The sequence below is a fragment of the Pseudophryne corroboree genome, chromosome 1, assembly GCF_028390025.1.
Source record: "Pseudophryne corroboree isolate aPseCor3 chromosome 1, aPseCor3.hap2, whole genome shotgun sequence".
NCBI lineage: Eukaryota > Metazoa > Chordata > Amphibia > Anura > Myobatrachidae > Pseudophryne > Pseudophryne corroboree.
This window is the reverse complement of record NC_086444.1, coordinates 683,591,671-683,735,849: the sequence shown is the minus strand read 5'-3', so window position 1 is coordinate 683,735,849 and position 144,179 is coordinate 683,591,671. Positions and strand designations below refer to the sequence as shown.

The window sequence follows — 144,179 nt, the reverse complement described above, 5'->3', positions numbered from 1 at the left end:
AGTTTGCAGAAAGTAATTACCTCGGAACAAGATAGCCAAGGCAAAGCTAGGAGAGTTGTTACAATATCAAACAATATCAATTCACGCAGCAATGCGAATGATGGATTTGATGGTAACAATACACATGGTGGAGTGGGCATAATCCCACTCAAGACTTTCCCAGCATCTCCTCCATCTACGGCCGCATTACACTGGATATGTCCAATCTCAATTGATGTTGGAAGTTAAGCAGTATTGTACCTGGTTAAATTCTCTGAGAGCAAGACCATCTGTGAATACCAGGTGGTGTAGGTGGGCCAGATGGACAGTACACAAACAAGTACGTGGTACTGGCAAAAAAAGGTAAGAAAGCGAGTAGCCTGGGGGCTACAGACATTCCATCTAGATCAGAGGATACCTTTTTATTTTTGGATATCAGGTGGTGAAATCCTGACAATAAATGCAAGTCTTCACGGCTATGGGGGCCATTGTCCGGAAAATTATGATTTCCGGGGATTATGGACCGCAGAAGAAAGGTGCCTGCTAATAAATCGGTTAGCACTGCGGGCCATATACTGAGTCCTGATTCAGGCACGGGACATTCCTAAAGGAACATCGGTCCAGATCCGCAAGGACAAGGAAATGGCAGTAGTGTACCTCAATTTTCAGAGAGGAACACGCAGATAAATAGCAAGAAAGGAGGTAAATCACATATTAAAGTGTGCAGAACTTCATCTTCTAGCCTTGTCCACAGGGTTTGTTCCGGGAGTCCTAAACTGAAGAGCTGATTTCTCAGTCGACACGCCATTCAGGTAAATGAATGGGCTTTGCACCCTAAAAGTCGTTTTAGATTTGGGTAGACAAATGGGCGTGGCCAGAGATAAATCTCATGGTGTCCCATCTGAACAACAAAAGCCATAATCGGGTCAGGAACAAAGGAAGTGATCTTTGTGGATATCTTTTTAACGGGAATTTTATTTCTCTTATGTGTTTCTCAAATCATCCTGCTACTCGGGATAGTGAGGAAAATACAACAAAGATGCCGGGATCCTAACAAGCCCCGGCTTGGCCCAAAAGGCGTTAGTACATGGATCAGCAGAAAATGTTGAATACCTTTTCTGTTTCCTCTATGCCCAGACTAAGACAGGGTCCCTGATTATCGCAGATATCTGGATCAACTGTTTTGATGGCGTGGCTTTTGAAATCTATATACTGAGGTCTAGAGAATTCTCACAAATGCTCAGAGCAAGGAAAAACTTCCTTGACTCGTATTTATCACCAAATATGGCAAGCCTATATTCATTGGTGCAATGGAGAGGTATAGACCCGAAATCTTGCAGAGTTTCCAGGGTTTTAGCATTCCTTTAAACAGGAATAGATAAAGGTTTAGCGGTGGCTTCCTTGGAAATACAAGTGTCAGCTTTGACTGTATGTTTCCAAAAGAAAAATGCCAAATTGCAGGATGTGCGCCCTTTTTCCCAGGGAATTGATAAAGTCAGTTGTTACCTAAAACATTAAGCTATATTCTATTATGGACTAAGTACGCTATTGGCGCACTGTGTACCGTAAGGGTACGCACCTAGCGTAGCGGACGCTATGCCGTGGGCGCGACGCACGAGCGACACGCATGCTCACAGAATGTTACACAGTAACCCGTAGTAACAACACACCTTAAGGGTACGCTTTACCCTTTAAACCTTGGCAATGAAATATAACGATGTAATGTTTGTTAACCTTGGTAATATGAGACGCTGATTGAGCGATTGAGTCGCTCAGTAAACCCTTTACAGTAAGTAGTGAAAACACAAGACCTGGTTAGGATACAAAAACCACTTGGGCTCTAACACCCAGTGGATGATTCTATTTGAGTAAAAAGGGGAAAAACAGTACAGCTTATACACTACAAAACTAACATAAAATCTAAACAGAATAACGAGAAAAATATGAACAATAGCGAACGATCGCAAATACAAGAAAACAGAATGTGTACACAATGAGAACAAATGGCAAACACAGAGGACAACAAAATGGCTACAGAGAACTTACACACGTGGGAATGATTCGCAGGCGCGTCCTGAATCCAGCCCTCAGCCTTCAATATGAAAACTTTGCAGAGAGAGTGAGTGACTGGACAGGCAATGGTGGTCTTTATATACACAACATACAGTAACAATACAATGGTCCCTATAATCTCATGGTTCATTGGACACAGGAATGTGTCTCTGCATTATAACAAAAGGTCATAGGTGGGTTCGAACAGGTGGGCTGTGCCTTTCTCCAACTGCTCAGGTGGGAGGTATCCTTAGGATTCCCGCCGCATGGGTAATGAACAGCAAATACAGTAAATATCTATAAACTACTATTTGTACATAACTATGCGCAGGAGCGAGCAATCTCTTCCTAACCAACACCGAAATGTTACTAATAAAATACTCTGCAGCTGGATACTAGACACCACCATTCTACCTTTATCTCACCCTCCCTATTATGCAAAGAGGAATTTCTCTGTCCAAGAACCGTTTACACTAAACATACTTTCTGACATTGTTAAGGGGAATATTCACTATAAAACACACTATGTGGGTAAAATATGTTATGATCGAGTCGCCCGCTAGACGCTCACAAACTCTACTGTAAATGCGCATACACCGCGCGTGATCGCCGGAGCGATCTTACTCAAATTGCGGATATGTGCACGCACGGCAGGGCATGCGCACGTGCAGCGGGCATGTGCATGAGGGGTTAGTACAAGGCATATGTATCAGGATATTTTTCGACTTTGACAGTCCACCCTTTGGCAGTCAACAATAACTGCCACTATCTAAACAATTAAGCAGAAAAAAATATTACCATGAAATATCTTATTATGATTGGGAGCAGGGAGGAGAGGAGAAGGTGGGAAATGTATGACCTAGTGAGATAGTAAAAAGCGTGTATGTATGAAATCCATGTCTGAGGGGTCATGTATCATCGTGCCGTACATGTTCTAAAAAATAAGCTTCGAGGTATTGCGAAGTATACATTGAACCCTTCTTATCCCGTATTAAGGGTCTGTAAGTGGGCTAACAAACTCTACCGAGCTCTTTTCGGCTTTTAGTTCCAACAAATGGGGTGCACATTAGATGATGATACATGAAGGGGGAAAGTATGTCAGTGCTAATATATGTGTCTATATCACCTGTCGACTATGTGTGCCACTACCTGAAGATAGAAGAGATGAAGATAAGAAACATGCGTTATAAATGCATTCGTATGAATATATATGTGTGGTCGTCCTTGGGCGTCTGTTGGAGTCTTGTTGATGTCTTGTCCGGATAACTGTATCTTTGCTGAGTGGCAAGCAAAGCTCTTCAAGTGTCCATAAAAATTACAGTCTGTAACAGTTCATCAAATGGCTGTGACAAAGTTCATCAATGGTCTGTATAATGGGTCATCAAAATCTTCTTCCGAGTCGGTGTCTTCTTACCTTGGAGGAAAACAAAGGAGAAACGGGTGAAAGAAACGGACCGTGGAATCACGTTTTATCACAACATCATCTTGATTGCTGGGTCATAAATTAAATTAGTTGTTGTTACAATGCCCTCGCTCCTCAAACTCATCAATTTGGTACTACGCTTGCAATTCATTAAAATTTGAACACATTTGAATATCAGTCCAATCATTATGACAACTCCTAGGATACATAAGAGGAATTTCCCTACAGCAACGATAACATTTTGAGCCCATTCTCCTAAACCTGAGAACCAATTGCGTGGGTTCAACCATGATACCCAGCCGGTCAGTTCATTACCCACAGAAGCAAGGGTAAGGTTGTGTCTCCTTCGGAACTCCCACTTCAATTGCAAGATATCGTCCATCTTTTGATCTATGGCCTCGGTTGGGTCCTCAGTGCTGTTTGTGATATACGTACAACACTTCACTCCATACTGAGTTGCTAGGGTGACACAATACCCTCCTGTCACTGCTGTGATGTAATTTAGAACCATCCTGTGCTGGATCAGTTCCGTTTTGTAAGCTTGCAATTCTCTCCCAGTATATCTAAAGGTGTCATCATACATCTCGGTGATATTGTCTATCAGGTTCGTTAGCGCAGTAATATACCTAAAATTTATAACTCCTCTGGCGGTACGGGTGATATCTAGCGCGAGCAGGAGTTGAATCCCGGTGGATTCGTGGATCAAATCAGAGGCTGCATGCTCTGTCCTATCTATAAGGTGTCTCTTTACAATGTGTTCGTAATGGGTGTAAGTGTAAGGAGCTTGAGCATTGCGGTGAACGTCTTTCATTCTATCATGGGTAATGGTCATTACTTCCGGTAACACTCTTCCAATGTAACACAATCCCTCTGAGTTTGGGGCAAGCCACTTATACGCCTTCCTCCCACATATGAAATATGCATCATCGGGGAGGACATATGGGACAGAATATGACATCACCATATTACAAACCTTCCAGGTGAAAAATCCTATCCCTAATTTTCTCATCTGTCTAGTACACGTATCAGGTTGTATGATATGCGCACAGTATCCTGGTGATACTTCTCCAACTCGCATGGGCCTACTTCCTAGAGTGTACCTATATTGGAAATATCTTCCACTGTTGGCTATTTGGCGTATAAGCTCTGAGTCAATGGGCATTCTATCGGCTCTGTGTGAGAATGTCATGGTTCGGTTGTTCCATGTCACTTCCCAATTTCCCGGCTTTCGGGGATTGGAAATGTTAAAACATATTAGGGACCTATCCACATGATATTGGTGGAGCTTCAAACTAGGAGGCCTAGAAATATTAAATTTCTTGTCCACCGGTCTCCCACCCCTTAATTCAAGTACCTCATCTATCGTTAAAGAGTATGGCACTAGTCCTGACTTTCTATGACCTTGAGGTACTTGTGAGCACACCCAGCATTCCGTTTGGTTTAAAACCTTACCCACTAATGAGTGATAGTCACTCAATGGATGACGGTCCATATTTATATTAATGCTGGACTGACATCTCTGGATGCACCCGTCCTGAACTATGTTGTCACAATTTCTACATATACAATTCTCTTCAGCTAACAATCCTTCACAATGTCTGTTAGTGTCATGGCTACCAGATCGTTTTCTGATACTCGCCTTTGCTCGGTGATTGTGTTGCTCTTGGAATTCTACGAATCCATCCTGATCATCAGAACCCATTCCAGATGCTTTCTCGGCCTCACTGGTACTCTCACCGAAACAGACTGCTCTGGTCAACAACAGGGTCAACAGGAAAACACGGACTGCAGTCTCTTGGGGCGAGTCCATCTTAGGAGGAGAAAGATAGAGTTGTAATGGGGGAAAGAAAACAACTAGAAGGGAAAGAAAACTTGGCGCGACAACCGCCTCCGATCTTGTGGTTCTCTGTGCTCAGGTGCCGTGACAACAGTCCTGCCTCTCAGCCTTCCCGGAACAGACACTCCAGTGATATGGTTTCCTCCACACTCTGCTCTTTGTCACGGGCTCTCTCTGGGTCAGCGACCTTCTTACAGTGGGACGAGTGGACCCAAGTCTCTCTTTCGGCAACCTTCAATGCTGTCGTGCTGGTCAGTAAGACTTGGTACGGTCCTTCCCAACGGTCAATCAGGCAACCTGAGCGTAGAAAATTCAGAATCATTACATAATCCCCAGGTTCAATGTCATGACAATTACTGTCTGGCAGATCAGGAATCACCAGCTTTAGATTGCTATTCTGATTCCTCAACTGCTTGCTCATCTTAACCAAATACTTTACAGTGACTTCATTGTTACATTTCAAATCATCCTGGGGATCAATCATTACATGTGGTTGTCGACCAAAAAGAATTTCAAAGGGGGACAGATTAAGAGGGGACCTGGGAGTGGTTTTGATGCTGTACAATGCAAGTGGCAAAGCTTCTGGCCACAACAATCCAGTTTCAGCCATTACTTTGCTCAACTTGTTCTTAATAGTGCTCTTTACTCTTTCCACTTTCGCACTCGCCTGTGGGCGGTACGGAGTATGCAGCTTACTATTAATTCACATTAATTTGCACATTACTTGAAAGACTTCACCTGTAAAATGGGTACCCCTATCACTTTCAATTATCCTAGGGATACCATACCTGCACACAAATTCCTGCACGATTTTCTTTGCAGTAAACGTAGCGGTATTTGTGGCAGCGGGGAACGCTTCAACCCAATTTGAAAACACATCAATACAAACCAATACATACTTTAAATTTCTACAGGGTGGCAATTGTATGAAATCAATTTGTATTACCTGAAAAGGGCCGTCCGTTGGCGGAATATGGGATGGTTCTGTTGGTATCGCCTTTCCAATGTTTTTCCTCTTCGATTGAAGAGAAATTGCACAGATCCAAATATCCTTGATGTACAGATACGAGAGATGGGAGACCGTTTTAGAGAGAAGGGATATCCCAATTCCACTCTGGTAAAGGCAGAGGAACAAGTGAGGAGTACAGAGAGGAGTCTACTACTTAAAGAGAAAGCACACACAGAGACTAGTGAGAATCCGTACGAATGGGCATTCATCACCCAGTACGGAGCTCACCATAAGCGTATCGAAAGGATCTTTAAACAGAACTGGAGAATATTGCAGGATGATCCGATCATTGGACATATTATCCCTAAGAAACCCACTTTTATATATAAAAAAGCAAAGTCTTTAAAAGACAGGCTAGTGAAAAGTAGTCTCCCTGAGAATTCGCTAGCTAGAACATGCAATCAGGGATTCCACAGATGTGGGACCTGTTTGATGTGTAAGACTACAACCAAAAAAGACATCTCTCGGAAAATCACAGAATTTACAGTGAAGGGAAAAAAATATAAAATCAGGGATTTCATAACCTGTCATTCAAAAAATGTTGTATATTTACTTGAATGCAGGTGTGGACAGATATATGTGGGTAAAACATCCAGACCCTTAAAAACACGAATGGCGGAACACGTGTACAATATCCGCAAGGGTCTGGATAGTCATCCCTTTTCAGACCATTTCAGTAAAGTACATAATAAATGTGAGGGGCACATTGTGAGGTACTTGGGAATCCAACAGATCAAAACAAATTGGAAAAATAGAGATCTTGACAAACGCCTCGCACAGACCGAGATGCGTTGGATCTTTAACCTCAATTCCCTGAAACCAAATGGACACAATGTTGACTTCGAACTGAAGTGGTTTTTAGATTGACTTTTTTACATTTAATCATAATGAAATATTTTAAGCATGTATCTTTTTTTATATCAATGTCTTAGAAATTTTACATCTGGTTATTTTAAAGCACTTATACTAAAATCCTCATATTGTTTTTTATAACCATCATGTTTTTTTTTCTTTATCTTTTATGTATCAACAATGATGAATTATAAATGATGATAACCATTGGGGTGAACTCCGTATAAAGAAAACAGGGACCTCACTTGGGTAATAGGGATGGACTGGTGGGAATAGAAAGTACCACAAAGTTTGGTCAGAGGGGGTTCCTGAATATATAAGGAGATACAGACCCGGCAAAATATTGAAAATTTCCTTGAAAGGACGATTTGCTGCTATTGGCTATTTTCCCTGGATAAAGATGGCGGAATGGACATAGATAAAAAGGATGTCATCTATCCTCCCTAAATCTAAAATGATGGCTCCAGGAAAAATGCTAGTCTCCCTGTTTAAAAGTGGTGGACATTAGCTTAACGGGACTTATATGTAGAATAAATAAGAGAACTACTGGTATGTACAATGAACATCAAGAAAAAGAATAGCCTATTGTACAGCATCAGCGATCGCACAACTTCCGGCAAATGCTGGAATGCACGGGACGTCACTTCCGGGAGCGGCTGGAACGCAAACCGCGACACTTCCGGAATTGAATGTCCGGTAATCGCGGAACTCGTAGGGGTACAAATATACCTCCAGGAAGAGGTAACCTCCATCCAGAAACTTGAGAAAGGTCACAGTCACGTGACAGAAACGCGTTGTTCGTGGACGGAGGTAACGAGTGGAGAGGACCAGTAAAGGAAGCTAAAGGACTCATAAACTGAATAAATCCACTGCGGTGGTGCCTAGGCTATTTTCAGCCTTGGACCCATATTGCTTTTCTAAAGCTAGCCCACCGCAACCCTAATACATGGTGAGAGCCTTTTTTTCCATTGCACAGTCACTTTAACTGGTCCAGCTTCACCGATGCACCTTATGTATGTAGATGTCAGTCATTTTATGTGTTTAAATAAAACCCTTTTTTTATTATAACCCTATATTCGGTATAATTCATCTGTTGGCTCATACATCCCTCTAAATAAAAGGGATACATCTTTTAAACTGAGCGCCAGTGCAAGCTACACGATTTCAACTCTATTTCAATGTTTTTCCTCAAGCAGGTGAGGCATGTCATTGCCCTCTTACCCGCATGGGAAGAAAATCCTGGTGCACACCAGTAGGCTCTTACCAACTTGCACATACCTTCTTTACCTAGATGAGTCAGCCCATGTGCCGCCTCCGATAAACTCGGAAGGTATGCTCTGGGTGCCACTGGCTTACCCTGCCCATCTGTCCAGAGTCCTGGGGACTCCTGGCCATATCCTTTTGACCTCCAGACTGCCTTTTCCTGTGGAGAACACAAATCTTGCATTTCACTCAATTTCTGTGTGCTGACAGTGTTGAATACCATCAGTGGTGTGATGTCTGTCTGTATGGGGGTACTGGCTGCTAATTTAGCAGCTTCGTCTGCCCGGCTGTTACCAAGTGACACTGGGTCTTGGCTGTATGTGTGGGCTTTACACTTGATAACAGCCACTCTGTCAGGTTCCTGTATTGCTGCTAAGAGTCTTTTGATGTGGGTTGCATGCGCCACGGGTGTGCCAGCTGCCGTCATGAAATTTCTGAGGCGCCATAGGGCCCCGAAATCATGCACTACTCCAAAGGCATACCTAGAATCCGTGTAGATATTGGCTGACTTACCTTTAGCCAATTCACACGCTCTGGTTAGGGCAACCAGCTCGGCAACTTGTGCTGAGTGAGGTGGGCCCAGGGGTTCCGCTTCTATGGTACCTTTGTCATCTACGACTGCGTATCCAGTACACAAGTCTCCCGAGTCCGTCTGTCTGTGGCAACTACCGTCAGTGTAGAAAGTAAAATATACACCGTCCAGTGGGTTGTCACTGATGTCGGGCCTTGCAGTGAAATTTTGGGTCAAATATTCCATACAATCATGTGTGTCAGTGTCTGTACTAAATCCTCCTTCACCATTACTCTCATCCCCCACCCTTTGTGCCTGTCCAGGCACACCTGGGAGATACGTTGCAGGATTTAGTGCGCTGCATCTCCTTATGGTGATGTTTACAGGGGCCATTAGTGCTAATTCCCACCTTGTAAACCGTGCGGATGAGACGTGTCTGGTTTGGGCAGAATTCAGTAAGGCTGACACTGCATGAGGTGTATTGATGGTCAGGTTGTGTCCTAGCACTACATCTTCGCTTTTACTCACTAGCAATGCTATCGCTGCCACACTTCGCAAGCATGTGGGGAGGGATCGTGCTACCGTGTCTAGCTGAGCGCTGTAGTAGGCTACCGGCCTGCTGGCATCACCATGCTTCTGGGTTAAGACACCTGCTGCACACCCAGCACTTTCTGTACCGTACAGTTCAAAGGGTTTCCCATAATCTGGCATACCTAAAGCTGGTGCCTGCGTTAGGCACTGTTTGAGTCTCTCAAATGCCAGTTCGGACTCATCTGTGTGCGAAATCCGATCTGGTTTGTTTGATGAGACCATCTCTTGTAAAGGTAAGGCTAGTATGGAAAACCCTGGGATCCAGTTACGGCAGTACCCACACATTCCTAGGAAAGTGCGAATCTGTTGCTGGGTTTGTGGCAGAGTCATGTCGCGAATCGCCTGTACTCTATCAGCAGTGAGGTGTCTCAGTCCTTGCGTCAAGCAATGTCCCAAATATTTTACCTTGGTCTGGCATAATTGCAACTTATCCTTTGAAACCTTGTGTCCCGTATCAGAAAGATGAAACAGAAGCTGTTTCATGTCTCTCAAGGACGATTCGAGTGAATCAGAACACAGCAGTAAGTCGTCTACATACTGTATTAATACTGATCCGCTCTCAGGTTGAAAAGATTGTAGACAATCATGCAAAGCCTGTGAGAAAATACTTGGGCTGTCAATGAAACCTTGTGGTAAACGAGTCCAGGTGTACTGTACTCCTCTGTATGTGAATGCAAACAAATATTGACTGTCAGGGTGCAGAGGTACCAAGAAGAAAGCGGAGCAGAGGTCAATAACAGTGAAAAATTTCGCAGTGGGAGGGATTTGCATAAGGATAACAGCTGGATTTGGCACTACGGGGAATTGGCTCTCAACTATTTTGTTGATCCCCCTTAGATCCTGCACTAGCCTGTAACCCCTCCCCCCGCTCTTTTTCACAGGGAAGATGGGACTATTGGCAGTGCTGGACGTCCTAACCAGAATGCCCTGTTGTAGCAAGTGCTCTATTACTGGGTAAACTCCTAACTCCACCTCTGGCTTCAGAGGATACTGTGGGATTTTTGGAGCTATCCTACCATCTTTTACTTGAACTACTACAGGAGCTACATTTGCCATTAATCCAGTGTCTTGTCCATCCTTGGTCCAAAGTGACTCTGGTATCTGGGAAATCATTTTCTCTACCTTGGATGGACACCTATCTGTAACAGCAGTGTGTGACATTAACCTTTGTGGGGAGTCTAGCATATCCTGCACTTCCTGAGCTTGATTCTCGGGTATATCTAAGAACACACCTCCAGGAGTACACTATATGACACACCCCATCTTGCACAGTAAATCTCTCCCAAGTAGATTAGTCGGAGCCGATGCAGCTAGCAGAAAGGAGTGCTTGGTATGCAAAGGCCCTATCGTAATCTCTGCTGGTTTGCTTAAAGGGTAGTGTTGTACTACTCCTGTTACTTCCATGACTGGAATTGTTTTACCAGTGGTCTTCATACCCACTGTTGAATTTAACACTGACTTGGCCACCCCCGTGTCTACAAGGAAAGGTAGAGATCTACCAGCTACATCAATTGTGACCTCGGGTTCACTTCCAAGGCTCGCAATTAATTTCACTGGCTGCAGACTACAGGTGTGGCCCCACCCCTATTGTATGTGGTGACCTCCCCGCAGTGCGTTGGCAGCTACAACAAGTGAAGGGGGTGACTGGGAATTTTCAGAGACTTGCCAGTCTCTTTTTGGTGGGTACCTTTTTGTTTCCCCTGCATGTGGCTCATAACTCCGTCTCTGCGGTCCCTGATCCCAATTTTGTGTGTCATGTCGTTGTCTAGGGGGTTGGTATACCTTATATGGGTCGTTAAACATACAATTTCGTGCAATATGTCCTTCTCTGCTACAGTTATAACATTTTATCACATTTGACTTACCCACAGGGGTCTGGGGCTTAGGCTGAGGTGGCTTCATTGTAAGGGCTTGTATACTTACTGCCATCAGCTTATCGCCCTGTGACTCCCTGTGTCTCATGATGTTCCGATCATGTTCAATAGCGGTCTCTCTCAAAGCAGCCACCGACATACCTCTCCAGTTGGGTTGAGTGGTCTGTACCCTTGTCCTTAACACTTCCTTTAAACCATCCATTAATACAGAAACTGCTACTTCCCTATGGTGCACATTTGTCTTAATGTCTTCTGTTCCAGTGTACCTAGCCATTTCCTGCAGTGCCCGATGGAAATACTCAGAAGCAGTTTCCCCTTCTTTTTGTCTTATGGAGAAGATTTTGTTCCACTTGACAACAGTTGGGAAATATACTCCTAGCTGCAGGTTGATACGTTTTACATTGTCCTGATTGTACTCATCAGTGAGAGGTACTTCTTCATCTAACCTACAATCAGTGATAAAGTTCGCAGAGTCGATATTGGGGGGCAAACATGCCATCAGCAATGTCCGCCAATCTTTGTTATTGGGTTCTGCAGAGTTACCTAATTCTCTAATGAACCTTTGGCTTGCAACTAGATCTTTCCTAGGGTCAGGGAATTCAGACATAATTGTTCTTAATTCTGTCCGGGAAAAGGGACAATGCATTGCAATGTTCCTGACGGGAGTGACTCCTGTGGCGTCAGTTTTTCCATTTGGGACTGCAATTACCCTGACAGGATTAAGTTCAATCACATCACTCTGGGTTGATTCTACAATATGTGGTGTAATTGTTTCTGCATAGTGTACAGTGCTGTACTTACCTGCGGACACAACCTCACCTGTCCCTCCACTAGGGGCCTTTGCTACTCCTCTTACTGGTTGGGCCGTGCCCACTGTAGTCTCTCTTATGGTGGCTGCTAGAGAGAGTGCCGATATTGTGGTAGGCTCATCTTCCTGGTCGCAGTCCTGAGGGAAGTTTAAGACAGGATACAACTTGCACGGGTTAACATTAGCATCAATACACTTATCTACTTTACTCTTATCATTTATACATTTATTAAGTGCACTTTTATCATATACCAGTATGCCATTCTCTGTAGCCACTTTCTCTCCTGTTATGTATGGTGGTGGTGGTGGTGGTGCAGTATCTATCAGTTTCCTGATAGGATTGGAATTAGCTGCTTGAGCTAATCCTCTTTGTATCTCGCCTTCCTGTTGCCATAACTGTAGATAATCATAATGTCTAATCCGTTGCTTGCCGGACTTTATTAGACATATTCTTCTCCTTAAATTTTGCAAAACCTCAGGATTAAAACTGCCTACCCTGGGGAACTTTTCCCCATCGTTCACAGTCATACGTTCCCATTCATTGCATAAAACCTCTGCGTGTGATCCATATTTTTCACACATTATGTACCTCGACGACCCGACTGGCCGCGGAATAATATCAACCTGAACCTTGGTTGATCGTCCCTTACTTGAGCAACTGGCCCCCATTCTTTGCAGGTATTGCCTTCTCAGCGAATTCCTACAAAAACCACGTTCCCAGAGGTAAGGCGAAGGTGAAAGTCCAACGAGTGCCTTCACCCACTCTCGCCCACGTCGACCAATATGCCCACACACTGCTTCAGTGCTGGCGTACTCAACCCAGGGCCCCTATGTAACCTCTACTTACTGGGGCGTGTGGGAGTATGCTACCCTCACCAGTAGGTATCAGTTGCTGGAGAATTCCTGAGTGAATAGTGAACCTCCCTTAAAATAAAAATAAAAACCTACACAAATCACGTTAGAATGTACAAATAGCGTTTATGATCCCGCAAAGCGTACGCAAATTGCGTAATGGGTATCAAGGTAACCAACTAATGCACACAATTACATGCGGTACAGTCGCAATGCGTATAAGTAACTATTACTTATCCGCAGAACGACCAGCGGAATCAGTTGTTTAGGCTGCGAAACCTTCAGCTGGAGCGTATTCTCAAAACGGGCCTATATGGGTATTGCGCCAACCCCCGGGGCTGCGCTCTCTACCGCTGACCTTTCTTAAGTCAGGGTTTTCAGAACTTCATATATGTACTTTTAACAGATTTCTGACTTTCGCGGACCTCCTGGTCTGCTGTAACACTAATTGCTCCTCTTACCTTATGGACTTTTAACGTGAGATGGCCTTCTCCCACGCCACCACGTGTTCACTTCACGGGTATCCTTCTACGAGATCTCGATTTTTCTCAAGGTTCACACAAAAAAAAAACTTTACTTGCATACACACGCTCTTTCACTTCATATATACTTTGATTTTTCTGTACAGAAAATTTCTTTCATTCAGGTAACACAGGCTAATCCCAGAGGTAATGCAACGAGAGGAGGATCTTTTTTTAAACTAAATTTTGGAAACTGAACAAATTTGTGCTATTATCTCGTGGCTTCCGTATCTACTACTAAAACAATGCTATCGTGTGATTTGTATTTAGTGGGTGTATCCGTACGCACGTTGCATAATGTGTGTAGGCCTTTGCGTTGCGTACGCTGTCTCGCACTCGGTCAGAGACACGTGTACACAGGCCAGATACGTCCGCAGTAACACAAATAACACGCTTCTATAAATGCAAACGATATTTAACTATAATCATTTACCAAACACCACAGAGTATCTCCTGTATAAACCTTTATAACTGGGTCAGGCTGCGTGCGTGTTTTACAATTACTCCCTTAAGTATTACTTTTACTTTTAACTAAATAGCAACAAATTTTCTCAGCACGTGATCAATGCTAATGGCAAACAGAAAGGTAGATATGTGAAAATACGCAAGTGTGTGCATGTGTTGCGTGCGCAATTTTCACCAATACAGAAATTTAAACAGATTTAAAAGACAATAGCTTAACGTTCATACCTTTCGGTTCCGGATCCCACCAGCATCCCTACAAACCAAGCGGAGCAGACGCTTATCTAATCAGCACTTACCGTATCCCCAACCACCAAATGGCTAACAGGGGATACTACCTTCCCGCCCTTTGCTGATGGATAAAGTCTGCCTGGTTCCGCTTGGCTGCGGATATGAGGAGGCCCGGACGATGCCCCCAATTGATAAAGTCAGTTGTTACCTAAAACATTAAGCTATATTCTATTATGGACTAAGTACGCTATTGGCGCACTGTGTACCGTAAGGGTACGCACCTAGCGTAGCGGACGCTAGACCATGGGCACGACGCACGAGCGACACGCACGCTCACAGAATGTTACACAGTAACCCTTAGTAACAACACACCTTAAGGGTACGCTTTACCCTTTAAACCTTGGCAATGAAATATAACGCTGTAATGTTTGTTAACCTTGGTAATATGAGACGCTGATTGAGCGATTGAGTCACTCAGTAAACCCTTTACAGTAAGTAGTGAAAACACAAGACCTGGTTAGGATACAAAAACCACTTGGGCTCTAACACCCAGTGGATGATTCTATTTGAGTAAAAAGGGGAAAAACAGTACAGCTTATACACTACAAAACTAACATAAAATCTAAACAGAATAACGAGAAAAATATGAACAATAGCGAACGATCGCTGTTCAGCCTCTCACTAAGCCCTTTCTGGCAAATTTGAAGCCTACAGTATAACCACCTTTACTTTTCAATAATCTGTTCAGAAGAGGTGTTTGTAGAACGGTGTTTTATTATTCAGTAAAGGGATCACAGATATGATGCGTTGATTTGATGTACAATACGATATGATGATATGTGATAATGAGGTAAAACTGTTAATGAAACAAGAATATGCAATTATGATATGCATGTGAAAAGCAAAATGGATATACACAAGTACATATAACATGGGCTGTGCAAACATGTGATTACATGTGCAAGTATAAACTACAGTGCAGCTAACATTACTCACTGGCTAAACAGGTTGAGATGAGACATTTAATATACAAACTCACCATCGAATGCTATATGAGAGTTGGACCCATGTAAAGCATGACTGTCTGGGACCATGAGGGAAGTAGAAAGGCTGATCCCAGCTTCTTCATCCCAGAATGCATTGCAAGACTGGCTACAAGAGGCTATGAGGGTCAAATTAATTGATGGGACTGACCACCAGATGGGGCAATAATACAACTTTCTGTAGTAAAAGTAATCAGATCTACACAAAGCAAATGCTGAAGGCATGACACTCCCCGTCTGGTATCACTGGTACCATATTTTAAACTCTAAACAGATAACAATAAGAATAGTTCAGTCACTGGTCTGAGGAACAACTTAGTCTCTCCTCGCTTACAGATCTTGACCTCAACCTTACGAACCTTCCCATCCTTGCTTGGGAACGTCTTGGTGACAAGACTTAAAGGCCATTCGTTGCGTTGTGACTGGCAATCTCTGACGAGCACAATGTCACCTGGTTTTAAGTTGGGTTTGGCAACTTGCCACTTGCTCCTTGACTGCAGGGTAGAAAGGTATTGTCTTTTCCATCTGTCCCAAAAGGTGTTTGCAAGGCTTTGAACTTGTCTCCATTGACGTTTGAACAGGTCTTTGGTATTGAATTCTCCAGGAGGAGCATAGGTAATCCCGGTCTTCTGTGTAAGAAGAGTAGCCGGAGTAAGTAGAAGTGGGTCTTCTGGGTCATTAGACACTGAAGTCAATGGTCTTCCGTTGACAATAGCTGAGACTTCAGCCATGAAGGTTGTTAAACTCTCGTGAGTAAGTCTTGCAGTTCCCACTTGCAAGAATATGGAATCAAGGATTCTGCGTATCATGCCGATCATCCTTTCCCAGGCACCTCCCATATGAGAAGAATGAGGCGGGTTGAAGGTCCATGTACAACCTTGCTCACTGAGATATCTCTCTATGCTTTTAGTGTCAATGTTCGAATTAATTTGTAATTCTTTGGCTGCTCCAATGAAGTTGGTACCTCTGTCGGACCGGATGTGTTTTACTGGGCCACGGATAGCAATGAAGCGTCTAAAGGCATTGATGAAGCTTGAAGTGTCCATTGATTCTATAACTTCGATGTGAACAGCTCTGATGCTCATACAAGTGAATACAACCGCCCAGCGCTTGCTGTTCGCATTCGCACCTCTAGTATGTCGTGTGATGACAGTCCATGGACCAAATACATCAAGACCAACATTGGAGAAAGGAGGGTCTGTACTAAGTCTGTCTGTTGGAAGATTAGCCATCTTCTGAGTTTGGGAAGTACCACGAAGTCTACGGCAAATGATACATTTGAAGATTGTGCTGCTTACACACCTTTTCGCTCCAATAATCCAGAACCCAGCTGATCGTAGAGCTCCTTCGGTAAACAATCGTCCTTGGTGTTTGACTTCGTTGTGATAGTGTTGCACAATTAAAGAAGCTATGTGGTGACTCCCAGGAATGATTAAAGGATTTTTCTCATTTGTCTCCAAGTTTGCTTCTTGAAGACGGCCTCCTACTCTCAATAAATGATTTTCATCAAGAAAAGGGTCTAGCTTTTTTAAGGTGCTGTCTTTGGGAATAGGATTTCCACTGTTAATGCAGTCGATCTCTCCGGAAAAGATTTGGTGCTGCACAACACGGATGATAAGGTTCTTGGATCGTTGTGTTTCTTCTGGTGCGTAAACATTTTGACAGTGATGCCAACCTTTACATCCATTCACACTTACAGATGCGTTGCGTTTAAATGAATGGACTATGTGAGTTAAGCAGGTAATGGCTCTGACAAGTGATTTCCAAGTTGAAAATCTTTGGAATCTGTGAGGCCGAAGTTGACAATCTGAAGTTACGGTATGGATTGTAGTTATTTGTGGACGAATTTCAACATCTGAGTCTGCGTCTACTAGCTTGAATATGCTACTTTCAGGATTGTTCGAATCTGCCTTGTACAGGAATTCAGGTCCTCTGAGCCATGTAGTGTCTTTGAGGATACTGGCTGGGACAGCTCTTGTAGCGTGATCTGCTGGATTGTGAGCAGTAGATACATAGTGCCACTGTTTTGGATTAGTGGATCTTCTGATTCTTAGCACACGATTGCTGACATAAACATGGAACCGTCTGGTCTCGTTGCATATGTAGCCTAATACTACCTTACTGTCTGTGTAGAAATCTGCTTCAGAGAGTCCAATTGGTAACTCAGATGAAATGAGCTCAGCTAATTCTACAGCTAGTACTGCAGCACAAAGTTCAAGTCTGGGCACTGTGTGTTCTGGACGTGGAGCTAACTTTGCTTTGCCCATGACAAATCCAATATGACATTGTCCCTTGATGTCCATGGTCTTAAGATATGCAACTGCAGCAATTGCTTGGGTTGAGGCATCAGAGAATACACATAGTCTCTGGTTTTGTACTGCTGTAGAAGGCACGGGGGCATATGGACGTGTAATGCGGAGGTTGGTTAAGGTAGATAGAGAATCTTTCCACTCTTGCCACAAGTTTCTTTTCTGGGGAGGCAGTGGGGCATCCCAGTCAATTGACTCACAGGTTAGGTCTCTGAGCAAAGCTTTACCTTGGATAGTGACAGGAGCTGCAAATCCTAAGGGGTCGTACAAGCTGTTTAGAGTAGAGAGAACACCTCTGCGAGTGAAGGGTCTTTCTTCGCTGTTTACTTGGAAGGTAAAGGTGTCAGATTTTAAGTCCCACAAGAGTCCAAGGCTACGTTGAGCTGGTGGGGAATCGGTTCCTAAATCCAAGTCTCTTAAATCGCTGGTATGATCTTGGGAAGGGAAGGCTTCCATCACTACTTTGCTGTTGGAAGCTATTTTGTGAAGCCTCAGGTTTGAACAAGCAAGCATTTCCTGAGCTCTTTTGAGGAGGCTGATTGCTGTCTCGGCTGTTGGCATAGATTTTAGGCAGTCATCCACGTAGAAGTCTTTATCTACAAGTTGTCTAACATCAGAACCATACTCTAGCTCACCCTCTTGAGCTGAACGTCTGAGTCCATAGATGGCAACTGCAGGTGAAGGGCTGTTACCAAAGATGTGTACCTTCATGCGATACTCCGTGATGTCTTTTGAGGGGTCATTGTCTCTGAACCAGAAGAATCTTAGGAAATTCCGGTCTTTTTCTCTCACAAGAAAGCAATGAAACATTTGTTGAATGTCAGCTGTGAAGGCAATAGAGTCTTTTCGGAAACGGATGAGTACTCCTAGGAGTTTGTTGTTAAGGTCTGGTCCTGTCAGGAGTACGTCATTTAAAGAAACACCTTCAAACTGGGCACTGGAATCGAACACCACTCTTATCTGACCTGGTTTCTTCGGGTGATATACTCCGAACATTGGCAGGTACCATCATTCTTCTGTGTCTTTAAGAATGGGAGCTATCTCGGCGTGACCATTCTCAAATATTTTAGCCATAAAGGAGAAGAAATGATCTTTCATCTCTGGTTTCCTGTGAAAGTTGTGTTTAAGTGAAGAGAAGCGTTTGAGTACTTGTTCTCTGTCATTAGGAAGGCGTTGTCTGGGTGTTCTAAAGGGTAGAGGAGCAACCCAGCTGTTGGCATCATCCTTGACTAGTCCTTTCTCCATTATTTCCAAGAATAGTTTGTCCTCTATGGACATTGCCACCTGGTCATCCTTCTTTGTTCTCTGGAAGACTGCGTGTCCCAGATGATCTTGATAGTTGTCACAGATATGGTTGTCACTAGTTGAGTCTATGAAGGTACAGTGTGGTAATTCCTTTATGAGGAAATGGTTATGACATGGCTGGAATAGAGAAGGGCGTCCATTTTCTAAAGTACAGGTAAGCATGCTGTTGACAGAATCTGGTTTATGCACATCTCCAAGACATACTTCTCCTATTATTACCCATCCCAGATCCAGTCTTTGAGCGTAAGGTGCGTTATGTGGACCATTAATCTGACTTCTGGCTTTGTGGACTTGTAGGATATCCCTCCCAATGAGTAGATTTATTTGGGCATGTGGATCCAGTTCTGGTATCAGATGTGCTATGCGTTTCAAATGTGTATGGTGTTTAGCTACATCTGGTGTAGGAATCTCACTCCTATTGTCTGGAATCTCGTCACACTCTGTGATAGTTGGTAAAGAGAGACATGTCTTCCCATCCAAGGACTCAATTTGATAGCCAGTTGCTCTCCTTCCTGTTGTCTCAAAACTCCCTGCGCAGGATCTTAAGGAGTAAGGAGTGCTGGGTCCTTTAACATTAAAGGTCTCAAAGAAGATTGATCTGGCTAGAGACCTGTTACTTTGGTCATCTAGGATTGCATAAAGTTTAACGGCTTTGTCTGGATGGCCTTTGGGGTAAACTTTGACTAAACATATTTTGGAGCAGGATCTACCGCTAATGGCATCTTTGCAGACTTCGGTACATTGTGAAGTTATTTCTGGTGTGACTGCAACAGTGTCTTTTTGTTCTACACTGTGCTCCCCGCCATGCTCTGTATCGGTATAACTGTGTTGCAAAGCCCATGGGGGAGGACCAGGGTGTAGAGCGGTATTGTGGTCTGTGTTGTGGCATTCTGTGCAGTTAGCACTAACCTTGCAGTCCTTGGCGAGGTGTGATGTGGAGGAACAGCACTTGTAGCAGATCCTATTCTCCTTTAAGAAGGCTTTGCGGTTCTCCAGGGACTTTTCTCTGAAGGTTCTGCATTTCAGGAGAGGATGCGGTTTGTGATGCAGAGGACATTGCTTGGCTGGATCTTTGTCTGTGGTCTCTTGGCGATTAAAGCTGGTAGACCTGCGGAAAGAATCTGAATAATGCACATTAGTCTTGTGAACTGCAACTGATGTTTTGCGGGGGTTAGGTACCATAGGTGCAGTATTTGTCAAGGTAAAAGCAAAACTAGGATCATTCCTGGTCATAGCTTGCTGGTGTACAAAGTCCACGAAAACTGAGAATGGTGGAAATTGCACTTTGTTCTGCCGCTTATATTTGGAGCCATGGTTGATCCATTGTTCCTGCAGATTATACGGTAGTTTCTGCACTATAGGGTTAACGCCTCTGGCTGTGTCAAGGAAGGCAAGTCCTGGTAAATCTCCCTCACATTTAGCTACTTGAAGTTCTTTTAGTAAGTCACTTAGTTCTCTGAGTCTCTGATAGCCTTTGTTGGGTAACCTGGGGAAATCGTCTATTCTTTTGAACAGAGCACTCTCTATTATCTCTGGTGAGCCATAGCACTCATTAAGTCTATCCCAGATCATCCGAAGTCCATTCTCAGGGTGGTTAATGTTAATCACTCTTATCCTTCTAGCATGTTCTGCAGATTCATTCCCAAGCCATTTAATTAAGAGGTCTATCTCTTCACTATGTGAAAGGTCTATTCCTCTGATAGCATTTTGAAAAGAGGACTGCCAGGCTCTGAAGTTCTCAGGGCGATCATTGAACTTTGAAATACTAATCGTGACTAATTCACGGCGGGTGAGAAATTTAGCAAAGTCTAATGTGTCCTGATTGGCTCTTGGAGATGTCGGTACATTAACACGGTAGGTATATGGTGTGTAGTCATACCTGTTAGTGTTGTCTGGTTCCCGACGGTTGGTATCACACCGCTTCTGTGTGAAGTAGGCTGTGTCTTTCTTGGAGTTTGCAGATTCAGACATCTGAGGTGGGGAAGAGTTGTCCCTCATAGGTTCACAGTGTCTAGGATTCTCTTGCTTGCAAATGTGTGGTCTGTTGTCCACTGGTGGTGGCGCTGTAGAGTGTACTTGATTTGTTTGCATGAAGTCTGAATGCGTACCTTGTAAAGATGGAGGGTTGCTACTCCTTTTTGAGACTTGACGTACGTATTCTGATGTGCGTTGCAGTGAATCCTGAGATCCATTCTCTGTGTCAAGTACATTGGTTCTTCTTATATCAGGGAGTTCTGCAGTCTCCAAGATTTCTGCTTCAGCTATGGCAGCCGCTGCCTCCTTTTCTGCAGCGAGCTTCTCGCCGATTGCTTCTAAGCGTTTGCTCTCGATTTTTAATTGCATCTCCTGCTCGGCAAAGTTAGCCCTTACTTTTGCGGCTTCCGCTTTTGCACGTGCCATGATGGCTGCATTACTGACAGACAAGGATTTGGAGGAACCAGAGACTTGGGACCTTGTTTTGTATGAGGATATCGTTTTCTGTGACATGGTGATCTGGTAGAGATGTTTGATTGTGTAGAGACTGCTGTAATGCTGTCTGCAAGTAACTGTTCAGACTGTGTCGCAGATCTCTGAGGAGTCAGTATCTTTGAACTGTTATGAAGCTGCTTGACTGTGAAGAGACTGTTGTGTTGCCTTATAAGCGTGGCTGCACTGACTTGTACAGGTTTCTGTGTAGTCAAATGGCGGTACTCCTATTGCTGAGCTGCCATAGTTGGTAGACTGTATAGAAACTGTGTGGCTGTCATATGCAGATAGCTGTGGCTGGCAGTGTAACGGCTCTGTAAGTCAGTATATGTCCCCACTGCTGACAGGCAATGATTTACTGACGGAGTCAGTGTAAGAGAGTCCATCTGCTTGTAGCATTCGATGTTTTACTGTTCAGCCTCTCACTAAGCCCTTTCTGGCAAATTTGAAGCCTACAGTATAACCACCTTTACTTTTCAATAATCTGTTCAGAAGAGGTGTTTGTAGAACGGTGTTTTATTATTCAGTAAAGGGATCACAGATATGATGCGTTGATTTGATGTACAATACGATATGATGATATGTGATAATGAGGTAAAACTGTTAATGAAACAAGAATATGCAATTATGATATGCATGTGAAAAGCAAAATGGATATACACAAGTACATATAACATGGGCTGTGCAAACATGTGATTACATGTGCAAGTATAAACTACAGTGCAGCTAACATTACTCACTGGCTAAACAGGTTGAGATGAGACATTTAATATACAAACTCACCATCGAATGCTATATGAGAGTTGGACCCATGTAAAGCATGACTGTCTGGGACCATGAGGGAAGTAGAAAGGCTGATCCCAGCTTCTTCATCCCAGAATGCATTGCAAGACTGGCTACAAGAGGCTATGAGGGTCAAATTAATTGATGGGACTGACCACCAGATGGGGCAATAATACAACTTTCTGTAGTAAAAGTAATCAGATCTACACAAAGCAAATGCTGAAGGCATGACAATCGCAAATACAAGAAAACAGAATGTGTACACAATGAGAACAAATGGCAAACACAGAGGATAACAAAATGGCTACAGAGAACTTACACACGTGGGAATGATTCGCAGGCGCATCCTGAATCCAGCCCTCAGCCTTCAATATGAAAACCTTGCAGAGAGAGTGAGTGACTGGACAGGCAATGGTGGTCTTTATATACACAACATACAGTAACAATACAATGGTCCCTATAATCTCATGGTTCATTGGACACAGGAATGTGTCTCTGCATTATAACAAAAGGTCATAGGTGGGTTCGAACAGGTGGGCTGTGCCTTTCTCCAACTGCTCAGGTGGGAGGTATCCTTAGGATTCCCACCGCATGGGTAATGAACAGCAAATACAGTAAATATCTATAAACTACTATTTGTACATAACTATGCGCAGGAGCGAGCAATCTCTTCCTAACAAACACCGAAATGTTACTAATAAAATACTCTACAGTTGGATACTAGACACCACCGTTCTACCTTTATCTGACCCTTCCTATTATGCAAAGAGGAATTTCTCTGTCCAAGAACCGTTTACACTAAACATACTTTCTGACATTGTTAAGGGGAATATTCACTATAAAACACACTATGTGGGTAAAATATGTTATGATCGAGTCGCCCCCTAGACGCTCACAAACTCTCCCGTAAATGCGCATACACCGCGCGTGATCGCCGGAGCGATCTTACGCACATTGCGGATATGTGCACGCACGGCAGGGCATGCGCACGTGCAGCGGGCATATGCATGAGGGGTTAGTACAAGGCATATGTATCAGGATATTTTTCGACTTTGACAGAATGCTGCACATTCAACCTTCCCTTTTTCCTACTACAGGGTCAGGGAATCTAAATCTAGACCTCAAAGCCTGTCAACTTGCTCTGTTTAAACCACTAAGTGAAGTGGATTTTAAATGGTTGACAGCTAAAGTTCTCGTTCGGCTGACTATGGCATCAGCTAGAAGAATGTCAGATTTAGGAGCACTGTCATGCTAATCTCCTCATTTTCTGATGTTATCCAGATAAAGTAGTTCTCAGAACTAGGTCTGGGTATCTTCCTAAGGAGTGATCTATATTCCATCTTAATGAAGATATTATGGTCCTGGTTTTTCAGGAATCTAGATTTTCTGCGGGAGATGCGTCGCTGGACGTAGTCCAGGCATTAAGTATCTACATGGATCATGCCAGTGCCATTAGAAAGACAAATTCTCTTTTCATCCTCTACGGTTTTCACAAGAGGAGATGGCCTGTTACTAAACAGACGCTAGCAAGATGGCTTCGAATTACTATTTCAAAAGCATATTCTTAAGCTGATCTCCCTGTCCCGGCTAATGTCTCTGCTCACTCCACATGTAAGGAAGGTCTTTCATGGTGAGCACAATATTGTGCTTGAGCAGAACAGAGATATGTAAGGCAGCCACATGGCTTCCAATAAACACATTCAATCAGACATTATGCCTGGGATATCATTGCCTTTCATGATGCTCAATTCGGGCGCATCCCCAGCACTAAAAATTGCTTTGGGAAGTCCCAATGTTATCCTGTGGATAACTTGTGGACCCTGGCGGAGAAATACACGTTATGGTAACAACTTACCATTGATAACGGTATTTCTCCCATGTCCACAGGTTTACACAGGGATCCCACCCTGACGCACCTGATTTGAGAATCTGTATACTTATTAAACTCTTCCCTTTGCATGGAAGAGTGTGCATGTGTGTTTTTCGCCTGAATAGGGTTCTACATAATGCTCCTGCCTAAATGCTTTGGAATACAACTGATTTGCCTGAGTCAGTGGGCGGGGATATATATGTACGAGCCCGTTGCATCCTGGGAGGACTGAAAGCTTGTGATCGTTTGGTGCCAATCTGCTGTCGCTCCATCATATCCCAATGTTATCCTGTGGACATAGGAGAAATACCATTATCAACGGTAAGTTCTTACCATAACGTATATTTTTGCAGCACTGCGATCAGGTCAGAAATGCGTATGCACCACAATGAGCATGCGCGTCGCATGGGTACAAAGCGGATCGTCACAAGGAGATTGACAGGAAGAAGGCATTTCTGGGTGGCAACTGACCGTTTTCAGGGAGTGGTTGGAAATACACAGGCATGTCCAAGCGTTTGCAGGGCGGGTGTCTGGCGTCAATTCCGACCCCAGACAGGCTGAAGTGATCGCAGCAGCTGAGTAAGTTCTGGGCAACTCAGAAACTGCACAAAGCTTTTTTTGTACCGCTCGGATGCACATGCGATCGCACCCTTGTACAACAAATATACACTCCCCGGTGGGAGGCGACTATGCGAACGCAGGACTGCAAGAAACCAGCTAGCGAGCGACCAGGCCTGAGTGACCCCCATAGTACAATGGGAACAGCAGAGCACATCAGCCACTAACTGGAGTGTACAGATGGAAATAGTAGAATGGAGACAGCACAGCAGCATGAACAGTGAGAAATGGCGCCGAATCACCATCCCTGGGTTCTTATATAAAATCCAAAACTTGAGAGAATCCGATGCCCAGTATGATGACGTTTTGCCTCATTTTGGAATCTGAGCCAGACGGGAAAACACGAGCTACCAATCGGATTCCCTCGGATTGGCATAGTTTGGGTGGGCTCATTATCTGAGATCCAAGCCGGCACACCTCTAATAGACACTGGACATTGCTGATTTTGTAATCTCAGAATCTCAATAAACACTGGTTTACTATCATGCAAATGGAAACTTTGGGGGTCATTCTGAGTTGATCGCACGCTGCCGATTTTCGCTGCACTGCGATCAGGTCTCTACTGCGCATGCGTATGCACTGCAATGCGCATGTGCATTGTACGGGTACAATGCGGATCATTGCTGAGCTATGGATTTAACGAAGAATCCATACGCACAGCCGATCACAAGAAGATTGACAGAAAGAGGGCATTTATGGGTGTCAACTGACCGTTTTCTGGGAGCGGCGTTTGGAGGGCCGGTGTGTGATGTCAATTCCGGCACCAAAAAGACTGAAGTGATTGCAAGGGCTGAGTAAGTTCAGACCTACTCTGAAACTGCACAAAATGATTTTGCAGAGCTCAGCTGCACAGGCGTTCGCACACTTGCAAAGCGAAAATACACTCTCCCGTGGGCGGCGACTATGCGTTTGCACGGCTGCTAAAAATGGCTAGCGAGCGATCAACTCAGAATGACCCCCTTTGTTCACAAGTTTCTGAACATAACTGGCCTGACTGAGTTGGATGCAGCTGCGATGTTGGATGTGATGGTTCTGCACATGCATCTAAGATTTACTGCACATGCATCCAGATAGCTTGTGCACAAATTGGAGTTGCAATTGAGCCAGGGGAGGCCAGTCAGAGCTATCACCCCACCTCCCCCAGTACCACTTCTTCTCTGTCCTTTACCAATGGCTGTTGTATAGACTGCCGCTGACCGCCGCATTCTCCACTGAAATGAGGAATACAGAATTTATTTATTTTTAAATGTACTGTGTGTCCCAGGGCTGTGACAGGGAGGTGACTTAGTGGACACACCGAAATGTCTGTATTATGGGGGTAATTCCAAGTTGAGCGCAGCAGGATTTTTGATAGCAATTGGGCAAAACCATGTGCACTGCAGGAGGGGCAGATATAACATTTGCAGAGAGAGTTAGATTTGGGTGGGTTATTTTATTTCTGTGCAGGGTAAATACTGGCTGCTTTATTTTTACACTGCAAATTAGATTGCAGATTGAACACACCCCACCCAAATCTAACTCTCTCTGCACATGTTATATCTGCCTCCCCTGCAGTGCACATGGTTTTGCCCAATTGCTAACAAAAATCCTGCTGCGATCAACTTGGAATTACCCCCTATAATCGTGTTATGTCCACGTTGTGAGCTTGCCGCAGATAGTTGTTGTGTAGAGAGAACTGGTATCATTCACATATCAGGCCATATTCACATAAAGTATCTGCACCTGTTAAGGAGCAAGTGGAAGTATTGATGGTGTGAACTACACGGAGGCAGAAGCATCCAACTCAGAATCTGGCCCAGTGAGAGATATGAGATGTCTATTTTAAAAGTCTCTTACTGAACTCAAACATCGGTAGCAAAATATATTGTCAATCAAGTCCATAATGCACTTAATATCACATCAATTAAGAGATTGTCTATAATGTTCTGAGCATGAGTAAATAGTGCAAAAACTGAACCATGCTATTTTGATCTGATTCTTTTAGTAGATGTCGAAAGTCATCATCATCATGTCAAAATAAGAATGTCATGCTCATAATGTTAAAGGTGACCATGTCAACATTCATCATGTAGACTGTTAAGATCATCTCTGGTGGCCCAGTGGTGACTTAGCTGCTCCTAATGGCTGCAGCGGCTCCAGAGGTGTCTTCTGGGTCACGGCCATCATGAGATTGTGACTTCCAGTCAGACATCCGATCATCTGGTGTTAGGATGATTATTTATCCCCTATCCCTGAACAGTCTGTTTTGAATGTGTTAAATGTTGGCAGAGTGTTGCGGTGTTTTGATAATGATGTTAATCCAAACAATTGATAGTTAACCAGAACGCTGGTTTATTAACATACAAAGACAACACTTGTTAATGCAGAAGATGTTCTGCAGAAGCAGTAACTCCCTCGTATATATGACAGGCTGGTACAGTGAAAGTGTGGTACTTATAGCTATAAGTCATGTGGCTGTGGTATGGTAGTGACTGTGACAGTATGGGATGGAAGGCTGCATGTCCATACAGACTGACTATCGTTGTAAGGAACACACTCCGTCCCACTCAGGCAGTGCGACACGCTACAGGCGGAACCGTCTCTCTTCTCCAGTGCAGGAGGAACTGTGTCATCATTCTCCGCCTCCCTGATGCTCCAGCACTAGAGGGTAAACACTAGAGGATGCACACCCAGTGTAATGTATACACAGGAGACAAGGCACTGAGGCCCTCATTCCGAGTTGTTCGCAGCGGATCATCGCATCGCAAACGGCAGGAAAACCTCATACTGCGCAAGCGCAAAAGCGGAAATACGCATGCGCAAAGATAGCGATACGACACTTGTGCAGAATTACTATAAGAAAAACTGCTCGTAATACACAAACGAAAACGGGGAGTGACGGAGGCGTGGCAGAGGCACGGCTTCGCAATCCTACGAAATGGGCGTGAAAGTGGGCGGCTAGTGTGGGAGTATGCATCCAGCAATAGGCGTGTTTTGGCAAAAATGCATATCCTATGTTAAAAGTACATAACAAATGTTCGCTATCTTGACGCAGCCGAAGAGTGAGTCTGCAGCTACTCAGTACTTGCGAAGTAATGTTACAAGTGTGTGTCTGCTCTAATTAGCAATTAATTAGCAACTGAATTCACCTGTTGAGCATTTACTCGCAAAACACTGCTCTTACAAAATAATACAAACAGCAATTATATGGCCACTTCATATTTGTATTGTTAGCACAAACAAATCTGACACACTCACAAATAATGCACTGTATTTTTTGCACCAATAAAAATTAATTGATGTTAAATGCATGTTTTAATTATTTGTTTAATAATCTCAAATGTGACTAAACAAACTTGTAAACTATATCAGCTAAATCTTCTCGACACAGACATATTCCTTTGTACATACCAAATAACATGAGCACCATAAGGCAGCCTACATTTCATGTGACTTAATATGTTTGTTTTTGGTTTTTTTTTTTGGGGGGGGGGGGGATATGTGTCCATATCTAATACTATGGCATGTAGGCCCCTAGTAACCCAAGTTTTTTTTTTTTTATATGGTCAATTAAGTGTTGTGCAAGGCATGCAGATTTAAAATTACACTATGCAATGTTTGTCTTAATATTCTGATTGTTCCCTTGTTCCACAAATGTCAATATGCCATGTTCAAGTTTACAAAGCACAGTTTTCATGAGTGCATAACCTTTAATAAAACACACAAATAATTGTAAAGTAATTTTTTTTACTTCAAAAAAAGTTCAAAATCAACAACACAACATGGCTACAAATGAGCATCACATACAGAGATGGACATAGCAGCAAGCAGATGGCATTGGGCAAATGCACATAGCAGAACCCAGTACTATGGTAACCCCTTCTTCTGACAAAATATGATGTTTTCAATTAAGTAAGTGAACCCCCAGCCAGACTAAACTTTTAGGGGTACTGAGGTAGATTCCGGAACAAACACACAAACACAAACATACACAGCACGCTAGGAAGAGGAAGATGGCTCAGGTGTAGGCACAAATAGCTCACAGGCTACAATTTAAAGAAAACCTTTCACTTTGAGGGAGTTCTACATTCTGGCCACACAAGCCAAAATAAAAAAATACATTGAGGCAACATGTAAAACATGGGTGCTGCCCATCTGGAGAGACATCACTTTCTCTTTTTTCCCCCCGTCTGATGATGTTCTTCTTGGCTTGGTCTGCGGAGCGACCTTCGAGTGCCCTGCCCAGTGGGATGTTCTTCCTGGGCAGGGTGAGGGGAGGGAGCCGATGTGGCTGGCTCTCTGCCACTGTGGGCAAGGGAGACAGCGATGTCCTGGAGCCCTTGCCGAATGGAATTGGCAAGTTCATGGAAGGAGGAGGCGAGTTGATCTTGTCCCTGCCTGATCTCTGCCAGACCTTGTGACTAGGCAAGGGGCGATCGGGCACCGGTCAAATTAGTGCTGTATTGATATTAGAGAACCAAAATTTGGACAATTAAACACTCCAAAATGAGGAGAAGGAAGAAAAAACGTGTTTTTTACTTCAATCAATGTTGTTGTCCTAATTGGTGGTGCGCCCAGAGCCAGAGAGTACATACGCTAGAAAAAAAGGGAGAAAAAAGAAGGCTCTTGTGTGGGCGCACTCTTAGAAAGAAAGGAAAATTCCTATACCATATAAAGGGAAATACTTAAAACATAACTTTTAATGTTGACATTTATAATGTAAGTACCCATATAGCTGATCCATATAAGAGAAAAGGAGTGTGTTAATAACAATTTAAAAAAATGTTCTGGTCTGTTTAATCACAAATGTGAATGGAATGGTTGTAGACATTGGTTCGTCTTACCCCCATTTCCCCTGACCAGTACAGAATATCTGTATTGATGGAACCAAGGAGTGGTCATAAGAATTATTTGATAAGTACGTCCCACTAGGGCTACTTAATTAAGGGATGGATAGTCTCCTGCATTGGACAGGACCTGTCTTCATAACGTAAGCCACAAAGAATTACACAAATTGGTAGTGAGTCTCAAATGAAGAGAGGGAAATAAGAGTTAGTGGTGATACTGCTGTTGGCGTCGCAACTCACATGGGGAGGGAAATAATCCCTGCTCTACAACACCGGGTATTCGCAGGAAGTCTCCTATCCCGGTACTTACCCGGCCGGCCCAACGCTGTTTGGCTTCCAAGATCGGACGAGATCGGGCATTGGCAGCGTGGTATGATAGTAGAGAATTTACATGCCAGTGCACCAATGAGAGTGCACCTAATAGGAAATAGAAGAAAAAGAAAGAGAGAAGAATGAAAGAAACTGAAAACAGTATACACAAAGAAAGAGATGAATTAGTACAGTACAAATAGGTGGGTCTGCTTTCTACGTTAGACACAGCTCATCAAATCCCACATCTGTGGTATTGTGCTCCGCGAATCATAGATGAGAGCCCACAAAAAAAAATATAGTATGAACAAGGGGCATGAAAATAGATGATTAAATTATCAGTGAAATCCTCATGATATTTTGAACATAAATTTGAAGAGTCACATCAGTAATCATCAAACCCCTAGCATAAATGTAGTAATTCAAAAACACGTGCTGAGGATCACAGTAAATGAGATAATTTTGTAACAATATACTGGCCTCTGCTGGTAAAAACTCAGCATACCAATATAAATTAGTTACCAGATATTTGTTTTAGAGAAATCTTCATGATATTTTGAACATAGTCTTGAAGAGTCACATCAATAATCATCATACATCTTGGGATAAATGAGGTAATTCAAAAACACGTGCTGAGGATCACAGTCAATGAAATAGTTTTGTGACAATATACTGGCCTCTGCTGGTAAAAGCTCAGCATACCAATATAAATTAGTTACCAAATATTAGTTTTAGAGAATCAGGAAAGAAGAAAAGGGATAGTTACCAAATATTAGTTTTAGAGAATCAGGGAAGAAGAATAAGGGATAAGGGGAAGATTTTAGCTTATAGGTGGTAGCACTATACAAATGAACTGTAAGTGTGCTACATAGGTCTGATCACATATAGTAGAAAAAAAGCAAATTAATAAATGTACATCCAGTGTTGCTGTCTGTGCACAGTGTCCACAGAACCGCAGTGAGCTTGCGGTCACCAGCGCTATGACAGGGATCTGTATGTGTACTTTACAGATCTGATACAATAGTCTAGTAAAGCATGTTAATAAATGCACATAAGGTGTTGCTGTCTGTGCACGTTGTACACAGAACAGCAATGGGCTTACGGTCACCAAAATTGGAATAGGAAATAGTGAGGCAGGTCAGGGCATCGTCAGGTGCCCGTGCAGGAGCTGAAGACTCACTCCGTGTGTGGTCCTCCCCGTGGAAAACGCGTTTCGCCCTGAACGGGCTTGTTCACTTCCAGGTTAGAGGGGTGTGTGAGGAGTATGATTTAGAGGCAGCTAATAAGTAAGTGCTGTCCAATGGCCAAGCGATTCATGGTCGGTGGGCCGGGGATAACAGCTGACGCTGAGGAGCTGCGGTCAGCTGTCGGGTGACGGGGCATGACGTATGATAAGGGGCGGAGTCTCGGGACGCATTATTACTAGCAGTCCGTGTGGATACGTTGGGTAGAGAGTGGTGACGGGGCGTGGCGTAGAATGGGAGGCGGAGTCTCGGGATGTAATGCCGCTGGCTGTTCGTGCATACCTTGATAGGAGAAGTGGTCATACGGCACTAAGCAGGTGCGAAGTCACGTGCGCCATCTTTGTAGATGGCAAATATATAGTATCACGGTAGACAGACTCCGGCGCCATCTTAGATTATGGAAAATATATGGTGGAGGAAATGCATAACGAGGGGAAGGCTAAAATTAACAAATATATGAAATTATGAGGACAGAATTGAGGGAACATAATATAGTCAATAGCCATTGAAAAGAAAAGGGTAGAAATTAATTAATAATCTTATCCTAATTTCTACCCTTTTCTTTTCAATGGCTATTGACTATATTACGTTCCCTCAATTCTGTGATACTATATATTTGCCATCTACAAAGATGGCGCACGTGACTTCGCGCCTGCTTAGTGCCGTATGACCTTAGTGCCTGTGAGCTATCATCCTGACCTTCATCACCATCTTCCTCTTCACTAGCTGCTTGTGTAGTTTGTGTTTGAGCTGCTAGTCCAGAATCACCCTCAGTTTCCACACTAGCTATGTCTGGCAGGGGATTCACTCCTAACTCCTGGGTAGCAGAAGGAGGAGTTTGTATAGTACTGGGTCCTGCTATTTCAGAGTCAGCATTGGCAATCTCAAGCATCTGCCTCCGCAGTGCTAAGCTTCTATGTGCTAAAGCTGCCATCTGCTTCTGCACCTCGTCCATCTCTGCTGCCGTCTGCTCACGAGTAGCCATGTTGCTGGTAGCATGTTTGTATGCACAAGTGTTCAGCTATTTATAGCTGCTTGCGTTTTCCGGTGCGGAATTCCGCGCAGGTGTATATTATGCTAATTGGTCCAGTAATTGCTGCACTGGCTATATGAACGTCCTGCATGCAGCCTGTGTGTGGGTGTATGCGGAAAATTACTGAAACACGGTGTACATTTCTGAGTGAGCACATTTCTGAGTGAGTTTTGAGAGTATTTTATATTGTTTCAGTACATTTTTTAATGCAATATTCTCCTTTTCATGTATGTTGTGTAAGATTGTTGTATCCAATGGTTTTTATTATTTTAAAAAGTATTTATTTTATATATATGTGAAGACTAATGTTTATGATTTGAAGCCATATTTGAATGATATGTGTGTGTTTGTGTGTCCGCGTGTGCGAATCACCGCCCATGAGAACTATACAAACTGTCCTGCACATCAATGTACACATATCAATAAAGTTTATTACAGATGACACTATACATTTCCAACCAATCACATGCAACCAAAAACTATAAATATAAGCCCATATATGGAAAACGCCATTGCCATGATGCGCGCAGCACCATTCACGCGCCGCTAGCTGCGCGTCCTGGTGGCAGTGATGGACCGCCGCGTAAGCTGCGCAGGGCCCTTTGTCCCAAATAGGGTAAAGCGCGAGGCCTACGCGGAGGACCGCCGCTTATTGAGGACCCGCGTCCGCAGCAGGCGGACCATCATACAGTTAGAGAGGCGGTGGAGCGACCTCCGCAGGCGGACGCCGGACCTGTTGGCGGAACTCCGTCAACAAATCCGGGAATTACGTAGACGCAGTAAGTTTAATACATTACATAACACTGAGATTATTAGCAAAAACTTTGCATATTTTCACTAAGAGATAGTGTGAAAATTTGCACACTGACAATGAACTATTGTAGAATAAACATGACACAGTGTGTGTGGTTAGGGCAAGCAGTACTGACTGTGTAGCAAAGTGCTTCTGAAAAAGTGCATGTTGTTGTACAGAGTTGCTACACAGGCTGTTAACTGAACCCAATAACTTGCTCAGTGGTGTAATTTTAATAAGGTGAGAGGTTTTTAGAACTGGTGATGTTGCCTATAGCAATCAATCAGATTCAATCTATTAAATTCTATAAGCAGCTTAATAAATGTTAGGTATAATCTGATTGGTTGCTATGGCCAACATCACCAGTTTAAAAATTAAAAAAAAAAAACTATTAATGTTACCCCTGTGTCTTTAACAGTGTAATTGAAAAATGGTGTTGTTAAAATTTGTCATGCTACAAACTAAATATTACATATGTCATTCTAGGACCACCACAACGGCAAGCTGCTGCTGGGAGCCCTGACCAATCCCCTTCTGAGCCCCCCTCCCCTTCTGATGCCCAATCCCCCTCTCCTTCCCAGTCCCCTCCTCAGCCCCCTCCCCTTCTGTTGCCCAATCCCCTTCTCCTTCCCAGTCCCCTTCTCAGCCCCCCTCCCCTTCTGTTGCCCAATCCCCTTCTCCTTCCCAGTCCCCTTCTCAGCCCCCCTCCCCCTCTCTTTCCCAGACCACCTCTCTGGCCCCCTCCCCCTCTGTTGCCCAAACCCCTTCTCCGCCCCCCTCCCCCTCTCAATCAGACCCACCCTCTGAAAGCAAGTCCCCAATCCCTCCTCCTTCCCCAATCCCTCCTTCCCCAATCCCTCCTCCTTCCCCAATCCAGCCTCCTTCCCCCATCCAGCCTCCTTCCCCCATCCAGCCTCCTCCCCCCATCCAGCCACCTTCCCCACCCAGTGAATGGGCCGAAGAAGCCCCTGCGGATATTCCGGGGAGTCCGCATGTGGCAGATGCGAGTAAGTGTTTAAAAATTTAAAATGTATTGGTTACCTACTTACACTTACAATTACAAAACATGCAGTGTTGTACTGTGGGCAATCTTGGGCCAAGGAAAAATGTTTGTGTTCTTCTTCATGGTCTAGATCAGGCCTGGCCAACCTGTGGCTCTCCAGATGTTGTGAAACTACACATCCCAGCATGCCCTGCCACAGTTTTAGCCTTCCCTAATAGCAAAACTGTAGCAAAGCATGATGGGACTTGTAGTTTTACAACAGCTGGAGAGCCACAGGTTGGCCAGGCCTGGTCTAGATGTTGCGTTTACATTTATGTGAGTATCATTAGATGTACAGTGTCTATGTGTGCAATGTTTTGTCTGTCCACTCTAGGTCGACACTCATTAGATCGACAGTGTTGCCAGGACAACAGGGTTTATATGTGCTAGGTTGTCAGTGAAACAGTTAGACCTGAGTGGAGTTTAGTATGTTGTTGGTCTTTTACACTTGTGCCTGGGTATTCATAATATTTGCACTTTCAACTCGCATGCTTCACTTTGTTAGCCAGCCTAACGACACAATGATTTGTGCTGTGAAAGTTACACTCACAAAATGATTATTTGATTTTTCAAAACCTGTTTGACCTTATGTAGTAAGGCAGGCTTTCAGGGAGTGTGGCCATGCTAGGATATGTTGTCCTTCTGAAGATGTTGATATGCAGTGTGATGATGCAGGGCCAACCCAAAAAAAGATAAGTTGGCTTCACTCCAGATGTGAATGAATGCCAACATGGTGTTACATTTACTAAGATGGTAGTTCTCTTTAAGATGGGATGTTGCTCATAGCAACCAATAAGATTATACTTGTAATTTTTTTGACCCCTTATACAAGATAATATGTAGAATTTGATTGGTTGCTATGGTCAACGTCCCATCTTAAATAGAACTCCCATAGTAGTAAATGTACCCCATGGTGTGGTACACTTTATAAAAAAAGAATAATAAAAAAAAAACATTGCTGAGCAGGCTTGTGTGTTGTTCTGCTACTGATTTATCCTTAAAACAGCCATGATGTAGTCACTTTGCCATTAAAGCAGGCCTGTCCAAACTGCGGCCCTCCAGCTGTTGAGAAACTACACATCCCAGCATGCCCTGACACAGCTTTTGCATTCTCTGACCCCAAAACTGTGTCAAGGCATGCTGGTATATGTAGTTTCACAACAGCTGGAGGGCCGCAGTTTGGACATGCCTGCATTAAAGTGTGCTTTGTGCCTTGCTTGTATAATAGGTAATGTGAGTTAGTTAGTAATGTTTTCTTTGACTCTTCTTTTCAGATGCTGCAGTTGGAGATCCCACCAGTTTGCCTGCACTTATACAACGCCTAAAAGGCAATTTAAGGGCAGTAATTGCTGATATTGAAGCAATTGAGAATTTTTTTTAAGTTTATAATTTTTATTTTGTTCACATTTTAATTTCAGAAAAAAAATAAAAAATAAAAAATTGTTGAAGTTAAGCGGGTGTTGTGTTTATTTATGCTATAAAGGAACAGCACATTGGCGTGCAGAAATTGGTGACCTAAAACAGTTCACACATCTTACTTAAGAATAATTTCATAAAAATACACCAACAATAATTTAAAAAAAAAACCCGTTAGGAGGTTATGGATTATAAATACATGTAAACACATTTATTCACACACTACACATCTACACAATACTTCAAACATTTACATTAGCCAGGCACATTTCCCATATCTATATTTGTAATTTTTCTAGATCAATGTTTATGGCCAATTATGCCTACAAAGTGTTCTTCTGGTATTCTTTGAAGACTTAATTGGTCAGGACCATTGTCATTCATTACACTAATTGGATTCGTAATTGAGGAGGGCTTGTGGACTTTAAACTGAAAGGTGTAATTTCACTTAATAGAAAAAAAAAACCCCATTGTTGTGCGTTTTTCCGCAAAAGTGTGCACTTTTAAGAAGAATGTGTAAATCTACGAAAACTTAGTATTTTTACGTTGCGGTTTGTGTTAATGCGATGGTTTCGCATTGCTGCGATGTCATTTGGTGTACGCCCACTTTGTGTTATACTGCGGACGAATTAGCAAAAATACATTGGAGGCGTATATTCGCTATTTTGCAACATGTTCGCAATTTTGCGCATACCTTGTGCGAACGAAAAAAATAGCGAACAACTCGGAATGACCACCTGAGTGCACTATACTCCAACATTCCCCATCCCCCCTCACTCAGGACTGTAACCGGTCACATGTAAAAGAACACGACATTTTATCGAAACTTTTAAATAAAGTCAAACCTGTAACAGAAAACATGGTCATGAAAAAACACTAAGAACAAATCAACATCAAATATATTCTAGTCCACATTCTTTCAAGAACAGATTTAGCAGATGTGATGACAGTCCCTTTGTTAACATGTTGGCAAAAATGTCCTCACTTGCCACATATTCCACACTGATGGACTTATTCTTCACTAATTCACAAATGAAGTGATGCCTTACGGCAATATGCTTAGACCGTCCGTAATGTTTGGTGCTAGAAGACAAATCTATTGCTCCTTTGTTATCACACGCAATGTTGATGATCTCACTGTGACAAAGAAAACCTAATTCACACAAAGTCTTTAGCCATAGTGCTTCCTTTGATGTTTCTGTAAGTGCCATATATTCCGCTTCTGTAGTAGAAAGGGCAACTGTGGGTTGCTTTCTGCTTGCCCAGCTGATGGCTGTGCCTGCCAATGCAAACAGATACCCTGTGTAGGAACAATGGTTGACCTCATCTGACCCCCAGTCGACATCACAGAAAACTTTTAAGCTGGAATCTTTAGACTTTGTAAATTCCAACTTTAGTGAGCTTGTACCTTTTTTAAGGTATCTTAAAATTCTTTTAACTGCAATCCAGTGTTTCCTCCCAGGATTGATTGCAAACTGACTTGCCCGACTTACTGCATGTGTGATGTCAGGACGAGTCCCAATACTTGCGTACATTAAGCTACCAACGGCATTCTGATAAGGAATCTCTTTCATTTCCTCTATCTCTTCCTGGTTGCTTGGAGACATGGCCTCTACCATTTTTACACCTTTGTCAACGAGGGTCATACTTGGAAAGTACTGCCTCAATATATGTTTGTTGATCAATTGTAACAGTCCCTTTTAGATTTTGTAGAATCCTCATGCCTAACAAATGATTTGCAGAGCCTAGATCCTTTAATTTGAACCTTTCGCTGGTGTTTTACATCAGTGATGTATTTCTCTTGGCCTGTCAGTAGTAGGTCATCTACTTATACAGCTATGATGAACAACTTTTCGTCTATAGGGGGTCATTCCGACCCGTTCGCACACTGCAATTTCTCGCAGCCGTGCAAACGGGTCTGAACTGCGCAGGTGGCAATGTGCAGGTGCGACGGTTGCCGGTGATGGCCTTCGCCACAGAGCGACGGACCTTATGAAGAAGCCGTTTGCAGCGGCGAACGCAAGAAGATTGACAGGCAGAAGGCGGACCTGGGCTGCAACTCACCGTGTTCAAGGAGTGTCTGGAAAAATGCAGGCGTGCCCAGCCATTGAAGAGGAGGGTTCCTGACGTCAGCTCCTAGCCGGACCATCGCAGCGGGTGATTAAGACCCGAGCTTGGAATATATTTTTGTCACTATGTTCAGGTGGTTCCACATAAATCTCCTCCGCTAACTCTCCATTCAGGAATGCAGAATCAAAGTCTAGCTGGTATAACAGTAAATCATGTAGTGTAGTAATAGCAACCACTAACCTTAAGGTGCTGTACCTTGCGACAGGTGAGTAGAGCTCTCAGTAATCGATTCAGGACCTTTGGGTATATCCCTTGGCAACAAGGTGGGCTTTGTAATGTGCAATTATCCCAGAAACAAAATGTGTCAGGGTAGTCCTAACTGGCGCTAAGATGCTCAGATGTAACAGATTTCGGAATAAATGTCACCACATTTAAATCAAGAATTAAAAAGCAGCAATTTGAAACACTGTCATACACCACAAGCTCTAAAATGAGATATCACCATAACGTCCCTTTTAGGCTGAATGACGGATCCTTTCCTCTCAGATGTATCTCCAATTCAGGTCAATAAAATATAGGCTTCCCAGGTATGGATACCATAAAAAAGACAAAATAACAAGGACAAACCAATGTGTAGTAAGCAATATCAACACTTATTAACGTTCATATGGTGCCTTTAAATGATTGAAGTGGATTCAAAGCGTACCCCACTCACACTGAAAATAAAAGTGTAAAGCACATCAGGGTTTCTTTGTGGGGGTCACCTTCATTTGTTCATATAACACCCAGTGTGCCAGTGATGGGATCACACTCAGACTCAAGAGTGACTTGTGATAGTTTCCTGAAGAAGGCAGGAGATGCATACCCCAACACTCACACTCGATAGACTGGTTGCAAATATGTAAAGGTATCTTTCTCTCTTTCAAGGAAAAAGGACAATCCAAAAATCACGTACCACAACTCACAATTAGAAGAACTGTGTAACTCCAATCAAGGTATCTTTAAATTTTCATATGAGGATCACAGCTGGAAATTTCTGGTATGGTCTCCAGGCATTGGTCATGAATAAAGATAATAGAAACAGCCAATGTGTAATGGGTCTTATTGATATCGAGTGTGAGTGTTGGGGTACGCATCTCCTGCCTTCTTCAGGAAACTATCACAAGTCACTCTTGAGTCTGAGTGTGATCCCATCACTGGCACACTGGGTGTTATGTGAACAAATGAAGGTGACCCCCACAAAGAAACCCTGATGTACTTTACACTTTCATTTTCAGTGTGAGTGGGGTACACTTTGAATCCACTTCAATCATTTAAAGGCACCATATAAACGTTAATAAGTGTTGATATTACTTACTACACATTGGTTTGTCCTTGTTATTTTGTCTTTTTTATGGTATCCATACCTGGGAAGCCTATATTTTATTGACCTGAATTGGAGATACATCTGAGAGGAAAGGATCTGTCATTCAGCCTAAAAGGGACGTTATGGTGATATCTCATTTTAGCGCTTGTGGTGTATGACAGTGTTTCAAATTGCGAGCAATTATCCCGCCTGCATTTAACTTTTTGCAAAAAACCCACTCGTTCTTGATCATTTTATGGTTGATTGGCCTATCAACTACAATCCACGTACTGTTATCATCCAATGCTGACAGCTCTGTATCAATTTCTGACTTCCTGTCCAATCACTGCTTGTCTTTGCTTCATGTATGTTTTGGGGTTCACAGTAAGCTATGTTTGCATATTACACACTGTATTTCTTGTATAAAAAGGAATAGAAGTAGCACTTCAAACAAAAGTGCGGCAGTGATTGCCGGAGTTGTCACCAACACCCTATACAATACAAAGATTTTCAAGGTGTATGGATCTCTCAGGTCCACCATACACCTTTAAAAAGGCTCCTTGACAGCTGAAACTCGTTTGTGACCAGACAGACCTACCAATCTTGGTGTGAGATTAAGGAGGTGCCATTACAGTGCAGATTCAGTGTCCCATACCCGGGAGGTTACTGAATATTACCATCACACTGATTTAGGGTGGGTACTCTTGACATCCTACACCATCTTGTACGCAAGCTGTTTTTTGTTATTGGTGGATTTCTTGTTTTGAAGAGATATGTCTATGTTTTTAAGCAATTTCTATAAAAAAATGAAAGCGGTATTTCACTATATATACCCCTTTCTTTTTTACTTCATCTATAAGAATTGGACGAGTGTGGACATAAAAACCTGCAAAAAGGTCATAATACCGGTGGAATAAAGTGTATTTACCGAATAAGAAACTTTGAATGGAGAGGACAATAACCCTCTATTTGTGCATTTTAAATCATCCCTTTTAGGAATGATTGCAAACTTTTGACTTTGCTCACTGTATTTCTTGGCTGAAACACCTGTGTTGCTCCTCATGGAACTCCTGTTTCCTGATTGGTTGTCTACATTGACATTCTCAGTTTCAGACACGCTTTCTGCTGCCTGTACATCCAATGATGCATGTTGTTTTTATTATTGCTCCACTGCCCCAATTAGTGGCGCTATTTAATGGAACACCACATCTCTGGATTTAAGAAGACGTTTGTTTGTAATATCCCAAAGTCTGTACCTTTTACAGCTACTGTAGGTGCCCAATTTTTTAGGTATACTGCTTCTGCCCAAAATCTTTTTTTCCAGGCCTGCGTCACTTAACATATTCCGTGCTCTCTCAACAATTGTGCTGTTTGCCCGTTCACTCACACCATTTTGTTCCGGTGTGTAGGCAATTGTTAGTTGATGCTTTATACCATATTTTTTAAGGAATGCGGCTAACACTTTGTCGTCATACTCTCCACCATTGTCTGATCTCAAGACCTTTAATTTCAGACCTGTCTGAGTCTGTATATACACTGCTCAAAATAATAAAGGGAACACTAAAATAACACATCTTAGATCTGAATGAATGAAATATTCTTATTAAATACTTTGTTCTTTACATAGTTGAATGTGCTGACAACAAAATCACACAAAAATTATCAATGGAAATCAAATTTATTAACCCACGGAGGTCTGGATTTGGAGTCACACTCAAACTTAAAGTGGAAAAACACACTACAGGCTGATCCAACTGTGATCTAATATCCTTAAAACAAGTCAAAATGAGGCTCAGTAGTGTGTGTGGCCTCCACGTGCCTGTATGACCTCCCTACAACGCCTGGGCATGCTCCTGATGAGGTGGCGGATGGTCTCCTGAGGGATCTCCTCCCAGACCTGGACTAAAGCATCCGCCAACTCCTGGACAGTCTGTGGTTCAACGTGGCGTTGGTGGATGGAGCGAGACATGATGTCCCAGATGTGCTCAATTGGATTCAGGTCTGGGAAACGGGCGGGCCAGTCCATAGCATCAATGCCTTCGTCTTGCAGGAACTGCTGACACACTCCAGCCACATGAGGTCTAGCATTATCTTGCATTAGGAGGAACCCAGGGCCAACCGTACTAGCATATGGTCTCACAAGGGGTCTGAGGATCTCATCTCGGTACCTAATGGCAGTCAGGCTACCTCTGGCGAGCACATGGAGGGCTGTGCGGCACCCCAAAGAAATGCCACCCCACACCATTACTGACCCACTGCCAAACCGGTCATGCTGGAGGATGTTGCAGGCAGTAGAACGTTCTCCTTGGCGTCTCCAGACTCTGTCACGTCTGTCACATGTGCTCAGTGAGAACCTGCTTTCATCTGTGAAGGGCACAGGGCGCCAGTGGCAAATTTGCCAATCTTGGTGTTCTCTGGCAAATGCTAAACGTCCTGCATGGTGTTGGGCTGTAAGCACAACCCCCACCTGTAGACGTCCGGCCCTCACACCACCCTCATGGAGTCTGTTTCTGATCGTTTGAGTAGACACATGCACATTTGTGGCTTGATGGAGGCCATTTTGCAGAGCTCTGGCAGTGCTCCTCCTGTTCCTACTTGCACAAAGGCGGAGGTAGCGGTCCTGCTGCTGGGTTGTTGCCCTCCTACGGCCTCCTCCACGTCTCCTGATGTACTGGCCTGTCTCCTGGTAGCGCCTCCATGCTCTGGACACTACGCTGACAGACACAGCAAACCTTCTTGCCACAGCTCGCATTGATGTGCCACCCTGGATGAGCTGCACTACCTGAGCCACTTGGGTGGGTTGTAGACTCCGTCTCATGCTACCACTAGAATGAAAGCACGCCAGCTTTCAAAAGTGACCAAAACATCAGCCAGAAAGCATAGGAGCTGAGAAGTGGTCTGTGGTCACCACCTGCAGAACAACTCCTTTATTGGGGGTGACTTGCTAATCGCCTATAATTCCCACCTGTTGTCTATTCCATTTGCACAACAGCATGTGAAATTGATTGTCAATCAGTGTTGCTTCCTAAGTGGACAGTTTGATTTCACAGAAGTGTGATTGACTTGAAGTTACATTGTGTTGTTTAAGTGTTCCCTTTATTTTTTTGAGCAGTTTGTGTGTGTATATGTATGTATATATATGTATGTATGTATGTATGTATGTATGTATGTATGTGTGTGTGTATATATATATATATATATATATAATATATAATTTTTTTTTTTTTTGTTATTCCAGGTTTTTGTATTCCACGATTTTGTTGACAACTTCACTCTTTCCCCTAATGAAATAAACATATGTCATTCTTGTGGAGTCATAAATGAGAGTCTTGAAATATCTGTAGCCACTGATTGATTCTACCTCCATTGGACCACATACGTCTGTTTGCACTAGAGCTAGTGGTGTCTCTGCTCTACTAACTGACTGTGGAAATGGGTTGCGAGTTTGCTTCCCGTTTAGACAGCTCTCATACATATGTCTTTCATCGTTACTTATGGTGATCCCCGTTACCATTCCATCTAGCAGTTTCTGGACGCTGTCATATCCTAGATGACCCAAACGCTTGTGCCACAGCTCCATTGATTGGTTTGCATCAGTAGCCATCATTGCAGAACACTCCTCAATGTCCAGGACATATAGTTGGTTGCACCGGGTTGCTGAAGCAATTACAGTCCCTCTTTTATTTTGCACCATACTCTTGCCCTTTGCAAACTGGACTCTGTAACCATTTTTCTCTAGGACGCTGATAGCAATGAGATTACTTCCCAAATCTGGCACAAATAATACATCTTCGATATCTGTAACAACGGTTTCTCCAATTTTTAAACGCACTGTGATTGTCCCAATTTGTGATGCAGTAGGATTTTATTTCCAATCCCTTTTACTGTAGTGGGTTCACATGGTGTTAAAGAACTGAACCAATGCTGATTGCAACTAAAATGCCTAGGGTCTATGTACCAGCAATCCTTCTTGTGACTATCTGCTACATTCAGTGTTGACTCGTTTGGTTTGTCATGCTGTTTCTGCGCACCATCGGAATTTCTCACCCTACAATCTTAAGCCTTATGCCCCAACTTGTGACACACAAAACACTTGAACTTGAGCTTTTTGGACTTTGGCCCTTTTGTGAGTAAGGCAGAACTCTCAGCTATGGTCTCGACAGGAATACTGTACATTCTTGTAACTGTAGTAGCTTGGCCTTTACAATTTCTGTTGTTAGCTTGGCATCGTTAGACTCAAAAGCAACCACCAAAAAATCTAATTCTGGCATCAGATTTTGTAACTTTGCCATTGCCACATCCTCCTCTTCCACCTGTGCCCCCACAGATGCCAACTGCTGAACTATTGACAATATGTTATCAATGTAATCATTCATGTCCTTGCAGGTACTCCCTTTTGTCCCATATAGCATACGTCTCAAACTTATCCTTCTCATGAGACCTCTGTCCTCATATGCCTTTTGTAGGGCTGTCTACATGTCCTTAGCTGACACTTTCCCACTGATTATAGAATAAACATGCTGCTCCACATCTAATCCTATGGCTCTGTCTACATCATCTGGGTTAGGAACTGCTCCTGGTTCTATTGTGACCTACCACAATTTTTCCCGCTTGAGCTGCATCTCCATGGAAAACTTCCATGTAGTGTTGTTCTCTGAAACTTTCAATTTTGCAAAGTTCATGCTGTGTCCTGTGCTATGCATCTTCTCAGTGTTTTAATAAAATGTTTTTTTTTTTTTTTTAATTAATCTGTTGTACTTTTGTTCTGTGTACCTCTGTTCTGGGTTATCACTCAAACACGCGGGGCTGGGCCCATAACCTGTTGGCAGAGTGTTGCGGTGTTTGACAGTGATGTCAATCCACACAATTGATAGTTAACCAGAACGCTGGTTTATTAACATACAAAGACAACACTTGTTAATTCGGATGATGTTCTGCATCAGCAGTAACTCACTCATATACTGTATATTAGAGGCTGATACAGTAAAAGCGCGGTACTTATCACTATACGTCATGCAGCTGTGGTAAGGTAGTGACAGTATGGAATGGAAGGCTGCACATCCGTGCAGACTGACTCCCGTTGGAAGGAACACACATCGCTCACTGCTCTCCATTCCGCTCAGGCAGTGTGACACACGCTACAGGAGGAACCGTCTCTCTCTCCACTGCAGGAGGATCAGTGTCTCTCCACTGCAGGAGGAACTGTGTCATCAGTCTCCGCCTCCCTCCAGCACTAGAGGGTAAACACTAGAGGATGCGCACCCAGCGTCTAGTTTCCCTTTGTGGAGAGGACCTTTCCCATAAGCCCCTGGGTCCATGTCACAAACTTTTTGGAATAGTAACCTGTGGCGAGCAAAGCGGAGCAGGTCGAGACACCGAGCCCGAAGCTTGGCGAGCGTCCAGTGGTGCATAGAAAAATATAAATAACCTCCGCCCTTACAGCACCTAAATGTGTTCTCCGTTCATTTGAGGTTATCTACTGCCCTCTCTTTATGTCACTTCCAGGTCCAGATCACGAAGGGAGCATAGACACAACCGTGTAATGTATACACAGGATACAAGGTAGGTGAGTGCACTGTACTCCAACATTAAAGGTTGTCATTCTATTGTATGTGTCATGAACATAATACACAGTATATCTCATTCTTTGGGGATATATCACACTAAGAAAAGGATCACTTAAAAGTCTGACTAGTATTGCTTTTTCATTTTTTTTCTAGTAGTTATTTTGAGATACCATTGTAAATGGGCTGATGGCATGAACGGGATCCATTCAATTTCCCGGCTGTTGGGATATCGTCGGTTACGATGCAGGCGACGGAATCCCGATAGCCAGGCGATGCCGCCAGCCGGAATGCTGGTGCACATGGGCTATTTCCACTCTTGGGTGTTCACGAAACCCATAGATTGGGAATAGAACCTGTGGCGAGTGCAGCTCGCCACCGAGCCCGCAAGGGGACTCAAACCGCTCTGCCCACTGCCGGCATTCTGTCGGTATGTAATCCATATGAACATACTACACTACAGTATATACTATGTTATTTAACCATTTTGAACACACTATGGAACCTATTTAGTAAACTGCAATTTGCTTTTCTCCAGCAGTATAGATGAAGAAAGCCTAAAATATTGAGAAATGTAATTTTCTATATTTAGTATACAGAAAAGTGCAGAGAAATCAGTGATTCTTCATTTGTTTGTGCAGTCCCCATAGAGCTCAATGGGGTCTGTGCAAAAACGGTATTAATATTGCTGACAGAAGACGAAGCTTCTCTCAAAAACACAATGTCATCTCTGCATGACGTTATTTCTCCTGTCGCTGAAGAATGCAGAAAAGAAAAGTTTCTCTTCCTGCTTTCTCCATCAGGACCCGCACTGCACTTGTGATCAATACCAGGTGACCCGCACTGCGCTTGTGATCAATACCAGGTGACCCTCACTGCGCATGCGCTGGATACCAAGTGACCGTCTCTGTGCATGTGCTGAATTCAAACTTCTATTGCTGTCTTTTGCTATTGCGAAAGATTAGAAAAAGTAGTCACAGCAGCCCCATTTTCTCCATGCCGAGACATGTCATTATCACATGATCTTGTCATTACAGGAGTTTTTATATAAATATCACTAAGTAAAATATGCGAGAATAGGCAATAATTATTAATCGGAATAGAACAGACTGATATCATCAACTTGTGTCCAGGGGCGGATCTAGAACAAAATGACAGGGGGGGCACCATGATAGTGGAAGTCGGTGAGGGGGGGGGGGGGGGGGGGTCTTTTGCTCATGCTCCTGAATGGTCTCATAACAAGGGTTGTGGCCTCACAGGGAATGGCATGCCGACGAGCCACAACCTCAAAATGACAAGTCTGGTAGGGGACAAGGTGAATGTGCGGGGACAGGTCTGCTAGGGGACAGAGTGAGTGTGCAAGGACAGGTTTGGTAGGGTACAGAGTGAGTGTGCAGGGACAGGCCTGGTAGGAGACAGGGTGAGTGTGCAGGGACAGATCTGGTAGGGGTCGGAGCGAGTGTGCAGGGACAGGTCTGGTAGGGGACAGGGTGAGTGTGCAGGGACAGGTCTGGTAGGGGACAGGGTGAGTGTGCAGGGACAGGTCTGATAGGGGACAGAGTGAGTGTGCAGGGACAGGTATGGTAGGGAACAGGGTTTGTGTGCAGGTACAGGTCTGGTAGGGGTCGGAGTGAGTGTGCAGGGACAGGTCTGGTAGGGGACAGGGTGAGTGTGTGGGAACCAGTCTGGTATGGGTCAGGTTGAGTGTCTGTAGGGCAGATGTTTGGGTGACAGGGTGAGAGAGTATGTAACTAGTTCTGGGCAGAGCACCGCTACCCGCCCTTCAATGCCTACCTCTCAGCACTCCACTTCAATGCACTCTCCACGCTTCATTACATCACAGCTCCCCCATTCCTTCAATATTCAAATTACAATATCCTCCATTACACACCTCACAGCACAGAAGACCCCCCCTACCCCCAAATGGGTGTAATATGGTATGCCGGTGGCTGGGCTCCCGGCAGCCAGCATACCAGCGCCGGAATCCCGACCACCGGCATGCCGACAGCTGGGTGAGCACGGTGGCACGCCACGCTATCTATTCTCCCTCCAAGGGGGTCGTGGACCCCCAAGAGGGAGAATAGGTGTCGGTATGCCGGGTGTTGGGATTCTGGTGCCGGTATACTGTTGGCTGGGATCCTGACAGCCGGCAAACTGAAGACCACCCCCCCAAATAGATAATCTTCCCAAGCACAGAAGACTCCCCCCCTCCCCATATTACCAAAGGTCCAGTGCTGCTTTGTGGATGCCTCCTCACCCCTCTGCACTGCTAGTTGACACTGTATGGTGCAATCAGGGTAAGGAAGCATGTGTGCATGCAAATAATGCAGGATGTGGGATACAATGAGGGTAGATGCTAGAATAGAACCAACCATACAATGAGTGACACAGAGTGGGGAGCGGGAGGTGGCACGGAGGTTTGCAGTCAGAGGTTTACCAATCTCACTTACAGTGGTCAGAACTAGGGGAGCCGTTGGTGAAGATGCCAGTTCTGGCTCCTTGATCAACTGGGGTCTCCAGAAAGGCGAGAGAGCACCAGAGAGGAGTTTGGAGACCCTGAGCTGCCCAGCACCCGGCCTGCGTGACAGGGAATGCTGGATACGAGAGCTTCACCCTGTCACTGAGCGGGCAGCGGCGGGATCCGGCGGCGGCAGCAGCAGTCCCCCCCCCCCGCCGCACCTCCGCCGGAGACGAGAGCTTCACTGTGCCGAGTACGGGCAGCAGCGGGATCCGGCGGCGGCAGCAGCAGCAGTCCCCCCCGCCGCACCTCCGCCGGAGACGAGAGCTTCACTGTGCCGAGTACGGGCAGCGGCGGGATCCGGCAGCGGCAGCAGCAGTCCCCCCCGCCGCACCTCCGCCGGAGACGAGAGCTTCACTGTGCTGAGTACGGGCAGCGGCGGGATCTGGCGGCAGCAGCAGTCCGGGCTGAAGGGAGGTAGAGGGAGTGCCTCCAAATCACGCCCACGCTCTCCACCTTATCCACCCACCCCCCGCACTGCCGCGCAGCTCCGGCCAGTATAGTTAATATAAAGGATTCAAAAATCATCCTAAACAACAGGGGGGGCACGTGCCTGGGTGCCCCCCCCCCTGAATCCGCCACTGCTTGTGTCTATGTTGTAATAATTGCAAGCCCCTAACAATTAATTTTATTTTTAAAATATTTATTGAGCAGATCATGACAAGAAACAATGACCAAAACATACAATAGATGTCAGCACAGTATAAAAAAATGCAACATATAAAAGGTCAATATTAATGGTAGCTCAAAAGTGATCCAATTTTGGGGGCGTGGCCTGGAGGTTGAAAGAGCAGGCTGCATTTCCTCTGAGCTCCCAGGGACCTGGGAGATATATGGAATTAACTTAACCTCCACAAGAAATTTTTCACTTACAACTGCCTTGATTATAGCCCCTAGGCAGCAGAGCACGCAGTGAGTGAGAGCTGCAGAATCGGGGAGCCGGTTTCCTGGCTCCCGCGGATTGCGGCCTACTCGCTGCAAGGAAGCCGGGGACTAAATTTTTAAACTTCCCCCACCCGGGTGGACGGCCGCCCCAAGACATCGGAGGAGCCTTGCTGGACCCTGTCCCTTGCTGGGACTTAGCTGCAGCCTTCCGGGTGGTCCACGCCGGCCGGCGGGGAGGGCCCGGGACCTAATAGGAGCAGAGAAGCAGGCGCCGGAGTACAAGCGGCGGCCATCTTAGGAGACGGGAGGCGAGGGGAAAGGCGGCGGTGACCCGGAGAAGACGCCTGGAGACCCGCGGCGGTAAGCGTCCCGTAGCCCTGACCTCGCGGGAGTGTCAGTAACTCTCCCCCCTCGTGCATCTTAGCCGGAGGCCCGAGGTGTGACGGTCTGTAGGACTCCCGGCCCGGCAGTGCTTCTCTCCCCTCCTAACAGTCTGGGGAAAAAAAAACAAACAAAAAAACAACAACAAACATACAGCAACAGCGAGGCGGGCGCCCCTCCACAGGTCTGAGGTCTGGAGGCAGCTGAGCCTCAATTAAGGGTGCTGCCCCCCAGAGCAAATTACAAAGGCCCTTCCCCATACTGGCTTAGGTGCGGCGGCCATCTTAGGCCTCGGGGCGCAGGGAACAGTGCGCGGGACGGGAGGCCCTGAGACGCTGAATAAGGTCGGACCACAGGCCTGATCCCCCCCATTGCAGCCCGCATACACCACAAGCGGACGGCCGCAGTAAGGGGACCTAAGAGAGACTCCGGAGGGGTTATAATACCGCCACTCTAGCGGCCTCAATCGGAGGCCTGGATCTGGAACCGCAATAATAATCGTGTTTCACGGTACTTGCCTGATCGGTCCATCGATGCGCATCTGCTGACTGGACTGCCAGCAACCGGGTTCCTGAGGTTAACTCCGTAATACACTACAGTTGTGCATTCCTGAGAAGAAGCTGATCTTTGCGACTGATATCCTCCGGACAGGGGTATAAAGCACAACCCGTTCTAGGGCAATTGCCCTGCATGTGCAGCACTGAGATGTGATTTCCTCGTCTACAATGACCCCCTAATACCTCCCCGCAACCATATTAGCTAATACATACCTACACCGGGCCGCTACACCGCCGGTCTGAAGACACCTATACCACCCTAATATCGCATCCGTCAAATCTCTGTGAAAACAGAGGCTATGGCTCCCAGGAAGCATAAAGCCTCCAAAACGGTCAACCAAGTCGCCTTTTTCAAACCCTCTCCTTTTCGTAACAAACCTCCAGAAACTGGATCCCCTGGGGTGGGCCCCTCTCCTCAGCCCAAGCGGCCCTCTCTTATGCCATCTGAGCCCCCTTCCAGTGACGCATCCTCTTCAACGCGCCTCGAAGATGGGGAAGCCTTAACAATCGGCAGTATGAAGCTTTTGCTACATCAATTTAAAGACGACGTGACATCTGAGTTCAGAGCCATGCTGAAATCCTGCCAGAGCTCCATTGACGATCTGGGCGAGAGGACAAACCAGTTGGAAACCAAGATGGGCGAGGTAGTCGGTTCACACAACTCGTTGATAGACTCCCATGATACCCTGGAGGGTGAAGTGAATTTCCTGCGCGATAAAGTAGCGGATTTGGAAGATCGCTCGCGCAGGAACAATTTGAAACTCAGAGGGGTTCCCGACTCTATTTCTAACAGTAGTCTTCACGACTATACTATTGAGATCTTCAGGAAATTGTTGCCTACCGCTAGCTCCTCAGACCTTTTGTTGGACCGAATCCATCGAATACCTAAGGCCCGAGGCGCCCCAGAAGGATCGTCTAAAGATGTGCTGATGAGGGTTCACTTCTATCATATAAAAGAATCTTTACTTAAGGCGTCTAGACCATCCTCTGACACGGCGGAGGCCCTGGGAAAACTTCAGCTATATGGGGACTTATCGCAGTACACGCTCAATAAAAGACGCTCCTTCTACACGGTTACTACTGTTCTTCGGAAGGCTGGTATCCTATATAGATGGGGCTTTCCCACACGTCTGTTGATCTCCAGAGACGGTTCTACCATAGCCATCTCATCGGCTGATGAGGGTCTGAAGCTCCTACGTAAATGGAATCTGGGGGGAGACCCCGAGCCCAGTTCTCCTGACCATCGACTCCAGCAGGACTGGTCGACGGTTGAGAAGTAATGGCATTATGTTCACACTCACCTACCACAGGTGCCTTTAACTGGACTGCCGTCCCGGGCCCCAGAAGTTAACAGCAGAGTCGGTTACAAATGAGACTTATGTCACCCTTCTCCACAGAGATTGCTAAATTCTACTTGTTAATCATTATATTATAGTAGGCACTAATGTTTGAGAAGGATAGAGTTACTTAGTTGTCTTTCTCTGACTAAACCTTAGTTTTCAAATCTAATTGTAATAAGTTTTACATAACTGACCAGCACTGTGTGTCTCTGCGGCCCTAGAGCTTTTGGAATTATAGGCCGCGTGGGTGTATATTCTATGAGATACACAATTCTCGTCAGTTAGGTTGCGGGGAGGTTGGCCACCAACCTCTCTATTTCATTTGGTGAGGCGCTGGATGTTTTGGCGCCTTACTATGGCCGCATATCTCTATGAGGTCTGTTTCCTTTCTCTTCTTTACAATTCTCTTTTGTCTACCCCTGTCTGTTCCCCCTATGTGTCTTGTCTTCCTCAGGGTCGTGTTCCTAGAAGATGGAGTCAGCGCTTGATAGTTCCGGTACTGCTCAGTCATGGTCAGGTTAGTTTCACTTAATGTCAAGGGATTGAACTCCCCTCAGAAACGGAAATTAGCGCTGTCCTCCTTCCATAAAATGAAGGCAAATGTTGTTGCGGTTCAAGAAACCCACTTTAAAAAATTGGATTCACCTAAATTTTACGATAACCGTTTTCCGACTTGTTACTTGGCTAATGGCCCTACAAAAAAGGCTGGAGTAGCGATACTCTTTTCCTTGAACTGCACTTTTACTTTAGAGTCCCAAATAGCAGATCCTGAGGGTCGTTACCTCATATTAATAGGGACATTAGAAAATACAATGGTCACTCTAGTCTCATGCTATGCTCCCAACTCTGGTCAGCTCTCTTTCTGTAGGAAACTATGTGCTCTGATACAAAAACATACTAAGGGGTCGGTCTTGATCCTGGGGGATTTTAACCTAGTTGTCGACCCCCAAATGGATAGATCTAATACTATTGGTAGTACTCGGTTGGGTGGTCGAAAAGTTCGGGATGGGAGGCCTAGCCTCCGCCAGTTACTGGGGGAATTCGACCTATACGATGCATGGAGAACTAAACACCCCACAGAGAGGGACTACTCTTTCTACTCGCATGCACATTGCACATATTCTAGGATAGACCTTGCCTTGACAAACAAAGAGACCCTGCAGGCAATCCGGGAAATTAAAATACTGCCAATGACCTGGTCCGATCATTCCCCAATAATGGTAATATGGGAGCTGGGGACAGGTGGGACCCCCCCAGGACCTTGGAGACTGGGGCGGTTCCTGCTCAATAACCCAGATGCCCTTAGCACTATTAGACAATCTATACAAATATATCTGGACACAAACAAATCAGAAGATACCTCGACCTTTAACAACTGGTGCTCTTTTAAAGCGGTTATTCGAGGCACAGCTATTCAGACTGCTTCCAGACTTAAACGCTCTCAACAGGCAGAACGCCTGGCTGCTGATAAAGAGGCCGCCAGACTGGAAGCATTGCATAAAGCGAACCCGCTCAATAAGTCTACCCATAAGCTTCTATTAGCCGCCCGGGAAAGAGTAAACGTTTTTTCACTTAAGGACGTACAGCGCAATATTGCTAGATTAAACCAGAAGTTTTATGTACTAGGTAACAAAGCGGGACGACTGTTGGCTCGGAAGCTACAGTGCAAACGAGCTAGAGCCAGGATTCACTATGTTTGTTCCGCGTCCGGTTCTAGAGTTTCTGACCCCTATGATATAGCAAACACCTTTGCAGAGTATTACTCCCACCTATACGATCTAAGGTCCGACCCGTCCACCCCCCAACCCAGAGAGGTCGATATTCAGACTTTCCTTAAGGAAATCTCGCTTCCGACGCTGGATTCCGCGGCTAGCCTGTCCCTTAGCGCCCCTTGGACATTAGAAGAATTAGACGCTGTTGTTTCCGGTCTCCCGAAGGACAAGGCCCCTGGCCCTGATGGCTTCCCCTCCAATTTCTATAAAGCATATAAGAATGAATTGGCTCCCCTACTGCTGTCTGTTTTCAATGAGGCATCAGACGTCGGAAAGCTTCCCAAAGAAATGCTTGAGGCGCAGATAGTTGCCATTCCAAAACCTGGCAAGCCCACCACAGCAGTACAAAACTACCGTCCCATAGCCTTGTTGAACACAGACGTGAAGCTTTTTGCAAAGTTAGTTGCCAACCGTCTTTCCCCTCTGCTCCCTTCCCTCATTGCGGCTGACCAGGTGGGCTTTGTCCCGGGCAGGCAGGCCCCGGACAACACCCGGAGGGTGTTTAACATTCTCGAACACTGTGACGCGCACAAAACACCCCTCCTTATACTCTCTTTAGATGCCGAAAAGGTGTTTGATAGACTCCATTGGGGATATCTGAGAGCTGTTTTAGTTAAATATGGGTTCGATGGGAGGTTCTTGGACTCTGTGTTCGCTCTCTATTCTGCCCCCTCTGCAAGGGTGTTTGTTAACGGATGTTTGTCAGGGGCCTTTAATATCACCAATGGAACCAGACAGGGATGTCCCCTGTCACCCCTTATATTTGCTCTAGCTATTGAGCCTCTGGCTGAGACAATTAGAACTGAACCATTGATTACAGGCCAGGAAATAGGGGACTTGACTCATAAGATCAGTTTATTTGCTGACGACATTTTGCTTTGCTTAACTTGCCCAGAGGTCTCATCAGCTGCGCTCCATGCCGTCCTTGACCGATACTCTAGAATATCATATTACAAATTGAACACAACCAAGACTGAAGCCCTGTCGCTGCACATACCACCACGTACAGTGACCCGACTTAAAGATCTATACCGGTATGCCTGGCAGGCCAGATCCATCAAGTACTTAGGAATTCACCTCTCTCTAGACAGAGACCTATATGAATGTAATTATGTACCCCTCCTTAGCGCCTTTGAAAAATTAATAAAAGAATGGTCCCTTCATGAAATATCTTGGCTAGGAAGAATCTCTGCTACCAAGATGATACTACTCCCTAAACTTCTGTATCTGTTCCGGGCTATTCCCCGTAACTTCCCCAGACCTCTTCTGGTGAAAGCCAACACGATTATTTCTCAGTATATATGGAAGGGGTCGAGGCCCCGCATAGCCAGACAGGTCCTGATGTTGCCTAAATCGGTCGGGGGGGGTGGCATACCCTAATCTGGAAGCATACCATTCCGCTTGCCTTCTCAGCCAGGCCCGAGATTGGTTCGACTTGCTCAGCCCCAAGCCATGGGTCCTTATAGAAAGGTCATTCTTGGGTTCTATCGACTTGAGAGAAATGTTTCTGCTACCAGCCCAAAATGTCCCTAAAAGGCCAGACCCGGGGGAAGCGGTTAGATGTACCATGAAGCTCTGGCATACGCTCGCTGCGTCTGATCCCAAACTCGCGCTGCCCGCGGCTAACTTAAAAATTAAGACTATTGCTAGCCTCATACCCAACCTGGGACTGGATAATTGGATCGATGCTGGTGTTGTGCAGTTGGGGGACCTATACGCAGAGGGAGGGTTGGTGCCCTTTTCTAACTTAATAAGTGACTCGGGGATCCCGAAGCACGACTTCTTCAAATACTTACAGATCCGTCATTGGTTGCACTCTTGTGGGAGAGAGGGGGTGATACCCATCCCCCTGCCTCCCTCCCTCCATCTCGGACTGTCTTCCCTGGACCATCGGGGTGGGATATCAAAATGGTACAAGTATATAACTCTCCTCTCTAAAAGGGGCAAGTTTCCTTCACAGCTGAAGTGGGAGAGGGATCTCTCCATAGTCCTGCAGGAGGAGGAGTGGGACTCCATCTCCTCGAGGTGCTTTGGGATCTCGAGATGTCTTCAACACTCTGAGATGTACTTCAAACTGTGCCAAAGGGCGTACTTCACTCCACAGAGACTCCACATCATCTGGCCTTCGATTTCCCAGTTATGCTGGAGGAATTGTGGCCATGTGGGTAATATACTACACGTGTTCTGGGAATGCCCTGTTCTGGGGTCGCTGTGGACTGAAGTGTTCTCTCTTCTCCGGGACGTACTGGGGATTGAAGTCCCTAGGGCTCCTATGTTCGCCTTATTCCATTATACCTCACCTGAACTGTTGCGCTGTGACAGATATATTGCTGGTCATATTCTCATATCAACTAAGGCTGCAATCGGACAGCTATGGAAAACTCCAACTGTTCCCACCCTTCTTGCCATTGTTAACAGCACACATAAACACTATTTATTTGAAACGTCTGGAGGTTACGATACTACCTCACCATCTTCAGTACTGACTTCTTGGCTGAAGTGGAAATTATATAGGGAACGGACAGGGCTGTCTATGGCTGCCGCCAATCTTTTAGAAATGCCGCAGTTACACTCTCCACAATCTGAGGCTGCCTGAGTATCACTGCTATATCTAGTATATATCACTCCTTGAGAAGTCCGATAACCGATCAGATTTGCTGGGAACTTTCCCGTCAGAGGAACCTAACCCGTGTCTTTGTTTTCCCCTACGTGTCCCGTTGTGTTGTCTCTCTTCCTGCTTTACCTTTCCTTTCTCTCTAACTGTTAGTTGTTAATCTTATATCAGTCTTAAGGCGGATTGGGCAGTACAGGAGTAGGACATTGTAAACACTGTTGTACTGTTAATGCATCGTTATATTTCTGCTTGATATCTTGTTCAGTCAACTCACATTCGCGCTGGATTGTACTTGTATTGTCACATCCGGCTGTATATGTTACTGTCTAAAAATTAAATAAAAACTATTGATTAAAAAAAAAAAAAGTGATCCAATTTTAAGAATATCAAAAGGTGTGGAAAGTGTCCCCATAGAGAACGGCAAGGCCAACTGTAGAAAAGAAAAGAAAAAAAGGATAGTCAAAGTGGGAAGAAGGAAGAAGAAAGAGAAGATGGAGAACAGAGAAGAAGAGAGGACCAATGGAGTGTATCCGCCAGTAGGGAGCTGTGTGAAAACAAAATCAGTGTAAATCATTACCTGCAAAATTGGGAATTGGCATTTTGGGAGGCCAACCAGGCACTCCAGTCTTTGTCAAACAACTTGGATGAATTGTTTATTATGCTAATCATGTACAGTCATCTGTGAAATGACAGATGGTGTAGACGATTTCAGCAGCAATTTGGTAGGTCGTGGCCAAGATAATATGGCGCATTAATTTGTTTTTGTTTCTAAATAACACTGGGAGCCCTAGAGGTAGGAGGAAGTGCTTTGGATCATAGGGAACAGGGGCTTTAAAATGCAAAAGTAGATTTATAACATCCCACCAAAGGATTGTTACTTTCGGGTAAGGCCACCATATGTGGATGAAATTACCCACATCAGAGCAATCCCTCCAACATTTATCTGAAGTGTCTGGAATCATTGTCTCCAATCAAGAGGGAACAAAGTACGATTGGTACCATAATTTATATACATTCTTAATTTTAACTCATATAGAGCTAGAAGCGGCATTGTCCCATATATCTGACCATTCTTCATCATCCAAGGTGCTTCCAAAATCAGCTTCCCAGGCTATTTCATGGGAATCTTGCGCAGGGGATGCCTCCTCGACAAAGGAGGTCAGAAATTGCACCTTTGGTCAAGGAGCGTCTCCAGCTAATGATTTCAAATCTAAAGAAAGGCCTACCAACCAGAGAAGGATGAAAACTATAGTGAAAATTAATTTAACTATATACTTAATAACTACATTAAAATTATATTTAATAAATTACTAAGAAGGGCCGGTAACAGAAATCTTGGGGGCCAGCACACTGACATCTCAACCCTGCAGCCTCCCAACACCTCAGACCCTATTCCCCCTATAAATTAACAGGATATGCAATGATAGGATCCTATAATTGGTTACATCTGACTTAATCCCCTGCTGCACTGTATTGTATTGCAGATGAGAACAATAGATGAAGGGTTTATGCTAATAAGTCATGTTGTGCCTAGGCGCAGAAAACTAGTCAAGATAACCATTGGACCCATTAGTATTTAGCACCCAAAAGCAAGGTTGGAAGGCTTTCTAGGTTCTTTTTCACAGTCATATAAAAATATAATAGACACATTAGTTCTACAGGAGGTAATATAACAGTATACTGCTTTCTTGCTACATGTACACATTTCAACAAAAGTTCTTCACAAGTAATTTGGAATCTTAGTGGTTTACGTAATAAGCCTTGGATGGAGATAAAGTTGAGACAGATAAAGTACCAGCCAATCAGCTCCTAACTGCCATATTATAGGCTGTGTTTGAAAAATTACAGGAGCTGGTTGGTTGGTACTTTTTTTTTATCTCCACTTTATCGCTCTCCAAGGCTTAGTACATAGACCCCTAAGTATCTTTCATTGTAAACTCTGGTCTATTATTCCTGAACAACTTGCTGTGATATTTTTCTTGTGTTTGTCTTGCAGGCTATGAAACTGTGGAAACATAAAAATAGTATACATTATTTGTCTACAGTAGCTGGAATTTTCAAATATCACTGTAAGAACTTACTTTAACTGTTAAAAAATAATAAAAGTAGTTGCATGGCATAACTGTTATAGTTATACAATTGGATAATACAAATGCATTGCTGTAAAGTGGTTTGACATTGACAATATAACAAATGTTTATGATTTGCTTGGGGAGGGAGGCAGATACACACTTGGGGAGGTAGACAGAGCCACACTTGGGAAGGGATGGGGCAGAGACACACCTGGGGAATGATGGGGCAGAGGCACACTTGGGGAGTGATAGGGATAGAGGCACACTTGGGGACTGATGGGGCAGAGACACACTTGGGGAGTGAAGGCAGCAGGGGCACACTTGGGGAAGGATAGGGGCAGAGGCATACTTGGGGAGGGTTGGGGGCAGAGGCACACTTGGGGAGGGATAGGAACAGAGGCACACTTGAGGAGGGAAAGGAGCAATGACACACTTGGGGAGGTATAGGGGCAGAGGCACACTTGGGAAGGGATGGGGCAGAGACACACCTGGGGAATGATGGGGCAGAGGCACACTTGGGGAGTGATAGGGATAGAGGCACACTTGGGGACTGATGGGGCAGAGGCACACTTGGGGAGTGAAGGCAGCAGGGGCACACTTGGGGAAGGATAGGGGCAGAGGCATACTTGGGGAGGGTTGGGGGCAGAGGCACACTTGGGGAGGGATAGGAACAGAGGCACACTTGAGGAGGGAAAGGAGCAATGACACACTTGGGGAGGTATAGGGGCAGAGGCACACTTGGATAGGGAAAGGGCCAGAGGCACACTTGGGGAGGGATGGGGCAGAAGCACATTTGGGAAGTGATTGGAGCAGAGGCATATTGGGGTAGGGCAAGGGGCAGAGGCACACTGGGGTAGGGATGGGGAAGAGACAACCTTGGGGGATAGGGACAGAGGCACACTTGGGGATGAAAAGGGGCAGAGGCACACTTGGGGAGGAATGGAGCAGACACACACTTGGGGAGTGATGGGCCAGAGACACTTGGGGAGGTATAAGTGCAGAGGCACTTGGGGAGGGATGGGGTATAGGTAAATGTGGAGAGGGATAGGGGCAGAGCCACACTTGGGTATGGAAAGAGGCAGAGACACACTAGGGAGCGATGGGGCAGAGACCTACTTGGGGAGTGAAGGGTTCAGAGACACATTTATGGAGGGATAGAGGCAGAGGAACACTTGGGGTGGGATCAGAGCCGGCCATAGGCATAGGCAAACTAGGCAGTTGCCTATGGCATTTGATATGCCTAGGGGCATCAGCAGCTTCTGCTGATTAAAATGATATGCGGCATGCCTATATTCTGTGTGTAGCATTTCATATGGTTGGTTGTGCAGTAGTGTTCGGAATATGAGTTAGGAGCATTATGTGTGTCATGTAAAAATGCATTAATAATGTGCAACATATGTGTAAGGGGCACTATGTGTGTCATTATGTGTATAAGGGCATTAATAATGTGTGGCATATGTATAACAGGGTACTACTGTATGTGTGTCATTATGTGTATAGGGGCACTAATAATATGCAGCAAATGTGTAGGGGCACTATGTGTGTTATTATGTGTATAAGGCATGGTTTCCCAAACTGTGCGCCGCGGCTCCCTGGGGTGCCGCAGCGCTGTCACAGGGGTGCTGCCGCCGCAGCCTGAAGTTAGCCGTTGACAGGGAGGATGGAAGGGGAGACTGTGTGCTGCAGGAGCAGCGGGCGGGCAGTGAGCAGTCCGCCGGGGGGGGAGTGCGGGCGGCTGTCCAGTATGTAGTTAGCCGGGGGGGGGGGGAGGGGAGGGAGGGGAGGAGGGAGGGAGGGAGTGCAGCAACAAGTAAGTAATCAGCGTGAGGACGGGGCACGGGCGGCTGGAGCGGCCGTCTATTAAGTAATCAGCGGGGGAAGGGGGAGCGCGGGCGGCTGGAACGCCCGTCTAGTAAGCAATGTGTAATCAGCTGGCGCCGTGGGGGGTGAGGGAGGGAGAGTGCAGGATGTCTGCACTAGGTACGGCTAGGTACAGCTGAAGTCAGCCAGTTGATCGGCTGCAGGGGGGGATGTTGTGCTCTCAGGTGCAGGGGAAGGGGGGAGGATGTTGTGCTCTCAGGTGCAGGGGAAGGGGGGAGGATATTGTGCTCTCAGGTGCAGGGGGGGGGATGTGCTCTCAGGTACAGGGGGGGTAACCAGTGACTGGAGTCACCTGGCAGGTAAGGGGTAGTTATGCGGGATGTGCTTGTGTGCAGGGGGAACCTGTGAGCGTAATAATCAGTGGAGAGTGCGGCTGCAAGCAGGCTGGAGTGGCGAAGGAGTGCGCTGGAGTGGCCAAGGAGCTGGCTGAAAAAGTGAGTAATGCTGCTTTGGGAAATCTATAGGAGGGGGGTGCCTGCTGTAAGTGACTTAAGGGCTCTACACACTCGGCGACCCTCCGCCGAGCTGCCTGACGGCCGATATGGCCGTCAAATGACCCGGCGGTGGAGGGGGAGGTGATGGGGGGAGTGAAGTTTCTTCACTCCCCCCGTGACCCGGCTCCATAGCCCTGCATGCTAATATTGACAAGATTGTCCATATTGGCCTGCAGGTATGAACGAGCCGGCACCAACGATGGACAAGCGCCGGGCCGCACATCGTTCATCGGTGGTGCCTACACACTGAAAGATATGAACGAGTTCTCATTCATTAATGAACGAGAACGTTCATATCGTTCAGTAAAATCTTTAAGTGTGTATGTAGGGCCCCTTTACATGACGACAAGCTGGTAAGCAGCTGGGGGGCTGGTCTTGGTGCATGGATGCACAGGAGCCTTTTTAGATTGATTTATTTGACTGCAAAAAAAACTGTTATTTTATACAAAGCCTGGGTTTTATTTTTTTAATGGATGCAGGTGTTCACTGCGCGGCGATGAGGCTAAAAAAACGGCACTTCTGCGTATGCGTCGCAATGCGCACGCGCGACGTACTAGTACAACGACCGATGTAGTTTCATACAGGGTCTAGCGATGCATTTCAGTCGCAATGGCTGCCGCAGAGTGATTGACATGATGTGGGCGTTTCTGGGTGGCAACTGACCGTTTTCAGGGAGTGTTCGGAAATACGCAGGCGTGCCAGGGAAAACGCAGGCGTGGCTGGGTGAACGCAGGGCATGTTTGTGACGTCAAATCCGGAAACTTAATGGTCTGAAGTGATCGCAAGCGCTGAGTAGGTTTTGAGCTGCTATAAAACTGCACAAATTATTTTTGTAGCCGTTCTGAGATGAAAGCGTTCGCACTTCTGCAAAGCTAATATACACTCCAATAGGGCGGTGGCTTAGCGTTTGCACGGCAGCAAAAAACTGCTAGCGAGCGACCAACTCGGAATGATCCCCATAGGGGAGTATTCATGTACACTACGGAAAATAAATTGATACTTATCACTATACATCGTAATTATTTTGGCGTAAGGGTGCCTTGAAAAAGTCAGGGAGACCCAATGGGTGCCTTGGACTAAAAAAGTTTGGGAACCACTGGTATAAGGGCATTAATAATGTGCTGCATATGTGTAAGGGACATTACAGTATGTGTAAAAGGACATTAATAAAGGCTGTCATAATATGTAAGGTGCATTATGTTTCTAAGGACATTAATAATTTGTCTCATATGTGTAAAGGGCATTACTCTGTGGCATTATGTGTATAAGGTGCTCTACTATGTGGCGTTTCGTATAGAAAGGGCACTACTGTGTCGTCTAATGTGAATAAAGAGCAATAGGGTGTGGTGTAATGTGAATAAGGAGCAATTCAGTGTGATATAATGTGAATAAGGGGTTCTACTGTGAGGAGTAACGTTTATAAGGTAAAGTAATACTACTGTGGGATGTAATATGAATTATGGACACTATCGCATGATCAAATGTGAATAAAGTTGCAGTACTGTGTGGCATAATTGGAATTGGGGTTACTATTGTGTGGCCATGCCCCTTGCCAGCAAAAACACACCCATTTTTGGGCTGAGCGCCAAATGTGCGAACTGCTCCTATTTAAAATATAGGGGTACAAACACCAAAATAAGGACTGCTATGGGTGAGGGGTGATGGTGCTGGAAAAGAGGTGCAAGGTCAGAGGCGGAACCAGCAGTGGTGCTAGGGGGCATCAGCCAAAATCTTGCCTAGGGCATCATATTGGTTAGGGCCGGCTCTGGGTGGGATGGGGGCAGAGGCACACTTACATAGTAACATAGTTTCTGAAGTTGAAAAAAGACTTTTGTCCATTGAGTTCAACCTGTTAGTGATCTCTTACACTGTAATATTTTTAAGACTAATTTTAATTGTGGTGAATTTTTAGTCGTAAACTAAATACTCCTTTGTTTTTTTTAAATATTACTATAGTACATGATTTACCCACCATAAGCCTGTATATCCTTATCCATTAGGAATTTATCTAGCCCATTCTTAAAAGTAATGACAAAGTCCGCCATTACTACTCAGGCAGGCAGTTCCAAATACTTATTATCCTTACTATGAAGAAACTTTTCCATCTCTGTGTGCGAAATCTCCTTTCCTCTAACTAAAGCAGGTGACCACGTGTTCTTTGTGATGATCTTTTTCGAAAAACAATTCCCCCGCTAGCTCTGTATATTAACCCCTTATATATTTGTAAATGTTAATCATGTCACCTCTTAATCTCCTTTTTTCCAATGTAAACATGCCTAGTCTAGCAAGCCAGGTTTACATTGGAAAAAATTAGATTAAGAGGGCATATGATTAACATTTACAAATATATAAGGGGTCAATACACAGAGCTCGTGGGGGATTTGTTTTTCGAAGAGAGGAGATTTCGCACACATACGGAAAGGTTTCTTCCGTCGAAAAGGTATCTTTCTGCTGCGGGGTAGACTGGGTTCCACAAGGAATAACAACGGGGTGTAGAGTAGGATCTTGATCTGAGGCACCAACTGGCTCAAAGCTTTGACTGTTCCCAAGATGCACAGAGCCGCCTCCTCTATAACCCCACCTCCGTGCCCAGGAGCTCAGTTTGTAAGTTGGTGCCATGCAGTAAACAGGCAATCAACAGAAGGGCTGCTATTGCAGCCCATACTATAGCTTATTTCAGAAGAAATTGAAGACTTCAAGGGCTGCAGCTTTTATGTATGTCAGCTAAGACATCCTTTGCTGCAGCTCCATCACTCCCCCAGCAGCGCTGTATACTCCCGCTCCCTGGTTGCTGTGTAACTACAGTGGAGGCTTCGGTGTCCTTCTGTTAGTCACACACACTCGCCGCTAACCTCCGGGATCGCGTGGCCACAGGTACAAGGGGAGGTAAGGGGTCTCTTTGGCCCGCTTTTAACCGCGATCCAGCGCAGCCGTGGGAGGCGGGCCACGCGCGCTGGCATGGACACTGTAAAGGGTAGCCGCTCCACTAGTCACTGGGAAATGGGACAGGTGGGAGTTTTCTCTTATGAAAATCCCGTTTCGCCCCGGTGGGGAAGCCAGCAGGGAAATAAGGCCTGACCTGTAGCCCCTCCCCCAGCCCCAGGGCACCATTTGGGTAAATGTTCCCGCCCTGGAGCTGTATATCTCTCCCTCACTCCCTGTCAGCTGCCATCACAACACAGCTACTCTGTTCCTGGGACTGCTGGGGCAAATCCTCCTCTGTAAAGCCGCCTGCTCGCCAGCGCTGTGCATTTTACAGGACACTTAAGTATTCTACCTGTCAAGGGACAGTGTTAGTTAAGAAAGAGTGCATATATTCAGGGTTGTGTGGTACAAACACCCTGTGATAAACATCCAGTATCTACTAGAGATGAGCGGGTTCGGTTCCTCGGAATCCGAACCCGCCCGAACTTCATGTTTTTTTTCACGGGTCCGAGCGACTCGGATCTTCCCGCCTTGCTCGGTTAACCCGAGCGCGCCCGAACGTCATCATGACGCTGTCGGATTCTCGCGAGGCTCGGATTCTATCGCGAGACTCGGATTCTATATAAGGAGCCGCGCGTCGCCGCCATTTTCACTCGTGCATTGAGATTGATAGGGAGAGGACGTGTCTGGCGTCCTCTCCATTAGAATAGAGATAGATTAGATAGAGAGAGAGAGATTGTGCAGAGTCGCAGACAGAGTTAGTTTACCACAGTCAGTGACCAGTGCAGTTGCTAGTTAACTTTTATTTAATATAATATATCCGTTCACTTCTCTCTGCTATATCCGTTCTCTGCCTGAAAAAAAAAACGATACACAGCACAGTCAGTCACACAGTGTGACTCAGTCTGTGTGCACTCAGCTCAGCCCAGTGTGCTGCACAGTCATCAATGTATAAATTAAAAGCTTATAATTAATTGTGGGGGAGACTGGGGAGCACTGCAGGTTGTTAGCAGGAGCCAGGAGTACAATTATATTAATTAACAGTGCACACTTTTGCTGCAGGAGTGGTGACCAGTGCCTGACCACCAGTATAGTATTGTTGTATACTACTAATATCTCTTTAAATATCAACCAGTCTATATTAGCAGCAGACACAGTACAGTGCGGTAGTTCACGGCTGTGGCTACCTCTGTGTCGGCACACGGCAGGCAGTCCGTCCGACCAGAATTGTATTATTTATTATTATATACCTACCACCTAACCGTGGTTTTTTTTTCATTCTTTATACCGTCATAGTGTCATCCTAATTGTTACGAGTATACTACTATCTCTTTATCAACCAGTGTACAGTGCGGTAGTTCACGGCTGTGGCTACCTCTGTGTCGGCACACGGCAGGCAGTCCGTCCGACCAGAATTGTATTATTTATTATTATATACCTACCACCTAACCGTGGTTTTTTTTTCATTCTTTATACCGTCATAGTGTCATCCTAATTGTTACGAGTATACTACTATCTCTTTATCAACCAGTGTACAGTGCGGTAGTTCACGGCTGTGGCTACCTCTGTGTCGGCACACGGCAGGCAGTCCGTCCGACCAGAATTGTATTATTTATTATTATATACCTACCACCTAACCGTGGTTTTTTTTTTCATTCTTTATACCGTCATAGTGTCATCCTAATTGTTACGAGTATACTACTATCTCTTTATCAACCAGTGTACAGTGCGGTAGTTCACGGCTGTGGCTACCTCTGTGTCGGCACACGGCAGGCAGTCCGTCCGACCAGAATTGTATTATTTATTATTATATACCTACCACCTAACCGTGGTTTTTTTTTTCATTCTTTATACCGTCATAGTGTCATCCTAATTGTTACGAGTATACTACTATCTCTTTATCAACCAGTGTACAGTGCGGTAGTTCACGGCTGTGGCTACCTCTGTGTCGGCACACGGCAGGCAGTCCGTCCGACCAGAATTGTATTATTTATTATTATATACCTACCACCTAACCGTGTTTTTTTTTTCATTCTTTATACCGTCATAGTGTCATCCTAATTGTTACGAGTATACTACTATCTCTTTATCAACCAGTGTACAGTGCGGTAGTTCACGGCTGTGGCTACCTCTGTGTCGGCACACGGCAGGCAGTCCGTCCGACCAGAATTGTATTATTTATTATTATATACCTACCACCTAACCGTGGTTTTTTTTTCATTCTTTATACCGTCATAGTGTCATCCTAATTGTTACGAGTATACTACTATCTCTTTATCAACCAGTGTACAGTGCGGTAGTTCACGGCTGTGGCTACCTCTGTGTCGGCACACGGCAGGCAGTCCGTCCGACCAGAATTGTATTATTTATTATTATATACCTACCACCTAACCGTGGTTTTTTTTTCATTCTTTATACCGTCATAGTGTCATCCTAATTGTTACGAGTATACTACTATCTCTTTATCAACCAGTGTACAGTGCGGTAGTTCACGGCTGTGGCTACCTCTGTGTCGGCACACGGCAGGCAGTCCGTCCGACCAGAATTGTATTATTTATTATTATATACCTACCACCTAACCGTGGTTTTTTTTTTCATTCTTTATACCGTCATAGTGTCATCCTAATTGTTACGAGTATACTACTATCTCTTTATCAACCAGTGTACAGTGCGGTAGTTCACGGCTGTGGCTACCTCTGTGTCGGCACACGGCAGGCAGTCCGTCCGACCAGAATTGTATTATTTATTATTATATACCTACCACCTAACCGTGGTTTTTTTTTCATTCTTTATACCGTCATAGTGTCATCCTAATTGTTACGAGTATACTACTATCTCTTTATCAACCAGTGTACAGTGCGGTAGTTCACGGCTGTGGCTACCTCTGTGTCGGCACACGGCAGGCAGTCCGTCCGACCAGAATTGTATTATTTATTATTATATACCTACCACCTAACCGTGGTTTTTTTTTTCATTCTTTATACCGTCATAGTGTCATCCTAATTGTTACGAGTATACTACTATCTCTTTATCAACCAGTGTACAGTGCGGTAGTTCACGGCTGTGGCTACCTCTGTGTCGGCACACGGCAGGCAGTCCGTCCGACCAGAATTGTATTATTTATTATTATATACCTACCACCTAACCGTGGTTTTTTTTTCATTCTTTATACCGTCATAGTGTCATCCTAATTGTTACGAGTATACTACTATCTCTTTATCAACCAGTGTACAGTGCGGTAGTTCACGGCTGTGGCTACCTCTGTGTCGGCAGTCGGCAGGCAGTCCGTCCATCCATAATTGTATTATTATTATAATATATACCACCTAACCGTGGTTTTTTTATACCACCTAACCGTGGCAGTCCGTCCATAATTGTATACTAGTATCCAATCCATCCATCTCCATTGTTTACCTGAGGTGCCTTTTAGTTCTGCCTATAAAATATGGAGAACAAAAAAGTTGAGGTTCCAAAATTAGGGAAAGATCAAGATCCACTTCCACCTCGTGCTGAAGCTGCTGCCACTAGTCATGGCCGAGACGATGAAATGCCAGCAACGTCGTCTGCCAAGGCCGATGCCCAATGTCATAGTACAGAGCATGTCAAATCCAAAACACCAAATATCAGAAAAAAAAGGACTCCAAAACCTAAAATAAAATTGTCGGAGGAGAAGCGTAAACTTGCCAATATGCCATTTACCACACGGAGTGGCAAGGAACGGCTGAGGCCCTGGCCTATGTTCATGGCTAGTGGTTCAGCTTCACATGAGGATGGAAGCACTCAGCCTCTCGCTAGAAAACTGAAAAGACTCAAGCTGGCAAAAGCACCGCAAAGAACTGTGCGTTCTTTGAAATCCCAAATCCACAAGGAGAGTCCAATTGTGTCGTTTGCGATGCCTGACCTTCCCAACACTGGACGTGAAGAGCATGCGCCTTCCACTATTTGCATGCCCCCTGCAAGTGCTGGAAGGAGCACCCGCAGTCCAGTTCCTGATAGTCAGATTGAAGATGTCAGTGTTGAAGTACACCAGGATGAGGAGGATATGGGTGTTGCTGGCGCTGGGGAGGAAATTGACCAGGAGGATTCTGATGGTGAGGTGGTTTGTTTAAGTCAGGCACCCGGGGAGACACCTGTTGTCCGTGGGAGGAATATGGCCGTTGACATGCCAGGTGAAAATACCAAAAAAATCAGCTCTTCGGTGTGGAGGTATTTCACCAGAAATGCGGACAACAGGTGTCAAGCCGTGTGTTCCCTTTGTCAAGCTGTAATAAGTAGGGGTAAGGACGTTAACCACCTCGGAACATCCTCCCTTATACGTCACCTGCAGCGCATTCATAATAAGTCAGTGACAAGTTCAAAAACTTTGGGTGACAGCGGAAGCAGTCCACTGACCAGTAAATCCCTTCCTCTTGTAACCAAGCTCACGCAAACCACCCCACCAACTCCCTCAGTGTCAATTTCCTCCTTCCCCAGGAATGCCAATAGTCCTGCAGGCCATGTCACTGGCAAGTCTGACGAGTCCTTTCCTGCCTGGGATTCCTCCGATGCATCCTTGCGTGTAACGCCTACTGCTGCTGGCGCTGCTGTTGTTGCCGCTGGGAGTCGATGGTCATCCCAGAGGGGAAGTCGTAAGCCCACTTGTACTACTTCCAGTAAGCAATTGACTGTTCAACAGTCCTTTGCGAGGAAGATGAAATATCACAGCAGTCATCCTACTGCAAAGCGGATAACTGAGTCCTTGACAACTATGTTGGTGTTAGACGTGCGTCCGGTATCCGCCGTTAGTTCACAGGGAACTAGACAATTTATTGAGGCAGTGTGCCCCCGTTACCAAATACCATCTAGGTTCCACTTCTCTAGGCAGGCGATACCGAGAATGTACACGGACGTCAGAAAAAGACTCACCAGTGTCCTAAAAAATGCAGTTGTACCCAATGTCCACTTAACCACGGACATGTGGACAAGTGGAGCAGGGCAGGGTCAGGACTATATGACTGTGACAGCCCACTGGGTAGATGTATGGACTCCCGCCGCAAGAACAGCAGCGGCGGCACCAGTAGCAGCATCTCGCAAACGCCAACTCTTTCCTAGGCAGGCTACGCTTTGTATCACCGCTTTCCAGAATACGCACACAGCTGAAAACCTCTTACGGCAACTGAGGAAGATCATCGCGGAATGGCTTACCCCAATTGGACTCTCCTGTGGATTTGTGGCATCGGACAACGCCAGCAATATTGTGTGTGCATTAAATATGGGCAAATTCCAGCACGTCCCATGTTTTGCACATACCTTGAATTTGGTGGTGCAGAATTTTTTAAAAAACGACAGGGGCGTGCAAGAGATGCTGTCGGTGGCCAGAAAAATTGCGGGACACTTTCGGCGTACAGGCACCACGTACAGAAGACTGGAGCACCACCAAAAACTACTGAACCTGCCCTGCCATCATCTGAAGCAAGAAGTGGTAACGAGGTGGAATTCAACCCTCTATATGCTTCAGAGGTTGGAGGAGCAGCAAAAGGCCATTCAAGCCTATACAATTGAGCACGATATAGGAGATGGAATGCACCTGTCTCAAGTGCAGTGGAGAATGATTTCAACGTTGTGCAAGGTTCTGATGCCCTTTGAACTTGCCACACGTGAAGTCAGTTCAGACACTGCCAGCCTGAGTCAGGTCATTCCCCTCATCAGGCTTTTGCAGAAGAAGCTGGAGGCATTGAAGAAGGAGCTAACACGGAGCGATTCCGCTAGGCATGTGGGACTTGTGGATGCAGCCCTTAATTCGCTTAACAAGGATTCACGGGTGGTCAATCTGTTGAAATCAGAGCACTACATTTTGGCCACCGTGCTCGATCCTAGATTTAAAGCCTACCTTGGATCTCTCTTTCCGGCAGACACAGGTCTGCTGGGGTTGAAAGACCTGCTGGTGACAAAATTGTCAAGTCAAGCGGAACGCGACCTGTCAACATCTCCTCCTTCACATTCTCCCGCAACTGGGGGTGCGAGGAAAAGGCTCAGAATTCCGAGCCCACCCGCTGGCGGTGATGCAGGGCAGTCTGGAGCGACTGCTGATGCTGACATCTGGTCCGGACTGAAGGACCTGACAACGATTACGGACATGTCGTCTACTGTCACTGCATATGATTCTCTCAACATTGATAGAATGGTGGAGGATTATATGAGTGACCGCATCCAAGTAGGCACGTCACACAGTCCGTACTTATACTGGCAGGAAAAAGAGGCAATTTGGAGGCCCTTGCACAAACTGGCTTTATTCTACCTAAGTTGCCCTCCCACAAGTGTGTACTCCGAAAGAGTGTTTAGTGCCGCCGCTCACCTTGTCAGCAATCGGCGTACGAGGTTACATCCAGAAAATGTGGAGAAGATGATGTTCATTAAAATGAATTATAATCAATTCCTCCGCGGAGACATTGACCAGCAGCAATTGCCTCCACAAAGTACACAGGGAGCTGAGATGGTGGATTCCAGTGGGGACGAATTGATAATCTGTGAGGAGGGGGATGTACACGGTGATATATCGGAGGGTGAAGATGAGGTGGACATCTTGCCTCTGTAGAGCCAGTTTGTGCAAGGAGAGATTAATTGCTTCTTTTTTGGGGGGGGTCCAAACCAACCCGTCATATCAGTCACAGTCGTGTGGCAGACCCTGTCACTGAAATGATGGGTTGGTTAAAGTGTGCATGTCCTGTTTTGTTTATACAACATAAGGGTGGGTGGGAGGGCCCAAGGATAATTCCATCTTGCACCTCTTTTTTCTTTTCTTTTTCTTTGCATCATGTGCTGATTGGGGAGGGTTTTTTGGAAGGGACATCCTGCGTGACACTGCAGTGCCACTCCTAGATGGGCCCGGTGTTTGTGTCGGCCACTAGGGTCGCTAATCTTACTCACACAGTCAGCTACCTCATTGCGCCTCTTTTTTTCTTTGCGTCATGTGCTGTTTGGGGAGGGTTTTTTGGAAGGGACATCCTGCGTGACACTGCAGTGCCACTCCTAGATGTGCCCGGTGTTTGTGTCGGCCACTAGGGTCGCTAATCTTACTCACACAGTCAGCTACCTCATTGCGCCTCTTTTTTTCTTTGCGTCATGTGCTGTTTGGGGAGGGTTTTTTGGAAGGGCCATCCTGCGTGACACTGCAGTGCCACTCCTAGATGGGCCCGGTGTTTGTGTCGGCCACTAGGGTCGCTTATCTTACTCACACAGCGACCTCGGTGCAAATTTTAGGACTAAAAATAATATTGTGAGGTGTGATGTGTTCAGAATAGGCTGAAAATGAGTGTAAATTATGTTTTTTGAGGTTAATAATACTTTGGGATCAAAATTACCCCCAAATTCTATGATTTAAGCTGTTTTTTAGGGTTTTTTGAAAAAAACACCCGAATCCAAAACACACCCGAATCCGACAAAAAAAATTCGGTGAGGTTTTGCCAAAACGCGGTCGAACCCAAAACACGGCCGCGGAACCGAACCCAAAACCAAAACACAAAACCCGAAAAATTTCCGGCGCTCATCTCTAGTATCTACTGTGTTTTGTTATATCTACTGTTTACATATATAGCCATACTGAGTATTACTTTGTATTGCTAGTCCAGTGCAGTTTTATGGTGTATAATTTCTGCATGGTACGCTTGTGACTATATATCTGTTCGTGCATGTAGCTGTTGCGTGGCTGCCCAGGGGTGTATCTTGGGGTCCAGGCGCCCCTGGCAAAGTATGGACTGGCGCCCCCCCATATTTGAAATAGGGAAGGTGCATGTGCAAAAAAGGGTCATGATCTTGTGGGAAAGGAGCATGACTATACAATAGTACCCCCTAATCAAATTACGCTACACAGTAGTACCCTTTATACACATCATGCCCACACAGTAGCAGTTCCCTTTACACATCATGCCTACACAGTAATCCTTATCACACTGTGGAGACATCAGCAGTGCATGGCCTGGCCAAGGAGACAATGCCACCTAGGCCAGGTGGTATAATCAAATAGTAGTGCAGTGAAAAATAGTGCAGTGCAGCGCACTACCTAATTCAGGTGTCCAGCACTGCACCATACTATGAGATGAAAATGAAAATAAACTGCAGCTCCCGACAGCAAGGGTTGCTGTGAATTTTTGTTTAATTTCAGTTTCTTCCTTGTACTGCATTGTGGTGCCGGACACCGGTGCCAGCTCCTGCCTGCTGAGCGAGCCTCCACCCTCCATCCCAGGCAATGCACAGGCAGCTCAGCACGCCAGGTATTGCCAGACACTATGACTTAAGGCAGGGGTCTTCAACCTTTAAGACAGTGTGGGCCACATTACAAAAATAAAGTTAAATCCGAGGGCCACTAAACGCATTTTGCTGCCTGTGCTCCAGGTCTCCACGTGTTCCCCGCTCCCTTCCCAGCAGTTATCCCAGGCTCAGGAGGCCTTCCACATATTATATATCCATATTTACAGTGGTGCAAGTAGAAAAATGTTATTAATGTTACTGTGTGTGCGTGCGCCAAAAAATGGGTGTGGCCAATAAAAATGGGGGCGTGATACACATATTGGGGGGGGCAGATACACATATGTCACCAATAGTGCAGTTCCATATACACATACGCCCCCAATAGTGCAGTGCCAGAGACACATATGACCCCAATAGTGCCAGATACACATATGTCTCCAATAGTGCCAGATTCAGATATGCCCCCAATAGTGCAGTGCCAGATGCACATATGCCCCTAATAGTGCCAGATACACATATGCCTCCAATGGTGCCAGATGCACATATGCCCCCAATAGTGCAGTGCCAGATGCACATATGCCCCTAATAGTGCCAGATACACATATGTCTCCAATAGTGCCAGATTCACATATGTCCCCAGAAGTGCAGTGCCAGATGCACATATGCCCCCAATAGTGCAGTGCCAGATACACATATGCCCCCAATAGTGCCAGATACACATATGTCTCCAATAGTGCCAGATTCACATATGCCCCCAGAAGTGCAGTGCCAGATACACATAAGCCCTCAATAGTGGCAGATACACATGTGCCCCAGTAGTGCAGTGCCAGATGCACATATGCCCCCAATAGACAGCACAGACACGACAATCATCCCCCCTGCATATACAGACAGCACAGACACCATGATCATTCCCCTCCCCCTCACATAGACTGCACAGGCACCATACTAACCCATCCCCCACATTTACAGACAGCACAGGCACCATGCTCAAACCCCCCCCCCCCCCCACACACACACACACACACACACACACACACACCCCGCCCCAATATAGACAGGCAGCACAGGCATCATGATTAATCCCCCTCCCCCACATTGAGAGACAGCACAGGCACCATGATAAATTCCCACACACACCCACACAAACATATACAAACAGCATAGGCACTATAATTAATCCCCCACATGTACAGTCAGCACAGGCATCATGAATAACGAACACACACATGCAGCACAGACACCATGATTATTCCCCCTCACACAAACAAACACACACTTATATGCAGACAGCACAGGCAGACTTATAATCACCCCCCCCCCCCACCCCCTATAGATAGCACATGCGCCCGCCCGCCACGCTGGGTCCCGCACTCATGTAGGACAAGGTGACTTCTACTGGCATATATAAACATAGTACCTCACCGCAGAAATCAGAGGAGCCTGTCACCACGCACGATCAGGCTCAGCCTGAGAGGATCACACTACCCGGAGCTCAGCGCCGCGTCACGTGACTCTCTGCGCTGCAGCAGCTGTACTGGCAGCTACTCCCCCTACTTCCCAGCAGCCAGTGCAGCTGCCGCAGCGCAGGAAGTCACGCAACACGGCGCTGAGTTCCAGTGCACACCAGAGGGCTCCGGAGGATCTTTAAAAAAAAAAAAAAGAAGTAACAATTTAAACCCGTGCTAGGCGGCCGGGTGGAGGGCCACGGAGATCAGCTCAGCGGGCCTCGGGTTGAAGACCCCTGGCTTAAGGTATTCAACCCATTAGCCAAGGATGGCAATGCCGGGCGGCGCCCTCTGCTTGGCTGGCGCCCCTGGCGAGTGCCATCCTGGCCAATGGGTAGATACGCCCCTGTGGCTGCCATATCTGGTATTTCACTCAGCGTGCTGCTCCTATATTCTGTAACCTGAGAGGGCTAAGTGTGTCAGGTTTCTAAATAATATAGGTATTTCACAGGATATACTTGCTGTGTAGTTTTCCTTGTGATTTATAGTCTATATATATATATATATATATATATATATATATGCACTGCTCAAAAAAATAAAGGGAACACTAAAATAACACATCCTAGATCTAAGTGAATGAAATATTCTTATTAAATACTTTGTTCTTTACATAGTTGAATGTGTGGACAACAAAATCACACAAAAATTATTAATGGAAATCAAATGGATTTGGAGTCACACTCAAAATTAAAGTGGAAAAACACACTACAGGCTGATCCAACTTTGATGTAATATCCTTAAAACAAGTCAAAATGAGGCTCAGTAGTGTGTGTGGCCTCCACGTGCCTGTATGACCTTCCTACAACGCCTGGGCATGCTCCTGATGAGGTGGCGGATGGTCTCCTGAAGGATCTCCCAGACCTGGACTAAAGCCTCCGCCAACTCCTGGACAGTCTGTGGTGCAACGTGGCGTTGGTGGATGGAGCGAGACATGATGTCCTAGATGTGCTCAATTGGTTTCAGGTCTGGGAAACGGGTGGGCCAGTCCATAGCATCAATGCCTTCGTTTTGCAGGAACTGCTGACACACTCCAGCCACATGAGGTCTAGCATTGTCTTGCTTTAGGAGGAACCCAGGGCCCACCGCACCAGCATATGGTCTCACAAGGGGTCTGAGGATCTCATCTCGGTACCTAATGGCAGTCAGGCTACCTCTGACGTGCACATGGAGGGCTGTGCGGCCCCACAAAGAAATGCCACCCCACACTATTACTGACCCACTGCCAAACCGGTCATGCTGGAGGATGTTGCAGGCAGCAGAACGTTCTCCTTGGCGTCTCCAGACTCTGTCACGTCTGTCACATGTGCTCAGTGAGAACCTGCTTTCATCTGTGAAGAGCACAGGGCGCCAGTGGCGAATTTGCCAATCTTGGTGCTCTCTGGCAAATGCCAAACGTCCTGCACGGTGTTGGGCTGTAAGCACAACCCCCACCTGTAGACGTCGGGCTCTCATACCACCCTCATGGAGTCTGTTTCTGATCGTTTGAGTAGACACATGCACATTTGTGGCTTGCTGGAGGTCATTTTGCAGGGCTCTGGCAGTGCTCCTCCTGTTCCTCCTTGCACAAAGGTGGAGGTAGCGGTCCTGCTGCTGGGTTGTTGCCCTCCTACGGCCTCCTCCACGTCTCCTGATGTACTGGCCTGTCTCCTGGTAGTGCCTCCATGCTCTGGATACTACGCTGACAGACACAGCAAACCTTCTTGCCACAGCTCGCATTGATGTGCCATCCTGGATGAGCTGCACTACCTGAGCCACTTGAGTGGGTTGTAGACTCCGTCTCATGCTACCACTAGAGTGAAAGCACCGACGGCTTTCAAAAGTGACCAAAACATCAGCCAGAAAGCATAGGAGCTGAGAAGTGTTCTGTGGGAACAACTCTTTTATTGGGGGTGTCTTGCCAATTGCCTATAATTTCCACCTGTTGTCTATTCCATTTGCACAACAGCATGTGAAATTGATTGTCAATCAGTGTTGCTTCCTAAGTGGACAGTTTGATTTCACAGAAGTGTGATTGACTTGGAGTTACATTGTGTTGTTTAAGTGTTCCCTTTATTTTTTTGAGCAGTGTATATATATATATATATATATATATATATATACTGCTCAAGAAAAAAGGGAATACTTTAACAACACAAATACATGTCTGTATTTTGACCTTGTCGGTATTTTAAATGTCGGTATTTTGTCCATGTCGGGATTTTGACCTTGTCGGGATTTTGACCATCGGTCAATTGGTGTCGGGATTTTGAACGTCGGGATTTTGATTGGAGGTAAACTGACTGCATCCCTTTTCAGCGGTCTTTTCGTTTTGCCCACATAGTTGAGGTTACATGAACATTCTAAAACATTAATTACCCAGGTGGTATTACAAGTTATAAAATTAGAGATAGGGAATGACCTAGAGTCATTAAAATTCATGATCGTGTGTGTGTTGGGATGTGCAAATTTACAAATATTACAGTGGTTGCACTTGAAAAAACCTTTTAATTGACTGTCAAAGATTCCTCTCTTTTCTACTTTCTTCATAGTGAGCATGCTGGGTGCCAGTTGATCCTTCAGGCTTCTTGCTTTTTTTAATATAATTCTTGTTTTTTCTGATAAAATTCCATCTAAGATAGGATCCACTATTTATTTATATATATATATATATATATATATATATGGATCCAAAACTTTCTTCAAGTCTCTGAGTGCCACCATCTCTGCACGCATATATATATATATATATATATATATATATATATATAATCTCCTGGACTCCCGGTTTGTGCTGACAGGAGAGTCACACTACACTGGGAGTTCTTCATAAGGTATATTGCTGCTAAAGATTGTACCAGGTTGCCTGATATTGTGCTTATATTATGTAAGCTACACGAGGCAACGGAGCTGGGGCTTCTCCCACATTGCGTGGTGGTGATGCTGCAAACATTTTGGAGGTAAATATGGCAGCAGAGAGTTCAGGTTCAGGGGGTTCCTTACTCCCCAGTGGGTCTGTAGCACCGGGGGTAACAAATGACCCACCTTGGGCTACCTTTTCTATGCTGTTGAATAGGCTAGTAACTAAACTGATGCCCCCATGTGGGACCACCTGTGCCACTTCAGCAGTTTATGGTCCCTGCAGTTAATCCGCCATGGGTGGATCAAATTTTAACTCAGTTACAGCACTTGAACCGGTCACTGACTAAATCCAAATCTCACTCTCGCCCACCTTAGACTAAGACGTCTTCTAAACGGGCCTCTATTTCCTCACAAAGCACTGCTCTTCCGGACACATCCTCTGACCCCACAGACACTGACTTAGATGCTTCTGATGGGGAAGGGAAGTCAATGGTGGATGTCCCTGATTTGATTGAGGCTTTCAGGCTCATTCTTCAGGTCCCAGATGAACCTGAGCCTGTGGCTGTCTCTAAAAATCCTGCCAGATTTAAACTTAAGAAAGTGGTTAAACAAGTTTTACCTCATTCTGAACACCTGGCTGACATTCGCCAGGAATCCTGGGAAAACCCGGGAACAAAATTCACACCGCATAAGAGACTGTTGGCTCACTATCCTCTCTCTGCGGAGCTATGTAAAAATTGGGAAACTCCTCCGCCTGTAGATTCTCATGTGGCACGCATGGTAGTTTCCTCTGCTCTGCCAGTAACCACCGTCACCTCTCTGAAGGAACCGACGGATAGACGTGTGGAGGGTTGTTTGAAAGCGATTTACACCCTAACGGGGGGCTGTGCATAGGCCAACCATTGCAGCAACTTGTTCTGCTGAAGCTGTTGAGGCCTGGGCTCAGGAGCTAGAGGCGGAGCTGCCTTCCAATGCATCTAAGCATGCTCGACAATGTCTCTCATATATTACCATGGCTTCTCTGTACCTTAAGGAGGTGGCCTCCGATGCCGGGGTGCTGACGGCCAAGGCTGCTACTACGTCCGTCTTGGCCAGACGTATCCTTTGGTTGAGATCCTGGTCGGTGAAAAAAACCCTGGAGGTGCTATCTTTTAAGGGAGACATTCTTTTTGGAGAAGACCTCAATAAGATTGTGGCTGTTCTGGCTACTGCTAAAACAGCTTGCCTACCTAGTACGGCTCCTTCAGCACAGAAGGCTAAAAGTACTTTCCCTCGGCTCTTTCATCCTCCAGGTAAAGCAAAAGGTCAGGCGTACCCAAATCAAGCTCGTGCTTCCAGACCTGCAAAGCCCTGACCGAAGAGAGCCTGGGCTGCCCATCAGCCTGCTTCCAAAACTGACAAGCCTGCCGCATGATGGGGCAGGCCTCCCTCTGGGGGATCCCAAGGTGGGGGTCCGACTTCTAGGTTTTGCCCAGGAATGGTTGAAGACCACTTCCAATGCCTGGGTAAGGGAAGTCATCACTCGAGGTTACGCCGTACCCTTCAAGAATCGTCCCCCTCATTGATTTTTCCTGACAGATGTTCCTCTGGACCCAGCAAAAGCAAATGCTCTGCATTCGATGGTACATTCCCTTCTGACCACAGGAGTGGTAGTACAGGTGCCTCAGAGAGGCAAGGGGTACTATTCCCAGCTGTTTCTAGTCCCGAAACCGAACGGGTCCTCACGGACCATTCTCAATCTGAAGTCCTTGAACAAGTATGTGCAGGTTTCCAAGTTTTCATATGGAAACTCTGCACTCTATTGTTCTGGCCTTGGAGCCTGGGGACTATATGGCCCCCCTGGACATACAGGATGCCTACCTGCATATTCTTATTGCAGTGTCTCATCAGCAGTACCTGAGGTTTGCGGTGGGCAACCTTCATTACCAATTTCGGGCATTACCCTTTGCTTTGACAATGGCTCTCCAAGGTTTCACCAAAGTAATGGCGGTCATGACGGCTACACTCTGCCGTTAAGGGGTCAGAATCCTACTGTACCTAGATGATTTGTTGATCCTGGCAAATTTCCCAGAAATTCTCCTGTGTCATCTAGATCTGACTGTCCAGATCATGACAGTCCACGGGTGGCTTGTCAACTGGAAGAAATCATCCCTGGTTCCCGCTCGGAGCATGGTACACCTGGGAGCGTTATTGACACTCGCAACCAGCGGTTGTTCTTGTCTCAGGAGAAGGTCCTGAAACTTCAGGACAGGATTCGATGCTTCCTATCTCGTCCGCAAGTGTCGATTCATTCGGCAATGCAAGTGCTAGGTCTCATGGTGTCGGCTTTCGACATGGTGGAGTATGCTCAATTCCATTCTCGCCCTCTGCAGAAGTTAATTCTGACTAAGTGGGACGGCCTGCCTCACTGGATCAGATCACACATGATCTCCTTGTCTCCGGAGGTCCGCCTGTCACTGAGCTGGTGGCTTCAGGACCATCGAATGAGCAGGGGCCGTCCCTTCTAGATATCCAACTGCGTCCTGCTGGCGACGGATGCCAGTCTGAGAGGTTGGAGCGCGGTGTTAAAACAACACTCCCTTCAGGGACGGTGGACAGAGGAGGAGTCTCTACTACCGATAAATATTCTGGAACTGCGGGCAGTGTTCAATGCGTTGACAATTGCCCAGCATTCGATACAGAACAGACCAGTTCAAGTTCAATTGGACAACGCCACCACGGTGGCATACATCAATCATGAAGGAGGCACTTGAAGCCGCATGGCAATGAGGGAAGTATCAAGGATTCTTCAGTGGGCAGAACGCCATCTGCCGGCCATATCCGCAGTGTTCATTCCGGGGGTCCTAAACTGGGAAGCGGACTTTCTCAGTCATCAGGACGTACACGCCGGAGAATGGAGCCTCCATCCAGAAGTGTTTCAACTTCTCGTGGACAAGTGTGGCCTTCCAGATGTGGACCTGTTGGCATCTCGCCACAATCACAAGGTTCCGGTCTTCAGGAGCAAGGACAAGGGATCCTCAAGCAGCATTTGTGGATGCTCTGTCAATCCCATGGAACTTTTGGCTGCCGTATGTGTTCCCTCCGGTGTTATTACTGCCCAAAGTAATACAGAAGTTCAACAAGAAGGAGGAAACCTACTTCTAATCGCTCCAGGCGGCACTGGTTCTCCGATCTACAGGGCCTCTCGCTAGATCGTCCCCTTCTACTTCCACAATGACCAGACCTCCTCGTTTAGGGCCCTTGTGTTTACCAGGACTTGGCCCGACTGGCTTTGACGGCATGGCTCTTGAAGCTTCCATCCTGAGGGCCAAGGGTTTTTCTGAAGCAGTTGTTCAAACTATGTTGAAGGCCTGTAAGCCGGCTTCTGCTCGGATTTACCATAGGGTCTGGAATGCTTACTTTACTTGGTGTACGTCTCACAATCATGACGTTTTCAAGTTTAGCACGGCCAAACTGTTGGCCTTCCTACAACAGGGCCTGGACTTAGGCCTTCGTCTGGCCTCCCTCAAGGTTCACATTTCTGCCTTGTTGGTTTGGTTTCAGAGAAAGATTGCTGCCCTACCTGATGTTCATACATTCACTCAGGGCGTGTTGCAGATTCAGTCTCCTTATGTGCCACCTGTGGCCCCTTGGGATCTGTCCGTGGTTTTGGAGGCCTTGCAAGAGTCTCTATTTGAACCTCTTGCCTCTGCTGACCTTAAGTGGCTTTCCCTTAAGGTGCTATTTTTGCTGGCTATTGCTTCAGCTAGAAGGGTCTCAGACTTGGGTGCCTTACCCTGTAAGTCTCCCCATTTGATCTTTCACCGTGACCGGGCGGTTCTTAGAAAGCGGCCAGATTATTTACCCAAGGTGGTGTCTTCCTTCCACCTTAAACAGGAAATTGTCGTTCCGGCCTTTAATTCTCCTGAGTTGTCTTCCAAAGAGCGGTCTTTGGTCTGTGGTATGTGCTCTCCGTATCTATGTGTAGAGAACATCCTCCGTTAGGAAATCTGATTCTCTTTTTGTACTGTTTGGTTTTCACAAACATGGCTGGCCTGCTTCCAAGCAGACCATGGCCAGATGGATTAGAATGGTGATTGCACATGCTTATTTACAGGCTGGTTGTCCAGCTCCTGCTACCATCAAAGCCCATTCTACTTGGTCGGTTGGACCTTCTTGGGCGGCCCCCCGTCGTGCGACCCTTGAACAACTGTGAAAGGCTGCTACGTGGTCCTCGGGGAACACGTTCATAAGGTTCTATGCCTTCCGATACTTCCGCCTTTCAGGATGCTTCCTTTGGATGCCGGGTTCTTGTGCCCAATACAGTGCATCCCCTCCCATAAGGAACTGCTTTAGAACATCCCTGATGTTATTCCTTGTGGAGCCCAGTGTACCCCGCAGCAGAAAACGAGATTTATGGTAAGAACTAACTGTTGTTAAATCTCTTTTTGCGAGGTACATTGGGCTCCACAAGGCATCCACCCTGATGCACTTAGCTTCTTTGGGTTGGTGTGGAATTAGCCAGTGACACCCTATCCTGCGGTGAGTGTGTGGTGTAATTGGCTAAGAGCGATTGTCATCTCTAGTACCTGTTACTACATTGGACTGGTTAACGAAACTGAGCTCCTGTGCATGGAGGCGGGGTTATAGAGGAGGCAGCGCTGTGCATCTTGGGAACAGTCAAAGCTTTGAGCCTGTTGGTGCCTTGGATCAAGATTCTACTCTACACCCCAATGTTATTCCTTGTGGAGCCCAGTGTACCTCGCAGAAAGAGATTTAACAATGGTAAGTTCTTACCATAAATCTCGTTTTCTACTTGCGGAGGGAAAGGACCAGAGGCATACTTGGGAAGGGATGGTACAGAGACACACTTGGGGAGTGATGGGGGCAGAGACACACTTGGGGAAGGATGGGGGCAGAGGCACACTTGGAAAAGGATGGGGGCAGAGGCACATTTGGAAAAGGATGGGGGCAGAGGCACATTTGGGGAGGGATGGGGCAGAGGCACATATGGGTAATTTGTGCGTGCTTCTTACTGTGGATGTGTATGGCAGGCACAACAGGGTCATGAATGGAAGCTGTCAGGCAGAGGAGGAGAGTTTGGGGTGGCAAATATAGAAAGTCAGCTGAGATAGTAGGCAATCACTATGAGAGTGTGACCTAGGGCACACAACTACCATGCTCCCATCTAAAGCCCTTTCTGCCCTAAGTCTCTGACAAGGTGACTGCAACACTGGTTATTCAGGTATAATCATCTGCGCAATGCGCCCCCCACCCTTGATTTTGGGCTTAGTACATTAGCACCTGCTGTACCCAACTGATGGTGCCCCTGTCCCCTTCCTTTATAAACAGTATCCCTTGAATAATATCCCTGGCTTGTAACATTATTATCAGTTATTTATATTCCGCAGTGCTTGACAGAAAATATTTGCCCATTCACGTCAGTCCCTGCCCCAGTGGAGCTTACAATATATGTACCCTACCAGACATGCACGCACACACTAGGGTTAATTTTTGTCAGGAGCCAATTAACCTACCAGTATATTTTTGGATTATGGGAGGAAACCAACGTAAGTACAGATAGAATATATAAACTCCAAACAGTTAGGGCCATGGTGCAAATCGAACCCATGACGTCTGTTGTGTGGGGCAGTAATGCTAACCATTACACCATCTGTGCTGCCTAATATTGGTGGTCATTCCAAGTTGTTTGCTTGCTGCTATTTTTAGCAGAATTGCTAATAGGCTACAATCCGGCAGTTCTGCGCATGCGTATGCACAGCGGGGCGCACGTGCTAAGAAATTTTACACAAAACTATGCTATTTTACTCACGGGCGAACAAAGCTTTTCAGTCGCTCTGTTGATCGGAGAATGATTGACAGGAAGTGGGTGTTTCTGGGTGGTAACTGAGCGTTTTCCGGGAGTGTGCTAAAAAACGCAGGCGTGCCAGCAGAAAACGCAGGAGTGGCTGGCCGGAAGCTGGGCGTGTTTGTGACGTCAAACCAGGAACTAAACGGACTGAGGTGATCGCAATATAGGAGTAGGTCTGGAGCTACTCAGAAACTGCAAGGAAATACTTAATAGCAGAATTGCTAATCTTTCGTTAGCAATTCTGCTATGCTAAGATACACTCCCAGAGCGCGACGGCTTTGTGTTTGCATTTCTGCTAAAAGTAGCTAGCGAGCGAACAAGTCGGAATGACCACCATTGTTCTAGTGTGGTTGACAATAGCATAGAAATTTAAGAACTGGTGGTAAAGACCATGCGCCTAAAGCTGCCCCTGTCCCAGTAGGTAAAGAAGTGTCACCCACACTTTAAAACGAACTAGACAAAAAATTTATTACCAAGAGGGTCTGGGGCGCTTGATTCAAATAGTCGTATTTACCGGGAATATGGCTCTTAAACAAAGATAACAACAAATACAAACATAGCGTATAACTGTGATGATGAATTAAATAATAAGACAGTGTGGCCGGACTCGTACCCCAAGGTGGATAAAATGCACTTTGAACAATCCAACCACTGCTGTAAACGATCCCAAATTCTATTCTTAGTTCTCCCGACAATTCAGATTCTTCCCGATACACTCACAGATGGTACATGTGGGAGTAAAATTCCGAATAGTGTAATACTGTTTATCATATGTGAAAACACAGATAGGAGTATCAAATGGACTCTCACCATTAATTAGATGTTTAATAGGCATATATGGAAAAACCACTCCAAGTGTGTGCGTGGGTCCCTGTTGTAATTGGGCTCCTTGTCTTTACTCTCCTGAAAGTCAGGATCCTCCCCAATCCATTCACAATGGGTATATGTGAAAAGAAGGCTCCAAATAGTGTAAAAACATTTATTATAACTAATTAAAACATAAACATGGGCAGAAAATGGACTCACCATCCAATAGATGTAAAATGGACAAAAAGCAAGTTTTCAGATGATCGCCAGGGTCCCCAGGAGTCGTCGCCAGCAGGTGGGGGGGGGGGGGGGGGGGGGGGGGGGGGGGGGGGGGGGGGGGGGGGGGGGGGGGGGGGGGGGGGGGGGTTCAAGGTGTAGGAGGTAACTGCATGGTGAGTGGTATTTATACCAAACAATAAAACCTAAGTAAAAACCTAATACCAGACATAGACCAACTGCTCCTCTAGATCCCTGATCCTATCCATATAAAAAACGTCAACATCCATTCCCCACATATCCATTTTGGGTTTTTCCCTTGTACATATAATCAATGAACAGGTGTGCATTAGAGTCCGTCTGATGACTGATAATTTCCGATGGGCGGAAGTGCGATAACGGGCCGTCCCATCTCTGGCCACATCCGGCGGAAGTAGGTCACCGTATTTTCCTGTGTTCACGGCGCCTCTGCGTGCGCCCCACTTCCGGCGGAAGTTGCCCGGACAGACGTGGCATCACATCCGGCGGAAAGAGGTCGTCGCCATTTCCGTCCTTGGTGCTCTCCCACCGGTTTTTTTCGTCCGCTTCCGGCCGGGGAAAGAAATCACATCCTGCTAGGCACATTCATCAGCGGACATTTTTGCGTTCCATCTCAGATTATGCGTGTCACCGCAGGTGTAGATGTTTTAATGGGCCAATTACAACAGGGACCCACGCACACACTTGGAGTGGTTTTTCCATATATGCCTATTAAACATCTAATTAATGGGGAGAGTCCATTTGATACTCCTATCTGTGTTTTCACATCTGATAAACAGTATTACACTATTCGGAATTTTACTCCCACATGTACCATCTGTGAGTGTATCGGGAAGAATCTGAATTGTCGGGAGAACTAAGAATAGAATTTGGGATCGTTTACAGCAGTGGTTGGATTGTTCAAAGTGCATTTTATCCACCTTGGGGTACGAGTCCGGCCACACTGTCTTATTATTTAATTCATCATCACAGTTATACGCTATGTTTGTATTTGTTGTTATCTTTGTTTAAGAGCCATATTCCCGGTGAATACGACTATTTAAATCAAGCGCCCCAGACCCTCTTGGTAATACATTTTTTGACAATAGCATAGAGTATAAGATTTTTTTTTTTTTTATCCAACACAGTAGGCCATTTAATGTGAATTGGAAATTTTACAATACCTTGTAGATTTTAGGTCATACTTCATTTAGTTTTTAGAATCCATGATAAATAAAACCACTAACAGTATTATGTATAGCATATGGATAATATATCACAGTAAATACATATGGAATGTATAGTTTTACCTGATAGGAATAAAACTGATGAAGGCAACGATGCAGATTACGATGAAACTGAATCCACTAAACCAGCTTAGTGTTACTTGGTAAATCTCAATAAATGCTGTGGATGATGCCACAGCAACAACTCCCATGACCATCTGCAGCACTGCAAACACTTTTCCTGTGAAGATCAAAATGAATGAGTAAATAGCAGGTAAACGCAGAAATGCCAACTTCTGTTCCTTTGGGCAAGTGGTCAATTCATTTTAAGGGGTCTATTCAGGGCCAGTGCTAGGGTATCCGGCGCCCCCTGCAAACTATAAATTTGCGCCCTCCCTCTGATACTTTACAAAGGGACCATACAATAAAGCATGTGGACTCACAAGGAAGGGATGTGGCCATCCAATAGTACTCCTAGTTCAAATTATGTCACACTATCTGATTCAAACTTATTCACAAAGTGCCCCCAAATCATATTACACCATATAGTCGTGCCCCTTATACACATTACACCACACAGTAGTGCCCCTTATACACATTACGCTACACAGTAGTGCCCCTTATACAGGGTGACAATGCACGTTCTCCCTGTGCCACCAGCCCCCCACCCCCACAATCCGGTTTTGCCAGTCCCCATATTACTTTTCTTCTCACCTTATTAGCCACTGACCTGGCCTGCTGCTACTGCTTTTTTAACTGGCTACACTTGGTCCTATCCTGTGTGTGCCGATCTGGCTGCGGTTTCCTGCTGTTAGAAGTAGGCAGTGCCGCACATGAACAGATGATGATGTTGGGGGTTTAGCAGGCCTGCAGGGAGGTGGCAGCGGCTTTTCCTCCCAGGGACAGGACAGTACATGGCGCAGGGGGAGGCAGTTATAGGGCATAGGTAAGCATGTTACAGGGAGCAGGGGGAAGTTACAGGATGTCGGGGAAGGGTAGTTACAGGATGTGGGGGTGCAGTTGCAGGAGGGTGCCTTTACAGTATGTGGGAGTGTAGTTGCATGGGGATGTGGGGGTGTCACTTGCATGGGTGACAGTTACAAGGTGCACCAGTAGGACTTATGGGGTGCAGGGGTAGGAGGTCATGGTGCAGTGGCGTTAAAGGGTGCAGGGAGAGAAAGTACAGAGTGCAGTTACAGGGAGAATGGGTGTTATTTGCATGAGGGCAATTACAGAGTGCAAAAATGACAGTTACAGGGATACAGAATAAACAATGTGCAGTGGGGACACTTGCATGGTGCAGTTACAGAGGGGGTAAATGGGTGCAAAGGAGGAAGTTATAGGATCAAGGGGTTACACTTGCATGAGGTGAGGGGCATTTATAGGGTATAGGGAAACAATTACAGTGTGCAGAGAAGGACTAGGGGGTGGGGGGTTGATGTCATAGTTGCAGGGGAGGTGAAATGGTGTAAAGTAAAGGGTACAGGGTGTCCCTTACATGGGGAGGCGTTACAGGTGCAGGGGTGGCATGGGGAAAGGGTGTAGTTACAGTGTTTAGTGAGAGCAGGAACATGGTGCAGGGAGGTAGTTGCAGGGTGCAGGGATGGAAGGTGCATATAACATGCACCTGTCACTCAGTAATCTCAGCACCAACCCTACCACTAAACTACTCCATCCCTCACCCTCTCCTCTATGCTCCTTCACTGTATATGTTTAGTAACTAGGGGAGAGGGAGATATTGTTGCCCTATACTGTGCTGATCAGGAGGAGAGAGACAAAGCCAGAGATGCAGTCCGTCACCCAAGTGTGACCTGCAGAGCTTTGTCTCACCTGTAGAGTTAATTCACTCTGCAGGCTGCAGTAAGAAAGAGATGGTGATGAGTGACTGGGGGCGGGACCACATACGGCAATTGGCCCTGCTAATTTATTGGCTAATTTGCCACTGGCTCTGGGTCCCCTCCGGCTGAACTGCCCCCCGCCTTGTATCCGCTGTGGCTTGATAGGTGTCGGGTACAGCCGCGATTCATACTGCCGGCACCGCTGCCTGTTACAGTGTTACAGTGTGACAGGCGCAGTGGTGACGACAGCAGCACTGGACAGACAAAAGCAGGGTAGCCGAGCAGGGAGAGCGTCTCTCCTGGCCGGCGCCTCCCTGCTTTGCATCCCCTTGCTGAGCGGGAAGCGCCGGGCCTGGGTCTATTAATGAATCAGTGAAAAGTGTGGAGAAGTGAGCCAGTGGAAAAGTTGGCCATGGCACTGAATTAACATTTTTATAATTTGCATACTACACAACTGTATGGAGCAGCTGATTGGTTGCCGTGTGCAACTTCTCCACAGGCTCACTTCTCCCCTAAATTAGAAAGGCTGTATTTAAAGAGTCTTCCAGTTTAGGCTGGAAATTACTAATCATGTTCACAATATTGTTCCAAGTTCCCAATCTCTAGGGGAATAATTGAAATGTTCATAAAAGCAAACACTAGTGACTTTGGACTATCTAGCATAAGTAATAACAATAATACTGAAATGCCCGCATGTGACTGGACTCTCTGTAAACTGAACTGCTTCATGTCACAGAACCTCTATGTCACACTCTCATAAGAAAATACATTAGTGGACTCTGGAGGATATAGGACCTCATTCAGTAAGGATTTTCAAATTCTGCTTTTTTTAACCTGGCTGCGACAGCCAATTTTAAGATCGGAGTGGCTGCATGTGACGATACATAGCCGCCCTGAAAATGCTGACAACACGCCATTTGTAAGCCGCCACAACCGCAACACTCTGTCTCTGCCTTGGAAATCCACGAACGGCTCTGCCTGTCAATCAGGCAGAGGCGTTAGCAAATACTGCGGGGCACCGCGGGGTGAACGTAATTATTGCGGTTGGATCATGATTTGCGATCCAACCTGAATTAAGACCATAATCCTGAGTTTTGTTTTACCTTGAGAACAAGCTGCTGTACTTGCAGGCTGCATCAGTGATGAACTAAGTGATCTATGTTTATTAGGAATACATACGTTTTACCGGCGCAGGATCCCGGCAACCAGTATCCCAGCAGCGGGGCGAGCGCTAGGTTATATTCTCCCTCTATGGGTGTTGTGGACACCCATAGAGGGAGAAAAGCCTGTGGTGTCGGCATTCCTGCAGCGGCATTTCACCACCTGTCGGGATTCCGGCGTCGACATTGTGACAAGAAAGGGATTTATTCTTACAGTACAGCAGAAATCAGCAATGCATCCATATTGCAGAATTGTGCAATCATTCATTTATACCACCACCGCTATATATACCATATATACCTTAGATGCCCAAGCACCCTATTGCCCTCACAGTGAGTTTAGAGCCAAACACACTACAGTGCCCAGCAAACCCTGTATACTCTAGGCTGTCATTGTATAGCTCCTGCTGGTGATATCTAGAGATGTGCACTTGAAATTTTTCGGGTTTTGTGTTTTGGTTTTGGGTTCGGTTCCGCGGCCGTGTTTTGGGTTCGACCGCGTTTTGGCAAAACCTCACCGATTTTTTTTGTCGGATTCGGGTGTGTTTTGGATTCGGGTGTTTTTTTCAAAAAACACTAAAAAAACAGCTTAAATCATAGAATTTGGGGGTCATTTTGATCCCAAAGTATTATTAACCTCAAAAACCATAATTTCCACTCATTTTCAGTCTATTCTGAATACCTCACACCTCACAATATTATTTTTAGTCCTAAAATTTGCACCGAGGTCGCTGGATGACTAAGCTAAGCGACCCTAGTGGCCGACACAAACACCTGGCCCATCTAGGAGCAGTGTCACGCAGGATGTCCCTTCCAAAAAACACTCCCCAAACAGCACATGACGCAAAGAAGAAAAAAAGAGGCGCAATGAGGTAGCTGTGTGAGTAAGCTAAGCGACCCTAGTGGCCGACACAAACACCTGGCCCATCTAGGAGTGGCACTGCAGTGTCACGCAGGATGTCCCTTCCAAAAAACACTCCCCAAACAGCACATGACGCAAAGAAGAAAAAAAGAGGCGCAATGAGGTAGCTGTGTGAGTAAGCTAAGCGACCCTAGTGGCCGACACAAACACCGGGCCCATCTAGGAGTGGCACTGCAGTGTCTCACGCAGGATGTCCCTTCCAAAAAACCCTCCCCAAAGAGCACATGACGCAAAGAAAAAAAGAGGCGCAATGAGGTAGCTGTGTGAGTAAGATAAGCGACCCTAGTGGCCGACACAAACACCGGGCCCATCTAGGAGTGGCACTGCAGTGTCACGCAGGATGTCCCTTCCAAAAAACCCTCCCCAAACAGCACATGACGCAAAGAAAAAAAGAGGCGCAATGAGGTAGCTGTGTGAGTAAGATAAGCGACCCTAGTGGCCGACACAAACACCGGGCCCATCTAGGAGTGGCACTGCAGTGTCACGCAGGATGTCCCTTCCAAAAAACCCTCCCCAAACAGCACATGACGCAAAGAAAAAAAGAGGCGCAATGAGGTAGCTGTGTGACTAAGCTTAGCGACCCTAGTGGCCGACACAAACACCGGGCCCATCTAGGAGTGGCACTGCAGTGTCACGCAGGATGGCCCTTCCAAAAAACACTCCCCAAACAGCACATGACGCAAAGAAGAAAAAAAGAGGCGCAATGAGGTAGCTGTGTGAGTAAGCTAAGCGACCCTAGTGGCCGACACAAACACCTGGCCCATCTAGGAGTGGCACTGCAGTGTCACGCAGGATGTCCCTTCCAAAAAACCCTCCCCAAACAGCACATGACGCAACGAAAAAAAGAGGCGCAATGAGGTAGCTGTGTGAGTAAGATAAGCGACCCTAGTGGCCGACACAAACACCGGGCCCATCTAGGAGTGGCACTGCAGTGTCACGCAGGATGTCCCTTCCAAAAAACCCTCCCCAAACAGCACATGACGCAAAGAAAAAAAGAGGCGCAATGAGGTAGCTGTGTGAGTAAGATAAGCGACCCTAGTGGCCGACACAAACACCGGGCCCATCTAGGAGTGGCACTGCAGTGTCACGCAGGATGTCCCTTCCAAAAAACCCTCCCCAAACAGCACATGACGCAAAGAAAAAAAGAGGCGCAATGAGGTAGCTGTGTGACTAAGCTTAGCGACCCTAGTGGCCGACACAAACACCGGGCCCATCTAGGAGTGGCACTGCAGTGTCACGCAGGATGGTCCTTCCAAAAAACACTCCCCAAACAGCACATGACGCAAAGAAGAAAAAAAGAGGCGCAATGAGGTAGCTGTGTGAGTAAGCTAAGCGACCCTAGTGGCCGACACAAACACCTGGCCCATCTAGGAGTGGCACTGCAGTGTCACGCAGGATGTCCCTTCCAAAAAACCCTCCCCAAACAGCACATGACGCAAAGAAAAAAAGAGGCGCAATGAGGTAGCTGTGTGAGTAAGATAAGCGACCCTAGTGGCCGACACAAACACCGGGCCCATCTAGGAGTGGCACTGCAGTGTCACGCAGGATGTCCCTTCCAAAAAACCCTCCCCAAACAGCACATGACGCAAAGAAAAAAAGAGGCGCAATGAGGTAGCTGTGTGACTAAGCTTAGCGACCCTAGTGGCCGACACAAACACCGGGCCCATCTAGGAGTGGCACTGCAGTGTCACGCAGGATGTCCCTTCCAAAAAACCCTCCCCAAACAGCACATGACGCAAAGAAAAAAAGAGGTGCAATGAGGTAGCTGTGTGACTAAGCTTAGCGACCCTAGTGGCCGACACAAACACCGGGCCCATCTAGGAGTGGCACTGCAGTGTCACGCAGGATGGCCCTTCCAAAAAACACTCCCCAAACAGCACATGACGCAAATAAAAATGAAAGAAAAAAGAGGTGCAAGATGGAATTGTCCTTGGGCCCTCCCACCCACCCTTATGTTGTATAAACAGGACATGCACACTTTAACCAACCCATCATTTCAGTGACAGGGTCTGCCACACGACTGTGACTGAAATGACGGGTTGGTTTGGACCCCCACCTAAAAAGAAGCAATTAATCTCTCCTTGCACAAACTGGCTCTACAGAGGCAAGATGTCCACCTCATCATCATCCTCCGATATATCACCGTGTACATCCCCCTCCTCACAGATTATCAATTCGTCCCCACTGGAATCCACCATCTCAGCTCCCTGTGTACTTTGTGGAGGCAATTGCTGCTGGTCAATGTCTCCACGGAGGAATTGATTATAATTCATTTTAATGAACATCATCTTCTCCACATTTTCTGGATGTAACCTCGTACGCCGATTGCTGACAAGGTGAGCGGCGGCACTAAACACTCTTTCGGAGTACACACTTGTGGGAGGGCAACTTAGGTAGAATAAAGCCAGTTTGTGCAAGGGCCTCCAAATTGCCTCTTTTTCCTGCCAGTATAAGTACGGACTGTGTGACGTGCCTACTTGGATGCGGTCACTCATATAATCCTCCACCATTCTTTCAATGGTGAGAGAATCATATGCAGTGACAGTAGACGACATGTCCGTAATCGTTGTCAGGTCCTTCAGTCCGGACCAGATGTCAGCATCAGCAGTCGCTCCAGACTGCCCTGCATCACCGCCAGCGGGTGGGCTCGGAATTCTGAGCCTTGTCCTCGCACCCCCAGTTGCGGGAGAATGTGAAGGAGGAGATGTTGACAGGTCGCGTTCCGCTTGACTTGACAATTTTCTCACCAGCAAGTCTTTGAACCCCAGCAGACTTGTGTCTGCCGGAAAGAGAGATCCAAGGTAGGCTTTAAATCTAGGATCGAGCATGGTGGCCAAAATGTAGTGCTCTGATTTCAACAGATTGACCACCCGTGAATCCTTGTTAAGCGAATTAAGGGCTCCATCCACAAGTCCCACATGCCTAGCGGAATCGCTCTGTGTTAGCTCCTCCTTCAATGTCTCCAGCTTCTTCTGCAAAAGCCTGATGAGGGGAATGACCTGACTCAGGCTGGCAGTGTCTGAACTGACTTCACGTGTGGCAAGTTCAAAGGGCATCAGAACCTTGCACAACGTTGAAATCATTCTCCACTGCGCTTGAGACAGGTGCATTCCACCTCCTATATCGTGCTGAATTGTATAGGCTTGAATGGCCTTTTGCTGCTCCTCCAACCTCTGAAGCATATAGAGGGTTGAATTCCACCTCGTTACCACTTCTTGCTTCAGATGATGGCAGGGCAGGTTCAGTTGTTTTTGGTGGTGCTCCAGTCTTCTGTACGTGGTGCCTGTACGCCGAAAGGGTCCCGCAATTCTTCTGGCCACCGACAGCATCTCTTGCACACCCCTGTCGTTTTTTAAAAAATTCTGCACCACCAAATTCAAGGTATGTGCAAAACATGGGACGTGCTGGAATTTGCCCAGATTTAATGCACACACAATATTGCTGGCGTTGTCCGATGCCACAAATCCACAGGAGAGTCCAATTGGGGTAAGCCATTCTGCGATGATCTTCCTCAGTTGCCGTAAGAGGTTTTCAGCTGTGTGCGTATTCTGGAAAGCGGTGATACAAAGCGTAGCCTGCCTAGGAAAGAGTTGGCGTTTGCGAGATGCTGCTACTGGTGCCGCCGCTGCTGTTCTTGCGGCGGGAGTCCATACATCTACCCAGTGGGCTGTCACAGTCATATAGTCCTGACCCTGCCCTGCTCCACTTGTCCACATGTTCGTGGTTAAGTGGACATTGGGTACAACTGCATTTTTTAGGACACTGGTGAGTCTTTTTCTGACGTCCGTGTACATTCTCGGTATCGCCTGCCTAGAGAAGTGGAACCTAGATGGTATTTGGTAACGGGGGCACACTGCCTCAATAAATTGTCTAGTTCCCTGTGAACTAACGGCGGATACCGGACGCACGTCTAACACCAACATAGTTGTCAAGGCCTCAGTTATCCGCTTTGCAGCAGGATGACTGCTGTGATATTTCATCTTCCTCGCAAAGGACTGTTGGACAGTCAATTGCTTACTGGAAGTAGTACAAGTGGTCTTCCGACTTCCCCTCTGGGATGACGATCGACTCCCAGCAGCAACAACAGCAGCGCCAGCAGCAGTAGGCATTACAATCAAGGATGCATCGGAGGAATCCCAGGCAGGAGAGGACTCGTCAGAATTGCCAGTGACATGGCCTGCAGGACTATTGGCATTCCTAGGTAAGGAGGAAATTGACACTGAGGGAGTTGGTGGGGTGGTTTGCGTGAGCTTGGTTACAAGAGGAAGGGATTTACTGGTCAGTGGACTGCTTCCGCTGTCACCCAAAGTTTTTGAACTTGTCACTGACTTATTATGAATGCGCTGCAGGTGACGTATAAGGGAGGATGTTCCGAGGTGGTTAACGTCCTTACCCCTACTTATTACAGCTTGACAAAGGCAACACACGGCTTGACACCTGTTGTCAGCATTTCTGTTGAAATACTTCCACACCGAAGAGCTGATTTTTTTGGTATTTTCACCAGGCATGTCAATGGCCATATTCCTCCCACGGACAACAGGTGTCTCCCCTGGTGCCTGACTTAAACAAACCACCTCACCATCAGAATCCTCCTGGTCAATTTCCTCCCCAGCGCCAGCAACACCCATATCCTCCTCATCCTGGTGTACTTCAACACTGACATCTTCAATCTGACTATCAGGAACTGGACTGCTCCTTCCAGCACTTGCAGGGGGCGTGCAAATGGTGGAAGGCGCATGCTCTTCACGTCCAGTGTTGGGAAGGTCAGGCATCGCAACCGACACAATTGGACTCTCCATGTGGATTTGGGATTTCGAAGAACGCACAGTTCTTTGCGGTGCTTTTGCCAGCTTGAGTCTTTTCATTTTTCTAGCGAGAGGCTGAGTGCTTCCATCCTCATGTGAAGCTGAACCACTAGCCATGAACATAGGCCAGGGCCTCAGCCGTTCCTTGCCACTCCGTGTGGTAAATGGCATATTGGCAAGTTTACGCTTCTCCTCCGACAATTTTATTTTAGGTTTTGGAGTCCTTTTTTTACTGATATTTGGTGTTTTGAATTTTACATGCTCTGTACTATGACATTGGGCATCGGCCTTGGCAGACGACGTTGCTGGCATTTCATCGTCTCGGCCATGACTAGTGGCAGCAGCTTCAGCACGAGGTGGAAGTGGATCTTGATCTTTCCCTAATTTTGGAACCTCAACATTTTTGTTCTCCATATTTTAATAGGGACAACTAAAAGGCACCTCAGGTAAACAATGGAGATGGATGGAACTAGTATACTTATGGATGGACTGCCGAGTGCCGACACAGAGGTAGCTACAGCCGTGGACTAACGTACTGTGTCTGCTGCTAATATAGACTGGATGATAATGAGATGAAATCAATATATATGTATATATAATATCACTAGTACTGCAGCCGGACAGGTATATATTATATATTTATTATGTAATGACTGATGACGGACCTGCTGGACACTGTCAGCTCAGCAGCACCGCAGACTGCTACAGTAAGCTACTATAGTAGTATGTATAAAGAAGAAAGAAAAAAACAACAACCACGGGTAGGTGGTATACAATTATGGATGGACTGCCGAGTGCCGACACAGAGGTAGCTACAGCCGTGGACTAACGTACTGTGTCTGCTGATAATATAGACTGGATGATAATGAGATGAAATCAATATATATGTATATATAATATCACTAGTACTGCAGCCGGACAGGTATATATTATATATTTATTATGTAATGACTGATGACGGACCTGCTGGACACTGTCAGCTCAGCAGCACCGCAGACTGCTACAGTAAGCTACTATCAGTGGCGGATCTAGACTTAACTTTTAGGGGGGGCGGTTTAAGAATTATGACTCCTCCCCCTAATCATAGCCCCTCCCACTTAGTAATGCCCTTCCCGTTCGCTTCTAAAATTTCCTATTGTTGCCATTACTAATAAAATGTTGCCAGTTAGTGGAGAGAACCCTGCGCACTGGTGATACAGACTGGCGAATCGCCATTCCTTCCATCAGGGGTGGTAGAGGATAAGACAGTAGGGCAATTTAAACATGCATGGGATAGACATAAGGATATTCTTACAAAGAAATTCAACATTGAAGCACACTGTATGAGCTGAAATTCACATTATAGCACACTGTATGAGCCAACGTTATAGCACACTGTATGAGCCAAAATTCACTTTATAGCACACTGTATGAGCCAACGTTATAGCACACTGTATGAGCCAACGTTATAGCACACTGTATGAGCCAAAATTCACTTTATACAACACTGTATGAGCCAAAATTCACTTTATACAACACTGTATGAGCCAAAATTCACTTTATAGCACACTGTATGAGCCAAAATTCACTTTATAGCACACTGTATGAGCCAAAATTCACTTTATAGCACACTGTATGAGCCAAAATTCACTTTATAGCACACTGTATGAGCCAAAATTCACTTTATAGCACACTGTATGAGCCAAAATTCACTTTATAGCACACTGTATGAGCCAAAATTCACTTTATAGCACACTGTATGAGCCAACGTTATAGCACACTGTATGAGCCAACGTTATAGCACACTGTATGAGCCAAAATTCACTTTATAGCACACTGTATGAGCCAACGTTATAGCACACTGTATGAGCCAACGTTATAGCACACTGTATGAGCCAAAATTCACTTAATAGCACACTGTATGAGCCAACGTTATAGCACACTGTATGAGCCAACGTTATAGCACACTGTATGAGCCAAAATTCACTTTATAGCACACTGTATGAGCCAACGTTATAGCACACTGTATGAGCCAACGTTATAGCACACTGTATGAGCCAATGTTATAGCACACTGTATGAGCCGAAGTGCACATTATAGCACACTGTATGAGCCAAAATTCACTTTATAGCACACTGTATGAGCCAAAATTCACTTTATAGCACACTGTATGAGCCAAAATTCACTTTATAGCACACTGTATGAGCCAACGTTATAGCACACTGTATGAGCCAGTGTTATAGCACACTGTATGAGCCAATGTTATAGCACACTGTATGAGCCGAAGTGCACATTATAGCACACTGTATGAGCCAATGTTATAGCACACTGTATGAGCCAACGTTATAGCACACTGTATGAGCCAATGTTATAGCACACTGTATGAGCCAACGTTATAGCACACTGTATGAGCCAATGTTATAGCACACTGTATGAGCCGAAGTGCACATTATAGCACACTGTATGAGCCAAAATTCACTTTATAGCACACTGTATGAGCCAAAATTCACTTTATAGCACACTGTATGAGCCAATGTTATAGCACACTGTATGAGCCAAAATTCACGTTATAGCACACTGTATGAGCCAATGTTATAGCACACTGTATGAGCCAAAATTCACGTTATAGCACACTGTATGAGCCAAAATTCACGTTATAGCACACTGTATGAGCCGAAGTGCACATTATAGCACGCTGAATGAGGCAACAGAATGCAGGGACATAATGCCGGGAGAAGAGAGGAGGGGGGAGAAATGGGACACACACACACACCTAATCATTGATGGAGGCCGGGTCCCGCCGCGATATTGGGAACGGGTGCCGAGCGGTGCAGCGAGGCGGAGGACGAAGACAGAGAGAGAGCGTCCTCCTGACGCGCGTACAGGAAGGAGGGGGCGTGCTCAGATCAGAGGTCACTGTACGCGCGTCAGGACGCTCCTCTCTCTCCTCGTCCCCCGCCGCGCTGCAGAGCTCTCCAACCCGTTCCCAATACCGCAGCGGGACCCGGCCTCCATCCCGCTGCCGGTATATGTAGGGGGGGGCGTTCGCCCTGATCGCCCCCCGCTAAATCCGCCACTGGCTACTATAGTAGTATGTATAAAGAAGAAAGAAAAAAACAACAACCACGGGTAGGTGGTATACAATTATGGATGGACTGCCGAGTGCCGACACAGAGGTAGCTACAGCCGTGGACTAACGTACTGTGTCTGCTGATAATATAGACTGGATGATAATGAGATGAAATCAATATATATGTATATATAATATCACTAGTACTGCAGCCGGACAGGTATATATTATATATTTATTATGTAATGACTGATGACGGACCTGCTGGACACTGTCAGCTCAGCAGCACCGCAGACTGCTACAGTAAGCTACTATAGTAGTATGTATAAAGAAGAAAGAAAAAAACAACAACCACGGGTAGGTGGTATACAATTATGGATGGACTGCCGAGTGCCGACACAGAGGTAGCTACAGCCGTGGACTAACGTACTGTGTTTGCTGATAATATAGACTGGATGATAATGAGATGAAATCAATATATATGTATATATAATATCACTAGTACTGCAGCCGGACAGGTATATATTATATATTTATTATGTAATGACTGATGATGTACCTGCTGGACACTGTCAGCTCAGCAGCACCGCAGACTGCTACAGTAAGCTACTATAGTAGTATGTATAAAGAAGAAAGAAAAAAACAACAACCACGGGTAGGTGGTATACAATTATGGATGGACTGCCGAGTGCCGACACAGAGGTAGCTACAGCCGTGGACTAACGTACTGTGTTTGCTGATAATATAGACTGGATGATAATGAGATGAAATTAATATATATGTATATATAATATCACTAGTACTGCAGCCGGACAGGTATATATTATATATTTATTATGTAATGACTGATGACGTACCTGCTGGACACTGTCAGCTCAGCAGCACCGCAGACTGCTACAGTAAGCTACTATAGTAGTATGTATAAAGAAGAAAGAAAAAAACAACAACCACGGGTAGGTGGTATACAATTATGGATGGACTGCCGAGTGCCGACACAGAGGTAGCTACAGCCGTGGACTAACGTACTGTGTCTGCTGCTAATATAGACTGGATGATAATGAGATGAAATCAATATATATGTATATATAATATCACTAGTACTGCAGCCGGACAGGTATATATTATATATTTATTATGTAATGACTGATGACGGACCTGCTGGACACTGTCAGCTCAGCAGCACCGCAGACTGCTACAGTAAGCTACTATAGTGGTATGTATAAAGAAGAAAGGAAAAAAAAAAAAACACGGGTAGGTGCTAGGTGGTATAAAATATTATATATATATTATATACAATTATATATATATATATATATATAATATATATTAAACTCATAAACTGGTGGTGATTTATTAAACTGGTGGTCAGGTCACTGGTCACACTATCAGCAACTTGCAACTTGCAAGTAGTACTCCTGAGTCCTAAGCAGACAATCACAATATATATTATACTGGTGGTCAGTGTGGTCACAAACAATGGCAGTGTGGCTGGCACTCTGGCAGCAAAAGTGTGCACTGTACGCTATATGTACTCCTGAGTCCTGAGTCCTGCTCTCAGACTCTAACTGCTCCCCACTGTCAGTGTCTCCCCCACAAGTCAGATAATACAGTCACACTATCTCTCTCTATCACTTCAGCAAGTACTAGTAGTAGTAGTACTCCTCCTAATGCTCCCCAAATTACTACTGTGTCTCTCTCTGTCTCACTCTCTTCTCGAATCTCTATAAACGGAGAGGACGCCAGACACGTCCTCTCCCTATGAATCTCAATGCACGTGTGAAAAATGGCGGCGACGCGCGGCTCCTTATATAGAATCCGAGTCTCGCGATAGAATCCGAGCCTCGCGAGAATCCGACAGCGTGATGATGACGTTCGGGCGCGCTCGGGTTAACCGAGCAAGGCGGGAAGATCCGAGTCGCTCGGACCCGTGTAAAAAAACATGAAGTTCGGGCGGGTTCGGATTCCGAGGAACCGAACCCGCTCATCTCTAGTGATATCCCTGCATGGGTGTGGCATTGGAAGGTAGATAGTAACTAGGTCGACCACTATTGGTTGACAGTAACTAGGTCGACAGGGTTTCTAGGTCGACAGGGACTTTAGGTCGACAGATCAAAAGGTCAACGTGAGTTTTTTTATGTTTTTTGGTGTAGTGAGTGACCGGGAACCCCAATTTGTGCACCGTGTCCCCTCGCACGGGCAAGGTTACCGTTCCAATCGTACTCCACGTGGATCGTTAAGTATGAAAAGGTTCAAAAAAAGAAAAAAATCGCGAAAAACTTATGTCAACCTTTTGACCTGTCGACCTAGGACATGTCGACCTAGAGACCCTGTCGACCTAGAAACCCTGTTGACATAGTTACTGTCGACCAATAGTGGTCGACCTAGATAGTGTTGACCTAGTTACTGTCGACCTAGAGACCGGATCCCCCCCTGCATTACTACTGTTTAACCAATGCATCAAGTAGGTGGTGGGACTGGTTACTCCAACTGTTCCTGAGGGGCAACCTTCAGCAATTTAGGGGTACCAAAATTATATCTTGGATCCCCTCAACCTAAAAATGTTGTAACACCCTTGCCCCTGGAGGTATGTAAGGCTGGACAACTAGCAACTGAAGGTCTGATCGCAGGGCAGCAAAGTTTGCTGTCCTGCGTTCAGATAGTCGCCGCCCCAGGGGGAGTGTAAATTCGCTGTGTAAGTGTGCGATCCCATGTGTACGCTGAGCTGCTAAAATCCACTTTGTGCAGTCTCTGCGCAGCTTAGGACTTACTTCTACAGTGCGTTGGGAAGAGGCTAATCGGGTCCGGAGCTGACCTCAGACACCCTCCATGAAAACGCTTGGGAACGCCTACATTTTTCTGGACACTTCCTGTAAACGGTCAGTTGCCAACCACAAACAGCCTCTTCCTGTCAATCACCTTGTGAATGCCTGTGCATTTGAAATTTTCATCCCGTCGCTGCCTGGTGATGCCCATTGTTGTCCGACCGGCATGCGCATTGCGGTGCATACGCATGCACAGTTAGGACCTGATTGCCCGCTGTGCGAAAACACACAGCAGTGATCAGGTCTGAATCACCCCCTGTTTACAGTGCTTGTACTGTAGTGCAGAGTGCTGGAAAAAAACTCAGGAAAATGGATATAAATAGAGTGTAATCCCATGGTGCGTTGTATAGTAAAAAAAGGTTATACTTACTGCAGCACATTCACATAATCACACAGCAACACAATGCTACCATATGGTTTTATATACCACCATACCATCACATAATATTATTGTTATATACTTTATTACTACAGTTATCCCCAAAGACACAAATGTAACTTTCCCAAAGTCGCAAGTGAACCTAATAAAAAAATTGATTCAGTCCTTTTTGTTTCTAAAATAATCAAAACTCCATATATATCCCTGTCAGACTGCAAATGGCGGGTCACACCCGGGAGCCGTAAACGGGTGCGACCTGCCGCGGCCCCTTTCACACTGGTGTTCCCAGCTCGGCATATTGCGGGTTGCTGACATCAGTGGTGATGCACGCGGAGGCGGCTAGTGTTGCCCATTCATACAGTGTGAACGGGAAACGGGTCGCATCGACTCGGCAACCCGTTCACACCGCACAGTGACCCTAGTCGCTACTGGGTTATTTCCTTTAGGCCCTTTCAGACCGCACAGCAACTCAGCAACACTCATGTGCAATAACCCAGGTTACAAACTGGCGGTCTGAAAGGGGTATTAGTTACGAAGGTAGCACCTCCATATATAATTTTAGTAGGAATTAACCACTAAGAAAACATGAATAATGGGTTAACCCCTATTAAAAATACATTGTTCTGTGCAGGACAAACTTCTTCTCCCCTATGTATACCTTAAAATACTTCACTACAACATCCACACAGACGTATAGGGGGATATTCAATTGTTTGAAAAGTCAGTTGGGTGTCTGTTTCTTCCTATCTAATAGACAGGAAAAAAACAGTCACCCAACTGACTTTTTAAACATTTGAATTCCCCCATAGAATAATGAATGCATAGAATAGGCAGGGGTGTATCTTCCTATTGGCCAGGATGGCACTCGCCAGGGGCGCCGATCAAGAGGCGGGCGCCGCCCGGCAGTGCCAACCGCGCCAAGGGGTAGAATGACATAGTACTCACTGAGTACATACCTTAGCAGTGATTATCCACTGCCGGATTCTCAGAAGCGTATTGCACTCTGACACTCTCTGTGACTACAGTCACAATGATGGTGAATATAGCTGCACCTCCTCTTCCTCATCCATTCCCCTTCTCATTGGTCCCACGCGATCTGTCACCAGCCACTACAATCAGCACCAGTCAGCAGTGCAGCATGAGCATACCTGTACATTTTCTGCGGTACCGTAGCTGCACTGCATGGTCTATCCTGGCAGTCTGGATCACAGCTTACAAAGAGCTCTGTATGGAGAGGTATCTAGACCAGTCACTGCCTGTTCAGCTGTGTTGAGACTACAAGTCCCAGCACACCTTGTCAACTGGATTTGCTGGGACATGTAGTGCCATCACACCTAGAGAGGGGTTTTTAACTGTATGTATGTGTGCATATATCCACTCGGTGTCCCTGTCCGCACCCTCCTTGTAATTCCCCCTCAGTGTCCCTGCCTGCACCATCCCTGTAACTGCCCCCTCAGTGACCCTGGCCATACACTCCTGTAATTGCCTCTCAGTGTCTCTACCTGCACCCTAACCGTAATTCCCCCTCAGTGTCCCTGCCTGCACACTCCTCGTAATTCCCCCTCAGTCTCCCTGCCTGCACCCTCCCCGTAATTCCATCTCAGTGTCCCTGCCCACTCTCTCCTCGTAATTCCGACTCAGTGTCCCTGTCTGCACCCTCCCTGCAATTCTCCCTCAGTGTTTCTGACCTCAGCATCCCTGTGACTCCCCCCTCAGTGTCCCTGCCCGCACACTCCTGTAATTCCCCCTCTGTCTCCCTGCCCGCACCCTCATCATAATTCCTCCTCAGTGTCCCTGCCTGCACCCCTCCCTGTAATTCTCCCTCAGTGTTCCTAACCTCAGCCTCCCTGTGATTCCCCCCTCAGTGTCCCTGCCCGCACACTCCTGTAATTCCCTCTCAGTGTCCCTTCTCGCACCCTCCCTGTAATTGTCCCTCAGTGTCCTTGACCTCAACCTCCCTGTAGGCCCTGCCTCTCATTTTTCCTACCCAAACCCTCCCTGTAATTCCCCCTTAGTGTCCCTGACCTCAGCCTCTCTGTGACCCCCCCTCAGTGTCCCTGCCCACAACCTCCTGTAATTCCACTTCTGTGTCCCTGCCCGTACCCTCCCCGTAATTCCCCCTCAGTGTCCCTGCCCGCACACTCCTGTAATTCCCCCTCAGTGCCCCTGCCCGCCCACTCCTGTAATTCCCCCTCAGTGTCCCTGTCCACACCCTCCCTGTAATTGCCCCTAAGTGTCCCTGATCTCAGCCTCCCTCTAAGCCCTCCACATCATTGTCCCTACCTGCACCCTCCCTGTAATTCTCCCTCAGTGTCCCTGACCTCAGCCTATTTGTAACAGTAACTCCCCCCTCTGGGTCCCTGGGTGGGTGAGGTGGGGGGTGCCAGTTCCTTACTTTGCCAGGGGCGCTCAGACCCCTAGATACACCCCTGAGAATAGGAATTAAAAAATATACTCTACACAGAAGAAACTGGGTGTACACAGAAAAACCATTAACATTCAGTTAAAACTTAACCCAATAATTCCAGGAGTGCATCGTATTGTTTATTGGTCAGAGTGGGTGGGGTTTATCATTGGTATCAGTGAGCAGGGAGTCTGGTAGAAAGTGAGTGGCCAACTTATGGAGCTCAAGAATATGGTGCTCTGAAATCCAGGGAAGGTATGTATGTGTGGCAGTGATTGGTGGGTGGCTTTGGCTATTGGTGGGTGGTTGGGGTTATGCTAAATCACCCCCCAGAACTGGATTTGTGTGTGGGGAGGGGGGAAGGAATTGCACGGGGGTGTCCCAGCCCCCATCTCTGAGGCCCACCCAGACACAAGAAGCATGCATTTGCAAATTGTGCCACTCCGTGACTGTGCCTGTGCACCCAGCTAGAGCACACTGCTGCAACGTGCAGTCCCGTGCAAGTGGCAGAGGGCCAGTCAATAAGTGGGGGTGTGCTGGATAATGAGTGGGGGTGAGCAGAATGACAATGGGGTGGGCAGAATGATGAGTAGGACTCTGACAAGAGGAAGAGGACTGGAGGAGTTGGGAAGGGGCTCTGTCTTAAATTCCCCATGAAGACTTGGGGCAAATGTACTAAGCAGTGAAAAGTGGAGAAGTGAGCCAGTGGAGAAGTTGCCCATGGCAACCAATCAGCTGCTCTGTATAATTTTATAGTATGCAAATTATAAATGTTACTTAAATGCTGATTGGTTGCCATGGGCAAATTTTCCACTACTCCTTTTCTCCACTCTTTTCACTGTTTCATGAATAGACCCCTATGTACTAAAGGGGAGATGTACTAAAGGGGAGATGTACTAAGCAGTGATACATGTGGAGAAGTGAGCCAGTGGATAAGTTGGCCATGGAAACCGATCAGCATTGACGTAACATTTATAATTTGCATACCATAAATGTATAAAGAGCAGCTGATTGGTTGCCATGGGCAACATCTCCACTGGCGCACTTGTCCACTTTTATCACTGCTTAGTACATGTCCCCCTAAGTCTTGGAAAGAGTTAAAGCGGATTGAGATAAAGTACCAACCAACAAGCCCCTAACGGTGATTTTTCAAATACAGTCTGTCTAACATGGCAGATACATTGGCGCACACGGGGGGTGTTCTGAGTACCCAGAAACCACCCTGATGGAGATTTTTTTTCCCCCTAACATATGGAGACAGCCGTGTCTCCGTCTCGGCAATGGTGTTGCATTCCATCCTGCATCTGAATGTAAAGCAGTGATACATATACAGCTGATATTGCTGTATAACCTGTAATCCCAGTGGACTGCCATCCTGGTACAGTTTGTCAGCCTCACAGCGTAAGCTCCTGTACACGGAACCCTGCTGCTCCACATAGTAGAGTTAACAATGCACATTTATTGGTAAGATGCTCAATCAGATTGTGATGTCACTCAGGTGCTAAAAGGGAGGGGTAATTCTGGGTAAGAGAAAAACATATACTGTAGCTATCCCTAATGCACACTGAGTGAGAAATAACACTACATAATAATCAGATAATACAGAGATCTTAGTTGCGTATATATCTGCAGATATAGGGTTAAACCCCCAGGCCGAACGGCAAGGCGTCTCTGTCACTGGGGGTCCCTAATACTAGGTGTGGGACCCCATCATGTCGGCACAGGTCGGCTACCCCAGGGCACCACACAGATGAAAATTAGTAAGGGTTAATAAGAAGCACATAAGTGCTATGTAAGTGAGGTGTGATTAAAATAATACAAAAATATATACAAAGTGACAGGGAAAAACATAAGTGTTAATAAAGTGTTAGGGTGTGTCAACCTGAAGCCGCCCAGCCATACCAACACAGGGAAAAACGCACCCTAAACCCACCCTATAAATAATGACAAATATGTCTGGGTCTAATAGCCCAGTGTAAGGCCACATGATAATGGATCCTACAGCATCTAAGAGCCAGCTTACCTGGAGACACCCCTAGTTTCTCCAATGGCACTCTGGAGTCAGCAATCCCTCCTAATGCTGACCCATCCATGCCTCTCTGAAAGTTTGCCAGCCTCACAGCATAAGCTCCTGTACACGGAACCCTGCTGCTGCACATAGTAGGGTTAGAACAGCTCTACTGAGTGTGAAACAGGAGACATGGAGCTCTACTGTTATCAGCAGGCTGTCACCGCTGGATTTACAACCAGGACACTTACAGCTACAGTATTTACCATCAACAGCATACAGTTCTACCTTGATCTTCCACATGTAGAAGGACCAGGGCAGGCAACAGAAATCTTGGGGCCCTATACTCTGATATCTCTGGGGGGCCCCTCAACACACATACATATATGTATATGATAGATAGATAGATAGATAGATAGATAGATAGATAGATAGATAGATAGATAGGCACATTAGATATACTGCAGTGATCGGTTTTTCATGATGACTGTGAACGTTCAAATGATTCATTTAGATATTTTACTACAGTGGCAGAGTGGGAGAGAGAGAGAGACCGGGGCAGATAGAGAGAGGGAGAGACCAGAAGCATAGAGAGATAGACATGTAGACCAGGGGCAGAAAGAGAGGGAAAGACCAGAGTCTTAGATAGAGAGACAGAGAGAGAGACCAGGTGCAAAGAGAAAGAGACCAGGGCAGAATAAGGGAGAGACCAGAAGCAGGGAGAAAGTCCAGAAAGAGAGAGAGAGAGAGAGAGATGCAGACCAGGGGCAGAGAGTGAGAGACAGTCCATAGGCACAAAGAGAGAGAAAGACCAGAGGCTTAGGGGGATATCCTATTAGCCCCGGTAAAATATCGGGTGCGAAAAACGTATGTTTTTCGCAATTTTTCCCGGTGTTTAACTGATTTTTTTTTACAGGCTATCCAGATTGATTGCCTGTAAAAAAAAAAAAAAATTCCCTTTCTCCCGAAAACACACAGGTTCAGTGAAACCTGTGTGTTTTCAGTAGAAACAGACCCGTTTTCGCATGAAAACAGGGCTGTTTCTGGGGATTTGGTTTCGCCTGCCTGAGGTAGGCGAAACCAAATCCCCGATGGCCGGTAAAACCTGCAGCGTCCCCGTTCTCCTGCTGATGTCAGGGATGCTGTGTGGCCGCTGACTGGGGGAAGCCGCCGGGTGACTGCTGCCGTTGGGGATCTGTGTGTAGCTGCGGTGTCCCGTTGACGCGGGTGCTGTGTGGCCGCCGGCTGGGGGAAACCGCCGGGTGACTGCTGCTGAGTGTCTGCGTTCGGCGCAGTGCCTGTGTGTCTCACGGGCAGTCGGCGGCAGCGCGCTGCACCGGGAGCTGTCAGGAGCCGGACCCTGTGCAGTGTCAGGTAACCCCCGATAAGCCACCGCTTGTGATGGCTTATCGGGGGTAATAGGATAGCCCCCGGAGGGACAATTAGCCCCAGTAAATTGCCGGGGCTAATTGGATATCCCCCTTGGAGAGAGAGAGAGAGGAGAGAAAGAGGGAAAGAGCAGATGAGGCGGAGAGAGAGGGGAGGGAGACAAGAAGATAAGGGGGGGGGGGGAGGACCATGGGCACAGAGAGACACAGATCGGGGACAGAGAGGGAGACACCATGGAGAGATAGAGAGCCAGACACAGACCAGAGAGAGACAAACACACACAGATCAGGGGCTGACAGAGAGAGAGAGAGAGAGAGAGAGAGGGAGGGAGACACCAGTGTTTTTTCACTAGTGAGGCTGCCACCTCACACAGCTCCAGGGAAAACGTTCTTTATTTCTCCAAGCACCCAGGATCCCTTTTAATACTAACTGGGACTCCTACCTCTGTCTGCTAGTGTTAGGGATTAGGGTGCTTCTCCTGCTGAGGCCATGCTTTTTAGTTTTCAGCTTTTCAGTTTTCCCCACTCTATTGACCTTCGGAGAGCACAGTCTCCGATTCGTCCAATCTTCTGTGCTGCTGTTAAACAGTTATGCAGTCGCTGGGTCCTAGCTCCTGCAGTGTTTAGAGGCTGTCTGCCGGACTCCCACTGCCAGCACATCACAGCTGCACTGTGTGAAGAGAGAAGAGGGAGATGCAGTGGTCAGCGCTCCCACTGCACCGGCGTCCAGGCCAGGAACCCTGTTCACTCTTTTAGCCCTGCCCTCTGTTACTCTCTCTGCTCCTCGGCAGCAGAAAACGTCAGAGAAGGACAGGCACAGCGCACATATGACGTAGCGACGTTGGAAAAGGAGGCGTGGCCAGCTGATTGGACCAAGTGACAGAGTATCGGCAGTGGGGTTGGACTGGCTGCGGTCTGTTAATTTTTTCTTTTATCACTTAACTTTCGGGTGGGCGGAGCGGGCAGTGCAGTTTGAAAACTATTAAAAGGCATTGTGGCCCTGATTTTTGTGCCTGTGATCCTCGGGGCCCCTCTGCACCTTGGGGCCCGGTATGGGTGTCCCCTTTGACCCCCCCTGTCGCCGGGCCTGAGAAGGACTGGACTATACCTGGTGAGCTTTTGGGACCCCAGTATTCCTGATATTGTATGTGATATACTAATTTTTTAATAGAACTTTAAAAAAAAAAATTTTTTACCACTATGGAAAAACTTATGTACTGTTATTGATGAATATAACTGCAATTGCTGAATTTCCATATATGATGTATTAGAACTGTTATTTGTTTTATATGATAAAATGAATTGTGTTTTATTTATTTTAACTCATACATTTTTGGTGCTTATTGAAGTGTTTGTTAGTGATGAGCACCGGAAATTTTTCGGGTTTTGTGTTTTGGTTTTGTGTTCGGTTCCGCGGCCGTGTTTTGGGTTCGAACGCGTTTTGGCAAAACCTCACCGAATTTTTTTTGTCGGATTCGGGTGTGTTTTGGATTCGGGTGTTTTTTTCAAAAAACCCTAAAAAACAGCTTAAATCATAGAATTTGGGGGTCATTTTGATCCCAAAGTATTATTAACCTCAATAACCATATTTTCCACTCATTTTCAGTCTATTCTGAACACCTCACACCTCACAATATTATTTTTAGTCCTAAAATTTGCACCGAGGTCGCTGGATGACTAAGCTCAGCGACCCAAGTGGCCGACACAAACACCTGGCCCATCTAGGAGTGGCACTGCAGTGTCACGCAGGATGGCCCTTCAAAAAACTACTCCCCAAACAGCACATGACGCAAAGAAGAAAAAAAAGAGGCGCAATGAGGTAGCTGTGTGAGTAAGCTAAGCGACCCTAGTGGCCGACACAAACACCTGGCCCATCTAGTAGTGGCACTGCAGTGTCACGCAGGATGGCCCTTCCAAAAAACACCCCCCAAACAGCACATGACGCAAAGAAAAAAAGAGGCGCAATGAGGTAGCTGTGTGACTAAGCTAAGCGACCCTAGTGGCCGACACAAACACCTGGCCCATCTAGGAGTGGCACTGCAGTGTCATGCAGGATGGCCCTTCAAAAAACTACTCCCCAAACAGCACATGATGCAAAGAAGAAAAAAAAGATGCGCAATGAGGTAGCTGTGTGACTAAGATAAGCGACCCTAGTGGCCGACACAAACACCTGGCCCATCTAGGAGTGGCACTGCAGTGTCACGCAGGATGGCCCTTCCAAAAAACACCCCCCAAACAGGACATGACGCAAAGAAAAAAAAGAGGCGCAATGAGGTAGCTGTGTGACTAAGATAAGCGACCCAAGTGGCCGACACAAACACCTGGCCCATCTAGGAGTGTCACTGCAGTGTCACGCAGGATGGCCCTTCCAAAAACTACTCCCCAAACAGCACATGACGCAAAGAAGAAAAAAAAGAGGCGCAATGAGGTAGCTGTGTGAGTAAGCTAAGCGACCCTAGTGGCCGACACAAACACCTGGCCCATCTAGGAGTGGCACTGCAGTGTCACGCAGGATGGCCCTTCCAAAAAACACCCCCCAAACAGCACATGACGCAAAGAAAAAAAGAGGCGCAATGAGGTAGCTGTGTGACTAAGCTAAGCGACCCTAGTGGCCGACACAAACACCTGGCCCATCTAGGAGTGGCACTGCAGTGTCACGCAGGATGGCCCTTCAAAAAACTACTCCCCAAACAGCACATGACGCAAAGAAGAAAAAAAAGAGGCGCAATGAGGTAGCTGTGTGACTAAGATAAGCGACCCTAGTGGCCAACACAAACACCTGGCCCATCTAGGAGTGGCACTGCAGTGTCACGCAGGATGGCCCTTCAAAAAACTACTCCCCAAACAGCACATGACGCAAAGAAGAATAAAAAGATGCGCAATGAGGTAGCTGTGTGACTAAGATAAGCGACCCAAGTGGCCGACACAAACACCTGGCCCATCTAGGAGTGTCACTGCAGTGTCACGCAGGATGGCCCTTCCAAAAACTACTCCCCAAACAGCACATGACGCAAAGAAAAATGAAAGAAAAAAGAGGTGCAAGATGGAATTGTCCTTGGGCCCTCCCACCCACCCTTATGTTGTATAAACAGGACATGCACACTTTAACCAACCCATCATTTCAGTGACAGGGTCTGCCACACGACTGTGACTGAAATGACGGGTTGGTTTGGACCCCCACCAAAAAAGAAGCAATTAATCTCTCCTTACACAAACTGGCTCTACAGAGGCAAGATGTCCACCTCATCATCATCCTCCGATATATCACCGTGTACATCCCCCTCCTCACAGATTATCAATTCGTCCCCACTGGAATCCACCATCTCAGCTCCCTGTGTACTTTGTGGAGGCAATTGCTGCTGGTGATTGTCTCCACGGAGGAATTGATTATAATTCATTTTAATGAACATCATCTTCTCCACATTTTCTGGATGTAACCTCATACGCCGATTGCTGACAAGGTGAGCGGCGGCACTAAACACTCTTTCGGAGTACACACTTGTGGGAGGGCAACTTAGGTAGAATAAAGCCAGTTTGTGCAAGGGCCTCCAAATTGCCTCTTTTTCCTGCCAGTATAAGTACGGACTGTCTGACGTGCCTACTTGGATGCGGTCACTCATATAATCCTCCACCATTCTTTCAATGGGGAGAGAATCATATGCAGTGACAGTAGACGACATGTCCGTAATCGTTGTCAGGTCCTTCAGTCCGGACCAGATGTCAGCATCAGCAGTCGCTCCAGACTGCCCTGCATCACCGCCAGCGGGTGGGCTCGGAATTCTGAGCCTTTTCCTCGCACCCCCAGTTGCGGGAGAATGTGAAGGAGGAGATGTTGACAGGTCGCGTTCCGCTTGACTTGACAATTTTGTCACCAGCAGTTCTTTGAACCCCAGCAGACTTGTGTCTGCCGGAAAGAGAGATCCAAGGTAGGTTTTAAATCTAGGATCGAGCACGGTGGCCAAAATGTAGTGCTCTGATTTCAACAGATTGACCACCATGAATCCTTGTTAAGCGAATTAAGGGCTCCATCCACAAGTCCCACATGCCTAGCGGAATCGCTCTGTGTTAGCTCCTCCTTCAATGTCTCCAGCTTCTTCTGCAAAAGCCTGATGAGGGGAATGACCTGACTCAGGCTGGCAGTGTCTGAACTGACTTCACGTGTGGCAAGTTCAAAAGGTTGCAGAACCTTGCACAACGTTGAAATCATTCTCCACTGCGCTTGAGACAGGTGCATTCCACCTCCTATATCGTGCTCAGTTGTATAGGCTTGAATGGCCTTTTGCTGCTCCTCCAACCTCTGAAGCATATAGAGGGTTGAATTCCACCTCGTTACCACTTCTTGCTTCAGATGATGGAAGGGCAGGTTCAGGCGTTTTTGGTGGTGCTCCAGTCTTCTGTACGTGGTGCCTGTACGCCGAAAGTGTCCCGCAATTCTTCTGGCCACCGACAGCATCTCTTGCACGCCCCTCTCGTTTTTTAAATAATTCTGCACCACCAAATTCAAGGTATGTGCAAAACATGGGACGTGCTGGAATTTGCCCAGATTTAATGCACACACAATATTGCTGGCGTTGTCCGATGCCACAAATCCACAGGAGAGTCCAATTGGGGTAAGCCATTCCGCGATGATCTTCCTCAGTTGCCGTAAGAGGTTTTCAGCTGTGTGCGTATTCTGGAAAGCGGTGATACAAAGCGTAGCCTGCCTAGGAAAGAGTTGGCGTTTGCGAGATGCTGCTACTGGTGCCGCCGCTGCTGTTCTTGCGGCGGGAGTCCATACATCTACCCAGTGGGCTGTCACAGTCATATAGTCCTGAGCCTGCCCTGCTCCACTTGTCCACATGTCCGTGGTTAAGTGGACATTGGGTACAACTGCATTTTTTAGGACACTGGTGAGTCTTTTTCTGAGGTCTGTGTACATTTTCGGTATCGCCTGCCTAGAGAAATGGAACCTAGATGGTATTTGGTACCGGGGACACAGTACCTCCAACAAGTCTCTAGTTGGCTCTGCAGTAATGATGGATACCGGAACCACGTTTCTCACCGCCCAGGATGCCAAGGCCTCAGTTATCCGCTTTGCAGCAGGATGACTGCTGTGATATTTCATCTTCCTCGCAAAGGACTGTTGGACAGTCAATTGCTTGGTGGAAGTAGTAAAAGTGGTCTTACGACTTCCCCTCTGGGATGACCATCGACTCCCAGCAGCAACAACAGCAGCGCCAGCAGCAGTAGGCGTTACACGCAAGGATGCATCGGAGGAATCCCAGGCAGGAGAGGACTCGTCAGAATTGCCAGTGACATGGCCTGCAGGACTATTGGCATTCCTGGGGAAGGAGGAAATTGACACTGAGGGAGTTGGTGGGGTGGTTTGCGTGAGCTTGGTTACAAGAGGAAGGGATTTACTGGTCAGTGGACTGCTTCCGCTGTCGCCCAAAGTTTTTGAACTTGTCACTGACTTATGATGAATGCGCTGCAGGTGACGTATAAGGGAGGATGTTCCGAGGTGGTTAACGTCCTTACCCCTACTTATTACAGCTTGACAAAGGCAACACACGGCTTGACAAATGTTGTCCGCATTTCTGTTGAAATAATTCCACACCGAAGAGCTGATTTTTTTGGTATTTTCACCAGGCATGTCAATGGCCCTATTCCTCCCACGGACAACAGGTGTCTCCCCGGGTGCCTGACTTAAACAAACCACCTCACCATCAGAATCCTCCTGGTCAATTTCCTCCCCAGCGCCAGCAACACCCATATCCTCCTCATCCTGGTGTACTTCAACACTGACATCTTCAATCTGACTATCAGGAACTGGACTGCGGGTGCTCCTTCCAGCACTTGCAGGGGGCGTGCAAATGGTGGAAGGCGCATGCTCTTCACGTCCAGTGTTGGGAAGGTCAGGCATCGCAAACGACACAATTGGACTCTCCTTGTGGATTTGTGATTTCGAAGAACGCACAGTTCTTTGCTGTGCTTTTGCCAGCTTGAGTCTTTTCATTTTTCTAGCGAGAGGCTGAGTGCTTCCATCCTCATGTGAAGCTGAACCACTAGCCATGAACATAGGCCAGGGCCTCAGCCGTTCCTTGCCACTCCGTGTGGTAAATAGCATATTGGCAAGTTTACGCTTCTCCTCCGACAATTTTATTTTAGATTTTTGAGTCCTTTTTTTACTGATATTTGGTGTTTTGGATTTTACATGCTCTGTACTATGACATTGGGCATCGGCCTTGGCAGACGACGTTGATGGCATTTCATCGTCTCGGCCATGACTAGTGGCAGCAGCTTCAGCACCAGGTGGAAGTCGATCTTGATCTTTCCCTATTTTTGGAACCTCAACATTTTTGTTCTCCATATTTTAATAGGCACAACTAAAAGGCACCTCAGGTAAACAATGGAGATGGATGGATACTAGTATACTTATGGATGGACGAGCGACTGCCGACACAGAGGTAGCTACAGACGTGGACTACCGTACTGCGTCTGCTGCTAATATAGACTGGATGATAATGATATAAAAAATATATATATATCACTACTGCAGCCGGACAGGTATATATTATATAATGACGGACCTGCTGGACACTGTCAGCACTGCAGACTCCTAAAGTAAGCTACTAGTATCAAGAAGATAGAAAAAAAACAAAAACACAACAGGTAGGTGGTATACAATTATGGATGGACAAGCGACTGCCGACACAGAGGTAGCTACAGCCGTGGACTACCGTACTGCGTCTGCTGCTAATATAGACTGGATGATAATGATATAAAAAATATATATATATCACTACTGCAGCCGGACAGGTATATATTATATAATGACGGACCTGCTGGACACTGTCAGCACTGCAGACTCCTAAAGTAAGCTACTAGTATCAAGAAGATAGAAAAAAAAACACCACAGGTAGGTGGTATACAATTATGGATGGACGAGCGACTGCCGACACAGAGGTAGCTACAGCCGTGGACTACCGTACTGCGTCTGCTGCTAATATAGACTGGATGATAATGATATAAAAAATATATATATATCACTACTGCAGCCGGACACGTATATATTATATAATGACGGACCTGCTGGACACTGTCAGCACTGCAGACTCCTAAAGTAAGCTACCAGTATCAAGAAGATAGAAAAAAAAAAACCCACCACAGGTAGGTGGTATACAATTATGGATGGACGAGCGACTGCCGACACAGAGGTAGCTACAGCCGTGGACTACCGTACTGCGTCTGCTGCTAATATAGACTGGATGATAATGATATAAAAAATATATATATATCACTACTGCAGCCGGACAGGTATATATTATATAATGACGGACCTGCTGGACACTGTCAGCACTGCAGACTCCTAAAGTAAGCTACTAGTATCAAGAAGATAGAAAAAAAAAAAACACAACAGGTAGGTGGTATACAATTATGGATGGACGAGCGACTGCCGACACAGAGGTAGCTACAGCCGTGGACTACCGTACTGCGTCTGCTGCTAATATAGACTGGATGATAATGATATAAAAAATATATATATATCACTACTGCAGCCGGACAGGTATATATTATATAATGACGGACCTGCTGGACACTGTCAGCACTGCAGACTCCTAAAGTAAGCTACTAGTATCAAGAAGATAGAAAGAAAAAAAACACCACAGGTAGGTGGTATACAATTATGGATGGACGAGCGACTGCCGACACAGAGGTAGCTACAGCCGTGGACTACCGTACTGCGTCTGCTGCTAATATAGACTGGATGATAATGATATAAAAAATATATATATATCACTACTGCAGGACAGGTATATATTATATAATGACGGACCTGCTGGACACTGTCAGCAGAATGCGTTTATAGAATAAAAACACCACACGACGAGTGTTTAACTTTTTCAGGCAGACAATCACAATATACTGGTGGTCAGTGGTCACTGGTCAGTCACACTGGCAGTGGCACTCTGGCAGCAAAAGTGTGCACTGTTAATGTACTCCTGCTATAACTGCTCCCCAGTCTCCCCCACAATTAAGCTGTGTGAGCAGTGAGCACTCAGCACAGTCAGATATACATAGATGATGCAGCACACTGAGGCTGAGCACAGATATGGTATACTGTGTCACTGTGTATCGTTTTTTTTCAGGCAGAGAACGGATTATATTAAATAATAATAAAACTGCACTGGTGGTCACTGGTCAGTCACTAGTAAACTCTGCACTCTCTGAGTACTCCTAAGCTCCAGTAAATCAAGTGTCTCACTCTCACTCTCTATCTATTTCTATTCTAAACGGAGAGGACGCCAGCCACGTCCTCTCCCTATCAATCTCAATGCACGTGTGAAAATGGCGGCGACGCGCGGCTCCTTATATAGAATCCGAGTCTCGCGATAGAATACGAGCCTCGCGAGAATCCGACAGCGGGATGATGACGTTCGGGCGTGCTCGGGTTAACCGAGCAAGGCGGGAAGATCCGAGTCTGCCTCGGACCCGTGTAAAAAGGCTGAAGTTCGGGGGGGTTCGGATTCCGAGGAACCGAACCCGCTCATCACTAGTGTTTATTACATTATTTATATACATTATAGCTATATTTGTGTGTGGAAGGCAGGAGATGCCTTCTTCCTGTATGTGTGTGTGTTCGTGTGTACATATATGTATATATATAAATTTCCACAAATAGAGCCGCAGTACACTTCCAGGTCAATTGCTAGGTGCCAGGTCAGATAAATAACACAGTACTGTCCATACACTAAGGAACCCCACAGGAACCAAGCTCAGGATAGACCAGCACACTATTCAATCATATGAACATCTTTCTGTGTTTTAATAAAGTGCAAAAGTTCCAATGCAAACATGCAGCACAGGTAATTTAGCAGCAAAGTATCATATGCAGTGATATACTCAACATCCCAACAGCCGTTTCGTATGCCTTCATCAGGGAAATAGTAAGTTCACTATTATAATATTATATTATAATATTATACTATTATAATAGTAAGTGCACTTGGCACTTTATTCTGTTGCACTGCAGGACGAGCAGTGCTTTGGCAAATATGCTGAACTTACTATTCCCCTGATGAAGGCATACGAAACGGCTGTTGAGATGTTGAGTATATCACTGCATATGAAGGCATGATGAAGGCCTGATGAAGGCATACGAAACGGCTGTTGGGATGTTGAGTATATCACTGCATATGATACTTTGCTGCTAAATTACCTGTGCTGCATGTTTGCATTGGAACTGTATATATATATATATATATATATATATATATATATAATATACATAATATACATACACACACATACACATATATACACACACATACACATGTACGGAAACCCCTGCATGAAAATCCTGCATTTGCCACTGAGATAGGAGCTGTTTTGCTCTCTCCAAAGCTTAGTACACAGACCCCTTAATCCAACCCTGGCCCCCATCGCTTCCTTTATATCCAAGACTGGGATGAAGTTGCCCAATCCCTTTTCTCTCAGAGCGCTATTTCTCTAAGGAGGATCTCTTTTTCTGGTTCACGCTGCCTATTGCTTCAGAACCCATCACACTCTGATAGCTCCTTAATATAAGGGAGATTCTTCACATAGAATACAGGGCCTAATTGAGATTTGATCGTGTAGAGATGTGCCCTATGGGCACATCAGAGGCGCTGGGTGTGCGGCGTCGGGTGTCTGGTGCAGGGATCAGATGTTTCCCTGCACCAGGCTGGCGGCGGGTAGCGGCGCGGTGGCGCTTTGAACTTGGCGCCGCTTGGGCCGCCAATGAGAAGCGCCGCCGGCGTCTCTTCAAACCCGGCGCCGTCCGCGAGCCAATCGCGGCTCGCCGGCCAATCGGAGGCGGGCGCGGCGAGCCAATCGGCGCTCGCCGCGTCACAGGCCCCGCCCCCGGCATCTGACGTCAGACGCCGGGCGGGAGCCAGGGAAAAAGACCTCATGCGGGAGCGCAAAGGGAGGAGACGCCTCGCGGGAGCCGACGACGGAGGGCGCGCGGAAGAGCGCCGAAGAGCTCGGGTGGCCGCGGAAGAGGCCTGAAGACTCCAGTCCCGGAAAAGGAGATGTCCAGCGGCGGCTGGACGCGGCGAGGCGACGGCGGCGCCGCTGGCCAGGACGGGCCAGCGGCCGAAGATTGAAAAGGAGCGCCGGAGAGGTCACCAGGGGTGGAAAGGAAAAGAGCTGATGAAGCTCCCCCTGGTGCCTCTCCCAGCGGGTCAGGTAGGCCCTTCTCAGGTGCCCCTGTACCCGCTCCTCCCTAGACCACCGGGTGTTCGGGCATTAGGCCCGTGGGCACAGTCAGGCCCTTCCGGCCTGTGGGCACGTAGTCGGGCCCTCCCGGCCCGTGGGCACATAGTCGGGCCCTCCTGGCCCATGGGGGACATTTAGTCGGGCCCTCCTGGCCTGTGGGGGACATTTAGTCGGGCCCTCCTGGCCCGTGGGCACGTGTAGTCGGGGGACCCCCGGGCCCGTGGCCCAGATAGGCAGGCACTAGGCCTGAGCGCACAGTTTGGGGGCACTAGGCCCATAGGAATAGTCAGGCCACAGGCCTGTGGGACGAATAGGCGGGCATTAGGCCCGAGGGGCATATCAGGCAATAGGCCTGTGGGGCATTAGCGGGCATTAGGCCCTAGTGTATTCTGGACAATTTGGGCAGCATAAGGGGACCCTGGGCACTAGGCCCAGGTCACCCAACGAGGGACAAGTTAGGCGGGCGCTAGGCCCGTGGGTGAAGCAAGGCCTCCGGCCTGTGTGCAGTCAGGGGGCGCTAGGCCCAATGAAGAAGTGTTTCTCCCGAGGTGAATAGAGGTGGCACTGGGCACTAGGTCCAGGCCACCCTGAGGTGATTAGGTAGACAGGCTCGCTTGGCCTGAGCCCCACAAAAGGGAAGGTACAGGAGGTGGGTAGGCTGTGCGGCGTCCACCCCCCAGAGTGCAGGTAGGGATCTAAAGGAATCGCACCGTTTGATGTACTCTGATGTGTGTTGTTACTAGTGATGTGCACCGGAAATTTTTCGGGTTTTGTGTTTTGGTTTTGGGTTCGGTTCCGCGGCCGTGTTTTGGGTTCGGACGCGTTTTGGCAAAACCTCACCGAAATTTTTTTGTCGGATTCGGGTGTGTTTTGGATTCGGGTGTTTTTTTCAAAAAACCCTAAAAAACAGCTTAAATCATAGAATTTGGGGGTAATTTTGATCCCATAGTATTATTAACCTCAATAACCATAATTTCCACTAATTTTCTGTCTATTCTGAACACCTCACATCTCACAATATTATTTTTAGTCCTAAAATTTGCACCGAGATCGCTGGATGGCTAAGCTAAGCGACCCAAGTGGCAGACACAAACACCTGGCCCATCTAGGAGTGGCACTGCAGTGTCACGCAGGATGGCCCTTCAAAAAAATACTCCCCAAACAGCACATGATGCAAAGAAAAAAAGAGGCGCACCAAGGTCGCTGTGTGACTAAGCTAAGCGACACAAGTGGCCGACACAAACACCTGGCCCATCTAGGAGTGGCACTGCAGTGTCACGCAGGATGGCCCTTCAAAAAAATACTCCCCAAACAGCACATGATGCAAAGAAAAAAAAGAGGCGCAATGAGGTAAGCTGTGTGACTAAGATAAGCAACCCAAGTGGCCGACACAAACATCTGGCCCATCTAGGAGTGGCACTGCAGTGTCACGCAGGATGGCCCTTCAAAAAATACTCCCCAAACAGCACATGATGCAAAGAAAAAAAAGAGGCGCAATGAGGTAGCTGTGTGACTAAGATAAGCGACCCAAGTGGCCGACACAAACATCTGGCCCATCTAGGAGTGGCACTGCAGTGTCACGCAGGATGGCCCTTCAAAAAAATACTCCCCAAACAGCACATGACGCAAAGAAAAAAAGAGGCGCAATGAGGTTGCTGTGTGACTAAGCTAAGCGACCCAAGTGGCAGACACAAACATCTGGCCCATCTAGGAGTGGCACTGCAGTGTCACGCAGGATGGCCCTTCAAAAAAAAACTCCCCAAACAGCACATGATGCAAAGAAAAATGAAAGAAAAAAGAGGTGCAAGATGGAATTGTCCTTGGGCCCTCACACCCACCCTTATGTTGTATAAACAGGACATGCACACTTTAACGAACCCATCATTTCAGTGACAGGGTCTGCCACACGACTGTGACTGAAATGACTGGTTGGTTTGGGCCCCCACCAAAAAAGAAGCAATCAATCTCTCCTTGCACAAACTGGCTCTACAGAGGCAAGATGTCCACCTCCTCCTCATCGTCCGATTCATCACCCCTTTCACTGTGTACATACCCCTCCTCACAGATTATTAATTCGTCCCCACTGGAATCCACCATCTCAGGTCCCCGTGTACTTTCTGGAGGCAATTGCTGCTGGTGAATGTCTCCACTGAGGAATTGATTATAATTCATTTTAATGAACATCATCTTCTCCACATTTTCTGGAAGTAACCTCGTACGCCGATTGCTGACAAGGTGAGCGGCTGCACTAAACACTCTTTCGGAGTACACACTGGAGGGAGGGCAACTTAGGTAAAATAAAGCCAGTTTGTGCAAGGGCCTCCAAATTGCCTCTTTTTCCTGCCAGTATACGTACGGACTGTCTGACGTGCCTACTTGGATGCGGTCACTCATATAATCCTCCACCATTCTTTCAATGGTGAGAGAATCATATGCAGTGACAGTAGACGACATGTCAGTAATCGTTGGCAGGTCCTTCAGTCCGGACCAGATGTCAGCACTCGCTCCAGACTGCCCTGCATCACCGCCAGCGGGTGGGCTCGGAATTCTTAGCCTTTTCCTCGCACCCCCAGTTGCGGGAGAATGTGAAGGAGGAGCTGTTGACAGGTCACGTTCCGCTTGACTTGACAATTTTCTCACCAGCAGGTCTTTGAACCCCTGCAGACTTGTGTCTGCCGGAAAGAGAGATACAACGTAGGTTTTAAATCTAGGATCGAGCACGGTGGCCAAAATGTAGTGCTCTGATTTCAACAGATTGACCACCCGTGAATCCTGGTTAAGCGAATGAAGGGCTCCATCCACAAGTCCCACATGCCTAGCGGAATCGCTCTGTTCTAGCTCCTCCTTCAATGTCTCCAGCTTCTTCTGCAAAAGCCTGATGAGGGGATTGACCTGACTCAGGCTGGCAGTGTCTGAACTGACTTCACGTGTGGCAAGTTCAAAGGGTTGCAGAACCTTGCACAACGTTGAAATCATTCTCCACTGCGCTTGAGACAGGTGCATTCCACCTCCTGCCTATATCGTGGCCAGATGTATAGGCTTGAATGGCCTTTTGCTGCTCCTCCATCCTCTGAAGCATATAGAGGGTTGAATTCCACCTCGTTATCACCTCCTGCTTCAGATGATGGCTGGGCAGGTTCAGGTATTTTTGGTGGTGCTCCAGTCTTCTGTACGCGGTGCCTGAACGCCGAAAGTGGCCCGCAATTCTTCGGGCCACCGACAGCATCTCTTGCACGCCCCTGTCGTTTTTTAAATAATTCTGCACCACCAAATTCAAGGTACGTGCAAAACATGGGACGTGCAGGAATTTGCCCAGATGTAATGCACGCACAATATTGCTGGCGTTGTCCGATGTCACAAATCCCCAGGAGAGTCCAATTGGGGAAAGCCATTCTGCGATGATCTTCCTCAGTTGCCGTAAGAAGTTTTCAGCTGTGTGCGTATTCTGGAAAGCGGTGATACAAAGCGTAGCCTGCCTAGGAACTATTTGGCGTTTGCGAGATGCTGCTACTGGTGCCGCCGCTGCTGTTCTTGCAGCGGGAGGCAATACATCTACCCAGTGGGCTGTCACAGTCATATAGTCCTGAGTCTGCCCTGCTCCACTTGTCCACATGTCCGTGGTTAAGTGGACATTGGATACAACTGCATTTTTTAGGACACTGGTGAGTCTTTTTCTGAGGTCTGTGTACATTTTCGGTATCGCCTGCCTAGAGAAATGGAACCTAGATGGTATTTGGTACCGGGGACGCAGTACCTCAATCAAGTCTATAGTTGGCTCTGAATTAGCGATGGATACCGGAACCACCTTTCTCACCGCCCAGGCTGCCAAGGCCTCAATTATCCGCTTTGCAGCAGGATGACTGCTGTGATATTTCATCTTCCTCGCAAAGGACTGTTGGACAGTCAATTGCTTACTGAAAGTAGTACAAGTGGTCTTCCGACTTCCCCTCTGGGATGACGATCGACTCCCAGCAGCAACAACAGCAGCGCCAGCAGTAGTAGGCGTTACACTCAAGGATGCTTTTGCCAGCTTAAGTCTTTTCTTTTTTCTAGCGAGAGGATGAGTGCTTCCATCCTTATGTGAAGCTGAACCACTAGCCATGAACATAGGCCAGGGCCTCAGTCGTTCCTTGCCACTCCGTGACGTAAATGGCATATTGGCAAGTTTACGCTTCTCCTCAGACGCTTTTAATTTAGATTTTTGGGTCATTTTACTGATCTTTTGTGTTTTGGATTTTACATGCTCTGTACTCTGACATTGGGCATCGTCCTTGGCAGACGACGTTGATGGCCTTTTATCGTCTCGGCCATGACTAGTGGCAGCAGCTTCAGCACGAGGTGGAAGTGGATCTTGATCTTTCCCTATTTTTTTAACCACCACATTTTTGTTCTCCATATTTTAATGCGCACAACTAAAAGGCACCACAGGTATACAATGTAGATGGATGGATAGTATACTTATGGACGACGAGTGACAACACAGAGGTAGGTACAGCAGTGGCCTACCGTACTGCTATATACAGTATAATAAATGGACCTGGTGGACACTGTCAGCAAACTGCTAAACTAGTATAAAGAAAAAAAGCCACCACAGGTATACAATGTAGATGGATGGATAGTATACTTATGGACGACGAGTGACGACACAGAGGTAGGTACAGCAGTGGCCTACCGTACTGCTATATACAGTATAATGGACCTGGTGGACACTGTCAGCAGACTGCTAAACTAGTACTACTAGTATAAAAAAAAGCCACCACAGGTATACAATGTAGATGGATGGATAGTATACTTATTATTATTAATGGATGACGAGTGACTGACGACACAGAGGTAGGTACAGCAGTGGCCTACCGTACTGCTATATACAGTATAATGGACCTGGTGGACACTGTCAGCAGACTGCTAAACTAGTACTACTAGTATAAAAAAAAACCCACCACAGGTATACAATGTAGATGGATGGTAGTATACTTATGGACAACGAGTGACGACACAGAGGTAGGTACAGCAATGGCCTACCGTACTGCTATATACAGTATAATGGACCTGGTGGACACTGTCAGCAGACTGCTAAACTAGTACTACTAGTATAAAAAAAAAAAAGCCACCACAGGTATACAATGTAGATGGATGGTAGTATACTTATGGACGACGAGTGACGACACAGAGGTAGGTACAGCAGTGGCCTACCGTACTGCTATATACAGTATAATGGACCTGGTGGACACTGTCAGCAGACTGCTAAACTAGTACTACTAGTATAGAAAAAAAGCCACCACAGGTATACAATGTAGATGTATGGATAGTATACTTATGGACGAGTGACTGACGACACAGAGGTAGGTACAGCAGTGGCCTACCGTACTGCTATATACAGTATAATGGACCTGGTGGACACTGTCAGCAGACTGCTAAACTAGTACTACTAGTATAAAAAAAAAGCCACCACAGGTATACAATGTAGATGGATGGATAGTATACTTATGGACGAGTGACTGACGACACAGAGGTAGGTACAGCAGTGGCCTACCGTACTGCTATATACAGTATAATGGACCTGGTGGACACTGTCAGCAGACTGCTAAACTAGTACTACTAGTATAAAGAAAAAAAGCCACCACAGGTATACAATGTAGATGGATGGATAGTATACTTATTATTATTAATGGATGACGAGTGACTGACGACACAGAGGTAGGTACAGCAGTGGCCTACCGTACTGCTATATACAGTATAATGGACCTGGTGGACACTGTCAGCAGACTGCTAAACTAGTACTACTAGTATAAAAAAAAGCCACTACAGGTATACAATGTAGATGGATGGTAGTATACTTATGGACGACGAGTGACGACACAGAGGTAGGTACAGCAGTGGCCTACCGTACTGCTATATACAGTATAATGGACCTGGTGGACACTGTCAGCAGACTGCTAAACTAGTACTGCTAGTATAAAAAAAAAGCCACCACAGGTATACAATGTAGATGTATGGTAGTATACTTATGGACGACGAGTGACGACACAAAGGTAGGTACAGCAGTGGCCTACCGTACTGCTATATACAGTATAATGGACCTGGTGGACACTGTCAGCAGACTGCTAAACTAGTACTACTAGTGTAAAAAAAAAAAAGCCACCACAGGTATACAATGTAGATGGATGGTAGTATACTTATGGACAACGAGTGATGACACAGAGGTAGGTACAGCAGTGGCCTACCGTACTGCTATATACAGTATAATGGACCTGGTGGACACTGTCAGCAGACTGCTAAACTAGTACTACTAGTATAAAGAAAAAAAGCCACCACAGGTATACAATGTAGATGGATGGATAGTATACTTATTATTATTAATGGATGACGAGTGACTGACGACACAGAGGTAGGTACAGCAGTGGCCTACCGTACTGCTATATACAGTATAATGGACCTGGTGGACACTGTCAGCAGACTGCTAAACTAGTACTACTAGTATAAAAAAAAAAGCCACCACAGGTATACAATGTAGATGGATGGATAGTATACTTATGGATGAGTGACTGACGACACAGAGGTAGGTACAGCAGTGGCCTACCGTACTGCTATATACAGTATAATGGACCTGGTGGACACTGTCAGCAGACTGCTAAACTAGTACTACTAGTATAAAGAAAAAAAGCCACCACAGGTATACAATGTAGATGGATGGATAGTATACTTATTATTATTAATGGATGACGAGTGACTGACGACACAGAGGTAGGTACAGCAGTGGCCTACCGTACTGCTATATACAGTATAATGGACCTGGTGGACACTGTCAGCAGACTGCTAAACTAGTACTACTAGTATAAAAAAAAAGCCACCACAGGTATACAATGTAGATGGATGGTAGTATACTTATGGACGACGAGTGACGACACAGAGGTAGGTACAGCAGTGGCCTACCGTACTGCTATTATATACAGTATAATGGACCTGGTGGACACTGTCAGCAGACTGCTAAACTAGTATAAAAAAAAGCCACCACAGGAGTGTTTTTCAGGCAGACAAACGTATACTGGTGGTCACTGTCAGCAAAACTGTGCACTGTACTCCTGCTATAGCTGCTCCCCAGTCCCCACAATTAAGCATTGTGAGCACTCAGCACAGATATATCATGCAGCACACTGAGCACAGATATGGTATGGAGCGTTTTTTTCAGGCAGAGAACGGATAAAAAAAAACTGGTTGTCACTATCAGCAAAACTCTGCACTCTACTCCGAGTCCTAACAGCTGCTCCCCAATCCTCCCCACAATTAGTAATAAAACAAGCAATCAACTATCTCTTCTACAATTATAAACGGAGAGGACGCCAGCCACGTCCTCTCCCTATCAATCTCAATGCACGTGTGAAAATGGCGGCGACGCGCGGCTGCTTATATAGAATCCGAATCTCGCGAGAATCCGACAGCGGGATGATGACGTTCGGGCGCGCTCGGGTTAGCCGAGCAAGGCGGGAGGATCCGAGTCTGCTCGGACCCGTGTAAAAAAGGTAAAGCTCGGGTGGGTTCGGTTTCTCGGAAACCGAACCCGCTCATCACTAGTTGTTACCATGCAGGGCATAGTGTTGTTTAGAGTTTGTGCATAGTTTGTGTTGCACCACCCACACTTGAGCCAGTTTGAGGGCTTTGTTTATGTAGTTAGTGTAGCGGATGCACACTAGGTTAGAGTGAGGCCCTGCACGGCTGTTTCTCTCTTTGCCTCCTTACAGGGACCTGTAAGTGGAGAAGATCGGAGTACAAGACGTAGGACGGTGAGTAACATCGGTCTGTGTGTTCCTTCTGTGTGTGTCCCTATCTGTCTCCCTTCCTTCAGGGCGAACGGTGAGCCTTGCACGCCGGTGCAAGGTAGAATTTCCACCTGGTGTGAGAGTGCCAATAGGTGAAATTCGGGCTCTGAGGCGGACGCCTGGGATGACCCTCACCTAGCCCGAAAGCACTATTTTCCTCGGCTCCGGAGGGCGTTTCGGTCCACAGTCAGGAGGACGGCACTCAGCAATCTCCTTCCTCCTAGGTCATCGTGTCCGGATCCGACGGAAGATTTGCCAGGTCCGTTGAAGGTTCCGGTACCTGAAGGTGAGAGAGAGCGGCACCTGGTGAGTACCGAAACTACACCTGCACGGCAGCAGGCACCACCACACGCACCGCCGCCCCCTCTTACAATCGCAGCAGCAAATTTGTTAGCTAATGGGCCAAACCATGGGGGTCAGTCCGAGTTGATTGCTAGCTGCATTTGTTCGCAGTGCAGCGATCAGGCTAAAAAATGGCAGTTCTGCATATGCGGTGGAATGCGCACACGCGACATACGGGCACAACGAACGATGTAGTTTTACACAGGGTCTAGCAATGCATTTCAGTCGCACTGCTTGCCGCAGAGTGATTGACATGAAGTGGGCGTTTCTGGGTGGCACTGACCGTTTTCAGGGAGTGTGCGGAAAAACGCAGGCGTGCCAGAAAAAACGCAGGCGTGGCTGGGTGAACGCTGGGCGGGTTTGTGACGTCAAATCCGTAACTGAATAGTCTGAAGTGATCCCAAGCGCTAAGTAGGTTTTGAGCTACTCTGAAACTACACAAAATTTTTTTATAGCCGCTCTGCGATACAACCGTTCGCACTCCTGTTAAGCTAAAATACACTCCCAGTGGGCGGCGCCATAGCGTTTACATGGCTGCTAAAAACTGCTAGCGAGCGATCAACTCAGAATGACCCCCCATGTGCGCAGTGCACATGGGGGCAGATATAACAAGTGCAGAGAGAGTTAGATTTGGGTGGGGTGTGTTCAAACTTAAATCTAAATTGCAGTGTATAAATAAAGCAACCAGTATTTACTCTGCACAGAAACAATATAACCCACCCAAATCTAACTCTCTCTGCACATGTTACATCTGCCCCACCTGCAGTGCACATGGTGGGTCATTCCGAGTTGATTGCACGTAGCAACTTTTTGCTGCTCGTGCGATCAACTAGATGCCGCCTATGGGGGAGTGTATTTTAGCATAGCAGGGCTGCGAACGCTTGTGCAGCCCTGCTATGTTAAAAAAGTTTCACTCAAAATAAGAGTAGCCCTAGACCTACATACCCTGTGCGACGGATACAGCGATGAAGGTCCCGTTCCTGACGTCAGACAGCCGCCCTCCGTTCACCTTGAGACATGCCTGCGTTCTTCTTACCACTCCCTGAAAACGTCTGGAAACGGTGAGTATCCGCCCCGGAACACCTCCCGCCTGTCCATCTTCTTACGATCGCTGCTGCGATCACATTTGTCGCTGGCGAGGTCATTGCCCGGCGACGATTGTTGGCAGGCAATGATGCACGTGCGCAATGCGCACGCCACGCATGCGCATTTCCGACCCATTCACACTGCAGCGAAGAACTGCGTGCGAACGGGTCGGAATGACCCCCATGGTTTTGCCCATTAGCTAACAAATTTGCTGCTCCAATTAGATCTGAATTACCCCCATTGTGTGAACACAACAGCAACTGAGTGAAAAAGGTTAGCTGAGAGCCTCATTAATGTGTTATCAAATGAAGTTACGTAAAAATATTATGTGATGGTATGGTGGCATTATATGTCCATATGGTAGCATTATGTTGTTATGTGATTGAGCACAGTATATGAATGTGCTGCTGGACTGGGATGCATATTTCAAGTTCACAGTTTTGCACAGAATATGCTGGAGTTTTATCACAGACAGGTTGCATGTTGGGGAGGTAGGAGTCCTGTGTAATTTGTACTAGGCCCAGGGCCGGACTGCCCATCTGGCAATTCTGGCATATGCCAGAAGGGCCGATGGGCAGGTGGGCCAGCCCAGTCCCACAGGGAGCCGGGAAGACTGTGCGGCACTCTGATGAGTGTGTTTGCATTTTAATGGGGGGGTGCCGCGAGTCCACACCCCCGACTGCATTGTGTCTGCGCGCGCCAGCGGGACACCCGATACCATGGTAATGAGGGCATGCTGCGAGTCCACGCACTCCTGACTCACGGCATTCCCCCATGCGTCATCTCCGCGCCCCTCCCCTGGACATGCTTGCGCCCCCTGTGATGCGCTTGAGCGCATGTCACACATGCCAGGGCCAATTCGGAGCCCCAGTCCGTCCCTGACTGGGCCTCACAACTTCTGATGGTAGCGTCTAGTTTCCCTTCGTGGAGAGGACCCCTGGGTCCATGTCACAAACATGTGGAATAGTAACCTATATCAATTGAAACCACAACTGCCTTTCCAAATGCTTAACAGAGTTAATGTTATGCCACAATATGTGGATGTTTTGATAATTTTTAGGTTATTTTTTATTTTGCATATTTTTTTCCAGATGTTCTTAAAGATAAAAACATGTGTGTTGCGACTCACCGTATGATGACTCTTTTGTGTATTTCGATAACATGGCCCTGATAGTTGGCAATGGGATCAAGGAAAACATCATGACAAGTCTGGCTGAAAAACAAGACAATGTAACACAATGTGAACAGTAACCTGAGCATAAAATTATTTTTATGACTTTACAAAATCTGCATCTGTCCATCTTTATTCCTGTTATTATACAGTTATTATAGTTCCAATAAGTAGTAGACTGTGAGTTTCAGGTAGCCCTAGGATTTTGGCAATTTAGAAACCTCATTTTTAAGCCAGTAGGCCTGATTCAGAGGTAGGACCAACCAGGGCTATTTTTCAGGTGGAACAGTCCGGAACACCGTTCCTGAAGCTCTTTTGAAACATGATGTCATCATGAATGGCGTTCCAGAATGACTCACCACCACAGTCGGCCCCGTCCCCGCCAACCCAGCCACACTCTGGCCCCAGCCATGGGTGTCTGTGCAAGACGAAGGCCTCCGGCTCCCCAGCTCAGCAGCCAAGGTGGCAGGTAGGAAAGAGCAGCGGTGGGCTTGCAGGGCAGGGGGGAAGACAAATTCCCGTGAACGCAGGAAACAGGGAGCTCCCGCCGGACACCACCTGTCTCCGGCTCCTACAGTGTGTGCAGTAAGGTGGTAGGGCGGCATTTTAAATTTAGCCATGAGTCAATGAGAGCTTGTGAACCGGTAGCCAATAAGGAGCAGCCAGCAGCCGGTCCTGATTGGCTGTCGATCTGAAAGCTGTTGATGCCAGTTTCTAAATGCTGCCCCTGTCTCTCCTAATCTAGGTCCACCAGCCCGCGCAGCCACCCACAGCCAAACCATCATACAGACTCCCGTTGGTGATACCTCCCGGGCTTGGGCCACACACATAGGAAGTTACAACTACGGGGTTGCACATGGGCATACATAAAATGGTGCGGATGCATTACCATGTGGAACATAATATGCCCCTTCCTTGTGAGACCACACTTTTTTTTTGAAGTGTGTGCCTTCTGCGTGCATTGTACCTTGAAAACATTTATCCCATCAAGGGGGAAAAAAAAGTTTATGCACCAATTGCTGCCCCACCCCTTCGGTAACTCCATCCACAACACCGACCACCTCTGCCCCGCCCCCAGTTTCTGAACCTATAAATAAAAGGAGAAATTTGTACCTTGGCAAAACCAAGTTGCACTACAGGTGGGACTGAATTAAAATGTGCAGACAGATTTATTAGAGAGATATAAATCTAGAAGGGGTATGTCCTAACTTAATGCTAAATTCCAGTGTAAAAGCATAGCTGTTCATGTTCGCTATATGCAAAGGCTGTCAGTATTTTACATGCTTGACAAAAAAAAAAAGACTTTGCATGCACTTGCATTGCAACATACTTTGTACCAGGAGCAAATAGCTCCTATTTTGCTCCTTATTTTTATATGTTCCTAACTGTGAATTGGGCCTATAGTGTCTTGTTTTGAGTTTGGTCACAAATAATCAATACCCAGAGGAAAACATATACGTCTAAGGGACCCTCAGGTATACTAGCATACAGAGTAGCTACTTGAGGTGGATGGATTTATATGTAGTTCATTTCTGTGCCACACTGGATATCATAGATTAGCAATGTTACTTAAGAGATGGAGTGGATCCGAGGATTGCTATAAATTATTTCAGAAATGTTCTAGGTGGGCTATTTAGACCTTTTGTCAATAAAACACAAATGTGTTCCATACATTTTAGTGCCTCTGTGTCTGCAATCTGGAAATAAAATGTAGAATTAACCTGTTAATACATAGTAGTACCACATTTCAATAAACATTCAGAACAGCGCAGAAAATGTTTAAATGATTCATTACTATTATCATCTTTTGTGTTAGCCCATTTTCAAATCCTAATGCACAGTAAAATGTGAAAAAATTATCAATATACAATCATTAACCAAAATCTAATTATCCGTAATTTTAGCAGGATAACATACAGTATTTAACCAAGGACTGCTTAAGAGAAAAGATTTCCCATGTACAGTCTCTGTGCAGGCCCTATCCTCTCTCATCGGTGGCACAGGGAAGTAGACTCTGGCACCGTGCCAATGTGCAAACCACACAACCACCTAGTTAAACCCTTTTCATTGCAAGTGGAAATGGGACTGAGATTCGTTTCCCTTTGAGTCACCAGAAGATGCCTGTTTTCTGTTCTCGAGTATACACAATACAAAAACAAGATCTGTCTGCAAAAAGGCCTGCATGCAATTTTCCACAAGCCCATTAAAAGTATGTTTTATTTTATTTATTTACTTACCAATGTAATACAGATAGGTCCAACGGACAAATGCCATTATTAGAATTCCAGCACAAAATGAAAACATTCCAAAAATGACTAAGTTCAAGTCACAAACACACCTGGATAAAACAAAAACTCCCAGGAAACTAGTGATAAAAATCATGTAGGCTGCAGCATTTCCATAACCCACTTCCACTGGTCCCCAGCTCAAAGGATTCTTTAAAACAAAAAAATTAATGACATCTTCAGCACCATTGACAGCAGAATTATATAAAGTGGCACTTACAAACAGGAGGTAAATTGTGACTTTAGTGTCAAACATATTACTATCTGAAGTGTTATGTGTTAAACTGCTATTTGACTGATCGATGAGCTTGCTTTGTTCTGTATAACCTTGATCAGGCGTTTCTTGATTTACAATGTGGTCCTCACATATCCTGGGGGTGGTCTCCTCTTGTCTTACTTCAGAATGAGGAACTCTCAATATAAAAATGACATACATGAGACAGAAGGCATAACTTGCTAGGCTACAGAAGACCAGAGCTGTTCCTGGGTGATGTGCAATTTCTAGATAAATAAAGATATGTCCAGAAATTAAGCTGCCAACAAATCCAGCCAACCCAAAGATACATTCAATGATGATAAGCCTAAGAGTCCTTCGTTTCTCCGAGGAATTTAGAGAAGCCAATGACATGACTCCAGCCCAGTAAGCTGTGAACCAACCACATAGACCATTAAAGGCAGCAGTGCCAAACATGACTTCTATTTGCCAGTCCCATAGAATCAAAAAAAGAAGAAATAAGCTAGAAATGAAGAATCCACTGATTGGCACACAAATAGTTATCTTTCTATTTATTTTATCACCCATTTTTGCTAGAATATAGGCAGATAACAAGGGTGTCAATTTGATGATTAAGTTGTATATAATATAGAAATTTGAAATAGATTTCTGAAGAACATCCTCATTTGTTGTAACGTTAGTCTTGTTGTAGTAACCTTTTACTACTAAAATTAAGCCAGTATCATAAAAGGAGCTGGCTAGCTGGCATCCAGCAACTACTGGCTCAATCCATGTCCTCACCATCACCATTTTTAACTTGTCTTCAAAGTTCGTTTCCAGGTTAGATTATTGTATATGAGTTTATGGATTAAGATTGATGAGTAGTGTAGCTAGGTCAACAGACTGTCAGAGCTCCAGGTCAATAAGAGTTGTTTATCAACTTGCTGTTTAATCTTCACTTTTCTTTTAATTTTCTTATGCTTCGAAAGCCAGGACATCAGGCATGGATTGAAATGAAAGTCCTTTACATGAAATGTTTCAAGCAGCTTTGCTGTCTTCTGAGAACTGCCGTCATTTGAGGAAGTGTATTTGGTTTTATCTAAAACTTCCTCATTTGACAAAAGCACGTTGTGAAATCTGAGATACCTAGAAACTTATACAAGATGGAATGAGGAATAAGGAAGTGATTTTCATCCACAGAACAACTTTTAAACTAAATCTATAACTCTACTTTGTGATTTCACATTATATCATTATCATCATAATAATAATAATAATAATAATAATAATAATTATTATTATTATTATTATCATTATTGTTGATGTTGTTATTATTATTATTATTATATTTTATGTAATTTATAAAATGCTGAAATGTTACAAAGCATTGTACATTGAGGAACACACGTAAAAAAAAACATAGAGTATGTGTATAATATGAAATTAAAGGGTATAGTATGGTATGCCAGCAACCGGGCTCCTGGCGGCCAGCATACCGGTGCCGGAATCCCGACTACTGGCATACCGACTGCTGGGCGAGCACAAATGAGCCCCTTGCGGGCTCGCTACGCGTGCCACGCTATCTATTCTCCCTCCAGGGGGGTCGTGGACCCCCAACAGAGAGAAAAGGTGTCGGTATGCCGGGTGTCAGGATTCCGGCGCCGGTATATTGTGCGCCGTCATCCCGACAGCTGTCAAACTGAAGACCATCCGAAATTAAACATTGAAATTTGTCACATTTGAGGAGCTTAGCTATTGAGCATATTATTGTATTTTGCTTGACCACTTGCCTTTCATCAGATGCGACCACACCAGCAAGTGCTATGGGCAACATCCCAACTTAAATAGAACTCCCATCTTAGTAAATTTACCCCCTGGTCGCATAGGATGCGACCAGTCAGATAGACAGTGTGTGCGGCTACAGGGAAGAGAAACTTCCAGCTGCTGCAGTGCTCAGAGGGATTGGAAGGTACCTCTGCCTCCCTGCACCCTCCCCCAGGGTTTGCTCTATTGCCGATCACTGCTGATCGGTCAGCGCGGCAGGAACGCCCACCTGGCGGCTACAGACAATAGCAGCTGCTGGGGAATTGTAAATTAACTCCCCTCCAAGGCCCCCCTGTGTACTTGCTAGCTGTCCTGCCTTTAAAATTATAGCCTCGATGGTCACAATATTTCCAATGGTTGTAATGTATCAATGGTGATGACCGATGTTCCGATGTTTAAATCCCCCCCCAAAATTTTTTTTTTACAAATATTACATTTTTTTTTAAATAAAATCATCTTGGATAAGTTTAAAGACATGTTACTCACCTAATTCACTAAAAAAAACACGACAATTTCTGAGCGGTTTTTGGAAAAATAATTTGTCTGTTAACTCCTTAAGTGTTTATCTTCTATATTATGCTGCTACATTCAGTGAACATTCGTTACAATGTAATACAGTAAGTTTCCATGAACAGCAACAGCTTAGACACCTGTACATCATATGAACTAAATTAAACAGGTTAGATAACTTTAAAACGTATATTACTGCATAATGGCACACTGTTTTTTGGTTCAGGAAAATGTACGTGATGGAATTACTTACAAATACTTTGGGGTATATGCAGTTGCGGTCGAATTCCCGAAAATGTCGAAAAACGGGACATTTTCGCCAAAAAAAAAAAAAAATTCGACAATGCAATTCAGTACTTTTCGTCAAAAAATACGGACTTTCCAAATTCGACTTTTTGAAATTCGACATTTGTCAAATTTGACATTTCTGCAATGGTACAAATGCGGCAATTTGACAAAAGTATATTCAATTGAAGTTTGTAAATTCGACAACAGTGCTTTTAGACAGTAAATTCGTTATTTTCAATCCGCCACACTTTGCTGGCGGAATCTGATAAAAAATTTAAAAAACATGTTTTTTTTGTGTTTTTTTTATTGGTAATAGCATATCTATTTATATTAGAAGGGATTAGGTACTTGGTTTGTCTATTTTGGAGGCACAAGTATTATTTATATATTTTTAAAAATATTATTATTATTTTTTAAATGGAATGTTAAAAATCAGAAAAAAATTTGCGTGGGGTCCCCCCTCCTAAGCATAACCAGCCTCGGGCTCTTCGAGCCGGTCCTGGTTCTAAAAATCCGGGGGAAAAACTGACAGGGGATCCCCCGTATTTTTAAAACCAGCACCGGGCTCTGCGCCTGGTGCTGGTGCAAAAAATACGGGGGACAAAAAGAGTAGGGGTCCCCCGTATTTTTTACACCAGCATCGGGCTCCACTAGCTGGACAGATAATGCCACAGCCGGGGGTCACTTTTATACAGCGCCCTGCGGCCGTGGCATTAAATATCCAACTAGTCACCCCTGGCCGGGGTACCCTGGGGGAGTGTGGACCGCTTCAATCGAGGGGTCCCCCCCAGCCACCCAAGGGCCAGGGGTGAAACCCGAGGCTGTCCCCCCCATCCAAGGGCTGCCGATGGGGGGCTGATAGCCTTGAGAAAAATGAAAGAATATTGTTTTTTCCAGTAGTACTACAAGTCCCAGCAAGCCTCCCCCGCAAGCTGGTACTTGGAGAACCACAAGTACCAGCATGCGGTAGAAAAACGGGCCCACTGGTACCTGTAGTTCTACTGGAAAAAAAATACCCAAATAAAAACAGGACACGCACACCGTGAGAGTAAAACTTTATTTCACACATGTCGACACACACATACTTACCTATGTTCACACGCCGACCTCTGTCCACTTGTCCAAGTAGAATCCACGGTGTACCTGTGAATAAAATTATACTCACCTTAATCCAGTGTCCTGTGGTCTTTTATTATAATCCACGTACTTGGTAAAAAGGGGAGGCTTGCTGGGACTTGTAGTACTACTGGAAAAAACAATATTCTTTCATTTTTCTCAAGGCTATCAGCCCCCCATCCGCAGCCCTTGGATGGGGGGGACAGCCTCGGGTGACTAGTTGGATATTTAATGCCACGGCCGCAGGGCGCTGTATAAAAGTGACCCCCGGCTGTGGCATTATCTGTCCAGCTAGTGGAGCCCGATGCTGGTGTAAAAATACGGGGGACCCCTACTCTTTTTGTCCCCCGTATTTTTTGCACCAGCACCAGGCGCAGAGCCCGGTGCTGGTTTTAAAAATACGGGGGATCCCCTGTCAGTTTTTTCCCCGGATTTTTAGAACCAGGACCGGCTCGAAGAGCCCGAGGCTGGTTATGCTTTGGAGGGGGACCCCACGCAATTTTTTTTCGGGTTTTTTACCGTTTTTTAAAAATCGGATCAAAATCCGTCAAATCGGCCGTTTTTCGACAGCGGGACTGTCGAATCCGTTTTTTATTGAATATGTTGAATTTTGGCACCCACTTGCCGGAATTTGACGGTTGAATTGTGTAAAATTAAAAAACGGGCGAAAAATTGCCGCAATTCGCCGGCAATTGCATATACCCCTTTGAATCTTAGCAGATTTTAAAACAATTGTGTGTTTCTTCTGTTGTAGCTTTCCTTGCCAAGGGTGAGCAACACTATGGGACTTATTCAAAGATAGATGAATGTCAATTTTTTTGCTGAAAGATACTAATTTCTATACTTAAAATGTTCACCAAAACTGCTGACATGTATATCCATATTTAGAGTTTTACATAATGTTGATCTTTGACACCTGGAGGACATGCAATAACTGCTAAGTACAGAAAGGGCATATACATGATTGTGTTCTCTTAGGATGTGTATCTCCTGAGATACTGGATAATTGCTTCAGTCCTGTGGTATATCTATAATGGGTGCATGGTGTGCACCCGGAAAGGATACCACTGTGTGCCTGCAGCAGGTCTCCCTATTTAATCTGTCGGATTTTCCATGTGATATATTCAGAAAGATGGGGTGCAGGTGATGGTAAAATACCTGCCACTCTGCCAGAAAGTTTGCTATCATTTGAACATGTGAATTCTTCAAAAACATATCACACAACAGATGGTGAAAGGGACAGGAGGTGAAGGGGAGCCCACCTAGGTGTTAATATGCTTCTGATTCATGGCATGTGAAGAGAAAGATGTAGCAGTATCTACCAACTTTTTGGTGATCAAGTATTATTTTCCATCTGATAATACCTAATTAATTAGTGTATGGCTATATTATGGGGGAGGTACAATAAGTAAGGTAACAAGACCTATGTGTAATGTCCTCTATTTTATTCTAATTTCTCACCAGGCCAGAGCAGGTAGACCACTGCTACCACTCACGGCCATTATGCTGCGATCAGTCATACTGTCCCAACATCAGTTTTAAGATGGTGGGCTGACGGAAACATGGTCAAACATTGAGGTGCATAGTGTGATCAGATTTCTGTGTCTAAATGGCACATCAGCTGGTGACATTCATCTCCATCTTGTTGAGGTGTATGGTGATACGTCATGTCACAGAAAGGGGTTTGGGTTTGGTGCACTGCCTTTGATAACAGCAGGACAGACATACAAGATGAGTAGTGAGCTGGCTGGCCAAGCACATCCACCATAGATGACAATTTGTGCCACAATGCTTTTCATCTCTTTGGACCACTGAAGAAGCACCTGGATGGAAGGTGATTTGCAACCAATGATGAAGTTCAGCAAGCTGTCATGTCCTGGCTTCAAGCTCTTGACACTGATTTCTTCTATGCCGGGATAGATATGTTGGTGTACCGTTGGAACAAATGCTTATACAAGTATGGGGATTATGTGGAAACATAATGTGTACCAAGGCCATATTATTGATTATATGTATATGTATGAGTTGAATAAATGAATGCAGTGAGAGGTCTTGTTACCTTATTTGTTGAACCACCTCATATCTCAAGTTTTAGTTGTCTATTTGCATTATTTAATTGACATTTAACACTGCAGGAAGGAAAATTCCTGCATTCCTTAGGCTACATAGGCCATTATGGCTGTATAGTTCAAATTATTCTAAGAGCATATTTTCAAAGTGCAATTTAAGGCCCAGATTTATCAAGCCTTGGAGAGTTATAAATAGTACGGTGATAAAGTACCAGCCAACCAGCTCCTGTTGTTGGGGTAACAAGACTTACACCTCAATTACCAACACCTTAGTAGCCCTTCTGTCTTGGAGATTCAAAGAAATGGATGCAGTCGGCTGGGAAGCAAGAAATCATACTAGACACAGTTGTCAGTATAACATTGCTCTGACTTTCCTATGACAGAGAGAGCCTTTATACCAAGTAAAAAGGGGCTCATTACATGCCCTCCAATCACAGTGAAGTATTCATGATAAAATTAGCTAATCATACAAAGTACAAGTTTCAATGAATAAAGGGAGTATACAAAAGGGACACATTTCCAAACTATCTCGGGAGTCTTGTACTAGGCTGAAGATATTCTATTTCTGTAATTCTCTATCCTCTGGCTTCACATTCTTTCTTGTAAAGTATTTAAGAAAAACACCTGTTGTCTCGAGCACATGTACAAGTAATGATGATCTTACAGCACTTCTGATACCTTATATCACCTCATATGTTATCATAAGGACCACAGATGGATGGATGACAACTAGTGATGTGCACCGGAAAATTTTTGCGTTTTGGTTTTGGGTTCGGTTCCGCGGCCGTGTTTTGGATTCGGACGCGTTTTGGCAAAACCTCACCGAATTTTTTTTGTCGGATTCGGGTGTGTTTTGGATTCGGGTGTTTTTTTCGAAAAACCCTAAAAAACAGCTTAAATCATAGAATTTGGGGGTCATTTTGATCCCATAGTATTATTAACCTCAATAACCATAATTTCCACTCATTTCCAGTCTATTCTGAACACCTCACAACTCACAATATTATTTTTAGTCCTAAAATTTGCACCGAGGTCGCTGGATGGCTAAGCTAAGCGACCCAAGTGGCCGACACAAACACCTGGCCCATCTAGGAGTGGCACTGCAGTGTCAGGCAGGATGGCCCTTCAAAAAAATAGTCCCCAAACAGCACATGATGCAAAGAAAAAAAGAGGCGCACCAAGGTGGCTGTGTGACTAAGCTAAGCGACACAAGTGGCCGACACAAACACCTGGCCCATCTAGGAGTGGCACTGCAGTGTCAATCAAGACAGGATGGCCCTTCCAAAAATTTGTCCCCAAACAGCACATGATGCAAAGAAAAAAAGAGGCGCACCAAGGTGGCTGTGTGACTAAGCTAAGCGACACAAGTGGCCGACACAAACACCTGGCCTATCTAGGAGTGGCACTGCAGTGTCAATCAAGACAGGATGGCCCTTCCAAAAAATTGTCCCCAAACAGCACATGATGCAAAGAAAAAAAGAGGCGCACCAAGGTGGCTGTGTGACTAAGCTAAGCGACACAAGTGGCCGACACAAACACCTGGCCCATCTAGGAGTGGCACTGCAGTGTCAATCAAGACAGGATGGCACTTCCAAAAATTTTTCCCCAAACAGCACATGATGCAAAGAAAAAAAGAGGTGCACCAAGGTGGCTGTGTGACTAAGCTAAGCAACACAAGTGGCCGACACAAACACCTGGCCCATCTAAGAGTGGCACTGCAGTGTCAATCAAGACAGGATGGCACTTCCAATAAATTGTCCCCAAACAGCACATGATGCAAAGAAAAAAAGAGGCGCACCAAGGTGGCTGTGTGACTAAGCTAAGCGACACAAGTGGCCGACACAAACACCTGGCCCATCTAGGAGTGGCACTGCAGTGTAAATCAAGACAGGATGGCCCTTCCAAAAAATTGTCTCCAAACAGCACATGATGCAAAGAAAAATGAAAGAAAAAAGAGGTGCAAGATGGAATTGTCCTTGGGCCCTCCCACCCACCCTTATGTTTTATAAACAGGACATGCACACTTTAACGAACCCATCATTTCAGCGACAGGGTCTGCCACACGACTGTGACTGAAATGACTGGTTGGTTTGTGCCCCCACCAAAAAAGAAGCAATCAATCTCTCCTTGCACAAACTGGCTCTACAGAGGCAAGATGTCCACCTCATCATCATCTTCCAATTCCTCACCCCTTTCACTGTGTACATCCCCCTCCTCACAGATTATTAATTCGTCCCCACTGGAATCCACCATCTCAGGTCCCCGTGTACTTTCTGGAGGCAATTGCTGCTGGCGAATGTCTCCACGGAGGAATTTATTATAATTCATTTTGATGAACATCATCTTCTCCACATTTTCTGGAAGTAACCTCGTACGCCGATTGCTGACAAGGTGAGCGGCTGCACTAAAAACTCTTTCGGAGTACACACTGGAGGGAGGGCAACTTAGGTAGAATAAAGCCAGTTTGTGCAAGGGCCTCCAAATTGCCTCTTTTTCCTGCCAGTATACGTACGGACTGTCTGACGTGCCTACTTGGATGCGGTCACTCATATAATCCTCCACCATTCTTTCCATGGTGAGAGAATCATATGCAGTGACAGTAGACGACATGTCAGTAATCATTGGCAGGTCCTTCAGTCCGGACCAGATGTCAGCACTCGCTCCAGACTGCCCTGCATCACCGCCAGCGGGTGGGCTAGGAATTCTTAGCCTTTTCCTCGCACCCCCATTTGCGGGAGAATGTGAAGGAGGAGATGTTGACGGGTCACGTTCCGCTTGACTTGACAATTTTCTCACCAGCAGGTCTTTGAACCTCTGCAGACTTGTGTCTGCCGGAAAGAGAGATACAACGTAGGTTTTAAATCTAGGATCGAGCACGGTGGCCAAAATGTAGTGCTCTGATTTCAACAGATTGACCACCCGTGAATCCTGGTTAAGCGAATTAAGGGCTCCCTCCACAAGTCCCACATGCCTAGCGGAATCGCTCTGTTTTAGCTCCTCCTTCAATGTCTCCAGCTTTTTCTGCAAAAGCCTGATGAGGGGAATGACCTGACTCAGGCTGGCAGTGTCTGAACTGACTTCACGTGTGGCAAGTTCAAAGGGTTGCAGAACCTTGCACAACGTTGAAATCATTCTCCACTACGCTTGAGTCAGGTGCATTCCCCCTCCTTTGCCTATATCGTGGGCAGATGTATAGGCTTGAATGGCCTTTTGCTGCTCCTCCATCCTCTGAAGCATATAGAGGGTTGAATTCCACCTCGTAACCACCTCTTGCTTCAGATGATGGCAGGGCAGGTTCAGGAATGTTTGGTGGTGCTCCAGTCTTCTGTACGCGGTGCCTGAATGCCGAAAGTGGCCCGCAATTCTTCGGCCCACCGACAGCATCTCTTGCACGCCCCTGTCGTTTTTTAAATAATTCTGCACCACCAAATTCAATGTATGTGCAAAACATGGGACGTGCTGGAATTTGCCCAGATGTAATGCACGCACAATATTGCTGGCGTTGTCCGATGTCACAAATCCCCAGGAGAGTCCAATTGGGGTAAGCCATTCTGCGATGATCTTCCTCAGTTGCCGTAAGAGGTTGTCAGCTGTGTGCCTATTCTGGAAAGCGGTACAAAGCGTAGCCTGCCTAGGAACGAGTTGGCGTTTGCGAGATGCTGCTACTGGTGCCGCCGCTGCTGTTCTTGCTGCGGGAGGCAATACATCTACCCAGTGGGCTGTCACAGTCATATAGTCCTGAGTCTGCGAAGCTCCACTTGTCCACATGTCCGTGGTTAAGTGGACATTGGGTACAACTGCATTTTTTAGGACACTGGTGAGTCTTTTTCTGAGGTCTGTGTACATTTTCGGTATCGCCTGCCTAGAGAAATGGAACCTAGATGGTATTTGGTACCGGGGACACAGTACCTCAATCAAGTCTATAGTTGCCTCTGAATTAACGATGGATACCGGAACCACATTTCTCACCGCCCAGGCTGCCAAGGCCTGAGTTATCTGCTTTGCAGCAGGATGACTGCTGTGATATTTCATCTTCCTCGCAAAGGACTGTTGGACAGTCAATTGCTTATTGGAAGTAGTACAAGTGGTCTTCCGACTTCCCCTCTTGGATGACGATTGACTCCCAGCAGCAACAACAGCAGCGCCAGCAGCAGTAGGCGTTACACTCAAGGATGCATCGGAGTAATCCCAGGCAGGAGAGGACTCGTCAGACTTGACAGTGACATGGCCTGCAGGACTATTGGCTTTCCTGGGTAAGGAGGAAATTAACACTGAGGGAGTTGGTGGTGTGGTTTGCAGGAGCTTGGTTACAAGAGGAAGGGATTTAGTGGTCAGTGGACTGCTTCCGCTGTCACCCAAAGTTTTTGAACTTGTCACTGACTTATGATGAATGCGCTGCAGGTGACGTATAAGGGAGGATGTTCCGAGGTGGTTAACGTCCTTACCCCTACTTATTACAGCTTGACAAAGGCAACACACGGCTTGACACCTGTTGTCCGCATTTGTGTTGAAATAATTCCACACCGAAGAGCTGATTTTTTTTGTATTTTGACCAGGCATGTCAATGGCCATATTCCTCCCACGGACAACAGGTGTCTCCCCGGGTGCCTGACTTAAACAAACCACCTCACCATCAGAATCCTCCTTGTCAATTTCCTCCCCAGCGCCAGCAACACCCATATCCTCATCCTGGTGTACTTCAACAGTGACATCTTCAATTTGACTATCAGGAACTGGACTGCGGGTGCTCCTTACAGCACTTGCAGGGGGCGTGCAAATGGTGGAAGGCGCAAGCTCTTCCCGTCCAGTGTTGGGAAGGTCAGGCATCGCAACCGACACAATTGGACTCTCCTTGGGGATTTGTGATTTTGAAGAACGCACAGTTCTTTGCTGTGCTTTTGCCAGCTTAAGTCTTTTATTTTTTCTAGCGAGAGGATGAGTGCTTCCATCCTCATGTGAAGCTGAACCACTAGCCATGAACATAGACCAGGGCCTCAGCCGTTCCTTGCCACTCCGTGTCGTAAATGGCATATTGGCAAGTTTACGCTTCTCATCAGATGCTTTTAATTTTGATTTTTGGGTCATTTTACTGAACTTTTGTGTTTTGGATTTTACATGCTCTCTACTATGACATTGGGCATCGGCCTTGGCAGACGACGTTGATGGCATTTCATCGTCTCGGCCATGACTAGTGGCAGCAGCTTCAGCACGAGGTGGAAGTGGATCTTGATCTTTCCCTTTAACCTCCACATTTTTGTTCTCCATTTTTTAATGTGTGGAATTATATGCCAGTATCAATAGCAATGGCCTACTACTATATTTACTGCGCAAAACTAAAATGCACCACAGGTATAGAATGTAGATGGATAGTTTACTTAATGGATGACGAGTGACGACACAGAGGTAGGTACAGCAGTGGCCTACCGTACTGCTATAAGTATATATATATAATAAACTGGTGGACACTGTCAGCAAACTGCAAAACTGTCTAAAATGCACCACAGGTATAGAATGTAGATGGATAGTATACTTAATGGATGACGAGTGACGACACAGAGGTAGGTACAGCAGTGGCCTACCGTACTGCTATAAGTATATATATAATAAACTGGTGGACACTGTCAGCAAACTGCAAAACTGTCTAAAATGCACCACAGGTATAGAATGTAGATGGATAGTATACTTAATGGATGACGAGTGACGACACAGAGGTAGGTACAGCAGTGGCCTACCGTACTGCTATAAGTATATATATAGTATACTGGTGGACACTGTCAGCAAACTGCAAAACTGTCTAAAATGCACCACAGGTATAGAATGTAGATGGATAGTATACTTAATGGATGACGAGTGACGACACAGAGGTAGGTACAGCAGTGGCCTACCGTACTGCTATAAGTATATATATAGTATACTGGTAGACACTGTCAGCAAACTGCAAAACTGTCTAAAATGCACCACAGGTATAGAATGTAGATGGATAGTATACTTAATGGATGACGAGTGACGACACAGAGGTAGGTACAGCAGTGGCCTACCGTACTGCTATAAGTATATATATAGTATACTGGTGGACACTGTCAGCAAACTGCAAAACTGTCTAAAATGCACCACAGGTATAGAATGTAGATGGATAGTATACTTAATGGATGACGAGTGACGACACAGAGGTAGGTACAGCAGTGGCCTACCATACTGCTATAAGTATATATATAATAAACTGGTGGACACTGTCAGCAAACTGCAAAACTGTCTAAAATGCACCACAGGTATAGAATGTAGATGGATAGTATACTTAATGGATGACGAGTGACGACACAGAGGTAGGTACAGCAGTGGCCTACCGTACTGCTATAAGTATATATATAATAAACTGGTGGACACTGTCAGCAAACTGCAAAACTGTCTAAAATGCACCACAGGTATAGAATGTAGATGGATAGTATACTTAATGGATGACGAGTGACGACACGGAGGTAGGTACAGCAGTGGCCTACCGTACTGCTATAAGTATATATATATAGTATACTGGTGGACACTGTCAGCAAACTGCAAAACTGTCTAAAATGCACCACAGGTATAGAATGTAGATGGATAGTATACTTAATGGATGACGAGTGACGACACAGAGGTAGGTACAGCAGTGGCCTACCGTACTGCTATAAGTATATATATAATAAACTGGTGGACACTGTCAGCAAACTGCAAAACTGTCTAAAATGCACCACAGGTATAGAATGTAGATGGATAGTATACTTAATGGATGACGAGTGACGACACGGAGGTAGGTACAGCAGTGGCCTACCGTACTGCTATAAGTATATATATATAGTATACTGGTGGACACTGTCAGCAAACTGCAAAACTGTCTAAAATGCACCACAGGTATAGAATGTAGATGGATAGTATACTTAATGGATGACAAGTGACGACACAGAGGTAGGTACAGCAGTGGCCTACCGTACTGCTATATATAGTATACTGGTGGACACTGTCAGCAAACTGCAAAACTAAAATGCACCACAGTTATAGAATGTAGATGGATAGTATACTTAATGGATGACGAGTGACGACACAGAGGTAGGTACAGCAGTGGCCTACCGTACTGCTATATATAGTATACTGGTGGACACTGTCAGCAAACTGCACAACTAAAATGCACCACAGGTATAGAATGTAGATGGATAGTATACTTAATGGATGACGACACAGAGGTAGGTACAGCAGTGCACTCTGCACTGTACTCCTCCTATATAATATTAATTATACTGATGGTCCCCAGTCCCCACAATAAAGCAGCACACTGAGCACAGATATGGAGTGTTTTTCAGGCAGACAACGTATACTGGTGGTCACTGTCAGCAAAACTCTGCACTGTACTCCTGCTATAGCTGCTCCCTAGTCCCCACAATTAAGCAGTGTGAGCACTCAGCACAGATATATTATGCAGCACACTGAGCACAGATATGGTATGGAGCGTTTTTTTCAGGCAGAGAACGGATAAAAAAAACTGGTGGTCACTTATCAGCAAAACTCTGCACTGTACTCCTAACAGCTGCTCCCCAATCCTCCCCACAATTAAGCAATAAACAACCAATGAATCAAGTTCTGTCTTCTACAATAAACGGAGAGGACGCCAGCCACGTCCTCTCCCTATCATCTCCAATGCACGAGTGAAAATGGCGGCGACGCGTGGCTGCTTATATAGAATCCGAATCTCGCGAGAATCCGACAGCGGGATGATGACGTTCGGGCGCGCTCGGGTTAGCCGAGCAAGGCGGGAAGGTTCTAACCTGCCTCGGTGTTATGCACACCAGTGCCTGCAGGAATGTACTGGTGTCTGAACTGTTATGCGCACCAGTGCCTGCAGGAATGTACTGGTGTCTGAACGGATAGGGATGCAAAACAAATGAACTCACAGACAGACTGGGGAATATGACATTACGTACACAGAAGGTGATAGGGCAACAAAATAAACACAAAGTGAACAGAGAAGCCCAGAGGCTAAGAAACTGGGTGTCTCCCTATTATTAGGAATGCTCAGATGAAAAAAAGCAAGATGTTGTGTTTTAATACGTAGAGAACCCGAAATGCTGTTGCTAAGGGCAACAGCAAAACCCTAAAGGGTTACCAACGGGTGTGGCAGTAAACTCCTTGGTCAGAGATGGAATGATAGACACAAGGAGAGTCTCCACAATCCTAATCATCACTTGCAGTGCACAGGTTCAGCTTACTGCCACTAAACTGAATACCTGAACACCTTGCACAGTGAGACAGGATTTAGGCAGGCAGTCTGAGAATACAGCCGCAAACCTGCTAAGTTCACAGAGTAGCAAAAGAACCCCAGCAGGTTAAACGACTGACTCCAGTCTTACTGCTAGGTCTGGATTGGCAGAGTGTAGTACCAAATCCCCAGGCCTATTTGCAGTAAGCAACAACACATACAAAGCTACACAGTACTGGCTAACTTTCAGGAACTGACTAACCAACAAAGATTCAGCAGCATCTGCTTAACCTGAGAAGAGGCCTTATAAAGCAGGTGCTGTCCACGCCCCACTCAGACCTCACAGACTGTGAGCACAAAAACCAGCACCGGATCCCCTGCCGTGCACAGAGCCTGTAACCACTGCACAGCAAAAGACCCGAACCGGAGTATCAGCTGCGCTCAGGTTACTCCGCTAGCACTTGTCTCCCGGTTGCCATGACGACGTGGCAGCACAGGGTAGGAGACCCTAACAGTACCCCCCCTCTGACGAGGGGTCAAAGAACCCCTACCAACGGGTTTATCGGGGAACTGCGAGAAGAAAGAGCGTATCAGTCTGGGGGCATGAAGATCACAACTGCGCACCCACGACCGCTCCTCCGGGCCATACCCCTTGCAGTGCACCAAAAATGACAGCCGACCCCGAACCATCTTGGAGTCAAGAATCCTTTCAACAACAAACTCCTTCTGGCCACGTATCAGAAGAGGAGAAGGTCTTCCACTGGAAGAAGGATTACTAATCGCCCGTTTTAAAAGGGAACAACGAAATGTTTTATTGATACCCAAAGAACGGGGCAGGTCTAACTGAAATGCCACCGGATTGATTACCCTGGTGATCTTATAAGGGCCGATGAACCGGGGGCCTAACTTATGAGATGGCTGTCTCAACTTCAAATTCTTGGTAGACAACCAGACGAAGTCTCCTAATTTGAAGCTGCAGGGTCTTTTCCGCTTATCAAAAACCCTTTTGGTCACTAATGACACAGACACAAGGGCTTTCTTCACTTTCCTCCAAATACCTCTAAGGACAGAAACCACAGAGGAACCACCAGGCGTGGAGTCCAGGGGGTCAAAAGAATTGGCCTTAGGATGATGCCCATACACACAAAGGAAGGGAGAGATCCCTGTAGCAGAGTGAGCCGCGTTGTTATAGGCAAACTCCGCCATGGACAGATGAGCAACCCAATCAGTCTGACACTTGGAGACATAACACCTGAGGAACTGCTCCAAGGACTAGTTCACCCTTTCAGTCTGCCCATTAGACTGCGGATGGTAGCCTGATGACAAGCTGACAGAAATCTGGAGATCGGAACAAAATGCCCTCCAGAATGTGGCCACAAACTGGGATCCGCGGTCAGAGACCACATCAAGTGGCAACCCGTGGAGACGCACAACATGCAGCATAAATAATTCAGACAGGCGTCTGGCCGATGGCAGCCCAACCAGTGGAACGAAGTGCGCCATCTTCGAAAACCTGTCAACGACAACCCAGATGGCTGTCATCCCCGAGGATATGGGCAAGTCCACCGCAAAATCCATTGAAATGTGGGTCCATGGCTTAGATGGGATAGAGAGTGGATGTAATGGGCCAACAGGAACCCCTCTAGGAGTCTTATTTCGGGCACAGATGTCACATGCCCGAACCCACTGATCCACATCCTTAGCCACTGAGGGCCACCACACCGCCCTAGATAGCAACTCCCGAGTTCTGGCAATACCCGGGTGACCTGCCGACTTCTTGGCATGGAATTCCAGGAACACCCGCTGTCTTAACCTAGGAGGCACAAACAAAAGACCTACCGGAAGGTCTGTAGGAGCCTGCTCCTGTGCTCTAAGGACTAATGACAAGAGGTCCTGGGTAATGCCCACTTTAATACATGATGGGGACACAATGGGCAACGGCTCCTCGGTGGTCTCCTGGATTGGAGCAAAACTCAGCGAGAGCGTGTCAGCCTTGATGTTTTTTGACCCAGGGCGATATGTTATCAAAAAATTAAAGCGAGCAAAAAACAAAGCCCATCGTGCCTGCCTGGCATTGAGACGCTTCGCTGACTCTAAATATGCCAGATTCTTATGGTCGGTGAGAATTGAGACCACAAACTTAGCCCCCTCAAGCCAGTGTCTCCACTCCTCGAGTGCATCCTTAAGAGCCAACAATTCCCGGTTACCCACGTCATAATTCATCTCGGCAGGCGAAAATTTACGGGAAAAGTAAGCACAGGGATGAAGGCGATTATCAGACACTCCCATCTGAGAGAGCACTGCACCAATACCCATCTCAGAGGCATCCACCTCCACCACAAAAGGACGCTCTGGATCTGGGTGTCGCAGCACCTTGGCCGAGACAAATGCCCTTTTGAGACGGGCAAAAGCCGCTTTAGCCTCACAAGACCAGTGAGCAACATCCGCCCCTTTCTTAGTGAGTGCCACCAAGGGCGCCACTATAGACGAAAATCCAGCGATAAATCGTCTATAAAAATTTGCAAAGCCCAGGAAACGCTGAAGCGCCTTCAAACTAGTGGGCTGCACCCAATCCAGGACTGCCTGTACCTTGGAACCCTCCATTTGGAAACCTTCTGGGAAGATAATATATCCTAGAAATGCGATTTGCTGAACTTCAAATTCGCACTTTTCCAGCTTCGCCCCAAGCCGGTGGTCTCTGAGTTTCTGGAGGACTAAGCGTACATGCTTCCGATGTTCCTCCAGGGAATGGGAGAAGATTAGGATGTCATCTAAGTATACAACTAAGAATCTATCCAAATATTCCCTGAGTACATCGTTCATGAAATCCTGGAAGACTGCCGGGGCATTACAGAGCCCAAAAGGCATCACCAAATATTCATAATGCCCTGAGTGGGTATTAAAGGCAGTCTTCCATTCATCCCCCTCTCTTATTCGGATTAGATTGTACGCCCCGCGTAGGTCAATCTTAGAAAAAATGGTGGCAGTACGAAGCTGGTTAAACAAGACCGAAATGAGAGGCAGTGGGTATGAGTTTTTAATCGTGATACGGTTCAATTCCCTGAAGTCGATGCAGGGTCGCAACGAACCGTCCTTTTTACCCACGAAGAAGAACCCCGACCCAACTGGAGACTGTGAAGGTCTGATAAATCCCTTAGCCAAGTTCTCCTGAATGTACTCTGCCATAGCCTGAGTCTCAGGACGTGACAGGGAGTACAACCTGCTCTTGGGAAGCTTAGCATTTGGCAACAAATCAATGGCACAGTCATAGGGGCGATGGGGAGGTAGTACCTCTGCAACTTTTTTGGAGAACACATCCGCAAAATCTGCATAACACCCTGGCAATCCTGGCAAACTTAGCTGCGAGAGCCTGACTGGAAGGCTCAAGCAACTCCTGAAACAATCAGTACCCCAACTAAGAATCTCCCCAGAGACCCAGTCAAATTGAGGATTGTGGGCCCTTAACCAGGGTAACCCCAACCAATGGGGCAAAAGTACAGACAGTCACATAAAAGGACAATTTTTCAGAGTGTGTGGCTCCAATAAACAAAGAAATCTGGCTAGTGCAAGAGGTAATTTTACCTTGGGATAATGGTTCCCCGTTTAACCCACAAATCTCAATTTCTGATGCCAAGGGTACTAAGGGAACAGAGTGTTTCAGGGCGAATTGGCGGTCCATAAAAACCCCGTCGGCCCCACTGTCCACAAAGGCCTCAGTCTTGACAGTTTGACCGAGGATCTTCAAGGTCACCGGAATGATAAAAGTCTTCTTGGGAAATTCTGACT

At 46.1% G+C, this 144,179-nt stretch overlaps 1 protein-coding gene and 1 pseudogene across 1 annotated transcript; both read right to left on the bottom strand.

Annotated features, from left to right (window-relative positions):
• Positions 1 to 29,746: 29,746 nt before the first annotated feature.
• LOC134940842 (5S ribosomal RNA) lies at positions 29,747 to 29,869 on the bottom strand (annotated as a pseudogene).
• Positions 29,870 to 55,768: 25,899 nt separating this feature from the next.
• LOC134934385 (solute carrier family 46 member 2-like) lies at positions 55,769 to 127,172 on the bottom strand. Its single transcript, XM_063929864.1, has 4 exons — positions 126,101 to 127,172; positions 123,822 to 123,905; positions 82,518 to 82,674; positions 55,769 to 56,373 (listed from the first exon to the last, which is right to left on the bottom strand). Exons 1-4 carry the CDS (start codon positions 127,170 to 127,172, stop codon positions 56,316 to 56,318), a joined length of 1,371 nt encoding a protein of 456 aa, XP_063785934.1. The 3' UTR covers positions 55,769 to 56,315.
• Positions 127,173 to 144,179: the final 17,007 nt, after the last annotated feature.

Coding starts and splice junctions, on each gene's coding strand:
- LOC134934385 (XM_063929864.1), bottom strand. CDS start 127,172: ATGGTGATGGTGAGGACATGGATTGAGCCAGTAGTTGCTGGATGCCAG. Junction 123,906..126,100: donor GACCTATCTGTATTACATTG/GTAAGTAAATAA, acceptor CTTGTTTTTCAG/CCAGACTTGTCATGATGTTT. Junction 56,374..82,517: donor ATCAGTTTTATTCCTATCAG/GTAAAACTATAC, acceptor ATGTTTCCACAG/TTTCATAGCCTGCAAGACAA.